The sequence below is a fragment of the Halichoerus grypus genome, chromosome 10 (assembly GCF_964656455.1).
Source record: "Halichoerus grypus chromosome 10, mHalGry1.hap1.1, whole genome shotgun sequence".
NCBI lineage: Eukaryota > Metazoa > Chordata > Mammalia > Carnivora > Phocidae > Halichoerus > Halichoerus grypus.
Window position 1 is genome coordinate 85,816,929 of NC_135721.1, and position 144,179 is coordinate 85,961,107.

Consider the following 144,179-nt stretch of genomic DNA (forward strand, 5'->3'; position numbering starts at 1 on the left):
ACACTTAAGCTGTATGTATTAGGGACATCGTCATCACTATTCTTTTCTTTACCAAAATTGTAAATGTCATACCTTTTCTATGTGCATATGATAGATCAAAAAGTTAGAAATGTTTATTAGACATATAAATCAAAAAACTTTCAGCAAAGACTTGCCTTTAAATAATTCCTCCCCATTACTATCAGACTTCCATGGGAAAAATAATGTACATTTGGTTGCTTTAAAGAAAAAGTAACCAATAATATGTTAGCTCTTTTGCTATGTATGTATAATCATTGAATGACATTCTACAGTGTAGCTACTTTAAGAAGACTCATGCTCTAAGAATCTCACATCTTAGGATAAATATGCCAGATGGTTATCATTTGTCCAAAAATCTGAACACAACAGAAGATACGAAAATGGAGAAATGTCTCAGAAAGCAGTGCTGGAAAGAGCGAGGCAAATTTCATCTGTTTCTAATGGTAGTCTGGGGCTGGACAAGTAAGTTAGATTAACCCTGAAATGAAACCTTGAGATACTGAAATGATTAAAAAAGATGGATCTGAATTTAGCATAAATGTTCTGGAAAGAAATTAAAAAAAAAAAAAATTAATGGTGAATATGCCACAAGCTTTACTCCTGAGCAATTTGTGGCTTTGGTCCTGGCCCCAAGATCAGCTAGCTGCTGATGTGTCTCTGAGCTACAGATCCATCCACTGTAAAATGAAGATAACGGGGCTATTGTCAGAATTAAATGAGATCGTACTCACATCCAGGCACTAGCTACCATGGTAGTTACTCTGCCACAGAATTTTCCACAACTTCATGTGTTAGATAATTGGAGAACTTTCCTAATAAAATAAATTCTAATCATTTCATGAACTTAGATTCCGTCCAAGATACTGTGTGAAAGATGGTGATTGCAAAGGTCAACTGACCGTGACCTTTCCCATCAGGCCTTTGTAGGAATGACCCCTTTCCCCACCACCTAGTTTCACAGTTCAATTAAAAGGGTTATCTTATTATTTATTGGCCTCGCTCCCTGGTCCCAGTCGATCGATCCAAGGGTGGGCAATTAAGTAAACTAAGTCAATGAGAACTTGACCCCGAATTTGTGGACCTGGAACTGGAGGAAGCATAATTAAAGTCTCTCCCCCAGGGGCTGAAATAATATAATATAAAACTTAATTTTATATTATATTATTAAGGAGCTAAGAGGGCCAAGACCCAGCCACCTGGGGTGCTTTTGTGGGGAGGCTGCTGCAGGGCAGAAAGACGCTATGATAGGTGGAGTTCCTGTCCCTTGCAGCCACGGGATCCCTAGAAGTCTCTGGCAAACTGTGGTCCCTGAAGAATCATTCTCATAGAATGATAAATGAATTAAGACTCTTGCTAAGACTCTTAGAACATAAAGACAGCACGTACCCCAAAGTACAGTTCACGTAACTTGGTTACTTAATGTTTGTACAAATTATCTAATGAAGCTTCCCAGAGATTAAAACACTTATTTTGAGAATCATCAGGAAATATTGTTAAGATGATACCCTGAGGTGAAAAATGAACACCAGGTGATAGATAAAGTATTATTAAATTCTTCTTGTTGAAAAGTAAATTGGTTGATTTTATAGGTGAACCAAAGGAGCATTTATTCTTTATTTCCCTTCTCTGTCTTAAATATTAACTTTTTTTTCAAAATAAAAGCTTTCTATCCACTAGGCCTTAGCTAAAGCTAGGCACATAGAAAGATATTAAGTCATACATAATATATCTGTGGAAAATGATAAGTATACTCAGCCTGAAAGCATGTTACTTAATGCTATTTAATTTAGAAATCAAGGAGGTCCTACTTATAGGGGTAAATACAATGAAATAATTCTGTTATGTATCCAGAATTAAAAGCAACGCTCATCATATGGCGAAGGTTAATTATATCAATATACAGCCCCAAATGAAATGAAGTCTACTTATGGGAGTGAGACACCCAGGGAGTTTGTGTTCACTACCTCTATCGCTGGTTGCTGAAATGCATTCTACTTTTCAACTATAATAATAACCACAATAATAGTAAGTGGCATGTAAATAGCACTTGTCAAATGCAGCAACATAATACTTTGCATTTATGTGAGCATTTACAGTCAACAGAGCTCTTCCCCATACATTACTTTATGGGAATCTCACAAGTAGGCTGGACAGAGATGATCCTGTCTGCTTAAAGCTCCGAGAGATCAGGCACTGAAGGTCACACTATCGTACGTATGGGGGCAAAGCTGGTACTTGGGTCTTCGGCAGTTTCCACATCCTATTTGCAAAACAAGTGATCCACGTAGTATGTTATTACATGTGAGACACTTGTGCCTGTTTGCAGATAGGGTGAATGGGCTGCAGGCACTTGAAAAAAAACTCTCGTAAAATCTGATACCTCTTTTACAATCATGCAAAATCAAGAATTAGTTATAGTTATAGTAATTATTTTGAGTCTATCTTTCATTTATACTGCAGTTTATAATTTACAAGGTACTTTCCTACCCATGATGTCATTTGGACCTCACAACTTCATCCCCAGATAGAAAAGACAGGAATTACACTACAGTTTTAGCATAAAGAGAAAAAAAAAAAAGAAATCTATGACCAGAGAGGTTGACTAGATTACCCAATTTTCTAAGCTCGGAATGGCAGAGGGAAAATGCTGACAAGGTCTTCCTGTACAAACCCAACACCGTATACCATGGAATCTCATCTTTCGTGTCATTGTAAAAAGAGGTCATTAGCAATGTAAATGTCATTTTACCTCTAAAACATATCAGATGCCATCCACGGGCTAAGATGTAGAATGATAGCTCATGTTCAGGATACAGAAGTGAGGGGCGCCTGGGTGGCTCAGTTGTTAATTGTCTGCCTTCAGCTCAGATCATGATCCCAGGGTCCTGGGATCGAACCCCACATTGGGCTCCTTGCTTAGTGGGAAGCCTGCTCTCCCTCTCCCACTCCCCCTGCTTGTGTTCCCTCTCCCGCTGTGTCTCTCTCTGTCAAATAAATAAAATCTTAAAAAAAACAAAAAGGATACAGAAGTGATTCTCAAAGTCAATTTCTAACTCTGAAGCTCCTTCACTCGAGTCCATTTTCCAGAAGCATGTGGCCACGTGGTTGGTGAAACACCCACGATACTGGAGGGACGAAAGCATAGGTGTGTCAGTCTGACTTGAGTTTATATCCTCACTCTGACCAGCTCTGTGATCTTGTGCCCATTATCTTTTGCTTTTCTGAGCTTTCATGTCATCTTCAATGTGGAAAAGATCATTTCCACTTAATGTTTTTGTTTCGAGTATTCAATGAGATAAAACTATGTAGGGTCCTTAGCTCAGAACCCCATATATAACAAAAATTCCTTAAATAGTAGCCTTAAAAACAAAGGACCTTTCTTTATAGGTGTCATGCTTACAGAAACAAACAAGCCCAGAAATCCAAGAAATTCACAGCTGAACTCTTCTCTGGGTCCAGTTTCTCCTAAAGCCCTGCTTTTTTCCTTCTCATGCCCTGGGTCACGTGGTGAAACCTCCATCCTCAGCAACCACTTGGCCTCAGCAACTTCAGCTTCACCCTCCCCCTCCAACGCCCCCTCCTTTTGTCCCAACATCTTATGACCACTTACAATGTGGACATAAACAAAGACCAATCAAATGAGAACCAGCAAAGGCTATTTAGCAGAGCTGGGTCTAGCAAGGGAGCCAGTCACCATTGCTGGCATTTTGGCAGGGACTCAAAGGCAGGCAGAGGACGGGGAGAGATTTATGGTGGGAAAAAGAGAAGGCTCCAGGTGTTTTCTGTATGTCCTGATCGAAGGCTGTTGGAGTGGGGCCTCTTGAAGCAAGCTAGCTAGTCGTGGGGTGTCCTATGTGATTGCTTAGGGGTTCACATTTGGCTTTCCCTTGCTGGTCCCAAGTTGGAAATGGGGACTAAAATTAGAAAAGTTGTCAATTATCAATCAAGTCCTGGCCATTTTAGGTTGATGATCATTGGGGTCATCGTTTTGCTTTTTGAAACGTTACTAGAGATCATGGTTGTTTTCCTGGACTGGTTGTTGTAGATGATGAGTCAGAGTTCTATTTCTGTATGTGGTCTGGCCATTGTCCATTTGTATATTCAGTCTCTTGACTGAGTTTCACAAATTCTTCCTCTGTAGGACTTACATCATGGCCTGCCATCCACCTCCCCACTCACTCACCAGGCCTGGCCTGATACCCACGTTCAGCTCACGTACCATTAGAAAGATTTATCTCCAATACTAGATATCGTGCTCTTTTGTTTACAACTCTTAACTTCTTGCCTGATCCCATCCTATGCCTGGCAATGTCATTTCACAAGCTGAGTCTAGAGTCATCCAGCAAAACAGGTCTAGCTATGCACAAGACAGTAAACCATGGCCAGCATGGCTCACAGCAAGCACTATACCTCTCTAGATGCTAGTGTCCCCATCCATATATGAGGAAGGTGATAGAAGCTAGGTCATGGTCCTAGGGTTATATGCAGGTGAAGGGCTTATCACCCTGCCGGGGTCCTTCCCTTCCCTCTTATCTCTACTAGTCAATGTCTAACCACCCCCCACAGCTCCATTTCCCGTCCTGCCTCCTCCTCCTTCTTTTTCATTGCATATCTTCCATCTTTCTTAATCCCCAAGATTTCAACAGATGATAAAATCTCAATAAGTACTTGCAGAATTCATTTCCTCCTGGACACGTGCCTTGTTATTATCTCAAGTCACATCCAGTAGCTATAATGGTTCAAAAAAGCACTGTGGTCACCTCCCTACTTGGAGAAGTAGACGTGGCCATTCACACAGGTGGAGGGCAGCATGGGTACTCATTGAAAGAGAAACATGCTTTTAGATCCAGGAAGGTTTTGAAAAGATTAAAATCAACCCAGTGAAAGCTATAGGAGTCCCTGCTTCTTGGAGGGTTCTTCATGCACTCCAGCGGGCTCTTCTGATCTTGGGCTGTGGTCCAGCCTTGCACTGTGGGCCCTGCAGAAAACACCCCATGGGTAACAGGAAGAACCAGAGCTGAAGACGGCTGCAGGCATGGTGTGAACTAACATAAGGCAGCACTTTGAAAGCATCTGACATTTAGGAAATTCACTTAGACCTTTGGCTTCCTCTTCCTCAGAAAGAAGGTCAAAAATCCCCCCTGCCCCCCAACACACACCTGTGGGCAGCAGATGGGAGACGGTATCTCCAATTTGTGGCATTTTGTTCTCTGTTTCTTAGGGCCCGTTTGTGCAGGAGGTGGAGAGGCTGGGGAGAGAAAATTGGTGGAGGATAATAAGGGAGAGGAAAATGACTTTGTGGGTCCAAGGTCATTGTTTAATGTGACAAAAGGAGACATTTTAATTTGAAGGAATTACGCCATCTCTGTTTTGCATGAATGGCTCTTCCCTGGGAAGGGAATTTTGATAGTACTTGTTTGGGTATATAAAATGGTTCCGAGTTTTAAAGCAGATTGGACACATGAGCCAAAGCTGGAGAGATTGCGGGTAGCTCACTGGTTAACTTCCCAAGGCCCAAGGGCCAGTTCAGGGTCAATGTTGCTGATGTGCTGGGGCCCCCGATCCCCACCAGGGACCTGCTGAGTCAGCCTGGAAGGAAGAACCCACTGAGTTTAGCCGCCTGAAAACACAGAGTCTTCTCTAATAGAGTATGTACTCATAAAAAGATGTTTAACCTGTATGGGAGACGCCCTATTGTTTTGACCTTCACGACAATTGGGTGTAAAACTTTGAGTAAACACCTTCCTGACACCTATTACAGGGACTCGGCGGGAGGTGCAGCCATTAATCAGAACAGCCGCAGGAGGCGAGGGCTGCTGATGAATCCCTGGAAAGATGGCTTGGTCCCCTGCAGTTCTCTCTCTTTTTCTTCAAATTAAAACCCAAGGAAATCTAGAAGGAAAGAAACTCCATTTGGTTTCTGTTCACCTCCCTGAAGAAGGGGCATTTCAACCTGCCTGTGCTAGGAGGAGGCAGGTGTGGGACGCTGCTATTGGTGTTTGTGCTTTAACCTCTCAGGTAGAGATGAGGAAACAGTGCAGAGATAGAAGGGTCTCTCCCAAGGGACTCCAGGAGCGGCTGAAGCTGAGCTCCTGGTGACAGGTCCTGGCCAGGACTTTCCCAACGACATCAGCTTGCTCACCACACAGATGGCCAGGAGAGATGCAGGTGAGTGGCACAGAAGGAAGGTCTGGGAGAGCCACAGGTGCAGAGGCAGGGAGTGTGTCCTGGTGGAGTGAAGGTGGTCCTCCATTCCTGGAGGCTCCTTCTATATTTGACCCTACCTTGGGGTCACAGAGAACGTGGTTGAGAGTCAGGGCTCCGGGCATGTGTGCGAATCCTAGGTCTGCCATTTGAGGGAGTTGACTCCCCCCGCACTGTGCTCCAATTCCCCCACCTGTTAAATGGGTTTAGTAACACTAAGAACCAGCCATTTGAATTTCTGCAAGGATCAATGGTGGGTATTATTATGATGGCACCGGAAACTAGGACAACCAGGTGATGAATCATTGCTAGTTCTGGGTCATTTCAGAAGCACAGAGAATTAAGTGTGTCAGGAAGGATGGGTATACTCTGGGTTAGTGATGTGAGAGAAAAAAAATTAAAAACAGCGATTGGGGATGAAAATAGCTCTTCCACTCATCCACCGTGAAGGAAAAAAACATGAGCGCTTAACTTCTGTAAGTGGAGAAATGAATCTGAACTTACCAATGATTAAGTGAGCTGGCAGCACCCGGGACAGAAGAAAAGAGAAAGCTTAGGTCTGAAGGGCTAGCAAGCATTCGTCACTCACACTCACATTCTCCAGAAGACTCTGTGAAAGTGAGTCTTACCTTGAAATGCCCCATATGGTCTCAGAACTGGAATTCTAAGTCCCCAGGTTCAAGCTTTTGAAACTAAACTCAAATACTGATTGAATTGCAGGAGGAAATCCCATGAGAGGAATTAGCTTACTCAAATGGGGGTCCCTATTGGTACTGGGTGTTCCCGGCTCCCACTGTGCTGAGTGACATGGTTTAGTTGAGTAAAAAGCCATGCCACAGCCACTTCTTGGTTGTGGCAGGTGACTCACTGATTGCTGCTGCTGGTTGCTGTAAGCGATCCCGTGCAATAGGACTTCCTGTCCACTGTTTGATGATTTCTTTCTCTAAGAAAGAAACCACCCACTCTTCGCCCCACAGGTTAGGTGAAAAAGGAATTCATTTATTCAAACTTAGATTTTGCTCTCTTTTATTTCTAATCAGACCAATTTTTCCTGGAGTATGAGGTAAATGCTTATCCAGATTATCTATAATGATCTAATAGATGTTAATTTATTGAGAATAAATGCAAATTGTGGGGAAGGTCTGTTAGTAAATCTCACTAAGAAACGAGCCTGTTTATTAACTAGATTACAGTAGTCTCCCCCTTCCTTATCCAGGGATTTATTTTCCCTGGTTTCAGTTACCCGCTGTCAACCATGGTCCAGAAGCAGATGACGCTCCTTCTGACGTATTAGGCTACGTCACAGAGCCCACGTCATTCACCTCACTGCATCTCATCACCACCTGGGCATTTTACCCTCTCACATTGTCACAAGAAGAAGGGCGAGTAAAGCACAATAAGATCTTTTGAGAGAGAGTCCACATTCACACAACTTTTATTACAATGCATTATTATAATTGTTCTACTTTATTATTAGTTGTGGTTAATCTCTTATTATGCCTAATTCATAAATTAAACTCTATCATAGGTAGCTGTGTATGTATAGGAAAAATATGGTATACGTATATTTTCAATACTATTCATGGGTTTCAAGCTTCCACTAGGGGTCTTGGAACTTATCCCCCATGGATGAGGGGGAATATTGTGTGTGTGTGTGTGTGTGTGTGTGTGTGTGTGTGTGTGTGTGTGTATGCCTTCTGCTTACAGAAAATTCCTTCTCACTTTAAGAGATCAGGCTTCATTTCTAATTCTTCGCATCTTTTTGTTGTTCTTGCTGCCTTGCTGTTTTTATCCCCCCCCCCATAAAATAAATATCCTTACTTAACAGAAGTCATTACCATATTTCCAAATATGTACAGGACTCTAAGCATGCCCCTGCTGAGAAGGATAGCTGGAGCGGTTACGGCAGGTTAGCTTCTCAATAGCCATTCTCAAGCCCCTCTTCCATCCTAGGTCCCATCGGAGAGGCTAAAAGCCAGAAAATTACCCTCACAGCAGCTTGATAGGAGCCATATGGCCCAGGTCTGGCCACTAAGGTCAGAGGGAACTGTCTGCTGGAGGAATTGTGAGAAAGCTTTTCCATTTTTGATAAAAGGAGCTGAGAAACATCTTGTACCTGAGGGTCAGCACCCTCCCCCTATCTCCTCTGGGACAAGGATGTGATGTGATACCTATAGTTGTGGCCTCCATCCTCTCATAATGAGGAAGGAAGCTTCCAGAAAAAAAAAAAAAAAGAAGAAGAAGAAGAAAGAAAAAGGCTGGGGAAGTAGCCTCAGCAGATGCCCTGGAAGAATCTGGGGCCTTCAGGCTGGTGAGCTGCTTTTGCAATGCTAGGACTCCCGATCCAGGATCTCTCACTAACTAAATAATAAGTGAACATTTTTTAAAGCCACCATTTGTTGGGTTTTCTAAAACTCATAGCCCAAAGCAATCAAACTGATATCCTGGCCTTCTCGCATGCTTGGCTTTCAAAGTCAAAACTAGAAAACCAAATACAATATTACCTGTCCATCTTTATTTATTTGTTTATATGTTATTGTCCACTCCTACGTCTACTTACGGAAAAACTTACTTGCATTTAATTCTAGGTGAATTAGAGTGAGCACAATTCCTTTGTGTCTGTCTTCAAAGATTAACTTAAAACACTCATCCTTTTTACTCCCAGACGGAACTAAGTTCCACAAAGAATGCAGAGCCATGTGAAAGTTAGAAACACTGGAGAGAAAGATAGAACCTATAGAAATAGAAAAAAGAGACACAAATTGAGATACTAGCAATACGAAATACCACTGTAGAAAGCAACCTCCCTATGATAAATGTTCAAAGGACAGCATCCTTATGATCTGGGCAGAAAAAGGGCAACACGGTAAGGTTACGCAAAGGTGGATAAAGACATCCTGAAGTAGATAAGACTCCAGAATTGGGACCCTGATCCTCACACTGGGAGTCTGAGCAGCACATCGGGCCTGACTGGTGGACAGTCTCCACTAGGGAGTGAATGAGGGATAAAAACAGGGACGTCTTACCCTGTGGGCAAACTGAAGTTCCACTGAAATACCACTCTTAAGGAAAATCCAATATCCAACGATTTCATATCTTTTCCATCTGCCTCCCTGCGCGACCCCACATGGAATGACAAGGACTTCTGGGGAATGATAAGAGACTTCTCTTATCTGCTCAAGAAAAGATAAGTGATGTGGGTAAATGTAAATCAGAGCAATGAGTGAGTATGGAGTCTGGCTAACACCTTGTTTCCTTGATGACAGATCTGTTTCTGGTTCTTTTTCAGATGAAAGGTGCTAGGAAAGTTGTGGATATTATTATTCCCTGGGAAACTTTGAGAATTTGGCACTTTCCTCTCCCCCTTTGCCCTGCTGGCTGACCTACTGCATCTCTCCACTTGTCTGTTTATAATTATATTAGGGTCCCCAAGAAATCCAGGCAGCCTGCTCTCCAGCCCAGGTGTGCCGGTCGGCACATGCTGTGCCCATCTGTGAGATGAATATTAACGGGGGTTGCAAAAGTTCACTGTTCTCTTCTTCTCTCATTCCCTCTCCCATACGTACCATTTAACTCTTCTTCAACACTCTCTGCCACACGCTTTCCTGATCATACAACTGTAGCCACCAAGAAACGTTTTGGTGATAGTGATGTTGAAGTGACTGACACATAATTAATTGTATCCTAAAAGCTTGTAAACCAAGGTCCATTTTGCCCTTTTCCTTCTTTCTCGTGGGGATCTTGACCTCCTGAGCTACCTTGCGACTCCTGGTAACTCTCCATTTTTGAAAGAGCTTAAACGGAGCTTTCTCAGGAAGCACTGTGATGAGAAATAAGATCTGGAAAGAAGGCAATGGGACTCCAGGGTACTGCCACGGTGCCTGATGGGGCAGATGGTTTCTCACCCTGGTGCCCCTGCCATTCTTCCCACTGCATCTTCAGCCACTGATTCACGCAGGACCCACACTTAAAGTGACTAATAGCTGCTCTTCTTAAGGGGGAGCTCTCAATCTGTCTCCCCCCACCCCTCATCTCTATTTCAGTCTCTATCCCTATCCCTATCTATCTTCCCCCTTCCTCTTTCATTTTTTTTGCCATTATGATATTTAAAAGCCCACATTAGTAAAGTCAAATCTGTCACTGAAAAAGCCCCCTCACCTAAATGCTTCAAATGATTGGATTCCTGGATGATGCAGACGGAGTTGGATTTGGGTTAAAATTGTCTACATAAGTGTTCCTAATAACAGTTGTGGAGAACATTCCAAATGAGGTTGCATAAGAGGTATTAGCAGAAGGGTGTCATAATTGTGGGGCTGAAATAGTGTGCCAGGTTGAGAGTAAGTTCATCTGCTTTCAACTGATTTCCTCGAGTGATTGGATTTAAAAATATATTTTGGACCCACCATCGTTTGAGTTCTATGTGTATCCTTCTTGAGTTTTCTAGGGGAAAGGATAGCTAGATAATAATTTCCTTTGCTTCGGGCTGTGTCAGTGTTGTTTTTCTTTTGTCTGTGTTTATTGTATTAGAACATTGTGAATATCCCTAAAACAATTTAACAAGCCAGGTTTACAATGAAGGCTTAAATCATCTGATATCATCTGAGAAATCCCCAGCATTTGTCCTATGAGTAAAGCATAAGTAAAAAGACTAAGAGATGCTGGCTACATTTCATAACAAATAATATGCTGAGAATAATTAGCTGTTGCTGAAGAATCAAACATAAACCAATCAGTGAAATTAATTCAAGACTTCTTCAATAAATTTTATTTATGAATTCTGACAGAAATAGAGACATTTTGCAATGGGCACCATTATGATCAAGATTTTAAATCATTAATCTTTACCGAAATGTGGTTGATCTGCTTTGAACATTGCAAACGAAGCTTAATGGGAAAATGATGTGACTGGTCATATATTTCTTTATATATTTAAAGATAATTTTTTTTTATTTTTAATAAAAAATTATTTGAAATTATTTATTTAAAATTTAAGGAGTTATTGAACAAACCTTGAAGGTTTTGTTAAACTCTTCAGAATTTTTATCCATAATTATATGTGATCCAGAGAAAAGGAAGATGCTCATTCGTTGTCAATTTAAAGATAAGAAAGAAACAGCAAAATCACTAAAATAATTTTGTTAATTTAATGTAATCTGTGCATACCTGTACACTTCTTATTAAGCTGAGCTTGAAATTCATATCTTCTTGAAGTCCAAGGAGAAAAATATCATTATCTTTGTGATGTTATTATAATGTTTTACGTTTTAGGGAAGGGATTAATAAACTTAATTTAAATATTTCACAGATTTCCATAAAGGAAATTTTTTTTTGGTACACATCAAAATGCAATGTGTGTCAAAAATCACTCAAAAGTTTTTGCTTTTTAAAAGCAGAGAGTATGGGACCCCTGGCTGGCTCAGTCAGTAGACCACAGGACTCTTGATCTTGGGGTTGTGAGTTTGAGCCCCACATTGGTTGTGGAGATGACGTAAAGACAAAATCTTTTAAAAAATAAGTGAAGAGTATGTATTTAAATGCACAACTAAAAGAAATAGGAAAGAAATAGTAGACTGTAATAAAACAAGGCTTTGAAGGTTCACTTGAAGAATGAATTTTAAACCCAAAATGAAGTAAGTATTCCAGTTACAAGGACTGTTATTTGTAATCCTTCAGCTGATAGACCAATGAATGATCTGGACAGTTGTAAATCCATGAGTAAAGAGTGTGGGGGGCTGTGGGGCTAAGCTTTAACACTTTTGTGTGTGTTTTACAATTACAAGGGAAAAAAACACATATGTTGCAATGTTCGGTTACAGAGCCATTGCAAATCATTTGAAAAATTGTAGAATTGATCTTAATTATACAGGTACGTTAACTCCTAATTGTTAGGCATTCTGGCTATAATTCATTTACTCCTAATCTTTGACAACAAATCATTGGATTTTCTCACATGTTTCTGTAACGTGCATAAAGTCAAGAAAGGACTAAGTCCTATTAAACTCATCAGAAAGGGGCACATTTTGCCCACCTAGGGTATGTTATTTTGATCTGATAATGTTTAGATCCTTATTATTAATGACTCTGAGGTGGATCTTTATTCAGGCTTTGCAGAACTCCATAATCCAATTTTAAACAACAGTTTAAATTACAGTATGGAAATAAGGATGATATGCAATTTACTAACTAGGTAACTTCAGCAAGCATTTTATCATATAAACCACAGGTTTCATCCAATGCAATCCTGCAGTTGTCAGAATGGTGACACAGTTGCAGGTTAAACCTATACCTGACTAACTATCCTGTTGTCTTATTTGTTGTCTGTTTCCTTCCCGCCCAGAGGCCCACTGGCCTACTGTCCTATTCTCTGCGTTCCATATTGAAATAATGATCTTCCCTTAAAAGGAGAAGCTTTTAAAGACAATTTTCGTTCTCACTGAGAGCCTTGGCTCACATTTCAAAACGTAAACTTTCTTCGTTAACTCATTCCTGTTAGAGCTAAGAGCCTTGATTTTTAACTGGTTTTTCAGATCTGAGCAATCCTGGCTATTACTTTAAAACCTTATCCGTGAACGGCCCACTGTCAGTTAACCGAGGTGGCACTTCTCCACCCTGGACGCTGTCCCCACGCCACCCTGCTCCTTGTCCTGGTCGGCAACAGGGCTTCTCTGGGACTGCAGACTCCAGGTCCTGATCTCCCAGGGCAGAGACCCCGATCCTGTTCCTAAAACACACACAGAGGATCCTCCTCCGGCTGCAGCTGTTGGAAATTTTATTGCTCATTCATTTCCTGCTCACAATATGTAAGTTACATCGCTTTCCAATAAAGCTCTCTTCTTGTTATATTTATTTTTTAATGGTGGCAAAATCTACGGAACATAAAATTTATTGTCTTAACCATTTTGAAGTGCACAGCTCAGGGACATTAAGCCCATTCACATGGCTGGACAGCCATCGCTACCATCCCTCTCCAGAATTCTTTTCATTTTGCAAAATTGAAACTCTACCCATTAAGCCCTAACTCCCTACTCTCCCTCCCTGAGGCTTTGGCAACCACCATTCCACTCTCCCCCTTCCATAATGCCTTCTGTTGCTAACTTTCCAACACTGTAATTGGTAGGACATAGTGAAAGGAGTCTTTCTAAAAAATGTCTTGTAAAGTAGTCACATCACAGGTCTGACCCAGGGGACAACAGTAAAGATAAGCTCCAGTGAACTCATTCAAGTGGTAAGTGCTGAGTCACCATGCAGCATTTGATGGCAGACCCTGAGGCCAGTTCAAGTCCTTTGTGTCTCCCAGATGTCCTTCTGTCCTCCCTTACCCCACCCCAGCCTATTCTTCCCCCCCCCCCCATTCTTCCCGTCTGTCCTCACATAGGAAAAATAGGATACAAAAAGGACAGTGGTACTTGATATACACAAACCAAGTTTTTCTTCTCGGGGTATTACTTTACTGCAAAATCACGGTGAAGTGTTCAGAAAACCATTTTATATATTACTTATGAAAAGTCATTATTTTACATATAGCATTTTATTAATTTCATAGAATTTGATTTTTCACAATGACAGAATTCCCTTTACCATCAATTCCATTTATAGAAATAAATATTAAGTGGTATTTGTACCACATATCTATATAAATTAATTATGGCATCTCTTTCTTTTGTTACTAATATTTGAGGAATAATACCACTTTTTGGATTAAGCATATATAGTAAAAGGAGGAATAACAGAAGAGAAGAAAATGAATCTTTATATCAATGCTAGGTATAGCTTCCTTTGCTGATTATTATTCTATGATATCCTAAAACACTGTAACAAGACTCAATGCTAGTTAAGATCAATGCTACATTTAAAACAAAAATGATATATTTATATACTGTATCTTTGTAATATTGAAAATGTAATAGTGGTTCCAACCTATATATTAAAAAAAGTATCAAGTACTGACAAACAAGGATGATATAGTGGAAAAAATTGAAATATTAACTTGGGATCCAAGTGTAACATACAGGTTTTGTATAATTCTAATAATGATGTGCTTAATCGTGCAGGAGGAATGCCCTCGCTTTCACTTAAGATCAAAAATAAATAAAAGGAATGTTGACTCACTAAAAAAGCTATAGATAAAAGTCTAGTTAAAACAATAAAGTTAAAATAGCATAATCTCTTAGCCATCGCCAATATTCTACTTTGGAATCATATCATTTTTATACCACGTTCATATTTAATTGTCCCATTCCTGACAAAGTGACGTCACCGTATTTCTGAAATATAATACATTAATTCCTTGGGTAAATACACATTCCTCTGTAGCCTTTTAGGAGAAAATTTCAGGAAGTTTCCCTTTGTAGCTATTTGCGTTGCGAAGTAGCATTTGCCAATCTGGTTCGGTATAAAATGATGAAAGCATTCGTATGACTATATAGATGTCAGTGATTTCATAGCTTACCTAAGGCCGACAAACTCACATGCATCCAAAAAATATCAGTAATATTTTAGAGATGTGTTTGGGAAAATATCATTATTTTCCTGTGTTCCAAGTTTGAAGCAAATGATATTTGTAACTTAAGCTACAAATACAGTTGCTGATTTTACTTGCTTAACTGCTCCATCTTTTTTTTCGAATACTGTACAGAGAACTTGTGGCTTCTTTCATTCTTTCTCAAGTCAGGTTTGAACCTAATGGTTTAAGTAGCATTTCTGCTGGTTAATACAGTTTGATATTGCTGAAAGTAAAAAAACATCCATTTTCCCTTAACGATTTGCTGTATGTTTCTCCAATCACCCAAATCACTCAGCTAACAACCCCCCTCATTCCACTCTAAACAGAAATTTGGAAAACAATTTTTAAAAGGTTATACTTATGCTTGCAGTGTATTTATATGAAACACAATAGGAAATTAACTCAAAACACTGATAAAAAAAATCGCATAACAGTAATGTCAAACAATGTTTCTTGTCATGCAATGATAACCTCAAAACACCTCCCTTACTTTACGGGGATGACAGCAGCTGAAGGCTGTATTCGACTTTTCTGCATTTAAGAAATATTTTTTTATCAGTATGAGGAAGCATGATTTTTTTTGAAAATATTTTTGTGTTTACTCGAATCAGATAAAGTTTCCAAGTATTTTTTTTTCATAATTTTCTACTTATGCATATTGACCTTTTTTTTTTACCGGTTTCTTCTAAGAGCTCCACACTGGGATGTCAAAAACTGCGCTTGCAGAAATGAAAGTATCCTCATTATGCTAATTTAGTTTCCACCGATAGGCACGTTCTGTTTTATAAATTACATCCTCTTGTCAGAAGTCAAAATGTATTTGAATAACTTCATGGAAATTGTCACCGAGATTTAAAATTGTGTGCCTTGTATGCCATTGTTGATTTAATCCAGGGGGCTTAAAATGGACATATATTTATTTTTAAATGTGCACATGATTATTTTGTCACAAATGTTATCTAAATGAAACCTAGATGTAAGTATAATTTTCATGTATATTTTGATAAAGTTTTTCATTTTAGAAAGGTATTTTAACGTTCAGGTTTAATAAGATATGCTAAATAGTATTAGTTGCTGTATATTTTACTGCCAACAGGTTTGTTTCCTACACACTTGGAATTTTCCTAAAGGGTAAAATAAATATACATGTTTCTCACAAAATTATTAAAATATCAAAAATTAAAATGAAAAGAGGATTTGATTTATGAAAATCATTTCCTGTTCACCAAGAAGAGAAGCACTTCCAATTTGCATTTACATGTCACAAATTGGAAAACAAAATGTAGTTTCATTGAAACTGAGAATATTTACAAATATCCAAATATTGAATAAGTGACTTTTTTTAATGTGAGCTAAAAAAAAAAAAAAAAAAACACCTAACTACTTAAACCATCAAAAGAAATATGAAAAAGAACTGAAGGCATACACCGACATAATCATTTTATTAGAGAAAAAAATGTATTACATTTCCTTTTCAAACATTCTTGATAAAAGATCAGATTTCAGTTTTTTGGTTTTTTTTTAAGTGTCCTATATGTAGCAGTTGGGTTTGGTGCTCATTTGATTTTACTTTTCAGAATGACCAGTACCGCTGTTTGAGTAATCTTTGATGTTACAAAAAGTGGAAAAATCAAAGTGAAGAGCTAAATCTGTTCGTTTTTCAAACATATTAATCTTGTCAAGATAATACATAAAAATCAATCCTTGAAATTTTTTCCAGAGCCCTTTCTCCTTTCTTTTATCCAAAATATGAAACCACTTAGGAGGATAAAGCCATGTGAATGACCTCAGAAAAAATATCCTAAGTTATATTTTGGCTAAATATATTTTTAAATGGTCCGAGTAGACTGAGTTTGTATGGTCAGAAATGATCTGTTTGTAGAACTATTGGCATTCGTCATATGTGCTCAGCTCATATGCATGGCAGACTGAGAATTTCTGGTATGGCTTTTTTAACAATTCAACTGAGTTTCAAACCCCTGACAGTAACAAATACAAATTGCACCAGCCCCAAAAAAATTGTTGGGGCTAATTTTAATATTAATGAATTCTTTACAACCTCAGTTCAGCGGTTTCGATTAAGCTTTAATTAGTAGCCAGAGGGGAATCCAAAACAAAAATAAGGAGTTGAATTGCTAATTAAGTTAGTTTGATGAGGTAGAGTTTTAGTAAAAGACTGGTTGTTGTTAGCTGTGCAAGTTCTGACAAGCTAAAAATACTAAAGATTATCATTATTGTAACTAACATTCTACATTACCACCAGCTTTCTGCACGGAGCAGACAGTTCATTAGGGTCCGAAGCTTTTGTCTGTCAGTGCTGGAATTAAAGCCTTGTTAATAAGAGAGCCCAAGACAAGCCCATGGAACTTTAACTCTGATTGGTTATAAATTAACTAGTTATTACACTCAACTGAATGTATCTACCCACTACCAGGTTTTTGTCATTCCCTGCAGTTTCCACAAGGTCTTACTTATTAGAAACGGATGTTGCAAAGGAATTTGCTTTCTACTGTTGATGGTGATTATATTTTTCTTTATGTTCAGATCCTGAACAACTTCCCAAACTCCACAATTTCATAGTGAATTTGCAAGTTAAAAGAGAACTGAAAACAGGGAGAACCCATCTACTATTCTGAAATAAATTATACCCTCTCTAGACCTCTCCTGATACACATTGCTTGTAAATAATGCCTGATAATTTTTTTGATTATTTGAATCCTCACAATAATTTTTTTTAACTTGGATAATTATTGTTTCAAATTCAGAAATTAACCCTTTAGTGCAGTTGACTATTCCTAGCGCAATATGAATGCTCTCCGTGTACCCCAAAGACTACTAATTATCCCCTCGAAAGCTCTCTGGTAATGGGGATTCGCCCAGACTGCACAAGAGGAATGTGAACCATCTTTTTCAGGATTGTGGAAAATGTAATTTGATTTCTCCATACTCCAATGTTTTCTATAATTTGTATTTTATCCTTTTGCTTAAGGTTTCAAGGCCTACAAACCCAATAACTTAGGGATAAGAGAAGACAGAAAAATAAATGATATTGTTTCTGAGGTATTAAATATAAGCCTGGCTATCGGAGCTGCATGGCGCTCGCGAATCATAATCAGGTACTTTGATTTAACACTGTTTTGTTTTATAATAAGGTGGTTGCCATATGTTGGAAAACCTATCTGCCTGTATCTGAGGGGCTCCGTACCTCTGTAACAAATCCAAAAACTCATTTTATAATACCTTAAATCTACCCATTGTAATGTAGCTCCACAAGTGTAAATCCACATCAAACTTTGCTCATGAATGTGGCTGGAAGATTACGTATATTATCATTGAAAGCAAAAGGGTAGCCGTGAATTAGAATGCAGTGGATCTAGCAAAAATAACTTTCAGTAAATCTTCTTTTAATGCATAGTTTACAATTTTCTTTTGCTCAGCGTGAAACTGATTAAGATCCCCCTCCTAAAGAATATTTTCCCCCTCGCATAGACACATTGTTTAATATAGTTACATCCCCCAATACTTGACAAATCAGAATTTCAATGCCGCAAATGTGATGCTTGTTTAACAGCAGCAGAGTATTAATAATTTATTTATTTGAATGTAGAATAGGTTCCAATTGTAGTATTTCACATGGTGCGGCGACTGAACATATATTCTCTTAGAGGTAGAGAGAAATCTTCAGTGTAAGCTAGTCGTTGCTATCTGCTGGAGGAATTCAGAAATTGATACACAGTGTTAAATATTTTCATCAGTTGTCACTTAAGAGTTACATTTTAAATGATTAAATATTAAAAGTTAAAGCTTAGCCAAGGAATGAAGTAATGAAGAGAAAACTTCTATAAACTAACACAATTGGTTTCTAACAGTAAACTCTATTCTAGAAATCTATAAATGAAGGATGAGATTTAATCTCCAGCATTGCATTTAAATTTTTTTTTTCTTTAAAACAATTGCATACTATGATCAGTTTGAGGCAAAGCATAAGAACAAAACGATGAGAACATTAAAACACTTGTTTAAATATCTAGCTAATAATCCACGGTCGTGTTTCTGAGACACCAAATTAATTAGTTCCGTGAGTCAGAGTCAACTTAAGATATCAACAAACAAAAAAGTCAAACAAACTTGCTATTGAAATAATTTTTCTAAAAAGTACTGAGGGTCTTATTTTACTAATGAATTATATTCTGTAGAAAAGATCTAGAAAACAAAAACTGATTTCAAAAATCAAAATGGACACAATTTTATTATTTCGTGATTACCAAATATCTCTAAAAACTTATTAGAGAATTGTTCTTTTTCTTGCCGTTCACTACGATATTGAAAGGTGGTGTTTCAATTGGGTTTTCTTCTTTCATCTCCCCAAAATACCCCTGACTTCAGCAAAGTCAAACAGAGAGCATCCCAAGAAAGATATATTTTTGGATTAGATGCAAAGAATATTCAAAATATGATGTCTCCACTGTCATGGGATTTCTTTTTTAAAATGTTTTTAATATTTTCTTTCAACTTGTGAAATCCCACTGATGAGATATGCATAAAAATATGCACCCACTTAGAAAAAAAACTCCAAATGTGTGTCCCAAAACAGCATGACAGAAATAAGTACGATGGAGGGAGTGCTCACCTGTCTGCTCATAGGCTTCAGTCTGCAGAACACAGGACCCATCTCTTGTTTCCTAGCCTCGTCACCAGAATCCCATAACATCCTCTGAGTGAACATGGGAAAGCAGGTTAACTTGTATGTTAAAGTGTCTTCTTCAGATCAGATTGTGTTCACATTTTTCAAAGTAAAGAGGTCATTGAGAAAAGAAAATGATGGAAACCTTTAAATTACATATTAAATGATCAGATGCTACTGTCATGCCAAGAACTCATTCAGGCATCAAGAAATTATAAAAATATATACATATATAGTGCTTTTTCTACTTGTCATCTAGTGGTGTAATTCTGAAAGAAGCAACTGTTCTCTTTTACGGTGATGTACCATTTTTAGGTTTCTAGAATAGCAGACCTTTTTTGCTTTGGTCCCAGAGCAAAGAACCTACATGAGGTTTTAAAAATGAGTATTACAAAAATAATAGAGCTTCTTGTTGGTCCACTTTCACACTTACTTAATCTCTCCTTAAGTAAATAAGACAGCAGCAGCACGCAAAAAAGCATCCTTGAAACATAGTCACCCCGTTTTGTGAAACTACGACAGGTATTCAATTTTTAACAAAGCAAGTGCTACAAGAATTTTGATTATTAGATCCTGATATTTTTTTCAGAAATTTTAACATTCTCGTATCTTAATGGTTTATTTGGTCTACAGCTTGATAATGCCACTAATATTGTATTGATTTTTTTATTTACATGCATTACTGCATTTTACCTTGAAACCACGGGAAAGAGCAATACTAGCATTTCCTAGGTGCTCCCTGGTGCCTAACTCTGTGCTAAATCTTTTCGAAGGATTATCTCGTGTCACCTTTAAATAAACTCTTTCAGGACACTCTTGTGTCATAGCTCAGAAAACATCCTCGAGAACATGCCCAACATGCTGGGGCTCCAAGTAGCAGATCCAGCTCAGAGCGCGGAGCTCCACGGCCGCTCCTGCGGACCATCATATCCCCGCCCTTGGTTGAGGTCACCTCCACCCAGCTGCCCAGATCTTCAGGGTCGGAGGTATTCTACACGGGTGAGGAGGTAAAGGAGGTGGAGCCCAGACGGGATAGAGCCTGAAAGATTTGCTTGGCAATGTGTCATAAAAGTGGAAAGTAAGCCTTTAGAAAGACTTAGTTTACTATTCCATTTTGAGAAAAGGGGATAGGCAATGGAGTCTCTTATGGGCTTACTGGTTTCCCCTGCGTCGCAGGCCACTGTCTGGTGCAGCGTCTGGCATGTAGCTTGGGGTTCATAAATATTTCCTGATGGGTGAATGAATGATGCACCTTTCTGGAACCAAAGGCATCGGCTGTGTAAATTGCCCAGCCGCACCATAAAAGGCACTGAAAATGCCTTCCTCCGACTCCACCCTCTGGGAAGAGCAAAGTTAAGGATCAGCATTTTGGGGGCCTGGGCGGTCGGGCCAAGGACACGGAGAGCTACAGAAGAGGCACTTCTAAGTGATGAAGACTCTGACTTTCATCGGAAGCGGCCCCCTGTTTCACTGGGGCTCCAGCACGACAAGCCACATCTACCAGTCTTAGTCTTACCAACTCTACGATGAAGCAAAGTTCATATTTACTTCAAAGGGGGTTTGGAGGGCCGTTTGAGAAACGATGTGTGGCACCACTTACTAAATGATGAAGTTCAAGTTTAAGTGTAAGAATTCTTCCAGGCAACATGTATTTACTGGGAGCGGTGGTGCCCAGGATTAGAGCAGTGCCTCATAGACCTGGCTTCCCTTCTCCATTCGGCTTCTGCCATCTGTCTGGCCTCTGGCAAGCTACCAAAGCTGTTTTCTCGTTGGTTCAACAGGCAACACCGTGGGGCTCGGCTGCTGGGCCTACTAGTAAGTGGCAATGAGAGACAGTCCTGTGCCGGCAGCCAGCTGGACAAAGTGTGGCTGGCCCCATGCACCAGGCAATGGGCTGGACACTGAGCTGTGGGTGTAGGTCACCCTCAAAGCACGGGATACAACCTGGGTGTGGGATCATGCGAATGTGCTTCTGGGTCGAAATGATAGACGAACAGTCTGGATGGAGGTGACAGGGGAGTGAGCGGGCTTCTCCTTGCCACCCCTCTGTCTATTTTGGTCATGCCCATCACTGGGACATAGGTAACATATGCCATCAGCCAGGAGCAAGAGAGCAGCTCCCTCCTCCCCCTGCAACCTCTGCAATAGTACGGACTCAGAGCAGGTGTCCTTTTGCCACAGAACAGAGCCTCTGTCAGAAAAACCAGTGACAGTTCCTCTTCACCGAGGGCTCCTTAAGGCACAGCTTTCATTTCTAGATGTGCCCCAGCCTCCGTCGTGATGCTCACTTTTGGTGGCAAGCTTACTCGAGGCAATAGTGAGGTCCAGCTCCTGCATCCAGCCTCCAACTTATCCTCTGGAACTGGATCTCTCACACCTACTGCTTTTCCCCCAAGTGGGCATAAAAACAAGGAGTAAGGAAGAGGGTAGGGACGGGAGAGTGTCAGCATCTTTGCCAATCATTCCTGCACCCTTCTAGAGAGCTTCTGGAATGGTGCAGAAGCAAAGGGGCTGGCAGAATGTCACTGTGTTGTAGGACAGACTGTGAGGAGAAGGGCACCACAGGAAAGGAGATCAGGAGAAGCGAGACTTCCAAATATTGACAGAAAAAGGCTTTCGCCTGCGTGGGAACTCAAATTACTTAGGACGCAGACACAAGTATTAGCAATGTTATCCTTTCTCAAACTTGTCACAGAGTCGACTTACAGAACAATTATCTACAAACTTCAAGCCAGCCCACCCCACGGACTGGGAAACCATGTGAACAATAACTAAGTCTATGGTGGGTTTTGTTGTTCTTTAAGTGGCTCTGTTCTGAAAACGCTCAAGACAATGCTCAAATCTTAGGAAACATGAACACGCTGTCCCCAAAGGATACATCAGAACTGTATTCATCCTGACCTCTCGAGAAGTCTATGATTTTATTTGAAAGGAGACACATGTATTATGTTTTCCAGAACTGCAATTATAAACCTACTTTCTAAAAAGAGGATTGATTCTAGTTATGATAGAACTAACAACTTACAGATATTCTCAGAGTTTTGCGAAAATTTTTCCTTCCTGGATTTGTGGAGCCAGGGGCTGGAAGACAGTGTCCAATCTCAGTTGAGTGAGTCCTCTTGATGAAGGAGATACCATCACAGAGGCTGAGAACATAAATAATGTGCTAATGTTTCCATTCATCGTACGTGTTGAATGGGTTATGTCATCCCTTGGCTCTAGAGAGAAACAGTCTGAGAAAGACAGAAGGATTGTTCTTTCGTTTTCGTTTGTGGGGTTTTTTTTTGTGGGTTTTTTTTTTTTTGTTTTTTGTTTTTTGGTTTTGGTTTGTTTTTTCACAAACTATCAGAATTTGTTACTAAAAATTAAGATCCGATACAATTCTTATTCAGAGATAATTGGCCAACAGCTTTGTTGCCAGGGGAGGAACGGACTGATGTGCAGGTTCAAAGCTGAAGTCACCCAGGTGTGAAGGGCCAGGTCCTGAATTTGCCTGCAGAGGTTACGACCTGCCCTGGAGCCTACGGTGTGGCAGACAATATGCAGCTTTCTTACTTGCTGTGATTTAAAAAGGAGCTGAAACCAAATAAATTATTTTAATCCCTATCTCACAGTTAAAAAAAATCCAAAGTGTATCATTAGTAATAAACTATGACTTCATTAGAATCTTTCACATAACAGGATTAGAGAAGAATGTGTCAATAATTGGCAAAGGTTTGCCATTCATTAATTAACACCTTTGTATGAATACAAACTTGTTATCCTCACATATTATAGGTGAAAGATTATCATTAATGTAAGCCATGACATTTATGAGCATTTTTTAAATTCTTTTAATTTACTTTTAATAGGTTGATTCAAAGACATTTTTAAAAATCCCCATTTTTTTTTCTGGGTGAAAGGTGAGTATATTTTAATGCCTATAACAATCCCTAAGGAGAGATTACGTAATTTCATTTTTTATATGAAATTGCATTAATTTTAAATTTGCTTTCATTTTCTCACCTGTCTGTAGAAACCAAGCACAAATGTTAGTCTAGTTACCATGTGTCATTCAGGCTGCTTTTCACCAGAATTACTCTGGCTGACTTGCCCTCTCCAAGAGGAAACATCACTCAGAAGAAAAATTGGTCAAGTCTAATTCACTGCATAGAATTTCAGTGCTGTTTTCTAAGTTTGCCACAAGTAAACAGTTTACATTAAAAGGTTAATAGAAACAGAGACATGGTTTTCCCTGATAGCTAGCACTGATCTCATTTTCATTCAAAAACTAGTCAAATTACCTTTTCATACGCTCATCCCTTCTAAAATAATGCATTCTTTCATTACAAATGTATTTTGAAGGAAAAGGTATTCTTCCTCAGAAATGATTGGGGCAGGATTAAGTAGAAAGGAGAAATGACTTGCTCTGTTGATCCATTTCTAGTCAGGACAAAGTAGAGTGTCCCTCACAGAGAAGTAAAATTTGCTGTTAGTTTTATACTCTAAGAAAGGCAATAGAGAGAATAATTATGTAGTAAGATTCAAGTTACTTGTTTTCGTAGATAGGATTATTCTTCATTTTTTTAGAAAGATTTATTTATTTATTTGAGAGAAAGAGAGTGCACACAGGCAAATGAGGGGAGGAGCAGAGGGGGAGAATCTTCAAGCCGACTCCCAGCTAAGCAAAGGGCCTGACCCAGGACTCCATCTCATGACCCTGAGCCGGTAAAGACCGAGATCATGACCTGAGTGGAAACCAAGAGTCAGATGCTCAACTGACTGAGCCCTACCCAGGCGCCCCTCGTAGGTAGGTTATTTCTAAGATTCAGTTTGTTACCTTGTTTATGTGCAATTTGGCAAGACCCCACATGTGTATGTATTTAAAATAATCATTAGTCCCTTTGAAAATCTAAGTACGTGGCAAATATCCACCAATGCATTTAAGCATTGAACCTTGTTGAATTTTTTTAAATGCAGTTTCATTATCAAGCACTCCTATGATTGAATGCATAGATACATGAATTCATGAATCTAAATCATGGGGTACGTAAATTACTCATTTTAAGTAGTAGATTGTTTTAAACATAAATATATACTTTGATGAGATGTTACAAATAGTCCATATTCAAGCCATATAGGTCTTTAAGGCACATTTCTCAGTGAAAATAATTTAAATCATTTATGAGTATGAATGTAAGCTGGTGTGAGAACATAGCTTATAAATATATGCATATTTGTGCATTTGTAGAAAAACTCTCCATGGCCTCGATCAGATTACACTGACAGAATGCCCACCTAATCTCTTCTAAACGATCTGGTAATTTTGTGTATGCATTTCTCACGCTATTTTATGCTGTTCTTTTTTATTAATCAAAATAACAAGATAGGGAATTAAGGAACTGCTGACTCATTTTTAAAAAGTAATTTAGGGGAGCCTGGGTGGCTCAGTCATTAAGCGTCTGCCTTCGGCTCAGGTCATGGTCCCAGGGTCCTAGGATCGAGCCCCGCATTGGGCTCCCTGCCCAGCGGGAAGTCTGCTTCTCCTTCTCCTGCTCCCCCTGCTTGTGTTCCCTCTCTCCCTGTATCTCTCTCTGTCAAATAAATAAATAAAATCTTTAAAAATAAAAAATAAAAAAAGTAAAAAAATAAAAAGCAATTTAATTCTACTTTGGGAGGAATTTGTCATCCTTGAGATATTAACTCTTTCAAAACTTTCTAATCCGTATTTGACAACACAGATACTTCATACATGCTAACCAAATGCCCTGAACTATATTCACGACTTTTTGGATTTCAGGTTTCTATTTCTGTGACAAACCCATGTCAAGCCATACAATCATGACTTTTACTTGGAGAAATTAAAAACAGTAAAGTTAATATAGGTTTGAAACTTTGATTTATACTAGAAATGTTTCCTTATATATTTACTTTATTAGGAAAATAATTAAAAGAAAGTTTAGAAGATGTCTTACAAGAATTTTTGATGAGTTTATTTTCACTTTCTCATTTTTTATCAAGTTTTACCAATACCTCTGGTTTGAGTGTATATTTGGGAACATGTGCTACATTTTGATTTTGTATTCCATATCATAACAAAATATTATGTTATATAAACATTATATATTATATATAGCATTATGTTCTATATGTTATGTATTATGGATAAAGTATTATCTACAAATATATATGTTATGTCTATTTAATTACATATAATGACTTGTGCTCCAAAATAAAAGGTGAATCTTCAAGACTAACTAGGTAAAAATATGTATTACAAATTACATAGTAGCACAGAGGATGGCCTAGGAAATAATTTGAAAGGACAGGCTTAAATATCCATGGCATCTCTAATTTTACCAACTTTAGAAATATATAAAATCTAAAGTTCTAACAGTTCTGAAATATTGCTGTGTCATTAGTTAACATAAGTGTTCAAAATTCAGTTGTTGTTGTTTTTCTTCCTTGAAGTATGATTGACATCCAACATCATATTAGTTTCAGGTATACAACGTATTGATTTGTTATTTGGATACACTGAAATAACCACCACAATAAGTCTACTTACCATCTGTCACCATACAAAGTTACAAAAATTGTGTGTGTGATGTGAACTTTTAAGATTTCCTCTCTCAGCAACTCTCAGATACACAATACAGTATTATTGACTAGAGTCGCCATGATGTACATGACATCCTCATGACATTTATCTTACAACTGGAGGTTTGTACCTCTTGATCCCTTTCACCCACCCTGTACCTGACTCCCTCTGACAGCATCTATTCTCTGTATCTGTGAGTTTTGTTTTGTTCTGTTTTATTGGTTCATTTGTTTTGTTTTTTGAAATTCCATATATAAGTGAAATCATATTACCATATGATTGCCTTTCTCAGTCTGACTTATTTTACTTGGCGTAATACCCTCATGGTCCACCCATGTTGTCACAAATGGCAAGATTTCATTATATTTTTATGACCGAATAGTATTCCATTGTATATATACCACATCTTCTTTATCTTTTCATCCATCGATGGACAATTAATTTGCTTCCATATCTTGGCTATTGTAAATAATGCTGTGATGAATATAGTGGTGCATATATATTTTTGAATTAGTGATTTCATTTTCCTTAGCTAAATACCCAGAAGTGGATTTGCTGGATCATATGGGAGTTTTATTTTTAATTTTTTTGAGGAAGCTCTATACTGTTTTCCACAGTGGCTGCACCAGTTTGCATTCCCACCAACAGCACACAAGGGTTCCTTTTTCTCCTCATCCTCACCAACACTTGTTGTTTCTTGTGTTTTTGATTTTAGCCATTCTGACAGATGTGAGGCTTTAATTTGCATTTCCCTGATGATGACTGATGAGCATCTTTACATTGTGCCTGTTAGCCGTCTATATAACTTCTTTGGAAAAAATGTCTCTTCAAATTCTTTGCCCATTTTAAAATTGGATTGTTTTGTTGTTGTCATTGTTGTAGTTGAGCTGGAGGAGTTCTTTGTATATTTTAGATAAAGGATTTGCAAATATTTCTCCCATTCAGTGGGTTGCCTTTTAATTTGTTGATGGTTTTCTTCTCTGTGCAGAAGTTGTTTAGTTTGATGCAATCTCATTGTTTATTTTTGCTTTTACTGTCATTGTCTTTGGAGTCGGATCCAAAAAAACCATTGCGCAGAGCAATGTCGATAAGCATACCATCAACATTTTCCTCTAGGAGTATTTTGGCTTCTGGTTCTACTTTCAAGTTTTTAATCCATTTCACATTTATTTTTGTGTATGGTGTAGATAGTGGTCCAGTTTCATTCTTTTGTATGTGGCTGTCCAATTTATCCAAAACCATTTATTGAAGAGACTGTCCTTTCCCCATTGTATATTCTTGCCTCCTTTGTCATAAATTAATTGACCATATATGCTTGGATTTATTTCTTGTCTTTCTATTCTGATCCATTGATCTATGTGGCTGTTTTTATGCCAGTACCATACTGTTTTGATTACTATAGCTTTGTAATATAGTTTGAAATCAGGCAGCATGATGCCTCCAGCTTTGTTCTTTCTCAAGATTGATTGGTTGGGCTATTCAGGATCTTTTGTGGTTCCATACAAATTTTAGGATTGTTTGTTCTATTTCTGTGAAAAAAAGCCACTGGAATTTTGATAGGGAATGCACTGAATCTATAAATTGCTTTGAGTACTATGGACATTTTTACAATATTAATTCTTCTAATTCATGAGCATAGAATATCATTTCATTTATTAGTGTCTTCTTCAATTCCTTTCAATGTCTTACAGTTTTCAGAGTACAGGTCTTTCACCTCCTTGGTAAATTTATTCCTAGGTATTTTATTCTTGTCAATAGGATTTTTTTCTTAATTTCTCTTTCTGATAGTTTGTTGTTAGTGTATAGAAATGCAACAGATTTGGGGTGAGAATCATTATGCCTGTGCTTCTCATGATATATATTTTACTTACATTTCTCTGTGTATGTGCTTATATTCCAATATATGTGAACCTGCCCAGTGTATTTTTCAGTTCAGTTACTATATTCTTCAGTTCTGTGACTTCTGTTTGATACTTTCTCTTATTTTCTCTTTGTTGAAGTTCTGTGTGTGTTCATCAATTCTTTGCCAGAGTTTGATATGCATCTTTATGACCACCACCTTTTTTTAGAAGATTTTATTTATTTATTTTGAGAGAGAGAGAGAGTGAGAGAGCAGCCAAGGTAAAGGGAGAGGAAGAGAATATCAAGTAGACTCCACACTGAATGCTGAGTCCAACTCAGGGCTTGATCCCACGACCCTGAGATCATGACGCAAGTGGACACCAAGGGTCGGCTGCCTAACCAACTGCGCCACCCAGGCGCCCCATGACCATCACTTTGAACTCTTTATCAGGTAAATTACTTATTTCTGTTTCATTGAAGTTTTTTTTGGGGGGGGTTTAATCTTGTTCTTTTATTTGGAACATATTCCTCAATTTCAGGCGCCCCTATGACCATCACTTTGAACTCTTTATCAGGTAAATTACTTATCTTTGTTTCATTAAAGTTTTTTTTTCCCCAGGGGTTTAATCTTGTCCTTTTATCTGGAATATATTCCTCAATTTCCTCATCTTGATTGACTCTCCATGTTTGTTTCTATACATTCAGTGAAACAGCTCTCTACTAATCTTGTAGGGGTAGCTCTATTAGGTGATGAATCTTATTGTTGAAACTTGCCCCAGTTCTTGGTTGTCTCTCAAACTGCCTCTTGAATTGTTTCAGACCTATGGGGTCCAAAAACATAATCCTTCCAGGCCACCAGAGCCCAGCACTCAAGGCGCATCTTCTGTGTGCGCTGTGTGCACTGGCTGGTTTTGGGGGTTGTGAGGGAAGCAGAGCACCTGTCCACTGCCTCTGGTAAGGCTACAGGAGCATAGGCAGGGGGTAGAGATTGGGGCACCCTCTTACCACCTCTTGCGGGGCCACAGTATTGGCATGGGGGGGCACTAGCAGGGTTGAGTGAGAATGCAAAACTGGCTCCCACCAGCACCAGTGCTAGGAAGGGAGAGAATGTAAGCATGGCACTCGTCACCGCCTCTGTCCCTGGAGAGAGGCTCAGTAACCTTTGGCCCCTCTGACAGATGCTTAAAAATTGTAAATGAATCTTCTTCACATATGGTCTAGGCTCTTTTTTAAACTACTACTTTTGCACTAGATCCCACAGTGAGTGAGCTTGTGAGGAGCCCTTAATAGAAGACTTTCTATTCCCTATAACCTTGTGGTTCTCCTGGATGTAAGTCCTTTTGTTTTTCAAAGCCAGATGTTTTGGGGACTTGTTTCTCCAGTGCATGTCGCAAGGGTTGAGGTGCGTGAGGTTGGACACAAACCCCTTGCTCCTCAGGAAGGGGCTCATATTTGTGAGACCTCTCCAAATGGTGCTTTCCATGCCAGGGGTGGGGTTTTTGATGAGACTATATCTCTGTCTCCCCTACTCATCTTGATGTGGCCTTTTTATCCTTCCTAGTAGAGAAGTTATTCAGCTAGCTCTCAAGTTCTTTTCAGAGGGAATTGTTCTGTATGCAGCTATTGATTTGTTGTGTCTGTGGGAGAGGTGAGTTCAGGATCTTCCCGTGCCACCATCTTAAACTGCCTCCCCCACAATTTCATTTTGAAGTGAACATGGATTACACATTTCTTAAAGTTTTCAAGAAGTTATCAATTTCTGTCATATTCTAGTGGATCTGTTCCTTATTTTGTAAAAGTCAATACAGTCTTTGAAAATAAAGAATATTACAGCTTTAAAAATAGTTTGCAGGTTTTTTTCTTTGAAGAGGCAAGATGAGTCATTTGCCTGAAAAAATAAAATGATAGTGAAGACATATGTGCTTATATTAATACTAATTTTATTTATTAATTCAACTACAGCTGTGTTGAACTAGTTCATCATTTTATTGGTAATTTGGCAATGTATTATGCAGTATTAAAAACTTCTTCATTATGCAATGGTCATAGTAAAGAAAGTACAAGTTGGTGAGAATTTTTTGAACTAAATATTCCTTCTAAATCATTAGATTAGCCAACTGCAACTCGGAATTTTTGGCAAAGGATCTAGGATCAATATCAATTAAGTAAGTATCTGATTTTTTTAAAAATCTCATATTTTAAATACAGTCTAAGAAGCACCTACTGGGAGTTTATAAATTAGCATGAGTTTAAAGTGTCCAAACATAAGTCAGTACTTGAATGATGGCAAGAAACAAATGTTAATGCTCCTCGAGGCTTTGGGATGAGAATCGTTATGCCTATGTTGCACATAATATATATTTTATTTACATTTCTCTGCTACGTGTGCTTATATTCCAACATGTGTGATTTTTTGCACCAAGGTGTGATATCCTGGTATGAACACCCCAGGTATTCATGCACTGCTAAAGCAATCTTAGTGCTTCAGATACTCAGAAATTCACCATTCTGACTGTAACTCTACTTCTTTGCTTTCCAGTCTCTTTTCTTTGAGGGTTAGGGTAAAAGAGGTTCACTAATCTTTTAGCATTGTATCTGTAAAAAGTGCTAATAATATCCTCCATACTACTATGAGAATCAAAGTAGGTAATGTATGTTCAGTAAGTTTTGTGCTAAAAAAATACTCTAAAAATGCCATATATTAAGGCATTAATAAGCATTGTTTATTAATGAACATATCTAACCTTTAAAAATACATTTGTATTTTCAGATTGTTCTGTTTTGCAGGGTAGAATTTCCTTAAATCTACTAACTCTGTATAAAATGATTGTTCTAAAATTGTTTCTTCAAAAAATTGTTTTTAATCTTAGCAGATCATCGATCAAAAATCTTTAGGCAAAATCTGGAGTGACTATTTTATGGAATGTAAAAGATCACCCATTAAACTTACTTTATTGGAAATAAATTCATTATAAATATAAATACAAAATGTCAATATAAAATATACCACATATGAAATCAATCAAACAATATCTTAAATCCAAGTAAATACTGACCTAACTGAAAACTTCTTGGTAGACCATACACTCACTATAATAATACTTTTGCTTAGAACATTTTGAAACCCCTATTTTTTTGGAAGTAGCTTTATACTTTATTTGTGAGTCCCCTATTTTTTCTTTGAAGAGGCAATCAATATTCTATTATTATACAATATTATACAATTATACAATATTATACAAAATTATTATATTATACAATATTCTATTATCAATATTCTATTGTAGATAAAATATATTATTTCTTGAAGGGATCACAGAGTGTTTACAATTCAGCTACAATGCAAGAATTTTTGTGCTCAGTGCAGACTTTAAAACACATCACTAATCCATTGTCTTGGAGTACTTTTGTACTCTATTTTATAGTTGTACTATATTTTTGATCCAGAAGTGAATCAGTTAGCCTGGTCATTAAATTTATTTATCAAGATCAAATGACATTTTATTGCTTAAAATGAATTTTAAATGAATCTAACACGTACTCAAAAATACATTTGCTATCAATGATAATATTTTAAAGAACACACAAGTAACTTCCAAAGAAAACTTCTAAGACTTATTTGAACAATGGCACAAGATTTGGAAAAAATGTAAAGTCCTGAGGTGCCAGGCCAAACAGAGACATATGGGCACTATGGAAAGTCTAACAGTAATTTTAAATAATTCTTCAGTATTTTTATTTAGAAGAGGTACTTAACACTGCATAGGGAATGCCCATTAGATTCCTCACCTTAATATGGTACGTCTACTGATCAAAAGAAAGTTCTATGGTAAACAGAACCAGTCCTCCTCTGATGACAGTTGGTAGCCATTTATTGGGCCAGATCATGGGTTCTGTGATATCTCACTATCCTCTCCCATTCCAAGAGGCTGTTCTTTCCAACTCTGGCAATCCCATGTGATAATATACATATGAGGTTTCTGGCAAACACAATTTTCTCTATCTTGTTACATTTTCTGGGGTGTTTCATTATCCCATGTAGTGGTCTCCAGTTTATATGCTCTTTTTTCACTACTGGTTGAATATATGAATTCTGATATGTCACACACAACTGGTCATGTTGCTTTCTTTTCCATAGTCACATTTTATAGTTCCAAAAGTTTTAACATACTCAACTCAGGGGTCATTAAGGGGATATTCCAAGTGGTGAATATGCCCCTCTGACCTTTGGAAATAGATATTATTCTGTGCTCCCCTTTATTACCCAAGCAGTGGCCTCAGATGGAACCGATATTACCTAGAAGCTGTAGGAATAACAATGCTGACCTAACAAACAATGAATTTGTTTTGGTTAAGTAGATCCCAAAAATATATCCAGTGAATGACTTAAAAACATCCACTTCCTTTATGACTATCTGTTGCTAAAAGCTATTTTTTAAATGATAGTACATATAGTTACAGGAAAATCATGTGCCCAAGAGAATGTAATTTCTGTAAGATCATGTACATTAGAGCTCAGTAAATATTTGTTGAATGAGGCAAATATGAGCTGAGAGAATTCTGGGAATGTTTGGTCTGATTGTAAGATTATGCTTTGAAATGATAGGTAGAAGTTACTAATCTAGCAGATAATGTACTTAGTTAGACTGAATTTTTTTTCAAAGTGAAGGTAAAAAGAAGTAGAAATGAGCATGGTCCTTGGGGAAACTACTTAAGAGGCTATTAAACTATCAATTATCTCAAGAAATAGTAGAAACAAATATGAATATCATTAATAAATTATGTTGTTGCCAACATTCAGAATATTGAATTTAAGAAAAGGATATTTTATAAAAGGCTTGAAAACTCCTTTTGCATTTTAAAGCTTTTCCAAATGCATTTAGGCAAAAATCAAAGCAAAACAAAATTGTATTGTGTCTTTCAAACTGATGGTTGAGATGTCTCTTGTCTTTTGTACAAATTTCTATCTTGTCCATAGTAAGTTTATTGACACTAAATTATGATACATAAAATAGTTTTATGAATGAATAAGATTAAATAAAAAATGAGTTAAGAAATATAATTCAGGGCGCCTGGGTGGCTCAGTTGGTTAAGCGACTGCCTTCGGCTCAGGTCATGATCCTGGAGTCCCTGGATCGAGTCCCGCATCGGGCTCCCTGCTCGGCAGGGAGCCTGCTTCTCCCTCTGACCCTCCCCCTTCTCATGTGCTCTCTCTCTCATTCTCTCTGTCTCAAATAAATAAATAAAATCTTTAAAAAAAAAAAAGAAAAAAAAAGAAATATAATTCAGTAGAATGTTCTTGATACAATCAAGTGGGAATATCTTATAACCTTTAGGTAAATATTTTCTACTAGAAATAAATTATATTTAATCATGCTGTTGAATAAGTAACATTAAGTTAGAGTATAAAGATATGGAATTTGATTCTTAGAATACATGTCTGGTTCCCCAGAGAAAGTAGAAAGAATGACTTGCCTTAATTGCTTCTCTTTCATCTTTAGCAAACCTAAATCAGGTTAGAGGTAAGAAACTACTTAGTTTTTGTAATTAAACAATCTCAATAGTTTGAAAATTGTACTAAATATTGTTTTGCAATTTCTACCAATACCAGATTCAGTCCAAACCTCAGGATCAATGGGCATAGCTCAGGATCCAAACATTACTCATGGGGACCAATGAACAACTTCTTCATTTCTTGCCCATTATAGGCAAGACTAGGCTTTGGAGGTGTACCTGTCTTTATAGAATATAAGTACTCCAAGTGTATCATCTGACAAACAGCATTTAGAATGCTAAAGGATAAAAGCAGGTGTTTCTAATCTCTCAACTTTGAAAAAGATGTTGAAAATCTGAGTTAGAGGATGAGAATCCATGACCTTTGGTTTGGCAGTGAAGATTACTCTTCAGGTGGAAGTGAGCAACAAGGAGTTGAGAGATACTACCATGTACTTAACTAAATAAGTGCTGTAAAAGTGATATTTGATTCTGTAAGTTAGAAGTGAAATAATGCTTGCTGAAGTTAAAGAATGGAAGTTATTTATTTCTTAGTAGGCTCAAAACTCAAGATCTGCTAAAAAGATTACTTTTAGCCTACAGTTTTAAAAAAGCTCTTAATACCAGGTACAAATGTGTTAGAATAAGAAACTAAAAAAAAAAAAAAAAAAGAATACTGCAAAATATGATGAAAAAATTGCATCTTCTAAAACCAAGGTTTTATCCATTATCAATATTCTATTGTAGATAAAATACATTATTTCTTGAAGGGATCACAGAGTGTTTACAATTCAGCTACAATGCAAGAATTTTTGTGCTCAGTGCAGACTTTAAAACACATCACTAATCCATTGTCTTCTTATGCCATCATTCCAAGACCTTGACCACATGATGCTTTTCAAATGGCCAACATCTACAATGTTGTGATCTGCCAAATAGCAAATCAACCTTTATAATTAAAGTTGACAAGCTGACAAGAAAAATGAGTGTATACTTGTATATATATATGAATTTTTATGTCACATTGCCGTCTGTACACTTATTTGCTTTTCGTCAATAGCCGAAGGCTCATTTCTCTGCACCAGAAGCATGTTATATTCCAAGGTCTTCAGACAGCTCCCCTTCGCCCTAGTGAGTCCGTTGATTAATTTTGGATACTCTTTTTAATTAACACCCCAAAGGAGATCTAAATTATCTAGCCCATAGTCCATGAAAAACAAGTGACTCTGAAGAATAATGACCCAGGGAGACAGGCACACTCTCTTCAAATGATGTTATAAGAACATTCAGTCTTTCACAAGTCAAAATCATGTCAGGCAATGCCTAGGGAGGACATAGGCCTTTAATCAGGGCAAAAATAGAGGTTTATATTAGTCTAATTTAATTTTCTTTTTGACAGGGAGAGAAGTGATAGATGCCCCTTGACAGATGAAACATGGTGCCCCAATACAGTCATGGTTGCCATTGGCCTTGATTAGTAACTGGTCCCATTTTGACCTCCAGGCAGAAGAGTTGGTGAATGACAGAAAAGAGTGAAGCAATTAAAAGAGTAGGATGAAGTAGAAAACTAGCTAATTGTACCCAAATCTGTGAAACCTAATCATAGAACCAAGAAATATGATGCTGATGGCAGCTTTCGTAAGTATGTCTAAAGACATTAACCCAGCACGTGTGAAGATTACAATGGAACAACTCTGACAATACTAGTGCCACGCAGAAAGTTTCAGTTCATATCTTTCGAAAACCTTTTCTGAGGAGCAATTCTGTGGGAAGCCAACTGTTGCATCTGTTGGAGATGACGGGAAATACAGTCTCTTTCATTTCTAGGCCACGTCGCGAACAGGTGCAAAAAAAAAACTATCGCGACTTCTTAAGCAAAAAAGCTTTTTAGTGAATCAAACTAACCCAGGTACCCAGTAAAAAACAAAAGCCAAAAAACAGAACCCTGAAATAAATACAGTGTCTTAACTATGGTTTTCACTCTATTTCATTCTAGACCACTTGACTTTGTATAGCATAGTTAAGGAGCATTTTCGAAGCTGAGTCATCTAATTGCTACTCTTCTGCTGGTTGTACTCAGCACTCAGCAGCTCCACATTTAGAAAAGCATATGCCATTCTATCTGTTCCTCTTCAGGGGGAAAAAAATATCTTCCAGTTGATACTATGGATTCCATTTTTACCCTTACCAACAAAATGCTGAAGTTGTTTCTTCCTCATCGTTTTGATGTTTAAAACCTCTAACCTGCAAAAGTCTGTTATGTAGTCTAACACTTTGCCGTGATGAAATGTGGATGCTTTTTATTGCTTTTCTTAATCTAAAATAAGAATGAGTGGCCATAACTTAAACAGCTAAGCATGTTACCACTTCAAGGCACCAAGTCTTAAAAGAAGAAAAGTAGTTGTATGTAAAGTTATTCTTCAATTTGAAACATGAATGTCTACTTTCACAGTATCCATTCATTCATTCATTCATTCAATCAGTCAGTCAGTTAGGCAGCAAACATTTATTGAGTGCCTTCTATGGATCAAATGCTGCAAAAAGTACCGCGCCAATACAATGAATTTGGTAGCTCCCCAGATGGCTCCAAATTCCCATTTTCCTCTCTGCACAATGCTCTTTGCAATTTGATCTTGCTACTGTTTTCGTAAAATGGTGGAGTCTATTTCTCCACCCCTTAAATCTGGACTATATGACTTTGGCCAATGCGCTTTTAGAAATTATGAAACAAACAGCCTTGAAAAGCACTTTCCCTGGTACTTGGAAAGGGAAAGCCTGGAACACCAAAGTTTGAGTGATGATAGAGGAAAGAATTAATAAGCAAAAGAGACGGAGACCGAGATATCAGTCACACTGCTGTATTAATGAAGTTACATTCATATGAAGACTTTGATATGGATGGATATAGTCATATTATGACTATCATTATGACTCCATATAATTGAATTATTATTAATGAACAATTATTAACAAATATACTAGAGGGGCGCCTGGGTGGCTCAGTCGTTAAGCGTCTGCCTTCGGCTCAGGTCATGATCCCAGGGTCCTGGGATCGAGCCCCACATCGGGCTCCCTGCTCAGCGGGAAGCCTGCTTCTCCCTCTCCCACTCCCCCTGCTTGTGTTCCCTCTCTCGCTGTGTCTCTCTCTGTCAAAGAAATAAATAAAATCTTTAAAAAAAAAAAAAAACAAATATACTAGAATTTCCTAATGCTTTCCAAGTTTTCAGCTGTGGAGTGCTTTCTTATACTCCACATGACTACTGCAAATTATTTTGAAAATATCTTTTGGTAGTTTCATATTCACTGCATAATCTATCTAAGGGAGTCTAACACATTATTAATGCTACTGGCTTCAGCAGAAATTGTGTTGTCTAAATTGATCTCTCACCTATCTCAATCATGATACATTTTCAAAATAATAAATATATTAATCAAAGAATATGCTATCTTTGAATCTCCACAAAATACTGTGTTATGGGGCGCCTGGGTGGCTCAGTCGTTAAGCGTCTGCCTTCAGCTTAGGTCATGATCCCGGGGTCCTGGGATCGAGCCCCGCGTCGGGCTCCCTGCTCAGCAGGAAGCCTGCTTCTCCCTCTCCCACTCCCCCTGCTTGTGTTCCCTCTCTCCCTGTGTCTCTGTCAAATAAATAAAATCTTAAAAAAAAAAAAAAGTACTGTGTTATAACTTTAGTACTTATTTTCTAAGAATATTTAATAAATGTGGTAGAGGTCATTAAACAGTACGGAAAAAAAGGTAGCCAATTTTAGGAAATTCCAATGATAAAAGATGAAATTTGATCCCTACCACACAACCTATACAATTCTAGTTAGACTACAGTTCTCACCATAAAAAATAAGACAATACATATTCTGGCGGTTGCATCGGACACTGTCTTTAAGACTTTGGAGTTCTAACAAGGCACAAAAAGCAATAACCATAAATAAAATGACTTCTAAATTATATTAAATTAAAGCTAAAACTTTTCTATCCTGGTACATTTGTTGTCTGAGCAGTATACTCTTTGGTCATTTACCTCAAATTTGTTGCAAGGGTGATTCATTCACTGAAATCTAGTACATTCCCTAATATTTTTCTTTCTCCCTAAAAGGTGTCAGCTGGGTAAAAATATTCTTATGTCACATCTTCATCCTTCTTCATTCATTAGATTGTCCTCTGATACCTTCCAGCGTCGCATACAGAAAGTCTAATAATAAACTTGGTTTTTATGACTAATACTTCTTTATATTTTTGTTGAGTGTTTTGATTTATTTCTTACATTTTATGCCCCATACCATTAATTTAGGTCAAGAGTCACCCATCCACTCCTTCCATTCATTATTGATTTTTGTAGTAGGAAAGCCATATTTTTTAATTCTTAAAAAGTCTCCTTTGTGCTACACTTGAATTTCCTTAGAACTCTTAATATATATATATTTTTAAAAATCCAAGTAGTCTTTTGTCAACTCTTTCAGACTAATCTTGTTCTCTGCGAATGCTGTGTCTTATTGCATGGCTTGTCATGTTTTTGTTTGTCTTGCTTTGCTTATGAGGGAGCAAGTCAGGTTATTGGAATATTTAGCTGAGGCAATCCGGCAGGCGAAAGGAGCCAGAGGGCCTCCCAGGTAGGAGTTCCAGCTGTCTAAAGAGGCCCCATGGAAAGCATCCCTGTTTCTGGTTTCCCCACTCCTTCCCAGGCTCAGGGATAGATATGCACAAAATGTTTCTCTTGTGCCTAATAGCCACACTTTTCTTCCCTTTGAAACACCTCCAAATAAAAAGGTGCCCACTCAGCATGGAACTCAATGCAACTCTCCCTTGTAGAAGTGGAAATACACTCATCTTCTCCTCAAAGGAAATCATCGACGTGTTGTCAGTTAATCGCCATCTAGCTCCAAACCCAGGATTCCTGATGATGTCTATTCGTCCTACTGGGTGGGAATCAGGTCTTGGTGTTCTGTGATGTTTGGAAAAAAATTAAATAATTTAACTACCCCCAATCTACCCATGTTGGGGAAGTGAGAGAAACCACAAGATATATATATATATACACATAATTTATATATAATATTTGATTAATATATAATAAGATAATATATATCTTTATTTCATATATTTATAAATATATTATATATTATTGTATATAACCCAAAAGAAGGGAAATACAGATAGAAACCAAACTCTTTGTTTCCCATATGGTCATGGTTGGCACATATATGACTTCCTTCTTTCATTATCAACCTCATTTTACATTTGACCAGCACATAGTTGGTTAGAGTTCTTTACCCCACTGGGGTGATCCATAGTTTCGTTTCTGAAGTATGTGACTGTTTAGTGGTACTTCTGAGAAGGGATCACCATCCTCTTCCATTAACTTCCTCTCTGAATGGTGTTAACACAAGGGCAATCCCAGGCGCTCAACTGTGCTCCATCCCCGGGACATCATACCCCACTGCACAACAGCAGCCCTAGCTCCTCACTGATCACTCAGCCCTCCAGAGCTCCCCTCTCTGCCATCACGGCCAACTGGGCAAATACTGCACAGGATGTGGCACGAGGCTGTCTGACACCCACCCACAGCTGAGCTACCTTGCCCACTGACACCAAGGAGACCCTTCTGCTGTGGAAGCCTTTTTGAACATTCACATCAGACACAAATATTCTCGAACCTTTGGAATCTGTTCCTAGATTCCTATCCACATACCCCTTTATTGTCAACCCCTAACATTGTTCCTTCCAAATCCCTCACCATCGGTCCAAACAATTTGCCACAATTTGTGAATTAGTATAGATTCATACTTCAGTTCTCTTCTTACAGAATAACATAAACAATTTGAAGTTCTGCCCATGGGGAGGATTTCCATTCGGCACTGTTTTTCACGTATGAATGGAGTTATAACACCCCTAAGCCCTCTTCTCAGTGATGCCAGCCCCTGTTTCTCATGTTGGATTTTTTTTCTCAGTCCTAGAAAGGATTTCTGATGAGTCTATAGGTGTGCACTGGAGGAGGGTGGTAGGGAAGCAAGAGTGGGCACAATCGGAATATGATCCAATGGCTCATGCATCCTTCATGGGCATGACTGGCCCCAGCCTCATCCACTCTATGACATTTCATCCACTGGATGATTTCATGCTCCCTGGCATGCCAGATCTTATGTCAACATCAATCCAGTTAACTCCCTGTTCTTGATGGACAGCATGGTTGGCAATGGGCCTTGTCATTTTCCACCAAGACATAGTAACAAACCAAGAACCACTTCTCCGAAGGAAATGCCGACTCTACATCTAGGGACGTCCATTGGGAATCTACTCTCAGGACTTGGCAAAGTCTCCGCATGCCCTCCAGACCTGCAACGCAGGCTTCGTAACCTAATGAAGTTGTGGTCAAAAGAAATGATGCTGCGTGATTTCAACTTGAATAAACTTCAAAATTTCAGGTGGTTTTTTTACACAAATTTCCTCTCTTCTGGCAACGTAAGCTAGGGGACATCCGAGTTAGTTCGCAACAGCAGAGGTACGGCTGAGATGTTCCAGCACTTGCGGCTGTCAGACCAAAAGATCTAAATTGATTTCAAGCTAAAGATCATTTCCTCGTCCAAGACCACGCCCCAGTTTGCAAATGCAGCTTCCACCACACAATGGCAGCCTCCCCATTGAAATGTTCATTTGAGCAGAATAAAATTTGATTTGGGTTCATTTGCATAGTGTGAGCTAATTTCAAAATCTCCCAGAAAAAAGCCAATACATTGTTCGTGGAAAACACAACTAAAGATTATTTTAATAATCTGAAGGTGAAGGGAATCAATTTCCAGATATAAAAGCTGGTATAATAAAGTGCGTTGATTTCACTTTTGGGGGAGAGAGTTTAATATGATTGTTAAAGAGTCCCATGTCCCTAAAAGGTGAAGAATCATGGATCAGATGAATAACAAATTTTTCATACATTTTGAGCAACAGTATCTGCCACAGTGCCTCACCTCAGGTCTTTTATTATTTTTAATTTTTATTTATTTTTTAAAGACTTATTTATTTATTTTAGAGAGAGAAAGAGAGAGAGCGAGAGCAAGGAGGGGCAGAGGGAAAGGGAGAGAGAAACTTCAGCAGACTCCATGCTGAGCGCAGAGCCCAAGGCGGGCCTCCATCTCAAAACCCTGAGATCATGACCTGAGCCCCTATTATTTCTTACGTTATGTTTTCTGAGTGTTTATATGTTGTTCTTACCTCATTTATAGGTACAGTTAATCTGTTTTAAATAAAGGAAAACTTCAAAAGTCAAATGGAACATTTTACCACTTAAATTAGGGATTAAAGAGACGCATGATAACATGATAAGGTGATCATTGAAAGTTCAGATTTGATCAAATGAACATATTTTGTGTGTCTCTTACTTGGTACAAATGTAGCCATTTCTCAATATGCCAGTTACGTCAATATTTTGCATGGGCCATAGTCATTGTTAAGTGTGATCACAACAAAATCTTTTAGAACATTTAATAACTTAACACTGATTTCATTGTGTTATCCACAATTCTTGCTACTGCAGATGAAAAGTTGATTGTATTTCACATAGCAATTCACTGACTTGAAGCTAAAATAGGATTTGGCTTGGCCTCCAGTTAAGCAAAGTCCCAGCCAGCAGAGATGCTGACGCTAAATGCTTTGGGGTGATGTTCATGGGAATGGATCTACAACGCAAAGTCTAAACAACACTGTCGTTGATGAGTCCAATAAACCTAGAAAAGTTGCTGGAAAGACAGAATAGGTTTGTTTTTATGCTGAGTGACTGTTGTTGGTTATGTTTTTGGTAATGGGCTTTCTGCTGAAGCTACATTTAATTCAGCAGCATCCTCATTCAGGGGATCTTATGGAGGTTATCTATTCCTGAGCAATTCATTAAAGGAACATAGAAAAGCAGGACCTCCCCCAGCCACCACCACCCAGGCTGGGGCTCCCTTGAAATCTACAACTTTTGAATGCCTCTTTATTCTCAATCCGTTGATATTCTTGGCCCATATCTTTCCATCATTCAGATACTGGAGAGTACTGTAACCAGATGCAAAGTGATACTTTCTAACAAGACTTTGGCTAAGCATTATATTTAAGATACCACAGTGCTACTTACTGTACTAAAACAGAGGACCCTTTTACAACTTCAAAAGTTCCTTTCACACACACACACACACACAGGCACGCACACACACACAAAACACACACACACATCTTAATATATTATATGCAGCCTTGGCCACAATAGAATATTAAACCATGTTTTCTGTCAATGTGATATAAAGAAACAAGAGGCCTCATGTAATTTGGATTTTTTCAGGTATCCAATTTCAATCAAATGTACTGTTGTGAAACTAAGCCAGTAAATCTATATGGCTGGTCCATTTGGGGACTTGGTCTGCTATCTTTAGTCTGTGACAATTTCTGGTTTCCATTCCTTGTTCAGGGATGATAACAGTGTGATTTACAGGTATAACTAACAAATGAGATCAATTAAAATGTCTAAAAGTGGCACCTGTCTGAGTATAGGGTTGCACTAAATAATTCCCACAGCTTTGTTTCCTGTTGCCCCCACCATTTGCAAGGCTTCTCCACATGCAAAGTAACAATGAAGGGTTGTTTCCTAATGGGCATGAACCAAGAAAGCCGGCCTTATCCTATGGCCTAGATATATGATTATTATCACTGCCTGGAAACAACAGGTGTATTTTCCAACTCCATTCACAAATGATCCCTGTGTTTCATAGCATTCATTAATATGGCTTCTTGAATTGCCCAATTTGTTACAAATTTGTACTGTCAGCTGCCTTTGTGATTGAATTGAATTTGTAATGAAATAGAAACTACCTTTCATTTGTGTACTTTATTGAATACTTTGATCATTACAAGACAAACTTGATACTTTTCAAAGATCTTAGGTCATGGACAAGGGGAAAATGGTTACTTCTGAGGATAAAAGTCACAATTAGACAAAGCACTCCAGAACATTTTTACATGTCTTTTACTAAAGCTTTGTAAAATAAACAAATTCATACATCGGCAAATATTACGATCACAAAGCATTATATTAAATAGTATGCAGAAACTAATATTACTGTTATATTCTTATTATTAGGTTTGATTACAATTGAAATTTTGAGTTGAACTTTGTAAACATGTCTTTTGCTTATGTTGTCATCTAGGGACGACATGAGTTAAATTGCACACTGAAAGATTAAAATCTCTATTCTGTGACATATCTCTGAAGTTATAAATTGTATTTATGAAATAAATTAATATTATTCATATACTTGAAACTATAACTTAATGGATTCTCACAAGCTAACCAGAGTTCCCATCCCTAAGTGACATAAGTCCCCAAATTAGCATACACTAGAGAATATGCGTAGAGAAATTTTGCCTACTAAAACATTGCAACTCTCTACCTCAAACACCTAAGCATCTTACAAATAAGATGGCAACACAGGCCCATTTTCCTGGGATGGCCCGTGGTTAATGCCTGTCATCCATGCATATTTTTAAACAGACCCCTTTCATCCACACAAGTGGATTTGAACAACTAATCATACAGACACCCAACTCCTAAGGCTAACAAAATAATACTGTAAATGTTAGTTACATCTCATTTAAGAAAAATAATAATCACAGTTATAAAAACATAATTAAAGGCACTCATCCAAATAAGCCACAGTTCGATTCAAGTGATTCTTTTTTCTATAAGACAGCCAGAGCACCCTTAGCCGTATATTCTGTGGCTTCAGAGATGCTAGGTATGATATGATTCTTATATATGTTCAACTGGTTTAGTCCTTCAAAAATAGTTATGCAGAATTGCCATTTAATTATCACCAACCCCCACAAACAGTACTATGCCATATCTTATTCTGCAACAAAGAATAAAATGCATTGGAAGGAAATCTAATTATACCTTATCTCTTAGACCATTTCTCTCCTACCGGTTGCAGACTGTAGGATTCAAACTACAAAATCAAAGCTACTCTAATCATTTCTAGCATGAAGAGTGGAATCAACAAAGTTTATATCACAAAGAAAGAAAATGCTCACACATTTAACTATTTGAAAACACAGGCCACTGATGTTATTCACTAGGACAGTCATATACATGTAGGGAAGAGTGCTCATCTGGGGGCAGTATTTAAAATCTTATTATATCTCTTTCTATATAGATAAGATATATAAGAGATATATATCTATATGTAAGATATAGATATATTTTTAAATTCTCCCCATTAAAACAATATTGCTGGGTGCCTGGGTGGCTCAGTCATTAAGCATCTGCTTTCAGCTCAGGTCATGATCCCAGGGTCCTGGGATCGAGTCCCACATCAGGCTCCCTGCTCAGCGGGAAGCCTGCTTCTCCCTCTCCCACTCCCCCTGCTTGTGTTCCCTCTCTTGGTGTCTCTCTCTCTCTCTGTTGAAAAATAAATAAAATCTTAAAAAAAAAAAAACAATATTGCTGAAATTGCTGAAGTCTCCAGAACTTCTTAGCTAACAGTATATAATCCATACATAGAATCTGAGAAATAATATAGCTCAGTATTTTCCAATCAATCTTAGAAACTTAGATTCAAGAAGATAGATGAATTTACCCAAGGTCATAGAGGAAGATAGTTTTGGAGTTAGGGTCCGGGCTATTTCCTTCTTTCCTTCCACCTTTCCTTCCACCCTGCCTCCCTCCCTTCCTTCCTTCCTTCCTTCCATCCTTCCTTCCTTCTGTCCTTCCTTTCTTCCTTATTTTTTAGTAGCTTTGTTAAGCAACTTGGCACCACAAACCCTGCTCTTGTCCTCAGAGACTTCAAGATACACTCATGTTTATGGATCGTAACTGCCATTCCCCATGTGACCTGACCTAGTTCACACCAAAGTTATTTACCCTGTGTTTGGTGAATTGGGAAGTTTTTAAGATACCTTCATAGATGGTAAGTGTTTTCTATAGAAAGAAGTCTTTATATCACACTTTGATTCATCCACATTCCTAACTTCAGGGGTCATAAACCCCTCAGGAAGAGTTCAAATAGGACCGTGAGGATAACTGACAGGTGGAGTGAGCAGTGACTCATTTAAGTAACTGCAATGAAATACCAGATAGTAGGGTGGGATAATTCCATATGCCATCTTGTTCTAAATATAACTTTTCACCACTACATTTGTTGAAATGGGCTAAGATTGTGTTGGTTCTCCGACCTGTTCTCTCCAAGTAGACCATGAGCACTTTGGGAATTGGGCCAATGTTTTATCCATGTCAATTCTCATCCACAGCACCAGGCATGCGCTCTTCAGTGATTGTCTAATGGATGGATGGATGGATGGGCAGAACATTCAATGAGCCTCAAATAGGCAATATGATAAAAAGTATTTTAGGGAGAATAGATTTAAGAAAGAGGGAAAACTCAGAGAGCAACTAAAAACTGGTGTCAGTTGGGGTGAGCTTTTGTAGAGCAAGTAGAAGATGATACCAAGAAGGACAATGATGAAACCAGATCACTGATAGCTTGAATGCTGAACTGAGGAACTGGGATTTTGTTTAATGTAACAGAACAACCTGCTTAAAATTCTTAAGAAGAGAAGGGAAGAGATTTGATCTACACATTTTTGAGGTAGTTGATCCCGCATGTTGAAGTTGGTAGGGACTAATTATCTCTGTCTCTGGTCTAATTAAATATAGAAGACGTAAACTATAAATGGTATTCTCTAGAGGTATAAACATTATGTAAGCAATTTCACACACACACAAAAAATCTAAACCAATCAACCAGAAGACTCTCGTCTTATCTCAAGTCACCTACATGCCCATCTGGCTTGAATACCAGCTTGTGATAAGCTCAGGCCTACCATTCAGTGTTTAGAGTTTCACAAGCTAAAACTACTCTTTCAGTTAACTAAGCATGGCAGCCAGGACTTGGAAACCATTCAGGAAACTTTCTATCTCAGAAGGGACCCATGCTCTCATGCAGCATCCTTATCACCTTCTACCAAGGAAAGAGAAGTCAAAGTAAGAGATGCTTGTATAATTCCTCTCTCTCTTGTAACTTCTAAAATCCTTAAACCTCATTTATTATAATAGTAATAGTAATAATAATAATAATACAGTAATGGGGCGCCTGGGTGGCTCAGTTGGTTAAGCGACTGCCTTCGGCTCAGGTCATGATCCTGGAGTCCCTGGATCGAGTCCCGCATCGGGATCCCTGCTCGGCAGGGAGCCTGCTTCTCCCTCTGACCCTCCCCCCTCTCATGTGCTCTCTCTCTCTCTCTCATTCTCTCTGTCTCAAATAAATAAATAAAAATCTTTAAAAAAAAATAATAATAATAATAATAATACAGTAATGATAGCTCATCATGGTCATAAACAAAACAAAATTCATCATTGCTTTTTCTTCTTACCAATGGACTAGCAATTAGCAACTAACATAAGTTGGTGATGATTACTAAAGAATAAGAAATAATGTTCTACCAGGGGATTCTTGTGTGGGCCATCTACAGGGCTTAGGGAGAGCTATAGCACATAGGAAAACCACTCTTTCCTCCTGTGAGTTTTTTTGAATTCAAATGATTAATGTTGTGTGTTCTTCTATTCAGGCCCTGCGTTTAAAAGCATTGTTTACCATCACCTTGTAATCAGCATGCCTCAGCAACCCCCATTACCCTTGATAGCAGTGTGGCTGCAATTTAGACCTGAAAGAAATAGGTGTGCCCTCCAAAGCCTAAAGCTGCTCTGCAGCCCTGTTATCTCCATTTGTGATTTGTTTTCAAGAACAGTGATTTACATTTCAGTTGGATTACACCTTTTAATGTATCACAGAGGTATAAAGTGGCCGCAGTACAAACTCACAGCTCTGCCACATTTCAAATGACGCGTTTGAGTCATTGTAAAGAGGGCTATGCTTACAATTAGAACCCAAAGTGGGACAGTTCTTTCCAGGAGATGGCACCAACCATTTGTGGGGGATGGGAAAGACAACAGAGTGCTGTCCATACTGCTATTGTAAAGTGGTATGAAACAGCACTGTGCCATTAAGAATTTTCATGACCCTAGCCATTACCAAGGGAGCAAAAATGAGAGCTTCCCGTAATAGTATCTCAAAAAGTTAAGTAAAGATAAGGTTTGCTGTGGGGCTGTGTCACACTGTCTGAGACAACACAACTTTTATTGGCAAATATATTCTTCTAAAAGACCAAATGAAGCCAAAGTGATATTGCAGAACAAAAATAATGTCAACATGATAACAAATTACTGTTTTCAACAAGTGCTTATTTATAAAGATCTTAATTAAGTGCATTCATATTCACTTCATTTTATTATTGGGATTAGTTCTTTATTTTCAGCTTTATTGAGGTACAAATTACACATAATAAAATTCATCCACATGAAGTGTCCAATTTGATGAATTTTGGCAGTTGCTTGCCATCACATAACCACCACTACAATCAAGACATGAAGTCATTCCATTGGCACTGAAGAGCTCCTCATGGCCCATTTAAATCAAGTCTCTCTCCTAACCCCCAGCCCCAGGCCACCACTGATCTGCTTTCTGTCACTATAGTTCACATAAATGGAATATATGGTATTGCTATGGTCTGACTAATCTTAACCCCCAAAGATGATGATATTAGGAGTTTGGGCCCTTGGGGTGTACATCAGAATGGAGCTTTCATGAGTAGGATTGGTATTTTTATAAAAGAGACTCCACAGAACTCCCTGTCCCCTTTCACCATGTGAAGACACTGTGAGAAGTGGGAAGTCTGCAACCCTGAAGAGGGCTTTCACTGGAACCCAACCATGCTGGCACCCTGATCTTGGACTTCGGACCACCAGAACTGTGAGAAATAAATCTCTGGTGTTTATAAGCCACCCAGGCTATTCTATTTCGTTATAGCAGCCCAAACAGACTAAGACAAACGTATAGTCTGTTACATTTTTCATTTTGCACATTATTGTAGAGGTTCATCCATGGTGTTGTGTGTGTCAATACTTTGTTCTTTTGCTGAGTTTACCACTTGTTGACAAACATTGTGAGTTGTAAGGGGCTATGATAAAAGTACATGTGTGGACATGTGCTTTCTTTTTTTTTTTTTTTTTTAAAGATTTTATTTATTTATTTGACAGAGAGATAGACAGAAGAGCACAAGCAGAGGGAGTGGCAGAGGGAGAGGGAGAAGCAGGCTCTGCACTGCGCAGGGAACCCGATGCGGGACTTGATCCCAGGACCCTGAGATCATGACCTGAGCCGAAGGCAGAGGCTTAACCATCTGAGCCACCCAGGCGCCCCCGGACATGTGCTTTCATTTGCCTTGGGTAGATGCCTAGAGTAGGGTTGTTGGGTCATATGGCAGAACTATGTTTAACTTTATACAATACTGTCAAACTTATTTCCAAAGCAGTAATACCATTTTGCATTCCTACAGACAACATATGACTGTTCCAGTTGCTTCACATCTTCATCGATACATGGCCTTGTCAGTCTTTTAAACTTTATGCATTCTTGTGGGTATAGAGTGGTATAATATCTGCTTTAGTTTGCACTTCCTTTATGATTAGGGAGCGTGAGATCCTTTCATGTGCTTACTGGCCCCTCTGTTCTCTTCTTTGGTAAGCTATTCAAATCTTTGGCCACTTATTGGGTTGTTTTTCTTATTATTCATGTACATGAGTTCCTCATGTATTCTTAATTTACATCCTTTTATACATATATGTTTTGCAAAAATTTTCTTTCAAAAATGAGCTTTTTAGTTTGGTTTGCTTTGTTTTGGTTTGGGGCCAGGAAAAAAAAAAAAGCTCACAAGAATGTTTTTTGTGGTTTGGGTTTTAAAAAGTTATAACTAATAGTTTAGAAAAGTTTAAAAAATACTTTGTATTAGATGATTCTTATATATATACCAATAGTCTAGACCCTTCTCCTGTGTTCCAGATACTTTGACAAATATTTGTAAAATAAATGAAAAATCAATTGAAAAGTCAAGTCCAGAGGCACCTGGGTGGCTCAGTCGGTTAAGCGTCTGCCTTCGGCTCAGGTCATGATCTCAGGGTCCTGGGATCTAGCCTTGCATCGGGCTCCCTGATCAGCAGAGAGCCTGCTTCTCCCTCTCCCTCTGCTGCTCCCCCTGCTGTTCTCTCTCTCTCTCTCTTTCTCTCTCTGTCAAATAAATAAATAAAATCTTTAAAAAAAAAGAAAAGAAAAGTCAAGTCCATTTGAATGTCCCATAGAAATTCAGAAATGGTAGACCTAAAACTGAACTCATCATTTTCCCTTGTCAAATACAAGGCTTCCTCCATTTTCTTTGTTAGCCACACAAGCCCCAAATTTGGGAGTTGTTTTCTACCACACCTTCTTTTGCCACATCTAATGGTCACCAAGTTACACAGATTCAACCTCTTAAATTCGGATAAAATCCATGCATGCTCTCCACCCCATGCCATTGCCTTAGCAAAAATTTTCATCTTTGTGTGTGTGTGTGTGTGTGTGTGTGTGTGTGTGTTTAATGGCCTGCTGACCCTTCTTTCTGCCTCCAGCCTGACAATGTCTAAAGTACCCTCCTCTGTGTCCACCATGTTACCAGGTAAGCTTTTGGCAGAAAAAAATCTAGTGAAGTCAAGACTTGCTTCACAAGTCCTCCAGCTGCACCAGACTATGTGTCACACTTAGCATTTCACACTGTTTTACAAATCTGCACCATCGATTTCCTCTGCCTGGAACCCTCTAAGCCCACTGCCCCCTTAAATCCTGCAAGACTCAGTAACTGTGACCTATCACCCCCTGATCAGGTCACATCTTTCCCCGAGGCTCCCACAGCACCTGCATGCCTCTGTCATGGCATTATCACATTTTATCACCACCAAAGCGTTATCATTCCCATGGGAATAAATACCATTTGTCATTCTCCAATATAGAGCCCATAGAGTAAAATAATAAATAATAAACTCAAGAGTAATATCATGACAAATGATGGAAGAAAGAGCTTCAAGCATTGGTCCATCCACTCAAGCAATGTTTAAATTGGCAAAAACTGGTAGAATGAACTTTTCTAAGAACTCTTTAATCAAATTTGATTTTGATAAGAAAGAGACTGGTAAATCTCAGTTAAAAAAGGCATTTTGGCAGTTTTGCTTACTGGCCTACTCTCTCTGGCAGTAGCTGTAGGGACATCAGCCTGCATTCCTAATGCAGCTTGCCGAGGTGGAGCTAGAGAGGTTATAGACCTTATTCTTTAAAACTATGGTTGTATGTTTTGACCTATCTGGTGGTTCTGAGGGCTTGCCTTTGATTATCTCCCATTTGGTTTCCCAAGGTGGTATCGGCTGGTAGCCTTTAAAGACATATACTACCCATAGCCATTTAGGGTGAGAGATAGGACAGGACAAGCAGCAGGTACACCAAAAAGTCTAGGAGGGAGGAAGCTGAGGAGAAAGATTCTCAGGGGAATAAGGACTCTAAACGCCTACTGCAAACACCCAGGAAACGAGTCCAATGTGTGAACCCAGGGCTGGTTGCCTGCTCCAAAAGACCAGAGAGAACACTAAGCTTGCATTCCTGGCTGATCTTTGGGTTCTGGGCAAGAAGATAAAGACAAAGGTAGAGTTGTAAGTGGCCTGGCTAAGTGTTGAAAACGTGGCCCAGCTCAGAGTCAAGCTACAAAAACTAGGACTGTACTTGTTGTCACTGAAGGAAATTTCTTCAGGTCACTGGCTGATCACTGCAATGATGGAACAGAGATTTCAGTGACACACACACATACACACACACAAAGAAAAAAAAAAACCACTGCCTTTGCAGAACTAGTTTGAAAAATTCACTAAACAAATGATTACTATAGCTCTCAGAAAGGAAAAACATGAAAACCATGGGAAGTGGGAAGAATCTGATTTCTAGAGTGAGCACATTATAATACCCAAAATGTGCAGGTGCCACCACCAACAACAAAAAATCACAAGATGTATAAAGAAACAGAAATTTCACAGGGGGAAATAAAGAAATTGACAGCAACTGTCCTTGCGGAAGGCACAGGACTAACTAGACAAAGACATTACATCAACTGTCTTAGGGGTGATCAGAGCATTACAGAAAACCGTGGATGGACAAAGAACTAAAGGAGATAAGGATAATAATATATGAACAAATAGATAATGTCAGTAAAAAGAAATAAAATAGAAAAAAGAAACAAATAGAAAAAGCTGAAAAGTATAATCACTGAAATGAAAAATTTACTAGAGATATTCAACAGCTGATATGAGCAGGCAGAGGAAGAATCAAGAAACTTAAAAATAGGGCAATTAAAATTATCAAGCCTGAGTAGCAGAAATAAAATAAATGAAGAAAAATAAATGGTCTAAAGGACCTGTAAGACATCACCAATATACCAACATACACATTATGTTAGTTCCAGAAGAGAGAGGAAGAGGTGGAAGGTACACTGAAGAATAATGGCTGAAAAATCCCCAATTTTGGTGAAAGATGTGAATCTGCAGATTCTGGTAGCTGAAAGGACTCCAAATGGGATAAACTAAAAAGATCTACAGTGAATACATTATTTAAAAAAAGAAAGATTTATTTATTTGAGAGGGAGAGAGAGAGAGCATACACAAGTACAAGTGCAGGAGGGGCAGAGAGAGAGTATCCCCAAGCAGACTCCCCATTGAGCAAGGAGCCTGATGTGGGGCTTGATTCCATGACCCATGAGATCATGACCTGAGCCGAAAACCAAATCAGGCACTCAATGGACTGAGCCACCCATGCATCCCTACAGTGAATACATTCTAATCAAACTATTAAAAGACAGGGCAAAGAGAGAATCTTGAAAACAGCAAGTGAGAACTGGTGATAGGGAGGACATATTTCAAGTGCTAAAAAAATACTTTCAACCAAGAATTCAATATCCAGTAAAATGATCAGTTTAAAATGAAGGAGAAATTAAGACACCCTTAGACAAACAGATACTGAGGGAGTTTGTTGCTGGTAGTTCTACTCTGCAAGGAAAACAAAGGAGAGTGTCTCAGGATTAAATCAAAGGATGCTTAGTAGTAACTCAAAGCCATATAAAGAAATAAAGAACACCAATAAAGGTAATTACATGGGTAAATATCAAAGAGAGAATTATATTTTTGGTCCACAACTCTACTTTTTGTTTCCATAGGATTTAAAAGATAAATCATAAAAAATATAAATCTATGTTAATGGCCATGCAGTGTATACAGATACGATTTTTGTAACAACACCAACAACATAAAGGGAAAGGGGAAGAACTGTACAGAAGTAGAGTTTACGTATGCTATTGAAGCTAGGATGACATCAATTTAAGCTAGATTGTTACAAACTTAGGATGTTAATTGTAATCCCCAGGTTGACTACTAAAAAAATAACATAAAAATATACAGAAAAGGAATACCTGGCTGGCTCAGTCAGGGGAGCATGTGACCCTTGATCTCGGGGTTGTGAGTTCAAGCCGCATGTTGGGTGTAGAGATTAGCTAAAGATGAAATCTTTAAAAATATATGTAGAAAAGGAAAATGAGAAGGGGAAAACACACACACACAAAGAAACACAAAATAAGCTAGGCAGTATTTACTAGAGGAACTGAGGAACAACACCAAAAAAAAGATATGACATAAAGAAAAAGTAGCAAAATGGCAGAAGTAAGCACTTCCTTATAAGTAATCACTCTAAATATAAAGGGATTAAACACACCAGTTAAAATACAGCTATCTAACTATATACTGTCTACAAAGAATCACCTTAGATCCAAAGATACAAATAAGTTGAAAGTGAAAGAATCCTAAGAGATATCCCATGCAAAACATAATGAAACGAAAGCTACAGTGGCTATACTGTTATCAAACAAGATGGACTTTAAATCAAATACTGTTATAAGTGACCAAGAAGGATATAATACATTGACAAAAGCCTCTATTATCAGGAAGATGTAACAATTATACAACACATAGATGCACCAAACAACAAAACCCCAAAATTCCCTGAAGCAAACATTGACAGAATTGAAAGGAGAAATAGTTCTACAATAATAATGGGTGACCCCAATACCCCACTTTCAATAATGGATAGAAGATTCAGACAGAAGATCACTAAGGAAATAGAGCACTTGAACATCCCAGTAAACCTGCAAACAGACATCCCACACAGAAGCAGAACACATTCTTCTTAAGCACATACAGAACTTTCTCCAGGATATATGTTAAGCCACAAAATCAGGCTCGATACATTTAAGAAATTGAAACCCTACAAAGTATCTTCTTTGACCACAATGGAACAGGTTAAAAATCAAATAATATACAGAAATCTGGAAAATTCACAAATGTACAAATTAAACAGCACATTCTCAAGTAAACAATGGGTCAAAAATATTCATAACAAAGAAAATTATAGGGGGCACCTGGGTGGCTCAGTCAGTTGAGGAGCTGACTCTCGACTTCAGCTCAGGTGATGATTATCAGGGTCGTGAGATTGAGCCCCTTGTCAGGCATGGAGACTGCTTGAGATTCTCTCTCTCCCCTCTCCCTCTGCTCCTCCCCACCCTCTCTCTCTAAAAAAGAAAAAAAAAGAAAATTAGAAAATACTTTGAGATAAAGGAAAATTTATGGGATGCAGCACCTGTGTCCAGAGGGAAATTAATAGTTGTAAATGCCTACATTAATAAAGAAGAAAGATCACAAATCAAGAAACTTACATTAAGAATCTAGGAAAATAACAGCAAACTGAACCCAAATCTAGAAGAAGAAAGGAAATAATAAAGATTGAAATGGAAATAAATGAAATAGAGTACAGGGGGAAAAAAACCAATATAGAGAACCAAGGAAACCAAACATTTGTTTTTTGAAAAAAATTTGCAAAAATTAACAAGCCTTTAGGTAGGCTGACTAAGAAAAAAAGAGAAGATGCAAATAACTAAAATCAGAAATGAAAGAGGTGACATCACTACTAATCTTGCAGAAAAGGATTACGAGACAATACTAAGAACAACTATACACCAAACATAGCTGGCATAGACAGATAAAATGGAAAAATAAGAAAATTAATAATAAAAGGCATCCAAATGTGGAAGGAGAAAAATATTTCTATTTGCAATACGACATGATCCTACCTCTGGAAAGTCCCAAGGAATTTTTTTTTAAACTTACTGGAGTTAATAAATTTAGCAAAGCCAATGATATGGAGAAATTGGAACACACATACATTCCTGATGGGAATGTAAACTAGCATGGCCACTGTGGAAAATAGTTTCATGATTCCTCAAAATGTCAAACAGAATCACCAGATTAACCAGTGATTCCATTCCTAGATAGGTACCCAAAAGATTTGAGAACAGGTGTCCCTGCAAAAAATTGAACAGTGCTATTCACAATAGCCAACAGGTTGGAACAATTCAAATGTCCACCAGTGAGTGAAAGGATAAACAAATTATGGTATATATGTGCAATAAAGTTGGTGTACTGATACATGCTACAATGTGGACGAATTTCAAAAATATCATGCTAAGTGAAAGAAGACAGATGCAAACAGTTATATATTGTTTGATTCCATTTATACAGAAAGCAAGGTGGTGTCTTCCAGGGCCTGGGATTGATGGGGAATTGGGAGTGACTGCTTAATGGGTATTGGGTTTTCTTTGGGGGTATACACTTTAAATAATTTATTTTGTATTATTTGAATTTTACCTCAGTGAAAAATTTTAGAGCTCATGGTTGAATAACAAGCGAGGCAATTGGAAAGAAAAACATAGCTTCCGTTGTTCATAGCTTCCGTTGGGTATATGATTTGTTGGATAGATTTTTGTAAAAAAAAAAACACAATATGCCCTTTAATACCATCTACTTCATTTCTGAAAAAGAAGTTGCGACAAATAAATGAAATGCTAATTGTTTCATCAAATCAACACTTATCTTGGCCAAACTTGAGGAAAAACATTCACTTCATATTGAAAAGAGTCAATTTAAGAAGAGACAAGATATAATTACATCTCAGGGAAATATATTCTTCAACTTAATTATCAAACACAGGGCTTAAAATACAAAGATACCTTCTTGGAAAATATTAAAAGTATTTTTCTTATTATTTTCAGAACAAATTGTAATGTGAAACGTGAATGTCTATACTATTTATATGTTTAAAATCAGACAAATAGACAACTAGTTCCAAAGTAGAAAAAAAATGATTTACAGGTTTCATCAGTATGTTTTTATTTAGAGGAACGTGGTCTAATCACCCACTCTCTCAGTTTCACCAGTGTTATTATTTAAAAAAAAATAAATGTTAGATGGGCACCTGGGTGGCTCAGTTGGTTAAGTGTCTGCCTTCAGCTCAGGTCATGATCCCAGGGTCCTGGGATCGAGCCCCACATTAGGATCCCTGCTCAGTGGGGAGTCTGCTTCTCCCTCTGTCCCTCCCCACTGCTCATGCTCTCTCTCTCTCTCACACACACATTCTCTTTCTCTCTCTCAAATAAATAAATAAAATCTTAAAAATAAATAAATAAATAAATAAATAAATAAATAGAGTAGCTGTGTCAGCCCAAACTGTATTATACAGCACAGTCATCCAGAGGAATATTATTGAGGAAGACATGAGGCCCAGCGAGAGGGCATTACTGACATTTTCAAGAGAGAAAAAGTTAAGTGAGGGGTAACCCAGTTAAAGCGAACACAGTTTTTAAATTTTTGTAACATATAACCGACAATTTCATGGATGTCTGACTTCAGAAAGGGTTGGAATTTGAATGTCAATCAAAGCCAATAGGATCTACATTTTCTTCATGTTTTCTCAGACTCTGCTCTGTTGGCTTCATCCCCCGGTGCATGTGGTGGCCACTGATAGACCAGCCTCACACCATCCTCAGTATTATAAGACAAACAGGGAAGAAAAGCACTTCTTCCCTATGACTCCCATTCAAGTCCAGGATTCCTGGCAATGGGACCAAAGTAGGTCAAGTGCCTATTCCTGTCCCGACATGAAGGGTAAGAGTTTAGCAGAGCACGAAGTACCTGTTGGTGCTGGGGCATAGATGGAGTGAGGGCTGCAGAGCAGATGGTCCTCCAGCAGAATACTAGTCTGTAGTGTGCAAAGAGCAGAAAGAAAAAGAATAAGGTTGTGCAGGGATGGGAGAAGCGTCAGTGCCAGAATAACCCTACAATGAGAAATAGGATGGTAACTTCCTGAAAATAGAATTATATTCTCCCTGGGCTCCTTCTGTCCTGGAGGCATCAGGATGGATTCGGGAATGGAGTACCTTGGCGGGGAGTGGGTCAGGTCTCCCACAGTTCCACGCATCCTGAAGCTTTCAGGAAGTGTGAGCAGATGAGACCCCAGTTTGAACAACCAGAGGCAAAGCTAGGTCTGGCAGAGAAGGTAGTGGTTCAAACAGAAATAGGAGACTCAGAGAGTTTTGTTTTTATAGTAGCTGTTTTGAGGCTTCTCATGAATGCAATGAGGTCTAGAGGAGGCAGGAAGCCAGACAAGCTAGCCTAAGAAGAGTTTCAAAGTGTCAGAAGTTTGCAGAAGAGATGGATTCATTTTATAGACGGAGGTGGCTTAGAAATTTTCAGTTGCATATGCCTTCTGCATGCCTGAGTTGTGAAATGTATGCCTCGTAATCGTGGTAGGCAGAATAATCCCTCCCACCCAAAAAATGCCCATACCCTAACCATGCGAGTCTGTGCATATCTTAACTTATGTGGCAAAAGGGACTTTGGAGATGTGAGTAAGGTTAACGACTTTAAGATGTGGAGCTTATTCTGGTTTATCCAGGTGGGCCAATGTAATCACATGGATCCTTAAAAGTAGACCTTTCTTGGCCTCAGTGGGAGAACCAGAAAGATAGCAATATGAGAAGGACTTCGGCCACCATTGCCACCTTTAAGGAGGCGGAAGCCATGAGCCTAGGAATATAGGAAGTCCCTAGAAGCCAGAAAAGTCAAGGAATGCATTCTCCCCTAGATCCTCCAGAAAGGAACAGCACCTTGATTTTAGCTCTGTGAGACCCATGTGAACAGAACTGTAAGATGATAATCTGCTTTATCTTATTGTTTCAAGTTTGTGGTAATTGTTATGACAGCAATAAAAAGCTATTACAAAAGTTTATGGTCACTTAGACAGATACAAATTTATATTGAAATTTATTGTGTGTGTGTGTGTGTGTGTGTGTGTGTGTGTGTATTTATATATGACTAGGAGTGCTAATTGCTGGGCCATATATCTAATAAGTAGGGAGCCTTGGACTAGTCACCCACAGCAATCCAGTTCCCTCTGGGCATTTGAATCCCCAGGTTTTCCTCACAGGAACTTCCTTATGGATTTTCTCAAAAAGGTCACATCAAGGGTAACAGAAAATAGTTCCAGGGAGTTCAGAAAAAAAGGTCACTGGTTACTAGCACAGGAAGAGAATTATGGGAATGACACTCTGCCCCTGTGTTAGTTGCTATCTAATGGGTTACCTCATTGAATACCCCACAACGATGCAAGAAAGTTGTATTATTCCAATTTTCCTAATGAAAAAACCCGATAGATTATTTGACCAATGTTACACGGTAGTAAATACTAAAGTCAAGCTTCAATCCCAGATTTTTCTATTCCCAGATTCTTGCTGATTCTATTCTCTTAGAGGCACCCTCTGAGGATAGTCAGAGTGGTGTCACTGTGGCTTAATTTGATGTCATTCTGTCTCATCGCCAGCACATGCTCCCACCAAGCAAGGGGTCAGGATAAACTAAGGGACAGGCTTTCTCTGGTGCTTTAGAGATCGCCTCTTTCTCCACACCCAAACCAATCAATTTCACAAATCCTCAACACCATGCCAAGCACTGAAGCTAAGCAACTAAGAGAAAAACAGTCATGGCTCTTTCTTCCAGGAGTTTACACCTATTTAGAGAGACAAGGGAGGAGAAAGAAACTTGAAGAATGTCATTGAACACTAAATCATACAGAGCTAGAGGTCCCTGAAAGGAAGAACCAGAGCGATCTGGCGAAGTCAGGGAAGTCTGCATGGAGAGGGGAGGGTTTGGACAGACCCACCAATGGGGCTGAACCCCCGTGGTGCCTGCAATCGGGTCTGAGGCCAGAGGGAGAGTAGGCACTTGCTGGGTCCAGGGAGGCACTGCCCTGCTCTCGAGGAGCTCACATTACATGAGCCTGTCGCAGGCCAGCTGTGTTGGCATGTGATCTGCCCACACCAAAGAATTTAGATAAAAATTGGGGAAAGGAGTAGTATTACCAATCCTGATGTCCTAGGACAGGTTCATTAGACTCGAAGGCCTTGGTGTATTTTTCGTGTTTTAATAGGTCCATGTCTGCTGTAGCTCCAACTTTGGGGGTTCATTGTGCTGTTTGAAAGGCACTGTCTTGCCAATTTGTAAGGTGAACCCCAGAGGTGGGCTCCTGGGGTTCTGATGGCTGACAAGTCATCTGAGCAGAAATGAAGGCTTGTGGGATTCAAGTTTCACTACAATATCTGGAGGATAATTCTCTGATAAAACAAAATATATTTTGAATTCGGTCATATAGAAGTTCCTTTGTATACACACACACACACACACACACACACACACACACACACACTGAGTTTACTCCCCTAACTTGTCCTGGGTCTATTCTGCATCCTGATCTGAGAGCAGTTAATTTAAAATGAAATGCATTTCAGAAAATTGGTCTCTTTTTGCCTTGTGGCCCTGGCCGACTTTTCTGCCTATCTCTTAACTGATGTATTTGATTCTTTCTTTTTTTTTTTTTTTTTTTTCCAAGGGAACAGACCTTGTTTCTCCAATAGCTAGCTCTCTTTTCTACATAGCATTGGAGTCTTACTTCTTCTGCCTCATCTCCCTCGGGAGAATTTCGCTGAAATACAGCGCCGGCTCAACCTCATTTTTTTTCCTTTCCTTTGCTTGTCTTTTTCACCCTGTAAAAACACCTGTTGCCCAGGAAGCTACACCTGCCCTGCTGACCAGCCTGCCCCGCTCACTCTGAGAGCCACCAGATGCAAGTGATGGAACGTAGAAATGGACAGTGTCTGTGGTGTGGTTGGTGTATTTCGCACAGGTAGCCACTCGCCCTGAGCCTTTTATCTGGAAAGCCCAATTAGCAGAATTCACCAATCAGTCACAACTGAAACAGTTTACAGGCAGCCAAAGCCAGAAGGGGTTAAGAACAATCTTTGAGGTAGGGTTGGGAAGGTCAGTGGTACAGAAGAATTAAAAAAAAAAAAAACAAAAAAAAACCAACCTGAAATATTTTGAAAGTGTTGAAGTTTGCTTATTACAAGTCTTTTTCTCCAAGGTAACTGCTTTATATATGGTTGAAATTCTGAAATTATGCCAATTGACATGTAAAATAATCAGAATTTCCTGCCCCATTCTTATTTGAATAAACCTTATTACACATTGCTTTTACCCTTGAGTAGGTTATTGCAGCATTGAGTCAATATCGTTCACATGATTTAGATTAAATTACAGCAGTGCGGGGCTCTTTTCTTTCTTTTCTCTCTCTGCTGAATATAAACTCACTATGATTTTCCTTTGGCTGGCATTTGTTCCTTTGACTTTCCCCCATATTCAAGAGATGGTGTATGCTCCAAACACATAACATTATCAACTTTAAGGGCTGCAATTGATTGAATATTTTGACAAATATACCTCTCTAATTCCTGAAGCCATATGGACGTGCAGGATGCCATATGGAATAAAGTACTCTAGCTCATGAAATGATCCAAAAGCATTTTTTTTTTATTAGCGGTTATTTCCTTGAACTGAAAACTGATTAGATTTTGAATATTCCATCACTGGGGATAGTAATCTAGCCAACTATATATTCTTAGCAGCATTTTTAGTGATGGAAGGATGTTGCTAAAGCAGAAGTCCTTGATAGGGGTCACCACAATTAAAAAATATCAGAGAAAAAGGCCACTTCTCTATTCTTTGTATATCCATTAGGACTTTCTGCAGAACAACAGAAAACTCCCAATTAGCTGTCTTCAGCAGGACGGAAATGGTATTATCTTGTGTAACAGGAAGCCTGGGGCATCACAGTGAAAGGGCTAGTTCCAGCAGGGGCTCAGTGATGTCACCAAGAGCCAGCATCCCTTCTGTTTTTGCTCTCTAGCCTCCCTGGCATTTCGGCTCCATTCCCCAGCTGGCTGCCCTCACAGTAAAAAATGGCTATATCAATGCATGTGACATCCATGCACGACAGTGTCCAAGGGAAGCAGATAAATGTCTTCCTCGTGATCGCTTTTATAAGAAATCCATTCTCAAAAATAATTCAGCAGATCCTCCCTCATTCCTCATTCTGAATTATGCTGCATGCCTGTTCCAAAACTAAGCATGTATAAGGGGACATGCGACTTCTGTGACTGGCCCAGGGAGGCCTGTGGCTATAGGAGAAAGACAGAGACCCCGAGTCAAATTGATGCTTTCTTAGAAAGGAAGAAAAAAGCAAGAGCTCCACGGAGAGCCTCGCAACCAATGAGATTTGCTACACTCTTATATTTCTTTATATTTAGAAAATTGACTTGGCCAGACCACCTCCAGGAAAACCTGCTGGGTAAATTCTTTTACATGGAGTAAATAAATGGAATTACCTCCAAACACCACCAGAAAAAATATTTAATTGAAATGTGAGGCAGTTCAGCAGTTCAGCCTGGGTATTTGTTGGAATTGACCTTCCCAGGACTACGGTATCTATTTCTTCAAAAATATTTTACTGCAAATAAAAGATATGTAGGATTGGTTTTCTCCTTTATTGCTCAATGGCTGTAGGAGTGTTTTAAAATCACTAATCTCTAATCTGCAATTCTTACTCTATTGAGAGAATGTGATGCTTTTTGAATGTCTTCTGAGAAATTATAAAGATGGAAAAATAAGATGAAGGGCATCATGAGGCTGAACAGGAGCTTCTTTGGGCAGAACAGACACAAGACTGCACACCTACCCCAAGACACAGGCTTTCTGGTCTACCTTAGACTACTGAGTCAGCATGGTGGCCCCTTGAACAGAGTTACGAACTTTTTTTTTTCTTTAACATTTGCAGTAAGTTCGGGCTGGCCTATCTCACTAAAGGACAATGAAAGCTCTGCGATTTCTCATCCCTTATATCTGTACAAGTTCCTTCTCCGGTTCACTGTGTGAACCAGAACTTCGCTATTAGGAACTCGGAGTTCTTATCTGAAGGGGGAGGTGGGTGGAGTGGTACTCAGTGATTTCTAAACTTGAATTTAGCCCTATTATTCCATGATTTTCATCTGAATGAAAACAAATAGAATCTCTCAAAAGGTCCAATGGAAGCAAATCATGGTGCCTAACCAAAGCTCAAATCCACAATCACTGATATTAATATTTTGACTATAGCTTTTAAGGAAATGTGAAAATAGAAGTCAACGTTTCAGTAAATTACACTTTGCAATTGATAGATTCCTCCCCTGAATGGATTTCTCCCACCCTTTTTTCCTCAAATGTTCAAGAGTCCTTTGTTTGTTTATTTGCTTTGTAGGCAAAATCTGCCCTTATTTTTGGCTACAAAGTAATCTCTTGTAAGAAGTCTAGCTTTTAGAAGTAAATATACAAAAAAAAAAAAAAAATTGGAAGCCATTAGAGTTTATCTTTCCTTGTTGAAGATTCCATTAAATTTCAATCTCTGAAATCTAAAGTGACAAAGAGAACATTTTATATCAGTGTATACGTATGAGAAAAGAGACCATAATGTTTACCACCTATTTGTATGTCATCTGCTCTCATTTTTTGTTCATGATTCATTTTGCTTCATCTTTATATTACGTATTGAAATTCTTTAATCCCATTAACACCTTCTCTTTCAGAAATCTGTAAATTAACATAATTAAAAACCATATTTTTTAAGCACTAGCTTCTGAAATATTCATTATTAACCTGCTGGCTACACTTGTCCTTTTTTATATTTATATAATTAATTAAGTATCTCCCTTCTAATTCATACATTTTCAAATAATTTATTAATAGTATTCAGGTTTTGACTTGTCTATTTCTTCTCTCATTTAAAGGAAATGGGTTTGGTCATCAGAATCTCTCTCACCTTTTAATTTTCTAGTGGAGTCAAAGCACTTCCCAGTGAACATTGGACCATTCTCCCATTTTGCTAAGAGAACATGGCGATACATTTAGAAGAACTTGAGGAGGGGACTAGCACTAAGTAGAAATGTTTCATGATAGAAACATGTAAGATGCGTGATCAGGAAGTTAGCTCTAGGGTATTCATGGAGGCAGGTTAGTGCCACATCCAAATAATCTAAAATTGCTGCTTTTATATAGCATTTGAATTCTAATGATGGTACATAAGATCCACCCTCTAGTTTTTCACAGATGATTTAATATAAATAATTCTTGTACAATTCCCAAGTTCTAATTTTCTATATTAGAAAAAAACAGGCCAGTAATAAGCCACGTCTGGCTGGGAGGATGAGCCAGCATCATTCAATGAGCTGTGACAATTTATTATCAGGATGCTCAACACTGATAAACCATCTTATACTGTCTAGAGTTACCAAGGAAGAACAACAATTATATCATAATTGTTATAATTGTTTTTAGTAACAAATTAATTGCCTTTGGTATTTTTGCCCAACTAAAATCAGTGTTACAAAAGGAAAAGAGGAAGTCTAGAACTTGGCACCGCTTCTCAAAGTGTTCCCAGACCTTGAGTCTTCCTTAAATGACTAAATTACTATGGAAAATTCATTTCATGCTTGTTTACTCTACAAAATCCCTTAACTAGATGGCTAGGAAAAATTAAAATTGGGTATGGTCCTGGTGATGCCAAAAGCTGCAGCTGATTTTCCTGAATAGGACTTCCCAGATATATGAAAGTCAGTGAAATTTTACACAGATTTGCTGATTCTAGGGAACTACGCTGCTAGACTGGGCTTGAGCAATTGTCAGAGAGCAATCTATAGGCATCCCCTGCAAGTTAGCTAGACGTCTTGTTTAAAATACCAAAATAGGATATCCACGCTGAGGAAGCAGTCTGATATTGTGTATCTCTTGTACCTCAGAAATACTTTCAATTAAAATATATATATATTTCTAAAAATGCCTGGATGGAATGTACACCCTGGTCCTTTGTTCTAGCCATCACTTCAACAAATATTCATCCAACACACACCCTGTGTCAGACCATTGTCCCAGTTAGGGAAGACAAATGAGCAAAAAATAAAGAAGACAATGTCCCAAATTAAAAAGTGTTAAGAGAAAAGCAGCATGATGTGATATAAAGTATATATATTTATTTGTTTTTCTGGTGAGGGTCTATCAGCTAAAATTGTGTGGCTGATCTTCAGACAAGGAAACACAGAAGATGACATTTAAGCTCAGTCTTGAAGGACAAAAATGAATAAGCCCTTGGAATATCTCGACAAAGGTTTTTCCAAGAAAAGAGAACAGCTGGTTCAAAGGCTCAAAGACTGGGGAAAAAATATGTTGGTGTGTTCAAAGGCAGCAAGAACACTGTGTGGAGGGAAGGTTGTACTTGGATTGGAGTGTAGGAGGTAAAGTGCTGTAGGAGACAAAGAAGAAGAATGAGTCAGAATCCAGGTGAGTAGAACTTGTAAGCTCTGCACAAAAATTGGGTTATAATTCGAAGTATGATGGCAAGATGCAGGAACTATTAGGTAGGAGAATGAGTCATGAATGTAAAAATCTTTCTGACTTTACTTGGGGGGAATGAATTGTAGAGGAGCAAAAAAAAAAAAGGAGTCAGTTACAAGGTTATTACCTATTACTGAGGCAAAAAATAATGGTGTCTTTGACATGTGTGGTAGAAATGGGGTTGATGAGACATCAGTTCAGGCTATATTCTGAAGAGACTTTCCGAAAGATTGCTAAGAGTTCAATGGGGAGAAATTTGGGTAAGGGAAGGATCATGAATGATCTGGGGGCTGCAGCTTGAGGACTTGCCTATGAGTGGTGCTCTTAATTGCTAGGGGGGTGGGCTGAGAGAGGGATGCGCTGGAGGACTAAGGATGCAGGATCTTTCTTCTGTACCTATAAAGTTTGAAATGCAAATATCAGAGTAGATATTTCAAGCGGATAGCTGGATATGTGACTCTGGAGAGTTAAGAAAGAATTTAGGAATTTTAAGTTTGGAAGTTATCGGTATTTAGAAGAAATACACATTACAGAATCGGTCTCCCAGCTTTGGCTACGTGGCCTTTCAGAGATGACTGCAGATGATAGAAACACTCGGGAGACTGAGGATTATTGAGTAAGAGATGGGACTTTGAAGCCAAGCTTTTGGAAGCTCAGAACTGCTTCCAAGATACACCTATGTCTCAAGACAATTTGTCAACAAAGCAAGATTTTCTGGATTCATTCATTCATTTGTTCACTCAATATATAGTCATTCATTCATTCATTCAATAAATATATAGTAAACCTCTAGTATGTGCCATTTACTCTGATGAATAATTTACTGAGGAAAAAAATAATAAGTAGAACAGACATGGTTTCTGTCTTCTTTAATATGCTTCATTACATTGGAGATGGATGGACTATGTTTCTTATGGCATATTTACATATATACACTCACATACCCTTGCACTCACACACACACTAAGATGGCATTATTTTGGATGAAAATCCTGTAACGACCAATGTGTTCTAATATTTGCATTGCCTTAAATTCATAGAGCCGGGGCTAATTTCATAGACACTCAGCCCCCAAATTACTGTAGGAATTACTGGGTTTCTCCATGAAGACTGGAGACATAGCCAAATTCTAGAAAAGAAGAAAGCAAACATAAATTGTACTTGTTGCACTAAATCTTTGGGAGTCACTGGTAAATTTATTTCAGGGGAAGGTATTAGAAAAAGAAAAACTTTGTTTCCTAGGCTGAAGGTCTACAAGATTAATACCTTTGACTCACGGTGACCATTTATTTGTTCACTACTTTTCCAACACATTCTCTTTGAAAACAGATGAAGAGCTGCTCTTCTTCACCACCCCCGCCCCACCCCCGTTAAGAGTTCAGGTGCGGCACACTCAGATGTTACCATTGGGTTGCAGCTGAAGTTGGGTGATATGCTTCTGTTCTAGCTGTTGGTTTGTCCCTTCTTGTATCCACCAAAGTGAATACAAACCACTACGTGATCCCAAAGACATGCCTACTTAATTCCAGCTGATGGGAGACAGGAACATTTGTAAATGGATGGTTTGATATTACTGCAAATTAAAAAAAAGGCCTGGGGGAATAAAAAGGAGAGTACTCCTGTGTTGCTATTTTATATTCATTATAGATGTATACCCATATACAAAATAGAAACATTTTTAAAACCTGGGATATATACATATGTAAATTATTGGTAACATTAGTTCTTGCCTTGGGTGATGGATCCATGTATACTCATGAATCATGGATGCTTCTTATGGCATATGAAAAAGTATAATTTAAACAAGAGGGGACCTTGCAAGGTTGATGGGGGGTAATTAAAAAATGCAATTAACTCAGTTCTATGCACTAGAGTTTCAAAAACTTAGATTTTTAAAAGGTGGGGTCAGTGATGATAACAGACAATTTTTTTTTAAGATGTTATTTATTTATCTGAGAGAGAGAGAAAGAGAAAGAAAGAGTACACGTGCGTGCACAGGAGAGGGGAGGAGTAAAGGGAGAAGCAGACTCCCCGCTGAGCGGGGAGCCCGACGTGGGACCCCATCCCAGGACCCCGGGATCATGACTTGAGCTGAAGGCAGACGCTTAATGACTGAGCCACCCAGGTGCCCCAGTAGACAATATTTTTAAATGTCTCCCTAACTACAACGTGTCATTCTATATTATCTAAAATACAGGACACATTCAGAGTGCAGTTCAACATTACCGATATTGAATACAAATCCATCTTTTAATATTATTGATCATTTACTATTTCCTTTTGTTCAGCCTCTTGTCACTTAATTATGTTAAATGCCACAATGTGACTGAGGAGGAGCTTTGCTGGGAGTGGCATTTACCAGCTCTTCCACTGACTGGCTAACATGGGCTTATGCACCAGCCACATCTTAAATGAGGAGTTTCTATACAAGAATAATTTAAATCATTTGTCCATTTTGTGCTGGTTAGTCTGCTTGAAACTACAGAAGCCAGTTCCTACACCTGCTTAGCTAGGTACCCGAACACTGCACTGTGTCCTGATGTATTGGGCACTTGTGTGAACGAAACCGCCCTATCCATGGCTCCACATGGAAGCTTTTTCTGCCTCAGTTTCCCATGGACACCATAGGGGACCCATGCGGGATTGATACATGGGTGAAAGGCAGTGGTGGTTGTTAAAATACAGAACCACGTCATTTTCATTCCAGATGTAGTCATAGTCCTAAACCTCCCCAAATACCTACTAATCTGACCCTCCCCCTAGACTTCATAGCTCCCCAAGATATAGCATCTAAGTGTTAATATCTGCAGCTCTGTGGCTGGTCCCAATTTATGGTCCCATCCCGGCTCATCCTGATTGGTCAATGCACATTTGGGGGATACATCCCCGAGTCTCTAACATTCAAACTGGGTGACAGTGTGAGATTGTTTATATATTAAACACTAGTTAAGCTCAAATTCTTTTTTATTTAAGTAAATATAGACAGAAATGAATTATTGCATTCTCTCCCCCAAAGTCCACTTTAAGAGCTTTGCACTTAACAATAGCGAAGGGTTTTTCTTTTTGAGATTACAACAAAGAAATCTCTTGTGATCTTATACTCCACAAATAGAGCACTTCAAATTTGTTTATAGGGTTTCATATATAAAATTCCATTTTACGGGGGTGCTCGGTGGCTCAGTGGGTTAAGCATCTGCCTTCGGCTCAGGTCATGATCTCAGGGTCCTGGGATCAAGCCCTGCATCGGGCTCCCTGCTCAGCAGGGAGTCTGCTTCTCCCTCTCCCTCTGCCTGCCACTCCTGCTCTCTCTCTCTCTCTCTCTCTATCTCACTCTTTCTCATGTGCACATGCTCTCTCTCTAATAAATAAATAAAATCTTTAAAAAAAAATCCAGTTTACTGACAAATTTTTCAGAAATATAGCTGTTTTAAGCATATTTACTGATACTTTTTTTACCGATACTTTTATATACAAAAATGTTGTTGATGTGAACAGAAATAATGGAACTAAAACACGATGCATACATTTAAATCCAATCCATATTGCTTGGTCTTATCAGCTCGATAAGAGGAGACTCAAGGTCGTGAAATTAAGGGTAATTCTAAACATGTGAACTCTTCAGCAGTTGATCATATTTACACATTTGGACTTTCTCTTTGGCTGAATACTCTGTGGGCAATTTTTCTACTTCTGCTGAATTAATTTAATAATGTCACTGCTTGAAATAGCCCAGGATATAGAAAAATGTCAATGATTTTCAAAAATGTCACCTTTCCTATGTAGAGAATGGCATTTTGTTTTCTTTAAAAAAAAAAAGAAACAAAAATAAAGCATTCATATTAAAATATTCTCTGTGAAGGCACCTAGGAATCTGTGTGTTACCCCACCAATAGAAACTAATTGATCTTCAAATGAGTTTGTTGGCCTTACCCAAATGAGCAGGAATGTGTTTGGACCATCAAAACCTTTCGGACAGTTGTTTTTGACTTGAGTACAGCACGATGAATAAAACTCTCCCAGAAGGAACTCATTATATTTAGAATGTTCTCTTTCTAGCTAAAGGACAAAAACTGGAGTTTATTGAAGGCCATCGGATCTTCCAGTTTTTTAAAGGGACTAAGAGAATAAGCTAATTTTGAACTCAAAACAGACCATCTTGGTGTATTCCATGAATTCTGTTGTTTTGAGAGAGGATTAGTAAAGAGCATAAATGTTGCTCTCTGGGCAAACACATTTGAGATTCAGGAAAGTGAAAGCCCCAGATCAAATACAAACCCCCATCAAATGAGCCCATAAAAGCACTAAGGACATCAAAAGCAATGTGTACTCCACACATCAAAACAAAACAAAAATCAAATAAAATCCTCAGTACCTAACAAAGTTCTGTTTTAATGAAATAAATTATATACAGCACTGTGGATTACACAAATTCTGGGGTAAGTTTGCACTGTAACTGCTATTTTGATATCCATAGGCTAATGCACAAGATGAAAGGAAAGAGTGATATCAGGCATGCACTTGCTAAAGAGAGGCTGGAGGGGAAAAAAAAAAAAGTCAAACAATAATAATAATAGTGTATGTGCCAGGTAGTTTTTTGCAGTATTGCATTTGGTCCTTTCAGCTACTTTAAGTGTTAGGTGTTACTATGGTCCCATTTTATTAAGGTTCATGGAGACCAAATATATTGTCAGGGGCCAAAAAGGAATGGAGCAGGGACTGAAATCCAGGTCTATCAAGCCAGAGTTTGTGCATGTAATCAGGATGCTCACTATGAAAGGCAAGATATTCATGTGTACACTCGTACTAGGCACTTCCAGACAGTATCTTACTTGATCTCAACAACGTGAACCTTTATCCACATGGTTGAAAGTTTTAAAAGTATATTTTGAAAGAATAAATGCAGTCCTGGAAAAGTAACTGCATTTTCTGCCTGGGTCAGCACTACGGGGTAGAGAAGGAAACAGCAACAAAAGGAGCCAGAGATCAGACCAAAGGCCACTGGGATAAATGTAACATCACCGACCACAGTCAGGGAGAACACTATTTCTACAACATATGGGATAAGTGTTAGAGCATTCCTTAATTCTTAAAGGACAGCATTACTCTAGTAGGCATGAAGACTTGGGGAATATCCAGACATCTGGGTTCAAACAAATGAGTTAATAGAAGTTGATGAAAGTTTGACAAAGGCCCTTCTGTCCCTCAAAGGCATTGCAATAATTGTGGTTCTGTTTTCTCTGACATATCAAGCATTTTCTACTAATAAATCTAATTGGGATTAACTCAGGAAGTATCACCCCAGATTTCAGAATAACACATTTTTTTTTTTATTAGAGAAGAGAAATTATACAGAAATGGTATCTTTTAAAATAGTCACTTTAGTGGAAAAGCAGTTATAATATCATTGCATGAGTTAATTTTGGACACTGCTGCACTGGTTGGTCTCATTTCCGAAGAGCATGATCTCCTACTAATTGTATCAGTTAGGCCACATTTGGCTGCAAGGAACAAGAGACCTGAGTAGAGCGACTGAAAAAGCCAGGAGCTTATCTCTCCATGACAAGAAGCCCAGTGGAAGGCAGATCCCTGCACTGATTTCTTGGCTTCAGGATGCCCTCAGGGGTCAAAAGCAGAGGGGTGGCCACATCTCCAGCATCACATTTACATTTAAGTTCAAAAGGAAGAGACAGACAGGAGGGTTTGGTCTCAAGAGATTTTGTCTTTTTATTCAGGAAAGAAACTTCCTCTTTTCGCATTCATCTCCAGTGCCACTCCCCTGTCCCTGCCCGCCACCCCCAAGTAGATTTCCCCCTTAGGTCTCATTGGTTGCAGTGAGTATAGGTGCACACACGCTCACTCTTCAAGCCGTCACTGCCAGTAGGAAGGAGATAGGGTAACTGACATCCATCAGGACTCATTTTTAGGCTGGCCTGGAAGATCTGCTGACCTTGACTTAAGTAGTCTCAACCAGATGCCTAACAACGCAAAGTTCCATTTGTAGAGATGCCTGGGGTGAGGTAAGGGTGGATGGCTGCTGAGTAACCACTAAGCATCTGCATATTGATCACAGAATTTTTATTGTTTTAATTTTTTTAACATATATATGATTTTTAAAAGATTTATTTATTTTAGAGAGAGAGAGAAAAAGCACATGCACAAGCAGGGGAGGGGGTAGAGGGAGAGTGAGAATCCTCAAGCAGACTCCCCACTGAGTGTGGAGCCCAACTCAGAGCTCAATCCCACAACCCCGAGATCATGACCTAAGCCGAAACCAAGAATTGGACGCTTAACCAACTAAGCCACATGATCACAGAATTTTTATTTCATTGGATTGAAAAATTAGTGGATGTTTCTTTATCCAAAGAGAATAGAACAACAAAAAATCATTTTAAAACATCTATATTAAAAAAAAAATCTAGGGGTGCCTGGGTGGCTCTGTCGTTAAGCGTCTGCCTTCGGCTCAGGTCATTATCCCAGGGTCCTGGGATCGAGCCCCGCATCGGGCTCCCTGCTCCGTGGGTAGCCTGCTTCTCCCTCTCCCCCTGCTTGTGTTCCCTCTCACGCCGTCTCTCTGTCAAATAAATAAATAAAATCTTTAAAAAATAATAATAATAGGGCGCCTGGGTGGCTCAGTTGGTTAAGCGACTGCCTTCGGCTCAGGTCATGATCCTGGAGTCCAGGGATCGAGTCCCACATCAGGCTCCCTGCTGAGCAGGGAGTCTGCTTCTCCCTCTGACCCTCCCCCCTCTCATGTGCTCTCTCTCATTCTCTCTCTCAAATAAATAAATAAAATCTTTAAAAAAAAAAAAAAATAATAATAATAATAATAATAAATTTTTTTTTAAATCTATATTTACCTTTATAAAAAAAAAAAAGACTTCCTAGTCTTCCACACATATTAAAGGCAATCGATATGAAAACGTAATTTAGGACTTGTGGTTCTATTTTCTTTAAAATTAAATTATGCGTATTTCAGACCAACACATTCTATTCTGCAGTTTTGAAATATGCAAAGTGCTTTTTAGGCTAAGAAAATGGAATGATTAATGTAGCTAGTATACATACTGCTTCCTGTTTCTAGTAAAACATCAGTTCCCGCATCCGTGTTGCACCATTATTTCCAAAGGCCAGGACCTGTAACTATATATTTTTGAAAACAAAATCCTAGATGGCAGTGACAATGTGTAAATGTACTCACTTATATATAATGAAATGTAAAATTCTTAAAAGGCAACTATAATTAATACGGAGGAGGGAGAAACTCTACTGTCAGATTGTAGTTATTTTTTATTTACTTCAACAAGACACCATTACTTATTTATGTTTTAAAGATTCGATTAAGGTTTTATTATCCTCGTTGTAAACAACAGAAGTGGTAATATCAGAGGATAAATGGGAAGAAAATGGGAGAATATTTCAAATAGCCTCGGTTCAAAAAAAAATGCTGTTTACAACTTAATCATTTTGATTCTGTGACATTAATAATTTATCAGAAGCTGCAGCCTGGGGGGTCTTTCATGATGTGTAATTTATCTTGTGGAATCACTGCTGATGGTCAGTTAACCTAATATGTCCTGAGTGGCTCAGTTTGTTAGAAGAGAATTTACTAACTGTCCAGCAGTTGGCTCCCTTAGAAATTCCATCATCCACCATCCTCCACATAGAGTTCCATGAAAGTCACGGTAGAAACAGCAGTGGCTTCGATTAAATACTAGATTGTGCTCAGGTAGCTCTTACATAAATCCTCAGTGGTAATGCCAGATGTTTCCTGAGAGCAGCATACGAAAAATGCACAATTATAGGGCTCTATTAAGGTAATATGTTTTTATTCTTAAACCACGCAAAAACATCTCATTCTTCCAAGACCAAAGCTCACTTGTTTTTATAACTTGAGAGTCCCCAGCTTCACAGAATTTCATGTGGTATTTATTGTGGGCATCAATCAGAAAGTGTCTCTTTTGATTTAGAAAGTGTATGTATATCAGAACCAGAATTTTCTTATAATACCAAATAAAAAGTGGGGGGAGTGATCTACAAGTTTCTCTAGGAGCCTTTGAGACAGAGCATCAGTATTAGTGAGAGACATAAGCAGGAGGGAAACACCGAAAAATAAACAAACAAAACAAAAAACTACTAAAGGATTTGAGATCCTTAAGAAATATCTACTTGGAAGATACTCGTTTTCTACCTTGGTAATGAATTAACCACAAAGCAATTTTACTGCTGGACTAATTTGGAAAAGTTACTTTCATTCCATAGCACAGAAAATTTGAGGGAGCGATTATCAGAAAAGACATTATTCCCAGGCTAAGATAGTGATCAGGCTAATCTGCTATCAGAAATCATAGTTTGTTATTACTTCTCAGTCTTAACTGAACACCAGCGGCAAATAACAGAGCACCAGATCAACCATGGGTTGGACTTTACCTAATAGTCTAGACAAAGCACTAGATCTTCTCCCTTCGGTTCTGAACTGGGTGGCTGCCTGAGTTCTTTCAATCCAGCAGGGATGTAGGGTGAGAGGCAACGCACCCTTTCCTGCACCACATTGGTAAAGGGGGTTGTGTGCCCTGCTGGACTGCTTGGTTGGGAACTTAACTGGGAAGATCCTGGATGGATGGTTTCTTTCTCTCCATCCTTGAGCCACACCATTCACATGTTAAGTGTTTCTCATTTCAGAAAACTGCTAAGTTTTGTTCTTAGAAGCGAGGGTGTTACTGAAACCATGAAGAGTTACGAAGTCATGAAACCCATCATTCCCTTGAATGCATCCATCGTTTCTCATGCCACTACAGACCTGCCCTGCTTTTAAAGGAGAGGCATTGGTCTGCATGTTTGTTGAGGCCTGAGGAAAAAGGTGAACTCTCAAATTATGTCTCTCTTCATTTAACTGCTCATGATTCAGAAATTATGCATACAACAACCTTTTTATTGCCATGGGAAAAGTTTTAAATGCATTGCAATATTTATAACTGATACTGTTTATGATTTAGAAAATGTTGTGGAACCATTTCTTAGGTTTCAAAGAGAAACCTCATGCCATTTTTTTATTTGTTAGGAAGGAAGGTGGGAAGGAAAGAAGGAAGGAAGGGAGGGAGGGAGGGAGGAAAGAAAGAAGGAAGGAAGGAGGGAAGGAAGGAGGAAGGACGAAAGAGGAGAGAGCGAGGGAGGAAGGGAGGGAAGGAGAAGGTGAGAAAGAAGGGAAGGAAGGAAGGAAGGGAGGGAGGAAGGAAGAGGAGAAAGATCTAGGAAGGTAAGGAGTTCCATGGGAGAAAGGATATGAAGGAACAGGGGAGAAATGTGTGAAATACACACAAAAAGAGAAGAAGTGACTCAGTGTAGAATAAATCGAATTAAATCCAGCAGAGAGAGCAGTATAGAAGAGCAGGCAGTCCTCCATGTATAAGAATCTTGCCAGTGAACTTTGCAAGTCTCCAAAGTAAGACAGAGCTACAAATGCCCACTAGGAAACAGACACAAGGAAAACACTTTTTTTTTTTCATCCAGAAAAAGAAAGAAATGATATGTTTTACACGCACCGACTGTCTATATAGTGCCAACTGCGTTCAAAAGCTCATCTCTCAAATCAAAACCATGCTTGCTTGGACTCTGCAGAGCAAACAAAGCTGTTGGAAGATAATTATGCTCTAATCCATCTGTAGTCTCCTTGTAGGTGTTTGGGAAAGTGAACTCAGTAGTCAGTAGGAGAATCTTTCCTAATATTTCGGGTCAGTAGGATTGCCGGCTGGAGACCCCAATTTAAAAGCAATGGAGTGAAGGAGCTGCTTGCTCATCTCGGGATTTTTAGGCTATTTGAGTCTTCCCCTCATGGCTACCTTCTCCTCAAAGCTGAGATCGGAAAGAGATTTTTGTCTTTTGGTTGCAACTCTAGTTCTGCTGTGGACACTTTGCACTGAAACATCCAAGTCTTATTTATAATCAACAAGGTTATGATTTTTCTTTCTCTGTTTCTTCTTTTCTTTTTGGCCATATTTGCCGAGAGAGGATTGGCAAAGCGTTCTCCTTTTCAGTACACTTCCTACTCAAGGACTTGATTAGCACATTTTTGCCAATAAAACAGTCAGTAATTAGTTTTTAATAACCAGTATATTTTTGCTATATCAGCATGCAGTTTCCTAGCCTGCGATATTTAAAAACAGTATTCAATAGCACAGGATGACACATATTAACTTGGGGGCAAATATAGCTTTTAGAATAATGTTTTGAAAAGCAGCCCCCTGTAAATATAAGGTGGTATGGCACCATATGGAGACTGGGTTTCTGACATATGGCTTGAATTAACAAGTTTAAAACTGTTAGGATCAGTTTTTCTTTCACTGAAGGCAAAACCACAAGATTCAGAAGTGAAATATGTTCCAGTCACTGATACAAAGGCACACCAAAAGCTGGGTCTCTTGGGCTAGATTTTTTTGTTGGCAGTAAGTGCAAGTTATCAATAGCAAGACAAGTTGTAACATGACGAGGAATCACAAGGCTGCCAAGGCTTAAAATTTCACTTCAAATAGTGCTTATGTGGGCCTACACCGCCCTTGCTAGCAGAGGACATTGCCTCTTTGAAAGTGGCTTTTGAATTATGATTATTACATCCTCAAAATAAATTGTTGTTGCTGGATTGATATAAAAGATATTTGAGAAGACAAATTTGAGTGACAGATGGAAATGGCTCAGGGCGCAGTGTCTTCTGATCTCTCCTGATTGAACCTTTGTAGAATGAATTGAACAGGAAAAGTTCAAAGATCCAGGGTCTGTATTACACTAATATTGTTTCATTTAATCAAAACTGTCTTTGAAGTGTGGTACTTGTGGGCCACCTGTAGCTTTGAAATTTAAAGTCATATAAAAGCTTTAGCGATGCTGCAGAGGACAGGGTGCAGCTACAAGAAGCTTCTGGACCAAAGGGGAAAAAAATCAAGATGGGAATGAAGGCAGTTTTCATATTCATGTTTCCTCTTATTGGCTTTATTTTTTTTTCAGTGAGCCGAGCGCTCCAAAGTTGTAAAGAAAAGAATTACTACATACAGACATCCACGGGGCTTATTTTCATCATTGGAAATATGTTTATTTGTGGTTCAGCATCTAAACTACTCACTCGAAGCTCGGAAACACCCCTTCGGTGTTAAGTGGAGCCCAGCTAATCTGATTGCCCTTCCCTGTCTCTACAACTCCCCGTGCTGCCGTTATGTAACCATGACAAAACGTGTCTCTCATGGAAAACTGGCCATACGCTTGCCTTTTAGAACTTGATCTAAGTGGCATCAAATATGTTTGTAGCCAGAACGGGGAACCCCTATGAAGAAAGAATATTCTACTAATTAGGGGGAAATGTCATGGTAATAATGCTTCATAATTACACAGTTTGTGAAGCACTAGTGTATATTTTATCACCATTTAATCCATAGAGCAGCTCTAGGAGACAATGAGTCTTCTCATTTTATGGATGAAAAAAAGGAAAAAAAAAAAAAAGAAAAAGAAAAAAACCCTCCAGCCTCAAAAGACTTAACTAGTTCGCCTAATACGTCACAGCTAGTCAGCAGCAGAATGGGAACTTGAATTTGTGATGTAAAATCCGGGGTCCTGGCTCTCTCCCCCATATCCCTTCCCGCAGGCTGGTCTCTCCAGGGCGGGAGAGCCACCTTCCTTGTTGTGTGGCACTCACGCAGAGCGGGAGGGAGATGCCTTTCAGACCCTAGGATGCCGGTCAATAGTAAGGAAGACATACATGTTCCATTCCCACTGTGGTCTCTCTCCTCTGCTTGTCATGCCAAGGCAGGGAGGGGAGCAGGAAGCTCAGGGCAATTTGGCCACAAGGAAACTTCGGAGCATCCTGGGATCCTGCTTTATTCATCACTAGGGCACTAATCATGTTAAATTTTTTTTTCAAGGGAATTCATTTCCCTGCTATAAACACACACAAAGGCCTTCTAGGTAACACTTCCACAAAGTCTATGCCCCTGTTTGCTCTGTAATGTGGGTCACATAGCAATTGCACCTGATTCCTCTTGATTCCCAAGACCCTGTTCTTTCATAAATACTGTTAGATATCTAGAGGCCTGTAGTGAATCTGGTAATGATTATTATTTTTTTTTTCCAAATATCACTTCTAAATATTATTTGTTTCTGCCCCTATAGAACTTTTTTGGCTTAGCTAGAGAAATTCCACTTAGTCCTTCAGCTTAAAAAATCAGGAGAGAATCCCAGAGCAGAGAGCAATTGATTTTGGGGAGCATCTGGTTCAATCCAGCTACATCATAAATGAGAAAACGGAGGTTCAGAAATGTTAAGTGACTTGCAAAAAAATCGCAGAACGACAGGGACAAGCACCCGGGGCCTCCTGTCTCCCCTCCTCCAGGACCTTTTCCGGCAAACCATACTGCCTTAAATGTTATCTACTCGTGCCCCAAGCGAGCAGAAGGTACAATAATTCAGGCATTCCAATCCATCGCTCCATCTATCCCCCACCATGTTTTGTTCATCTTCATAGTATAATCACCACCTGACTTGACCACATACTCATTGTTTATTCTTTGTCTCCCCTCTGGCCTCCAGGAGAATATAGATAGTGGTGTGCTGAAAGTGCTTAACAACCAGCTCTCTGAATGGAGGGAAGAAAGGCCGACTCCCAGCACTTGCTGATTTTGGTGGTAGAAACCCACCCACCAGGGCTGGTTTCAAAGTCCCAACAGGACGGGACATGGGCTTGGAAAGAGAGGGAACCAGGCGCAAGTCGGCCCCCAGCACACTCCTGGGACCAGGGACTCCATCCATTTTACAAACGCTCTGGCTATTTCCCCAGTGTCTAGAATGGAGCCTGACCCCTGAGGCTGCTCAATAAATATCTGTGGAGCTGCCTGACAGAGTCACAAAGACTAGTTTCCTGAAAATTGCTAGAATCCTGCTGCCTCTGTTTTCCTCTTAACATGCAAGGCAGCAGCACCTCTTTCTTAGGGAGAATGCTCATTTTCCCAGGCTGCCTCCTTCAGGTTGATGGGCATTGGCCAGATTCTGTTTTAACTTAAACTTTAAATGTAAGAAAGCATAAAGGGTTTTTCAGGTGAAATTTTAAATGCAGATGGAGAAAAACTGCATTATCATAATGAGACTCTGGTGTTTGGGAACATTGTGATAATAATGTGATTCTTCTTCGCTTTGTCATTTTTTTCTTTCTTTCTTTCTTTCTTTCTTTCTTTCTTTCTTTCTTTCTTTCTTCCTTTCTTTTTGTAAACACCTGGAATGACATCATTCATTCCCTCATTTTGGGGGTGTAGGTCAAGCCCTCTGGCAACCTCTCCCTCTCTTCAGCCTCTACTGGCCCAGGAGCCACTTGCAAGAGGCTAATAAGCTCTGACCAAGGCATTAAGCAATTGAGAATCAGTGTCTTTGTGGCAGGATAATGTAGCCCATTATGATTGGAGTTGTATGCTTTAATAATGAGAAAAGGAAATCCCAGTTCTGCCTCGGTAATTAGCGTAACTGGAACTTAAGTCAAAACCAAATACAGGGAGGGCATTGCTCAAACATACATTTTTGACATGTTCATCTGCAACATACTTTGTAAGAAACATGACCATCATGAAGAATATGTCCAATAATTTCGATGAACTGAAAGTCAAAATATCTCTGATCGCATGAAGGAAGAAAAGGGGCATGCAATGAAAAAAATAATACTACAGCTCCTGGGTTAGAGAACAAGAATCTGCAAATATTGAGCGGCTTTTTCAGTGGTTAGTATTTTTGTAAGCATAAATTAGGGTGGGGGCACCCGGGTGGTGCAGTCAGTTAAACCTCTGACTCTTGGTTTCGGCTCAGGTTGTGATCTCAGGGTCGTGAGATCGAGCCTCAGGTGGGGTTCAGTGGGGAGTCTGCTTAAGATTCTCTCTCCCTCTCCCTCTGCCCCTACCGCTCAAGCTGTCTCTCTCTCTCTCTCTCTCTCAAATAAATAAATAAATCTTAAAAAAAAAAAAAAACCATAAATTATGGTGTTCTCTGAAGAAAATACCAGTATATGGCCAACGAGACTTAACAGAAATATAAGTCTGTTTCACACACAAATAGAGGTGCCCTTGAACAACACAGGTTTGAACTGCTCGGGTCCACTCATCCACACAATTTTTTTGATAAATACAGCACAGCACTGTAAATGTGCTTTCTTTTCCTTACATTTTCTGAATACCATTTTCTTTCCTCTAGCTTATTTTTACTAAGAATTCAATATATTATATAAATTATGACATGCAAAATAATGTGTTAATTGACTAGTTGGTAAGGCTTCCCATCGATACTAAGCTATTCGATACTAAGCTATTAGTTAAGTTTGACTGCATTGGGGTCAGTGCCCCTAATCCCCTAACCCCCTGTGTTGTTCAAGGGTCAACCGTATATACAGTTCACATGAGGGTTTTATGGGAATGATCAGAACCTTCTGGACCTTTCTCACTATAGCGTGTAGTGTAATTCATATTAAATTTCACGTGGATAGTGAAAATCCATTAGCCCAAGGCATTTCAATACGAGAATAGGCAAATAGTCTACTGGAAATTTATACTTTCAGGAATTTATCTCTTTCAGAAATTCATACACTCAGAAATTCCATTCCAGGTGATACATTAAATTTCAAGGGAAGGATTTGAGGGGAAACTAACCATGGGAAAGTCTTAAGAAATACAAACTCCTACAAGGAACGTTTCTCCAGTAGGTCGTGTTCAACCCTGAATGCTCACCCCTGCCCTTAGAAGCAGTGCTCAGAGACAGACATCTTTCTCTGCCCACTGCACCACCCCCCACATGAGTGCTCAATATATGTACGCTGATTAGAATGAGGGAAATGATTTCAATTGACTCAAACAGCTAGCTGAAAAAGTATCCTTGTGATTCATAACTGTAATGACAAGGGAAGACTTCATTTTGGATTGATTATTTAGAGGAAACGTCTATTTTTCTTCATGAACTCTTTGACTTCATCTGTATTAGTCAGAGCAATGTTGACTTAAAACAAAAAAGAAAATTGGGGGTAGTTGTGGTTCTTCAAAGCCAACCCAATTAAGTTGCCTAATTTTGGTTCCAGTGGAAAATATAATATTCGTATTTTCCTTTCCCCTCTAATGAATATCTTGGGCAAAATATAGACCCTGTTGGACCATTAAATGAGAGAAGTGATGGAAATACTGCCACAGGAGAAGAGCATTTTTTTTTTTCCTATTTACATGAAACTGGCTAATAGCCAACAGTCTGGTGTTTCACTTAAAACACAGAGTCATTTACTACACGGAGCATAAGTCGGCTGCCTTACCTGAAAGAGCCTATTCCCTTCCAGAGCTGTTCTTTTAAGGAAGTTTATTTCAAGCTTATTCATAATCAGCCATCATAGGGTTATTAATAGAGTTATGTAAAGCAATGAACAGCCCAATGATTACTTACTGGTCCATCAAAACACAATTAGAAATTCCCACTAAAGAGAGCAGTGCCTTGTTTAATGTGCTGAATGAAAAATGGTAAAGCTGTAAAACAACTTCACAAGTGATTTTTAAAGTATAGATTATTGTGACACCAGAGTCTGATTCTATGTGTTTAGAGACTGAGGCAAAACAAAACAATAAATAGATGGATAGATGATAGAGATAGATAGATGATAGATGATAGATAGATAGATAGATAATAGGAAAAAAACACTCAAAGTTTTCTTATGGAAAAGCATCACAACTAAATTCCACATCAAGAATCACACTGCCTTTCTTTCAAATGTGTAGGTCGAGCGAGCTTGAAGAAATTTCATTTAAAAATAACGATGACATGAATGGGGGAAATATTCGACATTTTAAGAACTTCTGCAACTTAAGAAACTGTTTTGTAGGGTAAACAAGGATTGTAGGGTAAACCAGGGCCACCACTTTCTGACTTGACTTCCCTCGCTCTCCCTGACTGATCAATTTAAAAATTGGGGGAAGCTCTAATTTAAGAAGTTTCAAAGCAAAAAAAGTGAAGGTTAGTCCTAAAAAGGTCATATTTAGCTTAAAATTAAATGAGCTTTTCATAGCTCAGGTGAGCTCGTTCTCTCCCCAACCCTTCTCCACCCCTCCCCCTTTCCCCCCTCCCCAGCCCCTTCTGTCTGTCTCAGGCAAACAGCTATATTAATAGTCAGCTCATAACCACATCATTTTGCTAACAGTCACAGAGCTATATTTAAATTCAGGGTGCTGTTGCCATGAATTCTATAGTATCTCTATAATCTTCTTTATAAAAGACTTGCTTTTGCACAACATCTTTGCTCCCCAGTGACCAGGGAGACCTTGCTGCCCTTCCCAGTCCTTCTTCCTCACCTCCAGGACAGGCTGCAGGCGGAGGTGACCACAGGCTGACCCCTGGCCTTGAGAGAACAGGAAAGTATATCCAAGGGCCCGGGGCCCAAACTTCTCTCTTTAGCTCCCAGGTGAGCCGACTTGGAGGAGTCCTGCTTTTTTTTAACCTGACACTTAAAATGCGCAGGAGTTTGTGTGAAGGGGTCCCAGGTGCTGCCCCGGGGGGGGGGGTTCAACTCCTTCTTGGTTTCCAGTGTCCACAGGCGACCGCCGCCCTGACGCCAGTCACACATCCATTCACTGCAGGATAATTATGCAAATATATACTAACTAGGCTTAGTTCCCTACTTAGACTTCCTTCCCACTCCCTGCATCCTAGCATGGGTGCTGACAGTGTTTTGGAAGAGTAACTAAATAGCTGGAAGGCTTTCTGAATATATCTATCCTGGCCTGTCAAAGCTAGAACAGCGACGGTCCATCTGGGCCTGGAAGACAATTTCCATGGTGTAAAATACTCTCTCAATTCTTTCCTACCAGAGACAACCAGCTGGTGCTACAGTGAGACAGCCAAATCCACTGTGTGTAGACCTCCGCTCCAAGCTAAAGAGTGGCCTGGGATGACCCTGGAGCTTCATCTTCAGAGCAGTGAGCAAAAACTCTCCCAGGAGGACAATGCTGTTCATGGACTAGTGTCACTGTTTCAGGCTGAGGCTCTAGGCAGCAACTACTGCAAGCTACCCACAGCTCTCGAACAATTGATAAAACCTGTATTTTTTTTTTTTCTTTCAACTGTCTGGATATTAAGCATAGGAAAGGATTTGGGGGAAAAGAGCCTGAAGTTTTTCAAACAAATGCCTCACTTTTCGGGTGTCTATCTTAGCCAGAAGCCCTTTCTGGCGCTTTTCTGTTGTGTGATTGTATATATCATTATAAAATCATAAACAACATTTGAATTTGGATATGTGGGAACAGTGGAGAGAGTTGTTTCTTTCCTTGGAAGTCCCGGGAATCTGCTCACCCCTTACTTCTTCTAAGAACATGGTTTGCCAACGTGCTTCCGTGCCGATCCATGTAGAGTATTAATAAGCCACGTGGCCCTGAAAATGACTCAACCCTCTATAAGGGTCTCTGGATATCTGCCTTTGTCCATGTTTTACCTTCTGGAAAGGCTGAGAGGCATGATCCTTTCCTGAGTCACCGAGGTGTAGCTCAACATTTGTGAAGGAGTACCAAATTTTTAAGCAACGGGAGTCATGGAGGCTCAACATCTCCTTGCCAGTGGGAATCAAAGATGAGGAACTAGGGAAAGCAGGTGTAGCTCAGCAGAAGCTTGGGACATTGTTAGTTGGCCAAGTCAGTCAGAAATGGCAAAAACAAGTGGAAGAATAAGTCAGTCTGCTCAGGGAAAGTAAGAGTCAAAAAGGAGGGGAAAATTCCACTCCACAGACCAAGGCTTGTCATCATAGCACCTCAGGGGCAAAGAACTTTCAGAAACCTTGAATGAGCAGGTTTGATAGCCAATGTCTGTACAACTTCTTTCTAAATCCTAAGTTTCTATTTTTATCAGGGCTATTGGGGTAGATGACAGGCCATAAGAGGTCAGTGGCTGAATGCCCTCGCAAGACCCTGTCTCCACAATTCTTGACATCCAGGAGGAGGGGTCTATGGAGGCCCAGGGTGGCCCAGAGACTTATGAGAGGTAAAAATTCTGGGGGGACCCAGTTTTTGCGAGTTTTATCTCTAGGAATTCTATGATGAATATCAGAGAGAAATCCCCTCATGCTTCCTGCAGGGGGAGGAGAAAAGGAATCTGGCTTGACCTCAGGAGAAACTTTATGTGCTGGGGTTTTATCAGAGCCTAAATGACCTGAGGAATGGAAAATACCCAATGCTAGCTGGTAGTAACCTTCCACATGAGGGACGGGAAATACCCAACTCCAGCCTCCTCTAGCCATCCTGTCCCACCTAGTGGAGTTCCGGGTGAAGGGAAAGAAGCTCCTGTGATGATCACAGCCCAGAGGCACATACTCATTTAAAGACTGAGACCTAACTGAAGGACTCTATGCCCTCATCCCCCCACTTCCCACCACATGAATAAGGCCTATTCACTACAGTTCCTTCTACCTAGTACAGCATGTCCACATTTCAACCAAAAATCAAAAGGTGTACCAAAAGACAAAAAATACGTTTTGAAGGCATGGAACAAACATCAAAACCAGACTCAGATATGGCAGGAATCTTGGAACTTCCAAACAAGGATTTTTTAAAACAATAATTAATACATTAAGGGCTTTAATAAAAAAAAAAAAACTAGAAAGCACATAAGGACGGGTGGATAATGTAAGCAAGATGGGAATTCTTAGAAGGAATGAAAAGGAAAAGCTAGAGATAAAAAGCACTGTAACAGAATAAAGACTACTTTGGATGGGCTCATAAGTAGAGTGGACATACCTGAACAAAGAATCTCTTCACTTGAGGATATGACAATAGAAACTTCCAGAATAGAAAAGGAAAGACAAAAAAGAACTGAAATTTAAAAAAAAAAAGAAGAAGAAGAACAGAATATCCAAGAATACCAGGATAACTATAAAGGGTATAAGATATGCATAATAGGAATACCAGAAAGGGAAGAAAGAAAGGAATATATTTGACCCTTGAACAACACTGGTTTGAACTGTGTGGACCCACTTGCAGGCAAATTTTTTTTTTTTCGATCAGTACAGTACTGTAATTGTATTTTCTCTTCCTTATGATTTTCTTTTCTCTAGATAACTTTATTGTAAGAATACAGTATGCAATACATGTAACATACAAAATATGTATTAACTGATGGTTTATGTTATCAGTAAGGCCTCCAGTCAACAGGAGGCTATTGGGAGTTAAGTTTTTGAGAACTCAAAAATTATATGTAGATTTTCAACTGCATGGAGAGGGGGAGTCAGTGCCCCTAGCTCCCACATTGTTAAAGGATCAATTGTAGAAGCAGGGGCACCTGGGTGGCTCAGTCAGCTAAGTGTCTGCCTTTGGCTCAGGTCATGATCTCGGGGTCCTGGGATCAAGCCCCACGTCAAGCTCCCTGCTCAGTGGAGAGTTTGCCTCTCCCTCTCCCTCTGCCTCTGTCCCCCACTCATGCTCGCTCGCTCTCTCTCAAATAAATAAATAAATAAATCTTTAAAAAAAATTGTAGAAGCAATACTTAAAGAAATTATGACTGAGAATTTCCCCAAATTAATGTCAGACACAAAACCACAGATCTAGGAAGTTCAGAGAACACCAAGCAAGATAAATTTAAAAAAAAATTATACCTAAGTATATCATATTCAAACTTCAAAAAATTAAAGATGAAGAAAAAGATCTGGGCTGAAGCCAGTGGAATAAAACACTTTACCTATAAAGGAACAAATATAAGAATTAAACCTGACTTCTTCTCAGAAATCATTCAACTAAATAGAGAGTAGCATGAAATAAAGTATTGAAAGAAGAAAACCACCAACCCAGAATCCTGCACCCTGAGAAATTATCCTTCAAAGTGTAGGAGAAGGAAAGACTTTCCCAAACAATCAAAAGTTGAGAAAATTTGTTGCCAGTAGACCTGTCTTGCCAAGTATGGTACAAGAAATTCTTCAGAGAATAGAAAAATAATTAAGAAAAGAACTTGGATCTACATGAAGAAAGAATGGACATCAGATGATGAATAAGTCAAGGTAAAGTACAAACTTTTATTTTTCTTAATTGATATAAAAATAACAGTTTGTTCAAAATAATAATAACAGGGCTCCTGGGTGGTTCAGTCAGTTAAGAGTCAATTCTTGATTTCAGCTCAGGTCATGATCTCAGGGTTGTGAAATCGAGCCCCACATCTGGCAGGGAGTCTGCTGGAGATTCTCTCCCTCTCCTTCTGCAAACTCTCCCCACTGCTGCTCACTCTCTCTTTCTCTCTCTCTCTAAAATAGATAAATACATCTTTAAAAAATAATAATAGCAATAATGTATTCAATTATCTTTGCATATATATGTATATATACACATATACAAAAGTATACATATATGTTTATGTATGATTATGTATAAGTGAAATGAATGATAGCAACGATACAAAGGAAAGGAAAGACGAATTTGGAATATTTTGTTATTATAAGGTATTTGCCCTACAATGAAACAGTATACAGGTGTTTGCAAAGTGGACTTGGATTGGTCATAAATGTATATTGCAAACTCTAGGTAACCACTAAAAATAGTAAAAAAAAAAAAAAAAAGGTAAAAAAAAGTATAATTGATATTCTAAGAAAGCAAAGAAAACAGAATCATACATAATGCTTAATTAAAACCACAAAGAGCAAGAAAAGTGTGGAAGACAAAAATAGGAATAAGAACAAGGGTAACTAGTAGAAAACAGTAATAATTGTGGTTGATATTATTCCAATTATATCAATATTCACTCTAAGTAAATACACTAATTGAAAGACAGAGACTGTCCAAGTGGATCAAAAAATAAGACCCAGCTATATATTGTCTACAAGAAACCCACTTTAAATATAAAAAAGCATATAGACTAGAGTAGAGGCATAGAGAAAGATATACCATGCTAACACTAACCAACAGAAAGCAGGAATGACTATTAATTTCAGACAGAGCAGTTTTCAGAACAAGAAAATTATCAGGTATATATTCCAAGAAGATATGACATTCTTTAATGTGTATTTGCCTAACAACAGAACACTGAAATACATGAGGCAAAAACTGAAAAGAAAAATTGAAAAACTAAAGAGAACTTCAAGTAGAAATAGATAAATCCAGTATTTTACTTGGAAACTTTAACATCTCCCTCTCAGAAATTGACAGATCCAGCAGGCAGAAAATCAGTTAGAATGTCTCTGAACTCAAAAAAAAAAAAAAAAAAAAAAAAAAGAATGTCGCTGAACTCAAAAGCATCATCCATCAATTAGATATAATTGATATCTATAGATTATGTCATCCAACAAGAGCAGAATATGCATTGTAAGCTTATACAAAACATTCATCAAGATAGACCACATTCTGGGCCATAAAACACATCTTCAAAGACTAGAAATCTTAAAACATCAGATATCAGACCACAATGGAATCAAACTAAAAATCAATAACAGAAAGGTAGCTGGAAAACCCCCAAATATTTGGAGATTAAATAATATAGTTCTATATAACTCATGGGTCAAAAATGAAATCTCAAGAGATATTTCAAATTATTTTGAACTAAGTGAAAATAAAAATACAAGTTATCAAAATGTGTGGGCTGCAACAAATGCAGTGTGTAGAGGAAAATTTATAGCACTGAGTGCATATATTAGAAAAGAAAAAGATCTAAAATCAATAATCTAAGGTTCCATCTTAGGAAACTAGAAAAAGAAATACAAATTAAATCCAAAGTAGCAGAGGGGCGTCTGGGTGGCCCAGTGAGTTAAGCATCTGCCTTAGGCTCAGGTCATGATCCAAGGACCTTGGGATGGAGCCTGGGAGCCTGCTGTCCCTCTCCTCCTGCTTCTGCTCTCTCTTGCTATCTCTGTCTCTCTTTCTCCAATAAATAAATAAATAAATAAATAAATAAATAAATAATAAAATCCAAAGTAGAGAAAAAAATGAAATAATAAAAATTAAGGCAGAAACCAATGAAATTTAAAACAGGAAATCAACAAAACAAAAAGCTGATTCTTTGAAAAGATTAATAAAATCAATGTCTCTACCCAGACTAACTAAGAAAAAAGAAAGAAGACACAAATTACTAATATTAGAAATGAAAGAGGGGACATTATCACATGTCCCATGGACATTAAAAGGATAAACAAGGAATATTATGAACAACTTTATTGCCCACAAATTTGATAACCTAACAAAATGGACCAATTCCTTGAAAGACCCAATCTTCCAAAACACATACAAGAAGAAATAAACCATCGGAATAGGTCTATATCCATGAAATTTAACCAATAATTCATAACCTTCCCAAACAGAAAGCATTCAGACCTAGATGGATTCACTTGTGAATTCTACCAAATATTTAAGGAAGAAATTACATTAATTCTCTCTCACAGAAAACAGAAAAAAAGAGAAACTTCCTAAGTCATTCTATGAGATGAGCATTATGCTAGTATCAAAACCAGAAAAAAAACAATACAAGAAAACTACAGACCAATTTCTCTCATAAACATAGTTGTCAAATTCCTCAACAAAATATTAGCAAATCAAATTCAACAATGAATAAAAAGAATCATACACCATGAACAAGTGGGATTTAGCCCAGTTATGCAAAGCTAGCTGGCTCAGCATCTAAAAATCAATGACTGTAGTCCATCACATCAACAGGCTAAAGGAGAAAGATCACATGATGGTATCCAAAAATGCATAAAAAGTATTTGTAAAAAACCAACATCCATTCATGATAAAAACTCTCAGCAAACAAGGAACAGAGGGAATTTCCTCCACACAAAAACCCAACAGCTAATATCAAACTTAATGGTAAGAAACTAGAAGCTTTTCCACTAAAATCAAGAACAACTCAAGGATGTCCCATCTTACCACTACTTTTCAACATTGTACTGGAAGTCCTAGCTAATGCAATAAAACATGAAAAGGAAATACAGTGTCTATTGATTGGGCAGGAAGAAATAAAACTCTTTGATCCCAGACAACATGGTCATCTATGTAGAAAATCTGAAAGATTTGAGGGAAAAAAGCTCCTGGAACTAATAAATGACTATAGCAATGTGCAGGGTACAAGGTTAATATACAAAGCCAATTGCTTTCCTATATGCTAGCAATGAATAAGTGGAATTTGAAATAAATGCATATTACCATTTGCATTAGCACTAAAAAAATGAAATATTTAGGTATAAATCTAATAAAATGTACAAGATATATAGGAAAAAACTACAAAATTCTGAAGAAAGATATCAAAGAAGAAATAAATAAATGGAAAATATTCCATGTTCCTGGATAGGAAGATTCAATATTGTCAAGACGTTGGTTCTTCCTAACTTTATCTATAGAGTCAATGTAAAACTAATCAAAATCCTAGCAAGTTGGGGTGCCTGGGTGACTCAGTTGGTTGGGCATCCAACTCCTGATTTCGGCTCAGTTCATGATCTCAGGGTGGTGGGATGGAGCCCAATGTCGGGCCCTGCACTCAGCATGGAGTCTGCTTGAGACTCTTTCTCTCCCTCTCTCTCTGCCCCTCCCCCTGCTCTCACTCTAATTAAATAAGTAAATAAATAAATAAAATCTTTTTTAAAATCCCAGCAAGTTATCATGCATACTGACAAACTGATTCTAAAGTTTATATGGAGTGGCAAAATACCCAGAAGAGTAAGGACACTATTGAAGGAGAAAAACAAATTTGGAGGACTGACCCTACCTGAATTCAAGACTTACTATAATCAAGACTTACTATAATCAAGACTTACTATAATCAAGATAGTGTGGTATTAGAGAAATGATAGGCAGTAATAGATCAATAGAACAGAATAAAGTGCCCAGAAATTGACCCACACAAATATAATGACTTGATCTTAGACAAAGTAGCAAAGGCAATAAAATGGAGCAAACATAGTATTTTCAACAAATAATACTGGAACAACTGGACATCCACATGCAAAAAATGAATCTAGACACTGACTTTACATCTTTCACAAAAATTAACAAAAGATGGATCATAGACCTTTGTGTAATATGCAAAACTATAAAATTCTTATAAGATTATAAGGGAGAAAATTTAGGTGACCTTGGGTATGATGATGATTTTTAAATTCAATACCAAAAGTGCAAACCATAAAAGTAAAAAAAAAAAAAAATGATAAGCTAGAACTCATTAAAATTAAAAACTGCTGTTCTGCAAAAGCCAATGTCAAGAGAATAAGAAGACAAACCACAGACTGGGAGAAAATATTTGCAAAGGACTCATCCAAAATATACTTCGAACTCTTAAAACTCAACAATAAGAAAATGAACAACTCAATTAAAAATGGGCAAAAGACCTGAACAGACACTTCATCAAAGAAGATATACAGATGGCAAGTAAGCATATGAAAAGACATTCAACATCATATGTCATCACTGAATTGCAAATTAAAACAACAATAAGATACCACTACACACCTATTAGTATGGCCCAAATCCAAAACTCTGACAACACCAAATGCTAGAGAGGATGTGGAGCAACAGGAACTCTCATTCATTGCTGCTGGGAATGCAAACTTGTACAGCCACTTTGGAAGACAGTTTGGCAGTTTCTTACAAAACGAAACATACTCTTAGCATATGATCGAGCAATCACAGTCCTTGGTATTTACCCAAAGGAATTGAGAACTTATGTCCATGCAAAAACCTGCATACAATGTTTATAGCAGCTTTATTCATAATTGCCAAAAGTTGGAAGCAACCAAGATGTCCTTCAGTAAGTGAATGAATAATCTGTGGTACATACAGACAATGGAATATTATTCAGTGCTAAAAAGAAATGAGCTATCAAGTCATGTAAAGATATGGAGAAAACTTAAATGCATATTACTAAGTGAAAGAAGCCAATTCGAAAAGGCTACAAACTGTGTGATTTCAATTATCTGACATTCTGGAAAAGGCAAAACTATGGAGACAATAAAATACCTCAACTTGCCAGGGGTTGGGTGAAGGGAGGGGAGAACAGGCAGGGCACAGAGGCTTTTTAGGGCGGTGAGACTACTCTCCGTGATTCTATAACAGTGGATACACGTTGCTATATATTTGTTCACATCCATAGAATGTACAAGCACCAAAAATGAACTCTAATGCAAATTCTGGACTTTGGGTGATGGTGATACACCACTGCAGGTTCATCCGTTCTAACAAATGTACCACTGTGGTGCAGGATATTGATAGGTGTGTGAGTGTGTGTGAACAGGGTTATATGAAATATCTGTACTTTCCACTCACTTTTTCTGTGAACCTAAAACTGCTCTAAAAATAAGGTTTGTTAATTTAAATAAAAAAGCAAAGGGCAGTTCTGGGAAAACTGGGATGAGTTTTCATCCAGATGAATGCAATAGTATGACGAATCTCATAAGCATATTGTTGACTGAAAGAAGTGAGATACAGAACAGAACATTCCGTTGATCCATTAATATAATGTTCTTAAAACAAGGAAAGTTAAATTATTGTGGTTGGAGATACATACAAACTATAAAGAAAAAGGAGAAAGATTACCTAGAAAAGAGTAGTTACCCTTTACTCCAGCAGGCCTGAGGTTGGGATGGAGGTTTCTGGAGTTCAGAAATGTTCTCCTTCAAGCCTGGGATAGCTACTTAATAATACATGATGATGTACTTGTGATTATTTCTTTTTTTTCTGTATTTGTGTTATTTTTCCCAATTTTGAAAGATCAAAACAAAAGAGCGAGGGGAAGAAAGTAGCATTATACCTTAGGAAACAAAGCCCAGCCCCTTTTCCTTATCTATTCTGGAAGTCTGTATATCAGAGCAGAAACTGCAAAGATTTTTGAGTTGGAATACCTGGTTCAAATTCTGGTTTTGCCATTTTTGTTTTTGTTTTTGTTTTTTCTCTGTAACCTTGGAAAAAATGCTTAGTGGATCTGAGCCTGTTTATTCCTTTGGAGGGAGGGGAATAACAATATTGACTCCATTTTATTGAAAATATAACTACATTGTGTGCTTGCTGCTTTACTTAAATCCTGGGGTCGTCTAACATGGAGACAATAATATCTATTTCTCAAAACTGCTATGAGGGTTGAAATAGATAGCAAGCGTGAAATGCCCGGCAGAGTGACCCACACCTGTGAGATGATCAGTTAAGTTTCCTGTCCCTTCTCTCTTTCCCCACCCTTATGATTTTAGGACTGTGCACTATGAACGGAGTCCTCCCTTGCTGGCAGGAAAACTTACGTTCTGCATTTGCTTTCAGAACAGTGTGTTCTGCAGGATTCAAAATACTGCAGTGTCATAGAAAGGAAGGAGCAATGTCTGGTCTACCTTGAAGTTCCTACCAGCCAACCTTCATCCATTCTTACTTCTGAGTCTGGAGAAGGGCACCAAAAGCTAAACTTCATCCCAATAAGAGGGGGGAACCCCAAATATCTAACTAGAATAGGCAAGAGATGAATGTGACAGCTAAGAATGGAAAACACCAAATTCCTACCATGTATCACACTGTTTGGAGCACGACTACTCCATTACACAGCTCCAAGAAGACCATGAGAGTCCTGTACTGGGATTTTTTTTTTTTTTTGGAAGATTTATCTATTTAGTTTAGAGAGAGAGCACGAGCAGAAGGGGCAGAAGGAGAGAGAGAGAGAAACTTAAGCAGACTCTGCACTAAGCACACAGCCCAACACGGGGGCTCACTCTCACCACCCTGAGATTATGACCTGAGCCGAGGCAAAGAGTCGGACGCTTAACCAACTGCACTACACAGGTGCCCCCTTGCACTAGGATTTAATAGTAACTGAAACATAATCTCTGCCTCAAAGTAGCTTGAGGTATAGTGGGCTCATGTATGAGGAGAACAAATTCAGGTGTGTAAATATGAGCATGTCTGAACCTTTACCAAGGCAGGCAGATGGGTTGGCCTTGCACTTGGTGACATGGTATAAATTCAGCCACTGTTATGAAAACTCTGAAGGGGGTAGAACCAGGTCTAAGCACCAGTGAAGCATCCACACTATGGCAGACACTTTGCTGGACTGTAGTTGAATTAATTTGCTTGGTCCTCTCATTGCCCCTATTTTAGAAGCAAAGACACTGAGGCTCAGAAAGATTGTCAAGGATATTAATGGAATGAAGGACAGAATTATTTATACAGCCAGGAGATAAGCCATTTTCTTTCCATCGTAACTGGAGAGCTATTCATTAAGCCTTCCCCATAGGATGGCCTAGGTCAACTCTTCCACAGTATACCAGCGCCCCACAAAATGTTAAGATAAAGGGTATCATTTGGTAAAAAAAGCAGCTAAATAATTCTTCCTCCCGTAGGATTTCCCACCAGTTTAAACATTTCTGAGACCAACTGTGACCTTCACATGGGAGAATATATGCTTCATTTTACAAATTTAATTTGCCCCTCAAACCTTTTCCTAGTGCTCTCAGGACATGAGTGTTCCATGGAGTATGATTTGGAAAATGCTCCTAAACTATCACCTCCCTGATTCTCTGGATATTCCTCTGGAAAATAACAAGGATGGCGCCATCGCCCCATAAAACCTATAGAAGAGAGCTTCCATATCCTCCTTCTTGAAGTGTAAACCCAACTGTACACTTCATAACAAGGCTGGGGAAAACTCGTGTTTCTCAGCAAATACCACCACACTTGGTTTTTTCTTGGTTTCTTTCTTAGAGGAATTCAGAACCTTACCTAAGATTACACCCCAAGGGGAATCGACTGAGAAACAAACTGATTCTTAAATCTATAAATAGAAAATGATATCTCAGTGGCCTTATCAGTAAACAGGTTCTTAAAGCTGGATGCCCACCAGGATGACCTGTGGAGTCTTTTAAACACATGGACCCTTGAGTAACTCCCCCTCTGGATGTTCCAACACAGCAGGGCTGTTTAGTTTCAGTTTGTGTTTATGTTCCACGGGTCTAGGCCACAGAGCTATGGCTCTCCAATGGAGTAACTACTTCACTGATAACAAAGACAGAAAATTAAATGTTTCCAAGCACTGCCTTGGTGTTCTTGATTTAAAGTGTAATTTTGTAAAGAAATTGGAAATACCCAAATGCATAAGAATAGGCAATTTTTGAATAAAGATAGGGCACATCTTAGGACTGAATGGCATGTGGCTCATTAAAACTCATGTTGTGGATGGAATTTAGGGACCCAGTGGGCCTACATGACAGTTCTCAACTCCAGGTCAGTTTCCACTCCTCTGTGATACCCTTGGACCCACTTGGCCCGGCAAGGCCTCAGGTAAATGCCCCCTGCTCCCCTGGGTACATGTGGGAAACTCTGCACCTTCTCATAGTCCCAGGAGACCTGTGGAAGACAAAGAAGGGAGATTAGGGGCAGGCCCACCTGGGCCCCTTGGTCCTGCATCTTTCCCTCCATCTGCTCAGTTCCAGAGAGCCAATGGAAGGGCTTCCTTCATCCCATTCCGACTTGCCTCAGGCCCTGACATACGGTAAAACCAAGGTGGAGTCCACCCAGTTCTCCCTCTTTGTGTGGATTTTCGTCATAGATTTGAGACTCCGGATGAGCAATGGCCTTTGCTTCTAGGCTGCTCCCTTGTGTCAGGAGCTTCAGAACTCAGCCTGAGAACCAGACAGCCATAAGGAAACAGAACGTGAAGGGAAGAATTAGAAGACAATCATTCTATTACCAAATATTGGATTTATTAAAATTTAAAAAATCTGGGGCGCCTGGGTGGCTCAGTCGGTTGAGCGGCTGCCTTCGGCTCAGGTCATGATCCCAGGGTCCTGGGATCAAGTCCCGCATCGGGCTCCCTGCTCTGCGGGGAGCCTGCTTCTCCCTCTCCCTCTGCCTGCTTCTCTGCCTACTTGTGTTCTCTCTCTATCTCTCTGTCAAATAAATAAATAAAATCTTTAAAAAAATAAATAAATAAATAAAATTTAAAAAATCTTTGAATGGTAACTGGACCCTCTGCCTACCTGCTCTCTTTCTCACACTCCTAGAAACTGCCTTCTGTTCTTCACCATCACTTGGAATGCACCAACATGGGGCTGGGGGAGCTCTGCTGGGGCCAATGGTTGAGGGACTAGGGAGCTGGCCTCACTCCGCAATTCAGGCCACAAGGAGGGGACTGGCCAAAGCTGACACTGCACAGGAGACAACGGGTTACCCAGTTCCTGTGGGCAGAAGCGGAGTCCAAGCTCGTGTAGACCCCAACGTCTAGGCACACAGAACGAATACCTGCGGCAAAGACCATTAGTCCTACTCAGTTCCTGCTTTGGAGTCCAAACTTTTTTGCCCTCAACTACTCATCTTCCTTTCCATCACTGGGCAAATTTCATTGTTTTCCTCTTCTTTGTCCCCTCCATCTGTCCACCAGCTCTACTATGTAGACATAGTTTCACTATCATAGAACACTCGGAATATACCTGGACCCTCTAGGCAATAATATCATCACCCGTTATACCTGGGATGTACCTCAAGGGGATAGCAAGACCAACTCCTTTGTTTTGTCAGTGACAGCCAGAGAGGTCATCTGACTTCTCCAGGGTTACCCAGCAGTATGGAAACTAGAAATCAGCTCTAATAGTATGGTTCTTCAGTCATCCTGTACTGTATCCACAGAAGACAAATTCATTTTAATATTAAGCAACTCACCGAATGCCAAATCTGTACACACACACACACACACATACACACTGCTCTGTAGGACCATGCGTGCATGCTTGTGATTATCTGCCTTTAAAAAAAAATGTACTTTCCCTTGCTTATCCCCCGCAACTGCGTTAGCTCAGATAACTAAAAGTTGACTCTGTATCTGCATTTTTTCAAAGCACTCCTTTTTAGAAGCAATGCCCATTTTGAAACAAGCCTACACATATGTGAAAAATGTCATGCTTTATATCATGTGGTGCCTCTGGGCATTTTGTCAAATTATTTCCATTTTTCTACTTCGGGTCCTAATGATCCTAGACACTCACTATGCAAGGCAGGGAAATATGTTCCCTGCCTCCCTCCACTTAACTATTCGCCATGGCAAGTAGGAAAGGGCTTTCAGGCTCAGTATGCTCTGCTCAGATGCACTGCAATCATCCTTGTCCTCTATTCATATTTGTGACTATGTTCTTGCCATTACCCATGTCTCTGTAAGTGCCCTGATAATCTGCAGCCTGTCTTTTCTCCTTTGGAATAATCTCCGTTCTTTATACCCACACTGCCAATTCCGTGCTTTTGTTTTGCTGTTCCCACTGCTACTTTGCTATCTGAGTATTTGTATCGCTGGCTGGGAGCAACTAGCTGTAAATAGAATCCATCCCTTAGGCACTTTCCCCCGTGGAAACAATAGCAGGACCACCCCCACCCTCAGTCTCATGCAAGACCTCCATTTAAAAGGCCTCGCCGTGATTCCAAAGGGAAAGGTATGCATAACAGGACCCATGTGGTGACGAGAGGGATGCTCACGTTATTTTTCTTTTTAATTCTACCATTCTCTTACTCAGTTAGAGTATTCCACAGATCTTTGAGCAGGGACAAACCTTTCCCAGACTGCAGCGGACCTCACAAGGACTGAGGAGCCAGCAGGACGCTGTTTACAAATTTTCATCATCCAGGCATATGCTCAGAGCTTCTGCTAATCGCCAGCCCTGGGTCTGGGGTTGGCATTAAGACCACTTTCAGTTCAGTGTGCTGGCTGCCCCCTCAAACTGAGGGGGTCTTTCTTTAGGATTGATTAGAGTGTCCACAAAATAGTTCCCTTAATGCAAAAATGTTTCTATTTTCTTAGGGGAATGAAAGCATCAAAAAAAAAAAAAAAAAATCAGATGCAATATTTTAGCAACGGGACAGTCCAAAAATCTTTTTTATTTCCAAAATCAAAGAAAATGACTTAACTAGGAAACTAATAAACACATCAGTGTACTGAGATTGGAGAATATTTTGTCGGTGAAACAGAAAGGATAATGCAAATTCCTGAGAAAAAAAAACAACGGGGAATTTGCTAACCTGGAAGCCGTAACATTCTATGATGCTTGCTTATGCTTTCTCTTAGATTCTGCACAAAGATCTAACACAGCTGCCCACAAGATACGATTTCAGGGTCCTGGAAGGCCCTGTGGCTGGCAAGTGAAGAATGGAGGAATTCTCTCCCAGCCATTGATAGAAACCTGAAATTTTACTCTTAGAGATTAACTTTTTTAAATTTAAAGATTTATGCTCTTATAAAATGCAAATGACCCCAAGGGGAAGTAATATACTGAGCCACTATTGCTCCTTTACACCTCAGAGTGAAGGATTTGTCAAAGCCTTTCTTAAGAGTATATTTTGATAGGGTGGGAGAGGTGCTGGGAGAATTTAGACCATGTTGGTTTAGGCAGGTGGGAAAGGTGTTTACAATCATGGAAGGCAAGAGGCAGCATGGGAAGAGAAAAACTAGCACTTGAATTCTGACTTGGTTCAGTCCTGTTTGCCATGTCCAGAATTGCAGGGATCCCTGTCAGTGTTCTAGAATAGGCTGAACAAATCCTTAGCTGGCAAGAACATCACAGACAAGACTTAAATATCACGTGCGAGGCTGGACTCTGTCCATGGAATGAATCATTAATTTAGCGAGCATTTACTGTATACCTTCTGCCAGACACTGTGATATGATGCGTATGACACTGTCATGTCTTCAAATAGCTGTCTGTGGGAATAGGTAAATCCCACCAGCCCTGTTCGCCAGCCTAATGCCTCTTCTTCACGAAGCCTGCAAAGTGTAATGCCATTTTTACTTGAGCAACAATGTTAACTAAAGGCGTTGCCCAAAGAATTTAAAAGAAGCCAGTCAAGGGGCACATGATGCTTCTGACCCTGGCACACCTGCCAAAACAGCAGCTCATCATTTCTTAGGAGAATGGCCTGAGCACAGAGCTTGCCGGACCCCGTGTAATGGGATCTGATTAGGGACACGCAGCATACGACTAATAACGGAATTTTGTACCTTAGATGTTCAGAGCACCCTCCTAAACAGAATTCCAAAGAACTGTGTCTGAAGGACTATTTAAATAAAAGTTGGCTGAACAGGAAAACTAAATAGTCGTTAAGAGTAAGTGGCTTTTTAAAAAGTAACAGATTCAAGAGAAAAATCAAAGTCAAATCCAGCCTCTTTCATTTTTGTTTACAACACCACTGAGGGGTTTCTAAATCACCAGTGCTTTTCTCTGCCTCTCAGAGCTCACCCACAGTTGAGTTGAGGATGTGAGCTCAACTCAAGCCAAAGACAGTGGAGGTTTAGTCTGAGTGGAACCAATGAATTGCACTTGTTTTGTTGTTTTGTTTTGTTTTGTTTTTAATTTTATTATGTTATGTTAGTCACCATACAATACATCATTAGTTTTTGATGTGGTGATCCACGATCCATTGTTTTCGTATAACACCCAGTGCTCCATGCAGTACATGCCCTTCTTAATACCCAACACCGGGCTAACCAATCCCCCTTCCCCCCTCCCCTCTAAAACCCATAGTCTCTCATGGTTCATCTCTCCCTCCAATTCCCTTCCTTCTCCTAATGTCCTCCATGCTATTCCTTATGTTCCACAAATAAGTGAAACCATATGATAATTGACTTTCTCTGATTGACTTAGCATAATCTTCTCCAGTCCCATCCATGTTGATGTAAAAGTTGGGTATTCATCCTTTCTGATGGCTGAGTAATATTCCGTTGTATATATGGACCATATCTTCTTTATCCATTCATCTATTGAAGGGCATCTCAGCTCTTTCCACAGTTTGGCTATTGCTGACATTGCTGCTATGAACATTGGGGTGCATATGGCCCTTCTTTTCACTACATCTGTGTCTTTGGGATAAATCCCCAGGAGTGCAGTTGCTGGATCATAGGGTAGCTTTATTTTTAAATTTTTGAGGAACCTCCACGCTGTTTTCCAAAGTGGCTGTACCAACTTGCATTCCTACCAACAGTGTAAGAGGGTTCCCCTTTCTCCACAACCTCTCCAACATTTGTTGTTTCTTGCCTTGTCCATTTTTGCCATGCTAACTGGTGTAAGGTGGTATCTCACTATGGTTTTGATTTGAATTTCCCTGATGGCTAATGATAATGAACATTTTTTCATGTGTCTGTTAGCCATTTGTATGTCTTCTTCAGAGAAGTGTCTTTTCATATCTTCTGCCCACTTTTTGACTTGATTATTTGTTTTTTGGGTGTTGAGTTTGAGAAGCTCTTTATAGATCTTGGATACAAGCCCTTTCTCTGTAGTGTCATTTGCAAATATCTTCTCCCATTCTGTGGGTTGTCTCTTTGTTTTGTTGACTGTTTCCTTTGCTGTGCAGAAGCTTTTTATCTTGATGAAGTCCCAAAAGTTCATTTTTGCTTTTGTTTCACTAGCTTTTGGAGATGTATCTTGAAAGAAGTTGCTGTGGCCGATGTCAAAGAGGTTATTGCCTATGTTCTCCTCTAGGATTTTGATGGATTCCTGTCTCAGATTGAGGTTTTTCATCCATTTTGAGTTCATCTTGGTGTATGGTGTTAGAGAATGGTCGAGTTTCTTTCTTTTTTTTTTTTTTTTAAGAATTTTCCCTTTCCCCATCCAGTGTTTGAAGTCAGAAATTTCTAGAAGTTATCTTTTCTTCCTCTGTGGGATCTGAATCCAGCCATATGAGTAAGACAGCCTCGATCACCTTCTCAATTGACAGGCCACCAATGGTGAACAGCACTGAACCAATAATACACCTGCAAATGACGACCAAAAACGTACCCAAATGTCGGAAGCAAAACCATTAGTTCAAATCTAAACATGACCTGGTTATAAGGATGTTGGTAATAGAATCATAAAAAGGGTATACCAGAAATTTATCTTGACACTATTACTTGCAAAATATAGGATTCTCAGTAATAATAACATTGTGGTTTCCGAAGCATTTTCACACAAGTTATTGAATTTAATTCTCAAGAAAAAAAATCAGGTAGATACATTATCTTTATTTTAAATATGAGCAAACGGAGAATCAGAACGTTTGAATTTCTGTAACAAATGAGTAGATGGAAGACCCAAGACTTGAACCAAAGTCCTAGTATGCTAATGTTAGCATTCCTTCAGCTGAAACATATTCTTTCTCTAAAATATTGACTTTTTGACAATATCCAAGACTTTTAGTTATGGGAACCTAGAAAGCCCTTTCTTTATTCTGCAATTTAATCAATCTATCCATTAACAGAGATTATGCAATGGGCCCACCAGCAGAAGATTCAGAGAAAGCTCAGAGATGCTCTGTACCTGTAAAGGAGACAAGTTACACATGAAGGAAACTATATTCCATAATTAAGTGAAATACTAAGAGGCAAAAGACAATGATGACTACAGTAGTTCAGAAAGGCTGAAGAAATAGGTTAGACTTGATACGGAATTTGCCAAAAAGCTTCAAAGGAAGAATGGAGTGAATATGTATAGAAGGGGATAAATGCTACCTGAAGTCAAGTGTACTCTTAGAATTATATATAGTTCTGATTTCCAAGACTGATTTCTAAGAACTACATCAAAGTCCAAATCAGGATAGAGGGGATCAAATAAGTGGCAGAGATGCACAAACTGGAGTTTGAGACAAGCCTACAGTAAAGGCAAGAATCCCAGGGGCTTAAACAAGAAAAGCAAAAGTGATGGGCTGCTGAGGTTAAGGGAAGACAGTGATCTTGTGGACACCTAGAATAATCCAAGTGCGGATGCCCAATCTACAGTAGCCATGCTCGGTCTATATGCTACCAGCGGCTGCTAGCTCTGAACCTTCCGAAATAGTGTGCTTTCCCAAGCTGGGTTCCAAAATACAGGTCAGGTGGGTGTCCCTCAGCACCAACAGCTCAGGATAGTGAGAAAGGCAGGCTGTGGCTGACTGCTGGGTGACTGAGAAAATTAGGCTCGACAAATAAAGTCAGTGATGGTGGAAAATAGAGCATTTACATGTAACTCAGCTGAGAGGGACGGGGGAGCTAGCGTATGACACCAGTAATTTAGAAGGAGAATTTACAATTTTTATGTCACCAGAAGATCTCTATCTTGTAAGGTAGCTGACGAAAGAGCTGTAATGGATCAGAATCAATCATTATAATTATGATGGCAATATCAATATCAATAGGAGCATTTGCAATGCATCATCATATTTATGGAGTGTTGACTCTGCATGCACTGAGCTCAGCACAGTACACACCGTATCTCAGCTAAGTGGCAGTACCACCGAATGTACCGTACCCAGCTACATCTTACACATCGAACAAATCGACTCTTACACTTGCCCAGATTCTTCACTAAGGAATGACAGAATCAGTGTTTTTACCCCACTCTGTCGAATGCAGACCTCAACTTCTTAACCATTGTGCAACAAAAGCAGCCTTTTCATGACAGATAACTTACAAATGCCAAGGGATTCGGGAAGAAGAGTTCCACTGTGCGTTTACGAAATAAGCAAACCACCATCTGTGATCCAAGGGTGGACACCAGGTTAGAAAACCTCAGAGAGCAAATGTGAATTTGTCTATTGACCTGTTGCTAATGATTTGCATTTCTCAAGGTTAAGGAGGGAGAACTCCTCAAAACTCTGCCTCATGCCCTAATGTCAACAAGTCTGCCCAGCCACCTTGGGGGTGTGAGGGAACTGATGGAGGGAGTCTTATCTCCTCTCCCTTATAGTTGAATAAGCTGAGATAGAGGACAGTGTCCTGCTCTCTACCTTGTTTAAGAAGCAAACTCTTATGCTCCCCACCCCCAACCCCAGGACCTTATCCCAACCACAAGTCCATGGGATTTTCATTAAGAACATGAAAGCCTAAACTCTTATGCAGAATTCCTTTTTAAAAAAATTTTTCCTCAACCTGGCATTTGTGGTACAGAAATGAAACAATTCATTTTGACAACTTGCACTAAACTGAGGCCTGAACCATACTGTGAGAGCCTCTCTGTGGATCCCATAAAATACTCAGGAAATATGCACTTGACATCTGGTTTGCTGGATTCCTGCTGAGAAATGGAGGCTTTGGTGTGAGGCTGTCGGCCCGGACTGGCAGATTGGCTGTGCATATAACTGTGCATGAATCCACACAAAGGGGTCATGTTCAGGCATTAATTGGGCTTGTTCCAACAGAATCTTAAGGAGGCTCATGAGCAGGGATTGAACACTTGGGTTCTCGTGCAGAAAAAGCGGTGCTAACTTGGGGATGTGAATGTCGGGCATGCACCTCTAAGAAATATAGAACATGAGGTGCGTGTTGTAGAATGCAATTCAAATGCCAAGATACTTCAACGTATATATACTTAGGAAAAGGAAGAGTGGGGAATGACCGGGACTTGGTAATTGCTAGCAAGATTATAAAATTCCATCTCTCAGGGCTTTCCCAGGCAGGATGAATAGCTAGCTAGATCACAATAAAGTATTTTAAAATTTTATTGTGGGTCTCCATGGATAGCCACAAAATAGAAATGAATTATATGCAGACTAGCTTACCATAGTAATATTTAAAAGGTCCATTAGTAAAGAGGCCATTAAATAACAAATCTAGTTAAATTTTTATAACTTTTCTAATATGTATTAGTGTCCTATTGAGCAGCAAAGTTCAGTGATAAAGCATACAGGCTTCAGCGTTAGACTGGCAGAGTTCAAAGTTGAAATCTATCACTTCCTAATCTTAGCCTTAAGCAAGTTACTTAAAGTCCTTGTCCTTTGTTGTTCTCATTGGTAATAACAGGATCATAATATATTCTTCATAGTGTTGTTGTGAGTCTTAAAGGAGATAAAGAGGCCTTGGAGCCTTTCCACACAGACTCCTCCCTGGGATGTTTGGGCTTACTGATAGTATGGCAGTGAGGTTCCAAAAGCCAGTCTTCCAAGAGACAAGGAGAAGCTGCCATTCTCTTAAGGCCCTAGACTGGAAATTGGCACACCTTTACGTATACTATATTCATGTTGGCAAAGTGGTCACAGATTCAAGGAAAAGAGACATAAACCCACTTCTCAATGGGAGATGTATCAAAGAATTTGTGGCAATCTTTAATTCACCACCATATGGGGCCAATGAGTCCTCTGCAAATTTACTGAAATCTACGAGGACTTTTTCTAGAAATAAACACATACAAATGTACCAGGCTGGATATTAGCTCAATGCTTTATTAAACACTAGAAATAACAGTGGTTTAAAAACAATAGAAGGTTTACATCTCTCTTACACAGAAATCTGGGATGACAGGGGCACATCGTTAGCCACATATGGTCATTCAGGGCCCCAGTTTCCTTCTGATTTAATGTTCTGTCAGCTCCAGGAATATTACCCTTCTTGGCCAAAACTGGTTCAACATCATCATATTTATATTCCATCCTGAGAAAAAGAGAAGGAAGAGTGGAGGACAGGCACAGGTGACAAGAAGTTGCCTATATCACTTTTGCTCACGCTCCTTTTGTCACACAGAACCTAGTGACTTTGTCACATCCAGCTATAAGGGAGACCAGGAAATATACTAATTGGAGTGGCCATGTGACCAAATGAAACTTTGTGTATAGTATTAATGGAAAAGAATACATATTAGTTATCAATGAGTAATCCCTTCCATAGCAAGTAACAACAACAACAGAAATCTGAATGCAATTTCACATGGTTTATGGAAATTTAAGCAGCCTAGTCAAAGATCCAAGGCTAAGAACCATCTTGTTTAGAATTTTAGAAGACAGCATTTTAGATTATAATATTTTAGGGTTGGAAGTATCTTTTTAAATCAGCTAATTCTATTCTCTGTTAAAGATAAGAAAACAGAAATCCAGAGAGAGGACTCCTTGCCCGAGGCCATATGCCTAATTACCAGGACTAGCCTAGTTCTCCTCAAGGTTAATCAGTGCTCTTTCCACTAAATTATGCAATGACTCACTAACTCTCTGTTTACCAACTAAATAACTGAAATACAAGGGTGGCAGATAGCTATGAGGAAGGGCTTAATCTCTTGGGAAATGTTAAGCTATTCATTCTTCCTCATATTGGTTCAATAAACATGTGTCCAGCACTGTACCAGGTGCGAAGAATACTGGATAAATCCTAACAGTAAGCACAAAAAAAATCTTGCTTTTGGGGAGCTCACAATATAGTTTTGAAGGAAGTAAATAGGTATTTATAATACAAAATGACAAAAGGGCTCCACTGGAGGGGATATCACAGAAACACAGAGAAGGGAATGACAACCTGAGTAAATCAGGACAAGCATTACAAAGAAGGTAATGCCTGAGCAGGAATGCAATCTGGAAGAGAGAGGAGGAAGGTGGTTGCAGCAGAGGAAAGAGGGGCAAAGGGGAAAGAGGGCATGGGAAACTCATGGTATGGTTGATATTAATGTGTCCAGAGGAGAGGCATTTGCTCATTCCCACTTGGTGAGCAACTCACTCAAAGGAACTCAATGGCAGAGATGGGAGAGAAGATGCGGTCATGAAAACTAAGGAACTAGAGGTCATAAAACTTGGCAATGCAGTGGTTCTGGGGTATGAGGAAAAGCTGGAACCCAGGATATCTCCTTTATTTCTACATCAGACAGCTGGGAAGATGGCAGTACCGCTTAGCAAAGGCAGGAATAGAAGAGGAATTCCATGTTTGTATGGGAAGACACTGAATTATGCTTGCGTGTGTTCTGTTGAGGTAACTTTGTTTGCCTAGGTGAAAATACAGAGTAAGCGGTCAAAGTCATTGTCTTAATATTAGTAGAGCAATCTAGCCTAGAAATTATAAATACGAAAGTCGATGTTGTTTAAGTGACGACAGCAGGTGAAATGGCCTACCAAGAGTCTGCATGAAAAGAAATTTAAGGGAAATATTTGTGATGCCCTCTATTTAGTGACAGTGGGCAGAATTATAGCCAATAAAGGAAATGAGAAGTACCAGTGAGGAAAGAGGAAAGCCTTAGTGTCTTAAAGAAAAAAGAGCAGTGAAATTCAAGAAGAGAGTAGCTAACGACGCCAAATGTTGCTAAGCAATCAGGCAAGCATGAGGACTTAAAAGTGTCCACTGGATTCTGCATCTGGAAATTATTATTGACATTAAAAAGGGCAGTCCCATAGGAGCACAAGGGCAAGAGGCAGATTTCAGTGAATTAAAGAAGTGACAGTAGCAACCACTAGTGTGGGGTACTCACTTAGGAGGTCTGGCTATGAAGTGAAGGAGAGGGATGGGGAATTAATGGCTGCAAAAGATACAAGATGAATAATATTTTTAATGATGGGAGATGCCTGAGCATGTTTGCATACCGATGGAAATTAAGCAGAAAAGAGGAAGTTAAAAGTCTTTAAAAAAGAGGAGCTAACTGGTGGAGAGAGGTATGAAAGGACACAAGAAAAGGTAGGCTCTTGAGAGGAGACGGAGATAGACTTGTAGAAGTATAGGCAGCAGTTTCCCTCTGTCTCTTTGGAGAAACAAGATGTATAAAGAGAAAGGGGGAGTGGAAGGGAGAAGGAGGAGGGAGGGAAAGGTCAAGGAGAGAAGGGTCAGGGCTGGCCTTGCCTGTAAACATGTTAGTAGGTGTGGGGATGTGAGGTGGGGAAAAACCCAAGCCCAAGTGTTTTCTGTGCAGTCGAGTGCAAAGTCAGCATCTGCTGGGAATGAGAGAGGAGATGGGGGAAAGACATTCAAGAGGAAACATGGAGGCTTGCAATGGGACAGAAAGTTGATCAGGGACACATAGGGCAACAAATGGTGTGTGTTTTGGCCAAAGTTGTTCATCAGCCCTGGAACGATCTGGTCTGGGGGATGGGGATGGTGCATTCTGTTGGAAAGGGAGAAGAGCAAGGACATTAAGGCCACGGATGCAGCTGGAGTCGACCATGGGGACCAGGCTGGATGGAGGAGTAGAAAAGCGAAGAGGAGAAGTCTGATGGACTAGGGTCAAAAGGAAACAGCCTAGGAGCCAGGTACCTGTGAAAAAACGGGGCACAGGTGGAGAAGGTAAAGGCTTGACAGGGGAATAATTACAGATAATAAAAGGTTAAGGTGAGGAATCCTTAAGTAGAGCAGAAACAAACCCTACTGAATGTGGCCCAGAAGATAGACCAACCGCACAAACCGTAGTGGCTAGAGCTGCATTGGAGAGGAGGATGGCCCCTAGTTAGCAAGAGACAGGGTCACTATCACCTGTCACTAGAGGGGGTCCTTCCCAGTGTGTGCACCAGGCAGTTGTATGTGTCATCGGGTGGTGCAAGGACCTGGACCTTTCAAGATCGTCGTTTGCAATGTGATCATGTTATATAATTCAGAGATGACTCACACCCCATCCACTGCCTTGCTGTTCAGCATACCAGCAGCTTTTCATGAGCTGAAAATGTCGACTGGGTGGAAAGTTCCCATGACCAGCTACAGAATGACCACTAGGCAAGTGCCAATCTCTTCTCTGAGAGTATCTGCTCACAAAGGGCACAATTTTCATATTATTTTCCCCCATAGAGACCAGCCTGCAGCTGCAGGAAAGTATATGCAAGACTAGAATGCCCTGCTCTATTACTGAGCCCCTGAAGTCCCATGTTCATGGATACCAGCATTCTCTGTATCTGCCTGGGAAATCGATGGCAGTGCCTTAGCGTTTGCACCAACATATGATTCTGTGTGACATTATTTTAACAACTGGGTTGTGTCCTGTTAATGATTTTGGCCCAGTCCCCAGGATGGCACAATTTTCTTTCAGGCCTGTGGTCACAATGAGGAAGCACGGGGGAAGAGAAAGAAGGATGGAGGGAGGGATGTCAGGGGGAAACATCTAAGCAACAAGGTTAACAGAATTTTTGAAGCACCTGAGTTGTATTAAATAAATTTGAAAATGCACTGCCACAAAAATGGGCTATTCGTTATATTTCTTTGCTCTTTTTTTGAGCCACAGACACATAGCCAACCCCATTTGCCTACCTGGCCTACCCCACCTTTCCCAGACTCCTCCACATGACAAAAGATGCCTGTGAGGTGTGAAGGTTAAAGGTTAAATTCATCCAAACCTCCAAACCCATTCATATGGCAAAAAAAAAAAAAAGTATTCACCACCTGCCCTCTTCACTCACCCAAGGCATTCCTGTAACAGACTTCTCTATGGCTCTCAGATTTGCAAATTGTCTCCCATTCAATTCCCTTGAGCAGATGTTTATTGAAAACTTCTTAGGTGCTCAGCATAAAAAAGCATGGGCTCTAGAGCCAAGATATGTGAGTTCAAATTTAGACTTTGCCAGTTTGACAAGTTAACTTTAAAAATCCCTTCTTCAGTTTTCCTGTGAGAAAAATGTAGAGAACAGTAATACTCTACATCATAAGATTGTTGTAAATATAAGAAGAACCATGGAAAGACCTTAGCATGTCACCTGGCAGACAATGAATACTCAGCCAATGCTTGTTATTACTAATGCTATCATGTTTTTTTTTTTTTTTAATTTTTATTTATTTTTTTAAAGATCTTATTTATTTGAGAGAGAGAGAGAGACAGAGAGCATGAGCGGGAGGGAGGGCAGCAGAGGAAAAGCAGACTTCCCGCTGAGCAGGGAGCCCAACACAGGCTGGATCCCAGGACCCCAAGATCATGACCAGAGCCGAAGGCAGATGCCTAAACGACTGAGCCACCCAGGCATCCCCTAATGCTATCAAGTTTTTAAAAAGTGCAGTATAGGGGCACCTGGGTGGCTCAGTCTTTAAGCGTCTGCCTTCAGCTCAGGTCATGATCCCAGGGTCCTGGGATCGAGACCCGCATCGGGCTCCCTGCTCAGCGGGAGGCCTGTTTCTCCCTCTCCCACTCCCCCTGCTTGTGTTCCAGCTCTTGCTATCTCTCTCTGTCAAATAAATAAATAAAATCTTCAAAAAAAAAAAAAAGTGCAGTATATGACGTAATTCTTGCTCTCAATTTTGTTCGGGGTGTCAGGAGAATGATACAAGATGAGTGAACCAGAACAGGTATAATATATCCTGAAATGTGTAAATAATCTGAATTAGAAATAATCAGTGTTAGAGGTTTCATATAAAACGGCTATGTGATATGAACTAACAAGAAGTGGAAGGGCTCAGCTAAATAAAAATGAGAAAAGGGGACATTTCAGAAAAGGATTTTTTAAAAAAAAATAGACCAAGAAGGCATAAAGATAGGAATGATTGTATAAGGCAGAGGGAAAGAAGGAGAACCATATGCCCTCTAAGCAACATGCTGAAATTCAGGGAAATTGGATGGAAAGATTGGCATTCCAAAGCAATATTGCAAGAACACCAAAATGTGATAACTGTGTCTTGGTGAGTGCAAGACACACACTCTGGCATGTTAGGAAAGAGAAGTCTGGTGCTGTGATTCTGTCTATGAACTTCCTCCAGTTTTCTCACCACATCACAAACTCCTGAAACAGCCCATACCTTACTCTTCCTCAAAACCACAGCTCCTCACTGTGACCGACACAAAGGAAGCCTTCAATAAATTGTAGAATTAAAAGAAATGGAGGGAAGAGGGGAGGAAGAAAGGAAGAGAGGGAAGGAAGGAAGGAAGGAAGGAGAAAGACAACTTTCACTGTCAGAGCAGGTGGATTTAATGTCGCTCCAGGAATGGAGGGTATGTATCTGACTGGACAGCCCACGCTCTTAATGATATCTGTGAGTTTTCACTAGGAGTAGACGCTTTCAACTCATTGTTCTTGCTGCTGATTGAGTTTGGATTGCAAATCAAACAATTTGTTCCTCTTTCATTTTTGATGAATATCCCAGGGCATTCCATTCAGGAGCAGCCCCAACCCTAAGGAGGCAGGTCTGCGCACCAAGCAGAATATTAAGTATGCTATTTTTAATGTCATTAAACAGTTACGTGCCAAAAGAGGAGCTAAAATAAGAGTGTAACTGAGCAATGAGATGGAAGCTGAGTAACTTCATGATAGAAAACAAATGTAGCAGAACAGACTTCCCTCTCTTTTCCTTTTTCTGTAAATATGAAATTTACTAACACTTCAGCATTCCTCAGATAGCTGCATAAGGCTTGAAATATATATGTATATAGTTGCTGTGAGCTCATCAAGAATTGAAGATACTAGGTGGTAAACAGTAGGGGCTAATCACAGCCCCATCCGTAAGGATCACAGGCAATTGTGATTGGTTTCCTTGAGGAGGAAAGGATGCTTCTCAAAAGAGAAAAATTTCCAACCGGTCCTTCCAAGATCCATGTGGAGAGTGAGCGAGGAAAGAGAAAAATCACTTCCCAGTGGAAACCTTTCTGCCTCATGTTTAGCAGTGATCGAGTGGTACCTTTCCCTTGTGAACATGAAGGCTAGAGACACGTTTACTGTGCTTGTGATTTCCTAAGCTTTTGCATGTTTTCGATTTCAGAAGCTTTTCAGTTTTTTTTTTTCAAAATTCCACACGCAAGCCACCAGGGCTCCAAACAACAGAGCAGAGAAATTTGAAGGAGTCCTACCAAGGGGGAGGGGGGTGGGCAAAACCAAAGCTTGAGCCTCATCTGTTTCTTTTTTGTTGTTGTTTTTTAAATAAAGCTGCAATTGGCCTGGTGCGATCTGATAAGTGTCTTATTATAAACTTGAACATCAGCGGATGAGAGATAAAAAAAGGATGATGAAACTTGCAACTAAAAAACAAAAGAAAGGAGAAAGAAAGAAAGAAAGAGAGAGAGAGAGAAAGAAAGAAAGGAAAGAAAGAAAGAAAGAAAGAAAGAAAGAAAGAAAGAAAGAAAGAAAGAAAGAAAGAAAGAAAGAAAGAAAGAAAGAAAAAGAAAAAGACAGGGGTCTAAATGACTGGCAGTTCCCATTTCTTTACAAGTGTTACATTTCAGTCCCCTGCCACTACCACATGTTTCCTGTTCACAGATAATTTGTACAACATATTTTATCATTCAGTTTTAGACACAGTTGAAAGGCTTTTGCCTAAGGCTTGGAACACTTTGAAAATTGTATACCATTTGCAAGGCTTTCTTCTGCTTCACTGTGCAATTAGGTGACTGTCTTTCTACAGACATTGAATTTATCATTTATGGGATTGTGTGTGTGTGTGTGTGCGTGTGTGTGTTTTAAACCAAGGTGAACTAGAAAATGAATGGGAGTAGTTTTCAGTAACCTACAGATGAGGGATTGAAGAAGCAAAACCGAGATTTCAGCTCACTGACGAACTGGAGTTTGCAAACAGCAAGTGGGTTTTCTCCACTAAAGAAGTTAGGTTCTGGAAGGTGTTCTTTCCAAACGGTGTTTACATATTTACTAGGCTCCGCATTCTCTACTAGTAGTTACATGATGGTGCAATGATCCTAAAGAAACCCAGTCTCATTAATCTCTGGGAAAGCGATTGCGGAACATTTTAAGCTTCCCCTGCCGGCTTCTTTGCCCTGTCTTGCCTGAGTCTCGCAGTTTCCCTGTGAAGCACTGACGTGCTCAGAGCTTCCCCTGGTGGAAGTTGCTGGCAAAAGGTGTTCTAGCCAAGAAGGGAGAGTCTGGGACTTGCTCCCAGGAATGGGCTCAACGGAGTGTTCAGTTGCCCAAGAACAGAGAGTACATAATGTGACTTGAGGTTCTGACTGAATTTCCTATGAGTTTCTATGTTTTACATAACCTGAATTTTAAAGTCAGATTTGATAAAAGATAACTTATTCCCATCATTATGCCACTTTGTATTTTTCCACTGAATAATGCAAACGAAAAGAGAGAGCGAAGGAGCCTAATTCAACCCTGCCAAGAAGAGGCTGACTTCCCTCTGAGGTTGAACTCCGCGTCTATCATTAAGCGGCGATGTGCTTCTCCTGTATTTTAAAAACATGAAAAAAAAAAAAAAAAAAAAATGGTGGTGGGAGAGTCTGAACAGCATTTACTCTTTTAATGAGAGGATCTCCAGGCCTGCATATGCACTTTAAAGGGTTTCTCTCTTTTCTTACTCAAAAAGCAAACTTCCCATGTTAATTTCACCTGGAATGTGTTTCTCTAATTTCTGCTAACCTATACATCCTAACTGTATCCATGTATATGTTTTAGGTGATGAAGATTTCCAAGGCAGGTTCTTAAAAGGAAGGTTTAGAGAACTGACAACAGTCGATTAATAAATGTGGCCACTGTTGATAATCATGCAAAGGATGACAGATTTGTAATTCGTGTCGGTGGTGGGAAAGAAGCAACAGAATTTGAAATCTATTTAAGAAAATCTTCACCAGCCTAAAACAAAACTTAACCTTAAACAACGAGGGGAGGGAAGGGAAACAGATATGCTCTGTCTGGTACTGTTATTTGTTTCAGGAGACATTATCGGCCCAATAACATTGACTTTTTTGCAACAACTAATCATGAGATTTAAATAATTTTATAGTCAGGATCACTCTGAATGCTAAGCAGGCTAGAAATGCCAGAAACGTGTTCTCATGTAAATCTATTTAAGTAATTGCCTGAGTAATACACTTTCTACGATTATATACTTATTACAGATACAAACACACACACACATACACACACAATTATAGTCAAAATTAAGTCCACCTCATGATAATGACCCTGTCGATTCAGAAACAGAAGCTGGTCCACGGAGAGCTCCTAGGTCCCTGATTCCCACAGACTGTTTGACTCCCTTACTTTTCTCACAAAAAAAAAAAAGATTAAGCATAATGTAAAATAAAGCCACTTAGAAACGCTATCCTCTGTAAGTAATAAGAAAGGACGATGAAAGCTGTACAGACATTTTTTAGATTTATACATGTGCACAGAGCCAAGACCAAGGGGTTTGGGTCAGTCAGAATGTCACCGGAATAATAATTTATGGAAGGGCAGCTGCCGGCGGAAGTAGCAAGACACCAACGCTGAAAGAGCCATCCTGAATAAAGTGTCACTTTCCTTTTGAAATCCATCCAGGACACTTTGCAATGACATAGATTTTTGGACCCAAGGAATCAGGACAGTTTAATCATTTTATCCAAAGCCTGCTGTCCCCAGGGGGACCTGTCTGCTGGACATATGGGGCTCAACACTGCTGCCTCTCAGCAGGGCTCACTCACTGTTCCTTCCAGTTTCTGGAAGACAGTGACACAATTCCTGAAGACATGCTTTAACTTTTCCTAATCAGCTCAGCTCGTGGGGCTTGCACAAGGGACTCTCTTCTAGCCTGAAGAGGCCGTAAGGGACCCCACCATGCTCTCCTGGCTGTGTAGCGATGGGGAAGTGGGGGAAGGGGGTTCTCTTTTTAAACTGTTGCTTCCTTAACATATGGCCCAAGTAAGAGCAAATCCTCAGAGATGAGAAAACAGCCTATTTCAGAGATCTGATCATCTTATCAATATGGAGTTTGGAGAAAATTTGAGAGGGGTGTGGAATTCAAAAATACCCTCCGCCTAATAGGCAGCCTCCCAGATGCTGAGTTCATGGGCTTACAGGCCACGAGGACTGGCCTTCCCAGGAGCGCAAGCAGCTGAATTCACATGCAGGAATTGTTCTGGAAATTGAGCCACTGTGGGCTGCGTTTAAAGAAGTAGGACTTTCAGGGTTCTGAGTTGAACCTGTTCTTGCCACTGACTTTCTATATGACCTTGGGCAAATCATTTAACCTGTAGGTGCCTCAGCTACAAGAGTACTGTGATTCTTGGTCTGAGATGCAATTTCAAAACAGAAACTCCATCTTAATTTTTCTTCCCTTTCCACTGCTTGATCTCATCATTGCAATGCGGTGGGCTGCTCTCCTGGCACGCTGTGATTGACCTGCCTGACGGCGGTATTAGGAGCCCTCGTTTCTCCCGCTGGGCTGACACAATACACACCTAGCTGGAAAGGGGCTCCCCTGACGCTGGAACATATCTGGTTCTCTATGCCATGTGCAGCGTGCACACGTGAGCTCCTCCATGGACTAGCCCACGCGCCCCTCACCAGATCACCAATCAACTGAGTCCAGGGGCCTGATGCCAACTTACTTACTCTGTGCCTCGGCCCTGCCTTCACTGTTGGCTCACACAGATAACCATATCATCATACCTCCTGAGTGCAAGAGAGCAGTAAAGCATGCCGGTTAAAACTTCCTCTTGGGTGGGAACAGCTCTGAGTTCAAATCCTGCTGCTGCCCTTTACCAGGTGTGACACCTTCAAGGACATCTGGAAACTCCCATCGTCTCCACTCTAGTGGGGGGAAAGGAATAGCCCAACCTCGTGAGTCCTGAGAATTAAAGGACATGCGCGAGAAGTGTCTGGCGCGCACATCGTACTCGATGACCTCCGACTGTTACAGTTTCCATTTTCCGAGGGCCCTTTTACGCTCAGATCTCAAACCTGCAGGGTCATTGAGACCAGGAATCTCCATCTTCACCTCTACAGATGTGAAAACGCAGCGGTAATGCTGCAGAGGTAGCATGAGCCCTGGGCTCACGAGACTGTTGAGTGCTCTTTCTCCCTAACGATGCGCCGCTGCCCCTCCCCTGCTTCAGGACTGATAGGGGACATTTGGTGCATTCTCCATACTCTACCCATCCCCATGGTCGCATGGCTACCTAAGAGCTCAGGCTTCCATTTTAGTTTTGCATTTAAGGTCCATGAGTCAATAAGCGTTTCTGTTTCGTTTGTTTCATTTGAGTTCAGTTGAACACACCTCTGCTGGGATCAGAAATCCTGGCATCTGCGCCAGACTGGGAGGTAAAAGATGAGAAAATGGTGTGGAGAGTGCAAACAACTGGCCTAGGATCCCCCAGCTACTCAACAATGCAGGGAATTGAACCTAGGCCTGTCTAAATGAAGCATGATCACCATTGTTTGCATCAGTGGGAAGACAGACTATGCCCAGATTCTAGCTATTGACTGACAAGTAGGGCAGTGTTATACTAAAGCCCAGAGAAGGGCCTTCAGCCCTACCTGGTTTTACAGGGCTGGCTTATGAGCTGAGATTTTGATGGGTGCATGAGAGAGATCTAGTTGAATAGGAGGAGAGTGATCCAGGAAGGGTATTCTGAGCAAGCTGATGGAGGCACCGAAAAGCATGGTGGTGAAGAGCGGACAGAAATACCCACAAGACAGTATTACTTGGTCAGAGGTTCTCAGACTTTGACATGCATCAGAATCACCTGGAAGGCTTATTAGGACACAGAAGCAGCTGGCTGTAGAGTTTCCTGCTCAGTTGATCTAGAGTGAGTCCAAGAATTTGCATTTCTAGCAAGTTCTTAGGTGATCCTAATGCTGCTGGTCCAGGGACTGCACTTCGAGAGCCTCTGGCCTAGGGCATAAAAGTGACAGGAATGAACTTATGCGTTCCCAAGGTAGAGAGATGAAGAAGGTGCCTGTCCCTACTTTTCTCTTAATGTCCCCTACTCTAGAAAGAGCCAGATGCCTCAGGTTTTCTTCTCTGACCTGAGAGCGAGTTGGGAAATTCCCAGCAGAACTGCTGTTCCAGAATGAAGTCTTGGCATGACCTCCCTGGGTGTGCCCTGAGGAGACACCAGGCATTTCTCAGCTCCTGGGGCACCACAGAACCCAAGCTCTTACCTTTAAATTATAATAAGGACTCCCTGCCCTAATGGCACACGCTTGCCTCAGCCTATAATTCAGCAAGTGCAGAAGTTCCTTGAGTTACTTCAGGAGGTGGTACCTTGATGCCACTTTGGTGCTCTGGGGTGATCGAGTGCACCTGCCAGACACACAACCTGGCTCCTAAGTCTCCAGCATTTAGGGTATTAAACTCAAAGGCTTTTAAAACATTGGAAAAGCCTTCTAAGAATGCTCCGTAGCAATCATATTTATTGATCTCACAATCTTCCCTTCTGGTGCCTCTTTAAACCCGCGCACGTATTTCCCCTGCGTATTCTGCAACTATTAATTGGTTTAATAGTACTCAATTTGCGTATCATTTTTGAAATGATTTTATACATCAAGCACTTGGTTATATTAAATTCTGCTTTTTTTTTTTTTTTCCTGAATCCAGATTCTCCAGGCTAAGAGAACTTAGAGGAGCTATGAAAATTAACAGTTCTTTTCAAAGAAAGTCTTCATCCAATATCACCTTATTTGTCAATTCTCATTGGCTGTGTGAAAAAATAATCCAATTTTTCCTTTCCTTGAGTATTTCTTTGATTACTATTCTTGGGCTTTATAAAAAATGATTAATACGGTGACTGTTTCCCCATGGGAAATGCAATAACTCACACTGCATTATATAGAAAACAAAATAAAGAAATGGAAACATACAAAACTATGCAATGCTTTAATAAAAGTGGACCCCTGTGGCCCTTATGTTCCTCTGAATACTTCCAAAATCTCCAAAGTTCATTAGAGGTCATGTCCAATGGATCGCATTATTTTTTGTGCTATACCCTACATATCTTTAAATTCAGACTTGACACATTCAGTGTATTTTAGGCTGAGAGTAAATTCAAGCTCCATGTTTCCTCACACATTTTCTCAATATAATCACTGTAAGTGTGAGCTCACAGTGGGTACTATTTACTTTTGTCGAGAGGTCAACATTAATTGAATAATCATAAATACGTGCTTCCTGAGAACTCCTTTAACACATAAAGCCTAGAAGGATGGTGGCATGGTTCAAAATTTAAAGTGCCAATCTAAGTCATGAATTTCAGACATAAGTCTTGTGTTTCTGAATTCTATGTTTTGTCCTAGAAATTTCCCCCATGTCTAGGGAAGGATTGACACAATTCCAGGCAATAATGAGATACCTAAAGGCAAGGCATGAGATGTTGTGGGTAGAGAAAGCACTCAGCATCAGATCGGCCTCTGAGCTTGAAAACGCCTTTACCAGCTATGCCCAGGACAAGCCCTTCCAACTCTGAGCCACTGTCCTCACCTCCAAAATGGAAATAACATGAAAACAAATCTCACAGGGTTGTGATGTTGTTAAATAAACAAGGAAGTGTATGCAAAGAGCTTTAAAAAAAAAGCAATTTGGGGATCCCTGGCCGACTCAGTCTATAGAGCATGCGACTCTTGATCTTGGGGTTGTAAGTTTGAGCCCCACATTGGATATAGAGATTACTTGAAAATAAAATCTTGGGGCACCTGGGAGGCTCAATCAGTTAAGCGTCTGCCTTCAGCTCAGGTCATGATCCCAGGGTCCTGGGATACAGCCCCACATGGCGCTCCCTGCTCAAAGAGGAGTCTGCTTGACCTTGACCCTCTCTCTCTGCCTCTCTCCGCCCCACCGCTAGTGCTCTCTTGCGCTCTCTCTTTCAAATAAATAAATAAATTCTTTAAAAAATAAAATAAGTAAAATAAAATAAAATCTTTTTTTTTTTTAAAGTAAAGCAATTTCTAAACTTAACAGGTGATCAGACTTGCCCACGATGGTGAAAATCCAATGTGCTTTAGAAATGCAACACACAAACTAATAGGTACTGCTTTGGTTGTTGGCCCAGGATAAAAATTCTAAGTATGAATTCCCACTTTTCCGTAGTCCCTTTCCTACTGCTAAATGGAGATCATCCCATCTTTGTGTCAAATGCAGCATGTGTGCAAATACCTCATGATCGTCTTTCACAGGAATTCTTTCCAAGTGAGAAAGCAAGTAATGGGGTCATGGGCTTTCTGAAGTAATACAGCCCAGGCTGCCAGTGTGATTTTGATTAGCAAATTCTGTCCCCAGTTTTATTGTGTGTGGGTAAGCTGCAGTGTATGATTTCATGCATTTTTTTCTGAAGGAAAAAGAAGGAAGTTTAGCTATAGGTATTTTATACCTGTCCGTAAGAAAAGATCCTGAAATTCACAAGGAGTCATTTTAAGGCAGCCTGCTGCTAATCCATGCTAGGCAATTAATCATAATGCAAATGACAAGCCATGAATTAACAGATAATGCAGCGTGATGACTGTGGTCACAGGTTGTCATCATCCCTGTCACTCTGGTCATCCTCCTCCTCATCTCCATCATCCATGGCCAAAGTAGTAAAACGTGGGGGCACTCATCTCTTCTGTTTCCGTTCTTAAAAAATCCAAGTCAGATGAGTCTCAGCCCAAGTCAAGCTGGATTTCAATCTATATTGTTAGGTTTCTAGAGCTCTCTCTATCCTCTTCTACATTTTTTAAGTCCTGCACTCAAGTATTAAGTCAAATGAGCCTCACACAAAGAGAACATATACTAAGGTATATACACCTGTCATTTAACTTCAGTGTTTTGATCTGCACATAGTACCTCACATTAATCCAGATGTTGCCTGTTTACTATAGACCCTCAGTAATCCATGTTGGCATTAACAAAACTCAGAAGTATGGGAATAAAAACCCTATTTTTATTTTTTTTTCAAGTAACATTGATTCAATCTTTAACAAACTCAGGTTGCTAACAACTTCAGCTACCCTAAAATTAGATCTCATCTGTAAATCATTAGGGTAGATTTTGGAGCAAAACCAGAAATTTTTGCAATACATTCTTCTTTGGCAGGAATCACTCTGCCTATAAGTTAATTCGGGTGGTATTGCCATCTAGTTATTTGTGGCTGGATTGTACATAGCAACAAGGGGAAAAATTCATATTAGTTTGGTGAATAAGAAATGTTCCATAACAATGCTAGAATAACAAATTGGCTGATAAGTAAGCTGGTCTAAATTCCTGGTGTCCACAAAGGTCCAGGAATCAGCACAGCTCACTCTTTGTCTCATGTCTCCATGCCTTCTAAAAGCTTGCTCATAGGAAATGAATTTGGGAACCGAATTTGGTGGATCCGGCTACAAAAATGTACATCTCTGGCACACAAACTATTTTCAAGTGCTAATTCCAACATGAGGGTTTTAAACACGTAAAGAGAAGTTCCATAGAGCAAAAATGATGCTGTGAATCTCTCCACAGTAAGAGGCTATTTGAACAGAATCTATCATATCCACACACACATGCATATACATATGTGTATACAGACACGCACACTCACGTACTCACACACTGGTACAGGCTGAAATGTTGTGCTCTGATCCCTGTGGGTGAATTATAACTTGCTAATGTCCCCAAAACCAGGAGTGGGAGGAAATGCTTTCTCGAGGTAGCCTCCATGTGGAATGACAAAAGGCCCAAGCTTTGTGGCCAGAGAGGCCTGGCTTGGACACAACTGTATATGGTCAGCCAAGTCCCCTTATCTCTCCGATCTTCAATTCCTTCCTCTGTAAACTAGGGATAAAACACATACTTCATGATATTGTTGTGAAGACTTCATGAGATAATGTCCAAGGAGCACCCCAGCCCGGTGGTGCATATCATTAAGGGAAGCCTAACAATCTCTGACACACGTAAGAGTTGAGCCAACTTCCCAAGGAAGAAAGAAGTTGAGAGAAGGAATGAAAGAATCCAGTTCCACTTCCTGTGAAAAACTCAATCGAGAAGGCAAGGAGGCCTGTCACAGCCCAAAGGTCTGAGTCTTCACCTTATTTCAAAACAACTGCCCACTTTCATTTGCCAGAGAGCACATTTGATATTCTACCAAACTGTGAGTCACACGCTATAGAAAGCAAAGAGATTTATTTATTTTTCCATAGTATTCTGCTCTAGACAGGGTGAGTATAACAACTTACCATCTTTAAGCTAAAAAATGGAGTTATTCTACAAATTCTTCCATCTCCAGGACTCCAAGTTAGCAGAGAAGCCCCATCCTTGTCTCTCCATCCTTTACCCTCCGGTTCCCCATTATGTAGACAGAATTTTGGATCTATCAAAGAATTGGTAGAATCCAGCATGGTGAGCTTCCAACCGTCTTGCCACAGTCCTATATCCCTCTCATCTTCTTGATTACTACTGTATTTTATTTAGTTTGTAATAGAAGTGCCTTGGATCTACCTTAGAATTCCAGCCCTTTTCAATTCTTTATGCTGTTGCTGGTCTTGTACTTACTGTTTCTCTTCTCACCCTTTAGGTACTTTCTTTCAGTTTTTCAAAATATTTCGTGGACATCGCAATTTCTCTGTATACTTCCTGTAGTCCACCATAAAAGCAGCAGCATACAATGGCAGTGATGTTGCATGCTCTGATCCACTTCAAGAGACTGTTGGACGCTCATTATTACATTTTAAGACATTGTGCAATTTAATCATATTCAGGAAATTTCATTTTCTACAGAATGTTCATTTCTACTTGTTTTATCCATATTCTGTCATTTCACTGTACCTCATATAAAATTTTAGGTGGGGCGGGGGTGGGGTGGAAGGAGGAAATGGTGAAGAAAAAAAAAGAGGAAGTTTCGCTACCTGGATTCCAACTCACTGGATTTGGAAAAAGATTTACTTCCCTAAATTGACCAAGATTAATGAAGACCATGTATGTTCAAGTGCCAATGTAATTTTTAATCATCCTCTTTTTAAACATTTGAGATGTAATAGGTTCAAAAAGTGGATCTGAATTTGATGTATCACCTGCCGTAGCACAGGGTTCACGTTGCTTCGATGTGGAATCTGGTGTGCTTTATCTGGTCTACATCTGTCCGTGACTTTAATAATTCAGTTCGTTCTGAGTTTGGGGCATGTGTGTTTGGGAAGGTTCTCTTTTGTTCAAAGGGATTTTCTGTGACCCAAATCACAGGTTCTTCCTTTAACTGTGTCCTTCCAGCTCCACAAAGGAGATGTCATATTTTTATTTATAAGGACGTCCTCAGCACTTTTTTTTCGGGATAGTGGAGGTAAAACATTTTATCTTAAAAAGTATATTTTCCCAATGTTTTACCATAATTTGGTCTGATGTCCTCAGGAGCATTTCTTTAAAAATGCGTATTTCACTGAAAATCATCTAAAATCCAGTTGCACTGGGCTATTAATCCTATTTAGGTTAAAGGCATGTTTAATTATCAATTTACTTTATTTCTCACCAAAGGACTTCGGGACCTGATTTATCTCACAGAATCACTATCCCAGATTACTGCTGCCCTGGTACTATTTAAAAGAATCCCATGAGATCAACTCTAGGACTTCTTAGGAAGAAAGAAAGAAGAAAGAAAGAAAGAAAGAAAGAAAGAAAGAAAGAAAGAAAGAAAGAAAGAAAGAAAGAAAACATAATTTACTTTAGGAATTATGTTGATTGGCTAAATCTCCGTGAAAGAGAGTAAGAATGAAATATACAAGAAAGGAAATGCTTCTTCCCCATCCCTCTAACTTCCACCAGGGGTGTGGCCCCTAAAAACTCCTGGCCTTTGCCCCACCCACGGCCCCTCTTCCTGGAGATGGAGTGAGTTACCTGACTCAAGACTGGAGATGTGCCATTGGTGTGGCTGGCCCTCTCCCTTTCTGGAGCCAAGCCCCCACAGGAAGCAATCATTCTCCTTGGTTCTCCCTTGTCATTTGTTTTACAGGAGGAGACCTCCCAGCAGAGGGGTGTGTGATTGCTGGAGTTCTGTAGTGGGAAACCCGCTTTGCTGTACACCCAAGCCATGTTCTCCAGAATCAGCTTTATGACAAGAAAGGGAATCTAATTATAGACTCCATGAGAGCCCTCTCCTTCATAATATGCTGCCCAGATCCAAAACATGCACATATAATTAGTGACCTGCTGGCGCCTTCCTCTTCTCCATTCCTTATTGCCCAGCCAACCAGCACACCCCAGGTCTGAACACAAAGCACTTATCTGTAGTCACTTGGGAGTTATAAATGGTCCCAGCTTTTATAATACTTCCCAACATCTAACCTGTATCTCTCCATTTATTGCTAGAGTATTGAATGAAGGTAAGGTAAGTAAAAAGCACAGTGTTCTCAGCATAGAAAACATTTGACAAATTCACAATGATGAAACAATGATGATAATGTACATTAACACTTGAGTTACCTGGGACTGTCAATGGATGAGCTGATCCAGATGGCTAAATATTTCCGGAAGCTGTTAAAAAAATAAATTCAGCTGAGTAAATTTAAAGATCTAATTGGCTTTATTGAACAATTCATGAATCAGGCAGCATCCCATCTAGCAAGTAAAAAGGAACTCTGCCAAGCTGTAGAAAAGGAAAGGATTTTAAAGGTGGAAAGGGGCCAGAGAAAGAAAATTATTGGCCAGGAATTCACTGTTTCAGGAAAGATGGCCTTCACAAGGGGAACCAAAGGGGTCTATCAGGTGGGTTACCTCACAAGTGCTGACTAGGTAATTCCATGTTGACTGGTTAAAGTTTACATTTCTGGGGATGCAGTGGGGATTGAAACTGTAGTTGGTTGAGGTATTAAGTCTTGGTTTACTGACGTGAGGTTTAGCATAAGTCACTCCATTTGGGGCCTGTTGTCAGTCTCCTTTTTAACAAAGTCAATAGAAAACCTAACAGCAGAAAGCCAGAGTTCAGATCCTGGCTCATTTTTTTCACCTGAGGGATTTTATAGAAGCTACTCCCCTCTTTAAGACATTCAATTAATATTCAAATGGGGAAAGATCTGCTGAGCTAATAAAGATCCTATTGTAAAGATCTGCTGAGCTAATAAAGATGAAAGAATATGTTATTATGAGTAGTATTCTAAATACTTGAGAATTAATTCCTCAAATTCATAAAACTTTATTTCATTATAATTTAAATTCTAATAAAAATAATTTGACAATTTTTAAAATTTTTCTCATTATAAAACAAGTACATACTTACAGGAAATTTAGCATGAGAGAAAAAATTAAAATCTTTCATAAATTCCACTATTCAGAAATATACTCTTAACACGGCAGCATCATTTTATCTGATTGTTTTAAATGTATGGGGCATCATATACGGTTTTTATCTGGCCTTATGTTTAACTAACCCAGTGGTTCTCAACTGGAAATGATTTTTGCCTTCCCCTCCCCCCAGTGACATTTGGCAATGTCTAAAGGTATTTACTTTACTATGTTTATGTGGGGTAAGGGCGTGTTACTGATATCTAGTGAGTAAAAGCAAGAGATGCTGCTAAACATCCTACAGTGCACAGAACAGTCTCTCGAAATGAAGAATTACCAAGCCCAAAATGTCAACAGTGCCAAGATTGAGAAACCCTGGCCTAGCCTCATATCCCAAAGCACCAGGGCAGCTTTTCCTCCCCCAAACAGCCACTATTATTTGGTGTTACACAAAAACACCACGGGATGCTAATATTTAGAAAGACAGAAAACTGAATGACGAAGATACTTGTGAGTCTCCAACTGCCATTTGATCTCCATTGTTCAACTCCAAATCCATAACATCAATACAATGTCATTCAAGCATCATTGCAAAAAAATACTAAAACCATCATCCACCAGGCCACACATCTGATTAACTACTTTGTGTAAGTAGTTCTTCATTATAATCCCCCAAATATCTAATTCTATTAAAGATTTTTATCCTGACATTTTCATCTTGTATGTGAAATTTCTAAGAATAGATTTAACATTATGTTCTCTGACAATTTACTCAAACTAAACAAATAACCAATCTCCACTTTCATCTCTCAGATCCTTTTGTCCATCTTCCCCTCCCCCAGTCCCGAGGCACCAACCATTTGGACACTTTATTTTCATATTCTGTTTCCATTAGACTGGAAATCCTGATTTGGGGTGGGGGGGGGGCATCAGCCTTCGTTTCAAACTATGTAAAGACTAGGAATTAGAAGACCTGAATCCAGTTTTCTTTCTTACTGGTTATCATTAAATAGGCTACTTAATCTCACATCCCATTTGCTTGGATATAAAATGATTGAGTTCCAAGAATCACCCTGATGCCGTCAAAGCATTGCTATAAAGTTCAAATGAAAAAAATGTGCTTTGAGGTCTTTGACACTTTTGAGCTACCAGATGCAAAATAATCAAAAGTGAAAACAGTAGGTTTGCAGTAGTCATCATCTAAGAAGGCCCTGATGATCTGCATTCCCAGTACTCATGTTCTCATGTAATCCCCTCCCCTGGAGTGTGGGGCTAAATATATGAAATCAAGTCTAATGATCAGAATATGGCAGGAGACATGAGACATCACTTTTAAGATGTGGCTATAAAAACACAATGACTTCTATCTTGGATGCTCTCTTGGGTCACTCACTCTGGGGGAACACAGTTGTTGTGTGAAGTAGCCTTATGGGAACATCCCCATGAGTGAGTCAGGGCCCTCCAGAAGCTGTGTGAGTGAGCTTGGAAGCAAAGCCTCCACCACTGGAGCCTTGAGACCAGCGTACCCCTAGCCAACAATTTTGATTACCACCTAGAAAGCAACGCAGCTAATCCATTCCTGGATTCCTGACCCACTAGGAAATAATAAATGTGTGTTGTTCCCAAATGCTAAGTTTTCGTGTTGTTTATTCAAGTGCCAGGTTAAGGTCTCATACCATTCCTCAGCATACTGATGACTTCCGATGGTTTTGACTGATCTTTGCTGGAAGCTTAGTTGCCTCCTGCTTTCAGCTCTTCGGACAAGGCCCTTCCTCCATCCCATAGTCTGCTCTCTTCACCCTGGAGTCACAGAGAGAGGTGCAGTCACTGACTCTGTGGAAGCAGCAAACCTTTGGGGAAGACGCACCCCCATAGTGAGCTTGGTGAGAACTTCAAGTTTCAGATGAATTCAGAATTCATATTTGTTTGTCACTATCTTAGAGCTCTCTGTTCCAAATTATAAAAAGCGAAAAAGAGAAAACTGAGAAGAAAAAAAAAAAAGTGAAGACTTAACTAAACCCTCCTATTCAAATATCAAAGAATGTTCTTAAAAGTGAATTGCTGAATCATTCAGTGAATACTATTATTTTTAGGGAAGTTATACATAGAATGGATGAGTATCTTTGGTATATTTTCTTTTTCACGATGTTTGGCAACAACATTGTTTAACAATGTATTTAGCTAAGCACCTTCATTTCTGTAAATTATATTTCAATGTATTTGACTTTTCTTTGTCTGCATTAAGCATATCCATGCAATAAGGTGTAACTGCTGCATGCCTTTATGTGGACATTACTAATAAAACTTAGAGCCAATTTAGTCCAGTACATGCTTTTGTCTCTGTTCCTCAGCTGCTAAGTCAACCCGTGGATTAGTCTTTATTTTACACACATTTATGCCTTGTGTCTTTGGAAATGCCATGAATTCTCAATTACCTGTGTAGCTTTAGAGGACTGTATGAAGAATTTAAAATTTCCTGGAGTTTCTGCCTCTGTTCAACCTGTCCTCAATCAGCATCCTTATTTTGTACCTGTGAGTACACACACCTTCATTTGGATATTAGCCATTGTAAAACAACAGAAGGAGTGCAAGTATGATCGAAATCTGTGCTTCTTTAGTATATTCCCTGGGGAAAAAAATATACAAATACCTCTTTGATGTCAGCTCCGTGGATAGATCCCTTTATTAATTCAGCTACTCAAGTTTTTTTTTTTAATTTTTTATTATTATGTTCAATTAGCCAACATATAGTACATCACTAGTTTTTGATCAAGTTTTAAATGCATTTCTGTTTCTTCCCACACCTCTGCCAAGGCTCACGGAAAAAGAAATGGAGAAGATATCAATGGAGTTTGTGTTGGTAGCACTTTTGCCCTAAATGTACAATTGTGGCAGAGAGATGGTTGTGATATGAATTTGAACATGAGTAAAAATACGACAGACCTAAGGACTCAGGAGCAGAGATACAGAGGGGTGATTTTTTTTTCAAGCCCTATACCAAATTCTCTGACTTACGTCACTGGAGATCTGATCACTGTATCATAATATTGAACAGGAAAAAAAGGTAAGGCGTTTGGTATTCCTGAACAGAACAGAAGGCAGCTCATCTCCTACCGGCATGGAACTTCTGAAAATTTCAACAATAATGTATATTTGATGAAAGAGATGGGTTTTCGGCCTTTATGCAACTCTGTATTAACATAGCACACTTGGTACAGTGCCTGTACACTTCAGTGATAAATGGCATCCGTTCAGCTTTTCCAAATGCAGGAGGAAGGATAATTAAAACCAACCATCTTCTCTCAGAGATGTGTGAAGATTAATAAAATGATTTCTGTAAAGGTCCCTGAGCTTTTGGAAAGAAGAATACACCATACAACGTATTACTACGTAGTTTAATTTGTAGTTATGTTAGGTAGTTTATAAGCACTTTACATCAAATGAAAAATATAATTAGTGCTACATTAATGCTTCAAAGGTCATTTTATATACAAGGCAATAAATGTAAAATTTGAGGATTTAATCACGAATTAATTTATTGCACAGCATATGTTGTGTATATTAAGCGATAGGTTTTAGAATTTAATTAATAATAAAAATGATAAAACAAGAACCCTGCAGGTGAGCTACTTGGTTTTCTTCAACTCACAACTAGATGAAAACACTTTGAAGATTCCTTTATTGCTCTCTATTTCTGTGTGAATTCCAAATTAAGGACAGGCTTCAGCAGACAATAGAGTCAAATGTGGAAGAGAACTTGCTCCAACTTTTAATCTAGTTGCAGTGGACCAGTTGGATTGGATTGGATTGGATTGGATTGGATTGGAGAGAAGGTGGAGCTGAACAGATCAGATTGGCCTGATGCAGTGGTTCACACAAGTAATAGGGCCCGGACTTGGACTGTGATGGTGAAAATGGAAAGCAGGGACCAGAAGAAGAAATATTATTAAAGAATAGCCAGGTCTTGCAACTGACAGCACGGAAGAGGAAGCGGTTCCTTCTGCTGTAGAGACACCGCCCGTGTGGAGCTCTGGGTCTGCCACAGGGCTGTCTCAGTGCATTGGGGCTGCTGTAACAAAACACCACAGATGATCGACTTATAAACAGCAAACACGTCCTTCTCACGGTTGGGGAGAGGGAGAAGTCCAGGATGGTAGCACTGACAGATTTGGTATTTAGCAAGGGCTTCCTGGTTCATAAATGGGTCCTTCTTCTGTGTCCTCAACATGGCAGAAGAGGCTAGAGAGCTCTGCAGGGCCCTTTTTATAATAGCACTTACAGTATCCACCAGGGCTCCACCCTCACGACCTAATACTCCCTAAAGGCCCCACCTCCTAATACCATCACACTGGGCATTCGTTTTTAACATATACATTTTGGGGAGGGAACATTCAACCTACAGCAATTCTACCCCTGGCCCCCCAAAATTCATGTTCTTCTCCCATGTCATCACCTCAAAAATCTAAGTCCAAATAAGACATAGGTAAGACTCCAGTTGTGAAACTTTGGAATCCAACATGTTATGTGCTTCCAAAATATAATGATGGGACAGACATAGGAGACATAAACCCATTCTAAAGGGAAGAAATAGAAAAGAAAAATGAGTAAAGGGTCCAAGGTAAGTCCAAAACCTACAGGCCAAACACGAAACCCAAGTCACAAGAACAGTCCCCCTTAGTTCAATGCCCATCCTTTTTTTTTTTTTTTTCCTTGACCCACTAGTGTGGGACTTGCATCCCCAAGGCTCAGGGAAGTTCTGCCTCCATGACTCTACTGGGAACAGCCCACACAGTCACACTCAAGCAGTGTAATGCCCACGTCTCTCCCAGGCAAGAATCACATGCCATGACTCTACAGGTCTGGGTGGGATTGGCCCTGTCTTCCAGTTGGCTGGGCTTTGCCTTAGTGGAGGCTCTCTGAAGTAGCCCTGCACCCACAGCAGCCCTCCGCCTGGGTGGCATACCTGCCAGTTTGGGCAGCCTTCCGTGGCTCCAGCCTGCCCCAGCCTTTATCCCTGTGCTTTGCTGGATTCAGTGCATGCCACCCTGGGGGCCTGCTGGAGTCACACCTGGGGCAGCTGAGGAGCATGTCACCCGAATCTGGGGAGCAGAGCCCACAGTGTGAGGAGCTGTCCCACAGAGGCAGCTTCTCCTTTGAAATTGTTCTGATCCCCAGGCCCTTGGACTCCAGCCTAAGATGGTAGAGGCAGCTCTTGATCTCTGAATTGCCTTGGGGTCATTCTTCCATTGTCCTGGAAAACAATGGTTGGTCCTGGTTTGTTTAGATAGCTAACTAATCTCCACATTGTTTTATCTAGCTTCTGTTGAGATGGCCAGTCCATGCTCAGACATTAAATTTGGCCACACCCTTTCTGTACTTTCCCAAGCAAGTTTTTCATGCCATTTAATACGGCTAGGCTGAGAATTTTTAAACTCACATTCTGTTTCCTTTTTGATGAACAATTTCATCTTTAAATCATTTCTCTCTTGTCACATTTTACTATAGGCATTCAAGAGAACCCAAGTTGTACCTTCAACAATTTGCTCAAATATTTTCTCAGCCAAATACCCAATTTTATTGCTCATAAGTTCTACTTTCCACAAAACACTAGGATATGAACATAATTCAGCCAAGTTCCTTACCACTTTTTAATAAGGATTGCCTTTCCTTCAGTTTTCAGTAACATTTTCTTCATTTCTGTCTACATCCTCATCAGAATGGCCTGTATCATCCATATTTCCACCGACATTCTGTTCAAGACCACTTCGGTCTTCTCTAAGAACATTGCAGCTTTTTCAAGTAGGCACCTCCAAACTCTCCCAACTTCTATGCATTACCCAATTGTAAATTCCAGCTGCTTCTACATTTTTAGGTATGTGTGAAGTAGCACCCCTACATCTCGATACCAGTTTTCTGTATTGGGTTCTCCAGAGAAACAGAAACAGTGATAGGTAGATCATACATACATACATACATACATACATACATACATAGTTTCAAGGAAATTTTTTAAGGAATTGGCTCACATGGTTAGAGGCTGAGAAATCTCATGATCAGCAGTCTGCAAGTTAGAGAACCAGGAAAGCCAGTAGTATAATTCAGTCCAAGGCCGAAGGCATAAGGATTGGGGTGCTGATGGTATAAGCTAGGATTTGAGTTTGGAGGACCGAGAGCTGGTATCTGAGGGCTGGGGAAAACGGATGTCTCAATTCCAACTGAAAGAGAATATACTAGTCCTGCCTTTGCCTTTTCATTCATTCCATCCAGACCCTCAAGGGATTGGATGATACTCACCCGTATTGGGGAGGCCCATCTGCTTTACTTAGTTCACCAATACAAATGCTAATTCCTTCAGGAGATACCCTGAAATACACATCCAGCAATGATGCTTTACCAGCTATCTGGGCATCTCTGACCCAGTCAAGCTGACACAAGTGCTATTTAAAAGAACTTTCTGTAATGATGGAAATGTTCTATATTCACACTCTCCAATTTGGTAGCCACTGGGCACATGCAGCTATTGAACCCTTGAAATGTACTATTGTAACTGAGGGGGGCTGAACTTTAATTATATTTCATTTTAATTGATTTAAGTTTAAAATTAAAAAGTCCCATGTGGCTAATGGTGATCATATTGGTCAGTGCAAATCGAGAATAAATTAATAGCATCAGAAGTGCCATTAGCTGTAATAGAGAAGCCAGGGCCAAAAGTTTGCTTGGGAACTGGTAGGGAGCACAGATAGCCCATAAGTATATCACAGAAGAAAAAAGCATATTGTAATATCACACGGTGGAAAAGTAGGATAAGAGCTACAAACAAGCCTTTTAAAAACACGTATGTGAAATCCCCATTATTCTTAGTGTCCTTCAGGATTCGCTGTTTGCAGTCTCTTTTTCTCTGTTTGTGCCATTCCTCTGGCATATCTTCCATTCAGAACACCTATTGATGGCCAAACACACTATCCTGGAGGTCATGTGAGGGAGGAAGAAGTTTAGACCTTTTTAAAAGCCAGCAGATACTAAAACATCAGGGGGAGAATTTCTCGAAGTGAGCCTATCCCACTTCCTTTAGGTCCTCATACCAATATTTATTAAAGGCACAGGACTTCACAATGCGAGCCCCAAGGATCCCACAATACAGTCAGAGCTGATATATGGAATAAAATTCAGAGAACAGTAATAAAGGTTTTTCACAATTGCAATAATAACTCATAAAGGGACAGACTTATTTGGTGCAAGAAATGTCTTAGGTTATAGCTGTTAACAGAATCGAAGTATAGCTTTCTTCTCTTCTCCTACTTCCAAGTTTTCAACATTTCCTTGAGGTTAATATATAATTAAACAGTTTACTATCTACCAGAAGTTTCCTTTTTTTTTTTTTTTTACTTTAGCTGCTTTCTTAGGAATAAAACGTGTCCTGGATTGTTCCAAAATTGCAAGTTCTATAGGCATGAAAAAAATGATTGTGCATAATGGGAAGATTTCAAGGTTTTTTTTTAATCTTCATGGATTTTATAAAGGTACAAAATATTATATCTGTATACATGGTAGCAATTTATTTATACCATGAGTATCTTTGTACAAAAGTTGATTACTTCTGTATTTATTGCTTCTGGTTGGCAAACAACTTCCAAAACCAGCATACCTTATCAGCATGCTGTTATATGTAACCATAATAATGAAACAGTTTACCAAGTGCATCCCAGAGGTATGAGCTTTCATCTTACACGTGAGCCAGGCTTTATCATGATGTGATATGATGGTATAAGGCCCTTTGCAGCTTCAATATTCTATGAGTCTATAATGTTCAGTAAAGGAGAATGCCGCACATTGCTTATTAGATTGTTTTTCAGGTCACAGTTACAAAAACAAAAACGTCTGTTAGATTTGTTTCCACACTTTTCCTGGCGATGATGTATAGGTATGATGGGTTCAATTCACCCTGTGCTCCTATAGTGATGTATCTCACTAATGAAGTAGTTTCCATACTATAGTATCATCCAGGCTGCAGGGGGAGAGGCAGATCTCAAAGCTTCCTTGCTTTTGCCTCAACCCAAACAGTTCGGTTTGTATGTTTCATCTATTGACATTCCTCGTAAGATTCTGTTATAAGAGTGCTTCTATTATTAAAGTCAAAGAACGAAGAGAAACCCTATATTGCAAATACACACACGCACGTACACTACACACACGTGCGTACACACAGTACACATATACACACGTGCGTGCACACTCAGCATGCATCTGTGCTGATTTTTTTCTCCCATTTGTTCTTCCAGATCCACTCCTTTCCCATCTCTACCCTACCCTGTGCTCCACAAGGCTAGTTTTTAGAGACATGTGCTGCCCTGTGTGTTGCCCCACCATCCACATAGGTTTAGGCCAGGGGAGGCATGCAGGAAGCTTCAGAGTAGGAGAGGTGGAAATCAGGTATTTCTTTCTCCTTCTCCCTCCCTGCAGAGTTCCAGGGGATGGCTGTGTCCTCTCCAAGTCACTAAGTGCCCCCTTTCCTGGTCCCATCAGGCCTTGTGTCAGGATAGTGGACTACCCTTTGCAGTCCCCTAAACCCTGACCACAACTCTTGTAAAGAATAGTTCATTAAACTCCTCTCAAGTGACCCAGGTTGAGAGTGTCATTTGTTTCTTGAAGGGACCCTAAATAATAAACACATTTATACTTGTGTACATACAGTTATGTGCATACGTGAGCGCACACAGACACACAGACACACACACACACAGAAAACCCACACCTCCAAGCAAACTACCACAATATCAACATCACAGTAAAAAATTCATGTACCATTAAGAAAAGAGAAGATATTCATCAATCCTATGCTTAATTTCTCTAAATGTATATTTTTTCCTGAAATTACACAGAAAATTCACTTTTACAGAGATGCAGGATTTTTTTCTTAAAATATGAGAATATGAGTTTATTTAATGCTTCAGGTTTTTTTTTCAATTACTCTATTACAATTTGGATTGGACGTTTCCTTCAAATCAGTAATAACACTTCTATTAAAATATTTTTGGAAAATGCTCAAGTGCACAAAAATGTATGTTTAAGGGCTTATGTAATAGAGGAAACAGGCATACAGTATAAAAGAAGAAAAATTGGGAAAATTCTTAATGGCAATCATTAGGGAAACACATTTTTTTTTTTAAGATTTTATTTATTTATTTGACAGAGAGAGACAGTGAAAGAGGGAACACAAGCAGGCAGAGTGGGAGAGGGAGAAGCAGGCTCCCCGCTGAACAGAGAGCCCGATGCAGGGCTCGATCCCAGGAGCCTGGGATCATGACCTGAGCGGACGGCAGACGCTTAACGACTGAGCCACCCAGGCGCCCCATGGAAACACATTTTTTAATACTATGTAACAGTATAGAAAGAATACAAAAAATAAGAATATAATCTGAAATAAAAGGAGGTTGAACCAAGTTGAATTAATAATACTGCATATGGTATTATTCCCCTTTGTTAAAAAAAAAATCCCTCAGGTCTGGGTGCATTATAAACGTAAAGTGGTGTGGCTGGTTCTGCAGGGTGTTTCGAGTGGATGTCTCTGCACAGCGGAGGGAGCGCCGAGGGGCCAGTGGTGAATGGGAACTGCACACAGTTATCAAAGGGTGAGGAGAGCCGAAATTATTGGAAAATAAATCCAATAGATGAATCCAAACCATATATACCTAAACAGTACTTTTTCGCCTCTTAATCTTTTAGTGTAATGAATATGAATATGAACAAGTATGGACACCTTTACTTATCCATGCGTGTTGTTAAAATTGCGTATGTGGGCACTTTTCCCTGTCTTCTCTTATTTTTTTGCAGTCCTATGTGTTGGTAACTCATGTCACCCAAAGCTCCTATAGGTGCTTTTACTAACCTTTGTTTGGATGGGAAGGTAAATTTCCTAAGTTATCTAATTTTACATAGTTTAAACTTCATATTTTTTAATCCTGTTATAACTATTTTCTCTTTATAAACAATTATTAACTGAATTTAGAGACTATCACTTAATTGCAGGTTTATGAAGAAAAGTAAAAATTCACAGTAATAACTTAATGTGGAATCATCCTGATAAGTTTTTCTCTCTTCTTTGTTTAATTTCCCAATGTTTTAAAATTTTCCAAAATATTTTTTCAATATAAGAGCAAACAGAAAAGAATAGCTGATCTTTCATTGGGTTTGTATGTTTATATATTCTTTATGTAAAATGCTCTATGAATGCTACCGAATTATTTTAGTATATAAGTGAAAATATGCTTTCCTATGAAGAAATGAAAATATCAAGGCAACATAATTTAGAAAGCAAAAAAGCAAATAATATTGCTTTAATCCTGCAAGGAAATAACTTAATATAACAGTAGTTATCAAAATGTAAACTAGTTTAAAATATTTATTTTAAGCTTATTGATTTTTTGATATTTCACATTAAGTTAGTATAGTGCTAAAGTTATAGTATATAGCTTTATTTACAGTGTATAGTAGTGTATAAAGTTAATATAGTTAAATTTCTGTATAGATCAGAATTGGCATGATTGTTTCAATATGAGCTAAAGAAATACTTGCAGAAGCATGAAAACAAATAGAAATAAATGGAAATGGAAAACTGACTGGCATACATTCACAGAAAACACAAAAAAGTTGATGAAAAGTCTGACAGGTAAAAGGTTAAAAATGCTTAAAATTTTGAAAAACTTTCCCATGGTTCTTGAAAATAACCCATATGTAAAATTAAAAAATTGATTGCAAAATATTCCTTTTATATTTATTTATCACTGAATTTTCTGGTAAGTCATTTACTTTGAATCTCTGAGTGATTACGTAGGACTCAAGACAGATAAGAAGAGAAAACTAGGCAGAGCCACATGATGATATAGACCTTGTATACCATCCTAAGCCATTTGTTATTGGGAGGGTCATTGCAGGGTTTTGTAAGTAAATGCTTTAGGTTATCTGATGGGCATTTTAGAATGACTCTTGCAGCACTGAGCGGAAGAAAGCTGAGATCAAGATCAACATCAAACAAGTCAAGTTAGTTAGAAAAGTATGAAGATAATCCAACAGAAGGAAAAAAAATGGACAATGCTGAATGAGCTAGAATCATTAGGATTTGAATACTAGGTATATAAGAAAATGAGCCTACTATAATTCCCAATCTTAAGAAACTTGTGGGTAGCAAAAGAACCTCCTTTGCCCTTTAGGGGTCACTTTCCACCATCCTTTGTGTATCAGTCTCTCCCTACAGTGATGGGAGTCCAGTTGAGACCAAGAATGTATGGTGACGCCAGTTATCCAGGTGAAGGTCACCTTAATATAGTCAGCCTTTGACTCTTGTTCCTTTGGCGGGAGGAGAGAATCTTGATTTTCTGTTTCACCCTGACCACTTATCTAGACCCATTCAGAGACAGTGATCGCCAGGAAATAACTACAAAGCAGAGGCACGACTGGTGGGGTAGACACGCGGTCCCACATTTTAGCTCAAGAAATATGGTTCCTGAAAGTCAAGCAAGGTAGGCAGGTGCAGAAAGCACAGAATCTCTAGAAGCAGTTCATGCTATTTTGGTCTATGACAACACAGATTTATTAGGAAATCAAACAGCAGGTGGGAGGAGGTCCCCTGACAGTAGTGGAGAGCTGTGACCGAGGAACGCCGGCTGAAATGGGAGATTGGAGTAAAGCATCATACATCCAGCAGCCTTCTACCTCACGCCTGAGGAGAGCTGGTCATCACATGGAGAGAGCAGCCGAGAAAAACTGACCTTGGAAATAAACATGGCTGAGTGGATTATCCCTCCTTTCAGCGTGATTAAATTTAAATAACAGAAATAACATTAGTGAGACAGAAAAAAAACAAAACAAAAAAATGCCCAACTTACTTGAAGAACAACACTAAAATGACATGGGGGCAGCAACTAGAAGAAAATTTCGAGACAAATCCTCAAGAGAAGGCAAGAAGACAGGCCTCTATTAATCAGGAGCACTGGACAGCGAGGAGGGAGCAGGTTAAGATAAATAAGCAACAAGAATTGATAAAATAAAAAAAAAATGAAGAAAGAAAGAGATTACATGAAGAGGACTAACAAGGAAAATAAAACTACAAACTAAAATAAAATCCAGATTGAATACAATAAGGAACAGAACCCATAAGGTAGGAATCTAATCAGTGATGGGACAAATTTGAGAAGCTTTTCCAAAGCATAAGAAAAGTTTAAAGAGAGCCTGATTAGTACAGAGATCATTTCTATTCTTGAAGAGGAGATGAAAGCAAATAGATCAGAAGCAATAATCAAAGAGATGAAAGAGTCCTCGCTAGGCAGATTTACGGTTGCTCACCTTATTGCAGGCAAAATTAATTAAAAATATTTCCACAGGTGGTATTCCTGAACAGAGAGAATTTAAAACAGACCATTTGCCTTCACTCTGAAAATTAGAGCAGTAAAACAATAATATTAATACTGGAAACATATTACATGTATTGATATCTTCACATGGTGCTAGTGATTGTAGGCACTTTACGTGCATTTATTCATTTAATCATGTTATTATTCCTGTTTTACAGACAAGGAAACTGAGCCTCGGAAAGGGCAAGGAACTTGACAAAGATCACACAGGTAGCAAGCATCAGGAGTGAATCACAAAGCTAAGTCTTGTAACTATGGCTTTATAACTTGAAGAATATTTTTAAAAACTAAACATAGAAAATCTTGTAGAATATAAGACAGAACAGACATCTTCAGAATAGCGAAGGACATAACACAACAGACACAACGTGAGTGTTCTGATACAAGCAAGCCCACGGACACACAAAACAAAGCACACAGATGACACAAGTCAAATCAAATATAACATTATAATAATAAATATCAATCAGTTAACTTGTCTTTAGAGCAGACAGAAAGTCTTTATTAGGCAAAACCCAAATTCCAACAACATATTCTTTGGGAAAAATACACCAAATACAGAGAGATGTAAAAAAGACAACCAAAAAAGAACCGGGGCTGAGGATCAGAAAAGATAGTCTAACAAGAGCAGTCCATGGAAACCAGGAATTGCAATATGAACATCAAAGAAAACTAAATTCAAAATAAAAAATGTAAAAGAGGCAAAGGATAATGTTTTATAAAAAGTGCAGTTCTCAAAAGAGATATAATTCCTATAAGCTTGCGGTTTCTTTTTTCATTTTGAATTTTTAAAAATTTCTAACAGAGTATGTATGTCCTTTGTGACACTCTAAGATATAATTTTATTTTTTAAAAAAGATTTTATTTATTTATTTATTTATTTTTCAGAGAGAGAGAGAGAGCGCACAAGCAGGGGGAGTGCAGGCCAAGGGAGAAACAGACTCCCCACTGAGCAAGGAGCCTGATGCGGGACTCGATTCCAGGGCCCTGGGATCATGACCTGAGCCGAAGGCAGACTGAGCCACGCAGGCATCTCTAAAATATAATTTTAAATGTAAAAATAGTAACATTAAGAAAGGTATATATTGAGGGGCGCCTGGGTGGCTCAGTTGTTAAGCGTCTGCCTTCGGCTCAGGTCATGATCCCAGGGTCCTGGGATCGAGCCCCACATCGGGCTCGCTGCTCGGCGGGAAGCCTGCTTCTCTCTCTCCCACTTCCCCTGCTTATGTTCCCTCTCTCGCTGTGTCTCTCTCTCTGTCCTATAAATAAATAAATAAAATCTTTAAAAAAAAAAAAGAAAAGTATATATTGAAATGTATGAAATAAAATCAAGGCAGTATTAAGAAAAAAAGCCAAAACTATATGTGTTTTTAATGGGAAATGAATAAAAATAAATGCGGCAAATGTTTAACTACAGAATTGATTAAAATTATAACAAAAACTCTAAGGAAGTATGATGAAAGTATTAAGAAATATAAAAAAATGAATTAGTAAGTTAGAAAAGAAATGAATAGATAAATAGATCTGAGAACTAGCTATCTGCAAATGATAATGAACTTAATATAAGTATAATGCATCTGGCAAAAATTATAGATAAAAAATGAAAGTATATATATCTACCACCAGTAACAAAATTAGAAATATTATCACAGACTCTGATGACCTTTTTTCAAGTATTAGGATATACTTCAAACAACTCTGTGCTAATAATTTTTTAAATATGGCTTAAAAGTATAATATCCAATAAATAATAACTAAAATGGACACATACCAAAACTGATTAAATATATTAGTTATTGTAAGAGAAAAGGTATTTAAAGGTTAGGTCCACAAACAATGAGCAGCCCAGATACTTTACATAGTTCAATTCTTTCAGAACTTCAAAGTAAAAAAAAAAAAAAAATCTTATTTCAAATGTGCACAACACATAGAAAATAATAATTATTTTCACAAGTAATCTTGACACCAATATCTGACAAAGGTAGTATATTAGAAGGACAATAGTCAGTGACCAGCTTTGCTCAGGAATGCAAAAGGCTTTCACATTAGAAAATCAAAATATGTGACATACTGCATTAATAGTAAGAAAAACTGTCCAGTTTAAGCAGTGTAACTATGTGGGAGTAAGCTATCTGGATGCGAATGGGAACTGTAGCCTTCCTCCTCAGAAACACTCACACACACATGCACACAGAATGGGATACACAATGTCAAGGCTTTTCTTTCAAGACCTGATAGAATTCATTATCCGTTCTTGAATTTTTTTTTTTTTTAAAGATTTTATTTATTTATTTGACAGAGAGAGACACAGCGAGAGAGGGAACACAAACACGGGGAGTGGGAGAGGGAGAAGCAGGCTTTCCTCTGAGCAGGGAGCCCAACGCAGGGCTCGATCCCAGGACCCTGGGATCATGACCTGAGCCTAAGGCAGACACTTAATGACTGAGCCACCCAGGCGCCCCTATCCGTTCTTGATTTTTAAAACAATAATAATGTTCCTGATTTACTAATAAAAGTATATCTCCTTAACATTGTATCTAATGGCAAAAAGCTAAAAAACGTTTTATGTTCTAGTCAGAAATACAAATATATATGTGTATTATTGCAAATGTTTTCTGATTGTTCTAGCCAGTTTAATAAACCAGAGAAAGAAATGAAGTATAAACAGTAGAAATGAGATAAAATTATGATTATGTGTTGATGATGAGATTGCCTATCTAGAAAGTCATAGACTCAACTGAAAAACAAAATGAAAAAGAAAATCTAGTAAGGTGGCCAACTCCAACACACACACGAGCATTTTTATATACCAGAAATAACTAATTAGAGAGCATAACTGAAAATGTTTCTCTTCACAAAGTTCATACAAAAAATATCCAGAAACAAAATTTTAAAAACTGAAAGATCTATTTCAAGAAAACACTAATCATTTACAATGAAGAATGATACAAGACTTCAATAAATGGTTGATATATCATTCTTCTTGATGGAGAAGGATGATTTTATAAATCTATCAATTATCCCTAAGTCATTATAATTGTGTTTATAATTTATCAATATTTATAATTATAATTTTCCAATAATATAATGTAACATAACTTATTATAATTCAAAATTTGTAATATAAAATTGTAATTGTGAATATAATTCACAGGCCGAAAAAACAACATAGCCTTGAAATAACCCCCAGTATATAGAAACATTTAGTATGTCACGCTGATGGCATTTCAGACGAATAGAGGGAGAATAGATAATTTGAAAAATCATGTTATGACCTTGGCTAACCAGATAAAATCATCTTTCATGAAAATGCTCCATTCATAAAAGTAATAAAAAAATCAAGAACAAATGTTAAAAAGTCTAAGACCCATTTTAAGAAAAATATTAAGTAGATTCATGAAATAAGAAATGAATTCAATAGTCCAAAATTTAATGCATCAGAATAGGGAATGCCTTTTCAAGCAAATGGCCAAGCTAAATTTACAAAATAAATGATTGTCATGCTACTACATGAAATTGAAAATATTTGTGCAAAAGTATATATGTACGTGTGTGTCAATAAAAAGGCAAATGATAAAAAAGAAAAAGAAGAAAAATACTTGTAATATTAGATTTCAAATGATTACCAATTTCCATAAACATAAGCTTTGGGGAGCACAATTATACAAAGGCATCAAAAGCCTTAAAAACCTTCATATTTCATCAAAAATCATAATACTTCATCATCAACTCTTAGGAATTTTTCCTAAGAAATTAATCATACGTTGTGTGTGTGTTCAAAGTTTACTCACTAGGATGTTCATTGCAGCATTGTTTCGAAGGGCTTTTAAAAATTGGATCAATCTGGTTGGTTATACCAAATCAGTGATTGCAAACTATTCAGTAGAATTGCCTGCTTTTTATGGGGATATGTGTGGTCACAAGAGAATCCCATCCTCTCCATATTACCCCCAAAGAATCTCCAGCACAGATCTACCAGGGATTTGTAGGGGAGGTAGTTGAGGTGTTATATGTATTATTTAGAAAACAACTTTGAAGCCCCATTAAGCACTGATCTCCCCAACCCCACCTTCACCATGTTGCCACTGAGGTCCCTTTTCCTCCCCCACCTTTACAGAGGACCTGCCTTCTGGCTCCTGATGCCTGCCTCCTGAATTTTCAAACTGACTCTTCATATCCCCCTTCCATTTCTATGCACAGAGCAGTTCGGCTATGCCCCAGCTTCTCCCTCCAAATTTGTCCACTCAAACCTGTGGCCTGTCCAGCAAACCACAAGCTCTTGAATGATGAGGCCTATCCTCATCAGAAGACAGCAGAGGCTTGCAAATCAATTTTTTCTTTATAAATAAATTAACTAATTAGCTATCCCTAATAAATAATTATGTATGTGTAAATACATGTATATGTGTACAGGTGCCTATGTATACCTACATAATGACTAGAATATACATATATCAGTTCCGTAAGATCTTTACTTGGGAGTCTTCAGTCCCCAGCTGCTGCAGTTCCCAGCAGCCTGAGTAGGAGTACCACCATATCTTTCACAACCACGTGGAGAAGTTTCTGGAAGAGACTGCTCTGACAAAAACCACCATTAGAAGGACCAAGGGATGAGTTCTCACCAATAAAATGTGTGTGGGAGTGACGTTTGCTGTTCTTTGGCAAGGTGGTTAAGAATAGGCTTGCCTTCCTGCGTTGGTCAGGAGAGGCTAGACAATGCATCATAACCAACAAGTCCCAAATCCCAATGATTTAACACAATAAAAGTCTATCTCTTGCTCATGTGAGGTCTACTGTGTGTTCAGACATTTCTCAAGGGCAGCTGTTCTCTCTCTGGTGACTCAGGGACCCCGTGTGTTTCAACTGTGTGCCTCTGTTTTCTCAAACATGAGCCTTCCATATCCACCTGGCAAAGAGAGACTGAAGAATTGAATTGTGCATGGGCTTTTCACCCTCACCTCCTGGACGTGACGCACATTCTTTCCACTCATATTTCAATGTTCAGAGCTGATCAAATTAGCACCAGAGAGTGGCAAAGGACAGAGAAGTATAGGCTTCCGAGAATAAGAGATAAGAAATGGAATCTCATGAACAAAGCTTTGTCTCTGCCACACTTCTCCACTCATTTCTGACTGTTTGCTAGGATAAAAGAAATGACGCTAGGGGCACCTGGCTGGCTCAGTCTGTAGAGCAACTCTTGGTCTCAGGGTCATGAGTCTGAGCCCCACGTTGGGCATAAAGATTACGTTAAAAAAAAAAAGAAAGAAGAAATGATTCTACTACTGGTGTCCAATAATTTATCCAAGTTTTGCCTTTATAACCACAGCAACTGGATCAGTGCCTGGCAGGTAGTAGGTGCTGTGTTTGTTGTGAAATATATAGCTGACTGACTACCTGAGTAGATGAACAAATTATCAAAAATAAGATCAGCCAAGATATCCAGCCATGCTCAGTGTTATAGAGGAATCTCTGTTGCTTGTTGCTGCTCTTAGGACACCTAGACTTGTTAATTTGACCTTCGGGACCATATACATTCCGACATAACCCTCCCCTGTGGGGCCATTTCCTATTACGTGTGTACACGTAGTTTACAAGATAGTTATACAGAACTCCGTGTGATTCCTCAGACAGTCATTGTGTCTTTTTTCTCACACTTCTGAGCTCATGGCCAGGCACTAACCTCTGCCTGATATGCCATTTTTCTCTTTATGCTCCAGTGCCAACATCAGCTCATTTTTCAGGATGTAGAATAAATGTCTTCTCCTTCAGAAGGATTTCCAGTAAAGAATCTCTCTCTCTTTTTTTTTTTCATCCTCCTGTCTCCACAGTGCTTACCCACGCCTCCATTGACCCTGCCTTCAAGCATGTTCTTGTCTGCATGTCCGTCTTCCCCATAAGACTAGAACCCACTGAGGGCAGCTTCCTCTTTGCCCTGGGATCATATTCGATGGTCTCGTACTCCAGGATTCTTTCCTATCACCTACCACAGTGCCTGACACTGAACAGACATTTCAATATATGTTCATTTTTTTAAAGATTTTATTTATTTATTTGACAGAGAGAGAGCGAGCACAAGCAGGGGGAGAAGCGGGCAGAGGCAGAAGCAGGCTCCCTGCTGAGCAAGGAGCCCGATGCGGGACTCGATCCCAGGACCCTGGGATCATGACCTGAGCTGAAGGCAGACGCTTAACCGACTGAGCCACCCAGGCATCCCTCAGTATATGTTCATTAAATAATTACCTAGGGTGGAGTGAGAAGACTTTCTTCTTTTCCTTCTCAGGTTTTAACTCATGAGGCTCTTGTGCATCTGCTTATTGAAATTAGGACACGTAATACTTGACTCCTACAGAGGGCTCAGTGAGTCAATCTCCAAAGGGCTTCATCTCAAGCTGAGATCTGGACCCTCCTGTTGAAATCTGGGAAGCCTTGCTACCTGGGGTCCTGAAGAGTAAGCATTCCTGCTCATTTTTGGTCTGGGGGAAGAGGGGTGCACCATAAAAGTAACATTTAGATTGTGGTCCATTTAAATATCTTTAAATTATCTGAAAATGTCATCTGAAGCTCTGGTCTTGCCACCATCACACTATTAAAAAAAAAAAAAAAAAGCGAACAAAAGCCATGCCAAAATTTTATTGCTATTTTCAGGGTCATATCATTACAACCTAGTCATTGGGGTACTTTTAAAGATGCTTTACAGGATATGGTAAATTGAAAGTTTAAATTTCTTAACATGATTTATTTTTAAAATAGGATTTAATGGGCTCAGTAAAAACAATTCTAACTCATCACATTTCTTTCAGGCTAAATGTCTTTCAGTGAGAATATTGTCACGTGCTGGTAATTATGGAGAATATATTTTTCAAACATTAAGTACCATAAAAATTTTGAGATCTGAAAATTTAAAGTAACTTCTTAGGAATTTTAAATTAAACCCCACTACTATTTGATTTTTTTATTATTAAGTCATCTCTAACTTACTCATGTGTATCTCACCCTCAAAATGTAGAAGTTATGTCATACACACGAAACACACACACACAAGTTAATCTCTGTGTTAAATATTTAGGTAGGACATTTTATCATGATTGTCAGTTATGTTACCCACAAAGGTTTTTAAGATAGTTCTGTGCTATCCAAACTTTAAGAGAATGTCGTAGGTTACGTGAGATGCATGTATATGGTATAATCATTTATTTTTAAAATATTCATTTCTAAGTAAATTGGTGGATAGAAATACATTTAATGGATACAGCCTTTCTAACCTACTTTTTTATAAATCTAAGATATATAGTAGAGAATTTTAAATTCAGCATGTTTGCTCTTGAGATATAATTTCTGTAGGTCTTTGGGTATAATCAGAGCAAGAAATCTATGAATTAAAACTATTTATTATACAATTTCATCCAGTCGTGGTAGTAGATTCTTATGTATGTATATGGTCTGGAAATATGTAGTCATAAAAAGAAGTGTTCCATAGCTACTTTTATTCTCTTGGTTTGAATAATATTTTATGTTTACATAAAGGACAATGTAACTAACCATCTATTTGTAACTTACCCACTCTTATTCTTAAGTTCCAAATTTTACAATTGCTGAGTAGCCGGGTAGCAAATATTGAATTTGAATGTATATAAAACTGCAAAATATTGTAACATAAATTATTAATCTTAAGAATATGAATATTTTAGGAGTAATATATTTAGACATAATAATTATCACAGTGAAGCTGGCATCGATGAATTTAAAATATTTCTATATTACAATACATTATATAATATTTGACCAGAGATTCAATAAATAGCATTTAGTCCAGGTTTTAAATATTTGTTTTTATTTTACATTTACAAAAATCTGTGCTTGTTTGGATTTATGAGTCGAGTTTCTATTTTCTGTATTTCCACAAGTAAATCCTCACTTTTCCATTTATCCCCAGGGGAAAAAAAAAATGACATCAATGTCAAAATCCTCTGAAATAGAAATATCCAGAGAGCTGGCAAACTAGACAGTCACGAGATCAAGTTCAATAGATTATCTGAGGAGAATTGCTAACTATGTGTAATTATTTTAATATGTATCATTAGGCCATATTTTTGTGGTGTGCAGTTTTACATTGTTTCCTTGTTTTTAGCCCAAGGACATATTTCAGTGTCATAATTTGTCCCTCTTAATGTGACTATTAGTTGTGTTTTAGGAGTGATTTGTAGATTTTTTGACAAGGGACAGGGGGTTCTTCATATTATAAATAAATTACAGAAAATCGGACCCAAACTACTATTACTCATCATTATGCTGACAATTTAGAAGAGTCACAGCTCATGAGCTTGGCTGACTTAAATTTTCAGTCCTTCCTCTCTCGGTTAAAAATGTCTGTTTCTCCATCATTGTTGACAGGGCTTTCTCTTCCATACATGGCTTCCCTTGTGTGCCTATCACCACTGACCTGCGCTGTGTGCATCTGGTAAAACCATCCCCCAACACCTGAGCAAACCAGAACAAAGAGGATCCACAGTTGTGCAGACTAACTAATCCAATCCATGTAACAGTCTCCCTCCATCAGCCTTTCTCAGGTGGGAGAACTGGGGCCAGAGACAATGAGAGCCCACCCAAGGGGTCCCAGCTAGGGGACCTCTGACGGGCCAGCCAGGATCTGAATCCCACCAGGTTTCTCATCCCCAGTCCTGGCATCTCCAGCTCGCCTCTACCATATTAGGAGAGATGGTGCATTAGTGGTGAGTAGAGTGATGTTTTAGCATTTCTTCTTCACCTAGAGTGACCGTTTTATTTGATCAGCCAGTGAGGCCATAACAAAGTGAAGTTTGGGACCGACAATACCTCACTGTGGCATCAAGACATTACAAACTAAATGTGTCCACCTTAGTGGGTTAGATGCTGCAGGTGCCTATTTATATCTGGGGAAGATGATACATCTTCCCTGTGTCTCTAAACTAAGGCAGAGACCACCCCACTCCTTTTATTTCTTCTCTCTCATATGAAGCACTGAGTACGATTCTGATCCTTGGGAACTGTGACAGCTTAAGGCCGTCTGCCCCAACAGAAGGCTCCCTCATAAAAGGATGAGTATTACGTCTCTTTCATAAGAATTAAAGATCTAATCCGACCACAGCTCCATCGATGCTGATCAGGGAGAGGGGCTTCTTCAAAAATAATTACCTTTTATGGGTGAGATATTCTAATTATTCAGTGGGGATTCATTTCAGGTTACAGGATTTTTATTGGAAATCATTTAATTTTCAGTACCTGTCATTTGAATTGGACAACGAAGAGGCCCATATAAGAATTACTGGAGCACAAGGCCAGGCCCTCTGCAATTTGCATACACCCATATAATATAATTTTTATCTTCTTTTCACATAGGAAGCCTGCGAAATTGCACATGTCCACAGACTGCTGCATAGCATACTGGTCGGAGCAAACTGTTAATAATAATAATAATAATAATGCAGGAAATTCAATTTTAGGAACTAGCTATATTTATCCACATAAGGAGAGCCTTCTCAGATGCTAACTAGAGCAAACGGAGGGGAGAAATTGTATTTTCTCCTGTTCTTCTTCTTCTTCTTTTTTTTTTTTTTTTTTTTTACTGTTCACCACATTCAAAATGAAACCTAGTGCATAATTTCCCACAGCAACTTGGTCATTTTAGTAATGAAGATTAAACGAAAAGCAGACGGATGAGTAAGAAAAAAGAAAACTGTAAGCAAATAAGCAAGAGTTGAAATCTATAAGTTGTTTCACTAATGTATGCCACTGGTTGCTCCTAGGTCTATTAAAGCAATTCGTGAAGCTATTACGTTTGGTTTGTGCAGCTGAGGGGATCACCAGAGCCAGAGAGCGAATACTCTTGCACGAAGCACTTACACTCGTGCCTGCTCAGATCCTGAGAGATGCTGTTTGTCACCATTCCAATGAGGCTTCCAGAAGACACCTTGTCTTCAGAAAATATCACCTTGTCAATAAATTTGCATTTCATATGTTGCAGAATTATTCTAGGAAGTGCCTTTTAGAATGGCGTTCCTAAGGCATTGCCTTTCCAACTGTTTAAGATTCATACAGCTTTGCCTTAAAGGCTTCTTCTCAAGCTCACTCTGCACGTTTCCCACTAGCTCATGTTATCCTGCAAACACCACCAGCACCCAGGCCAGGAGGAGACGAATGATATCCGCGGGACCTTGGATAATGAGTGACATTTTTTTCCCTCTTGGGGAGGAGCTGGGGGCCTGCCCACATAGGAGTCACTAGATAAATGTGGAAAAGAATTGATGATGGTGAGCTGAAACGGAAGGATGGTGAACATCTGTACTGGTGATGAGAGAGGGCAAGGGAGCCAGGGGCTAGTAGGACACCAGGGCAAGACGATAACGAGGCAGCCGTGTGCCTTCAGCCTGAGCCCTTGCCAACAGCTCCTAGCCTCCTGGTTCTCAATTCAAGAAATACTGATTAGATAGGTGGTCATTAGGACTAATTTGTTCTTCTACAGCCTCTAATATAAGCTTCAACATAGCCTATACATGAGGGCTTTCAGGAACAGGTAAGGATTAGGAGCATGAGAAGAAGGCAATAAATTATTGCCAAAGGTCGAAGGGACCAGTCACCTTTCTGATGAATTCGTTTTTTACTAACTGACAGCCTCAGAGCCCTCTGAATGTCTCCATTGCCCGCTATGAAGTTAACTCGGATATGAACACGTGGGGCCAACGGCTTACAGGCATGCCTGACGCTCTATTAAACAGGACCGTTCCCGAGCATAACATCCTCTTTACCCGCACACTCAGTGATCCCCGCCCAGCCTCCCAGCGCTGAAGTCTTCAATGCACACCACCCGTGAGCAGGGATTCAGGGAACATCATCTGAAGAGAGCCCGGTGTCAAAAAATTCATATCGACACTTTGATCACGGGCAGCGTGGGACTGAAAAGTTTTTGAACAACAAACCATTTGAGTGTGTGTAACGTGCTTGTGAAAATATTCAAGGCATAATTAGATAAATAACAGATCCAGTGTCTATTTTTACTTTGCCTTGATGAGAAGCTTTGCAGGAGAGACTGCTGGTAGTTAATTCTCCTTAACAACAATCTGTGTAATCACAAACCCCAATTAGCCGTGCCTGTTCTATGCTGTACAAACTATCTCCTTAGCGCTTCACATCACTACTTTGTAATTAGCTTTCATCTACGCGAGCTTTGACTAAAAAAATATAAAAGAGTGTAAGTGATTGTACTGCCACTCAGTATTCTGAGAAAGAATCGCCTGCGATTTCAATCAGATTAATTTTATCACCCGTATTAAGGAAAATTACCTCCCTCTTCACTCTCTACAGCTGAGGGCTATTTCATTTCCTGAGATGTTCATAAAAGCATAATATAAAGCAATCTGTAATTGTAAATATCCTTCCCTAATAACTTTGAGATATTTCCTTAATACATCTTTACATTTGGAGTTTCCGTTCCATAAAATACAGTAACAAGTGCTCTATTATGTTTTAAGTGTGTGCTGTTAAGCTGGACAACTCAGTGCTGTCCTTCCTGTTTTTACATAGGGTTATATTTAACTTGCAGATAATGGGAACAAGGTTTAAAAGTGATGGAGCGGAATAATGGCGTTACAGCAATAATATATCTTGCCTTTGTGAGGAATAGAACTTTACAGCCCTATTTCAGGTCAGCCAACACTGATGCCATTTTTCACAACCTGACAATTTCACCTTCACCCAAACTCCAAATGGGTTTTAAACACCCTTTCCAGCCAGGACACAGGCCCCTTGCTCCCAGTCTGTCCTTTCTTGTGGACCCCTTCGAGAAGAGACAAAAAGGGAGGGGCGGGGGGGAAATGAAGAAAAAAAAAAAAAAAGACTCTCCTCGAGATCCCCAAACGTGCCAATCCAAAGGGTTGAGACCTTCCGCTAAGAGTGAGTGATCACAGGAAGGGTTTCAATCCTGGACCTGCAGGTGGATGGAACTTCCCTACTGGACTGAGGGCATTCTGGCAGTTCCCTTCGTCAGGCCCAGAGCAGACAGGTGCTCTGATGTGGCAGCAGGCGGCCGTCCATGCCGTGCTGAACACGACACCGCAGCCCACTGCATGCCTGACAAGACGATTTATTAGGTGGGTCATCCCATCAGAGTTGTAACTGGAAGGTGAATTTTAGAACTGCTCAGGATTCTGAGCTCAAAAGCATGTCAGAGCCCCAAAGCTGGGGACCCTGGGGAGTCTACTTGAATCCTTGCTGATAATATTAAAATATAATTTGTATCCTCAGCTCCCAATCCATAGTTTCATGCATAAAAAGTCTACCAGCATCTAAGACCCAGCACACCTAGACAATGCGCATAACTGTATATATCTGTCCTGGTGGGCATAGGTCATTTAAATTTGATAAAGACCACAGGGGGTAGGCTGGCGAGGACGGGAAGTTGCATTGCTCTGTGCAGTGGACCTTGAATTGTTCTCATATAGTCAGGCCCCGTAGGGAAATGAAGTGTTGAGACGGCTTTAATCTGCTCTCCTGCAGCAAACACGGTGGGTTTTGCCAGTTCAACTCGAAAGTGTTCTCCCTTGCTTAACATTCTTCATGCCTCTCTGTCTCCTGGCAGGTTTGCATAGGTTTTGCGGGTTTGTTGTTTTGTTGTTTTGTTGTTTTTGTTGTTTTTTCACCCTGCAAAATCATGTAACGTGGACCAAACTTTGGAGTTCAAAATGGGAAAGGGAAAGAAAATTAAGTAAAACCATTTGTTCTTTCTTGGTCTCCCAATGCAAAAGAGGACGCAACAGAGACATGTATTTGTGTGTGAAAGAATGAACGCCCAAGGAGAAAGGTGCAGAGCGCCCATTGCCCACATTGCTACTTTTCTCAAACAGTGTTCTGACCCGTGAGTGCTGATGTAGGCCATGCTAGGGAGGAGCAACTGAGCTCTGGGGCAACCCATGACATCTCGCTACCTCTGAGGACAGGCCTTCTAGGATGTGAGCAGTGGCACAAAACTGAGACCCTGCAAACTAATTAACTCCTTCACTTTATTTCCCTCGCTGTCACTGTAGTCAAAAGAAAAGGCTTTAACACGTGTTCTTGCCTTGTCTATTTTAATGCTTCCATCGTGACAGAAGACCTTTTAGAACACAAAGATGTCATTTGCAATTATGAAGAAGACTCAGGCTTGTGCATTTCACGAGAAATCCTGTGTCCTCTCAGACACGGCTGTAGGACTGCCATTCGGCAGCATTGACTTGACCCTGACCGGGGAAACCCTGGCTTATGATAGCTAAAGGTCTGAGAGTCCTACTTTAACTTATTAATTATACCTCCCAACATTGTAAATACTCGTGGACTGTTGCAAGGTGAATTGA

At 39.2% G+C, this 144,179-nt stretch overlaps 1 long non-coding RNA gene across 1 annotated transcript; it reads right to left on the reverse strand.

Moving 5' to 3' along the window:
- Positions 1 to 18,304: 18,304 nt before the first annotated feature.
- LOC144379245 (uncharacterized) lies at positions 18,305 to 120,207 on the reverse strand. The gene is made up of 4 exons (XR_013441910.1): positions 120,088 to 120,207; positions 117,614 to 117,664; positions 19,359 to 19,442; positions 18,305 to 18,433 (listed from the first exon to the last, which is right to left on the reverse strand). It is a non-coding gene; the product is annotated as an uncharacterized LOC144379245 (long non-coding RNA).
- Between the last annotated feature and the right edge of the window lie 23,972 nt (positions 120,208 to 144,179).